The 144,179-nt window shown below is 39.8% G+C and overlaps 5 protein-coding genes and 2 non-coding genes across 15 annotated transcripts; all 7 read right to left on the minus strand.

Annotated features, from left to right (window-relative positions):
* Positions 1-2,912: 2,912 nt before the first annotated feature.
* LOC101483072 (protein phosphatase 1 regulatory subunit 1A) lies at positions 2,913-33,202 on the minus strand. 3 transcript variants are annotated; one of them, XM_004547731.4, is made up of 7 exons: positions 32,836-33,202; positions 18,891-18,951; positions 11,204-11,241; positions 10,974-11,037; positions 8,911-9,093; positions 6,079-6,207; positions 2,913-3,293 (listed from the first exon to the last, which is right to left on the minus strand). In XM_004547731.4, the coding sequence occupies exons 1-7, from the start codon at positions 32,914-32,916 to the stop codon at positions 3,223-3,225; spliced, it is 627 nt and encodes a 208-aa protein (XP_004547788.2). In that variant the 5' UTR covers positions 32,917-33,202; the 3' UTR covers positions 2,913-3,222. The 3 variants fall into 3 exon arrangements, with proteins under 3 accessions (XP_004547788.2, XP_076740439.1, XP_024658292.2); XM_076884324.1 differs by lacking the exon at positions 32,836-33,202 and adding an exon at positions 27,298-27,356; XM_024802524.2 differs by lacking the exon at positions 32,836-33,202 and adding an exon at positions 19,544-19,733.
* Positions 33,203-37,961: 4,759 nt separating this feature from the next.
* On the minus strand, positions 37,962-40,321 carry npffl (neuropeptide FF-amide peptide precursor like). Its single transcript, XM_004547732.4, has 3 exons — positions 39,745-40,321; positions 38,969-39,084; positions 37,962-38,399 (listed from the first exon to the last, which is right to left on the minus strand). The coding sequence occupies exons 1-3, from the start codon at positions 39,892-39,894 to the stop codon at positions 38,279-38,281; spliced, it is 387 nt and encodes a 128-aa protein (XP_004547789.2). The 5' UTR covers positions 39,895-40,321; the 3' UTR covers positions 37,962-38,278.
* Positions 40,322-42,456: 2,135 nt separating this feature from the next.
* Positions 42,457-79,567, minus strand: itga7 (integrin, alpha 7). 5 transcript variants are annotated; one of them, XR_013098711.1, is made up of 26 exons: positions 79,055-79,567; positions 63,449-63,576; positions 62,927-63,006; positions 62,435-62,690; positions 60,824-60,931; positions 56,613-56,820; positions 55,464-55,660; positions 55,037-55,125; positions 54,794-54,921; positions 54,581-54,676; positions 54,381-54,442; positions 53,906-54,075; positions 53,580-53,726; positions 52,951-53,066; positions 52,349-52,535; positions 52,186-52,260; positions 52,017-52,096; positions 51,838-51,915; positions 51,240-51,342; positions 50,656-50,862; positions 49,945-50,064; positions 49,671-49,784; positions 48,891-48,989; positions 48,662-48,787; positions 46,491-46,655; positions 44,038-44,173 (listed from the first exon to the last, which is right to left on the minus strand). XR_013098711.1 is itself a non-coding variant. In XM_076884327.1 (25 exons), exons 1-25 carry the CDS (start codon positions 79,270-79,272, stop codon positions 44,018-44,020), a joined length of 3,348 nt encoding a protein of 1,115 aa, XP_076740442.1. In that variant the 5' UTR covers positions 79,273-79,567; the 3' UTR covers positions 42,457-44,017. The 5 variants fall into 5 exon arrangements, 3 of the variants coding, with proteins under 3 accessions (XP_076740442.1, XP_076740441.1, XP_076740440.1); XR_013098710.1 differs by lacking the exon at positions 60,824-60,931 and adding an exon at positions 61,564-61,695; XM_076884327.1 differs by lacking the exon at positions 46,491-46,655 and having other exon boundaries at positions 42,457-44,173.
* Positions 79,568-84,184: 4,617 nt separating this feature from the next.
* LOC106676484 (uncharacterized) lies at positions 84,185-91,966 on the minus strand. Of its 2 annotated transcripts, XR_013098713.1 has the most exons (5): positions 86,536-91,966; positions 86,214-86,367; positions 85,972-86,132; positions 85,519-85,608; positions 84,185-84,671 (listed from the first exon to the last, which is right to left on the minus strand). It is a non-coding gene; the product is annotated as an uncharacterized LOC106676484 (transcript). The 2 variants fall into 2 exon arrangements; XR_013098712.1 differs by having other exon boundaries at positions 86,214-91,965.
* Positions 91,967-97,624: 5,658 nt separating this feature from the next.
* LOC101484394 (uncharacterized) lies at positions 97,625-100,796 on the minus strand. Its single transcript, XR_013098714.1, has 5 exons — positions 100,661-100,796; positions 100,359-100,512; positions 100,136-100,278; positions 99,706-99,813; positions 97,625-98,475 (listed from the first exon to the last, which is right to left on the minus strand). It is a non-coding gene; the product is annotated as an uncharacterized LOC101484394 (transcript).
* Positions 100,797-102,841: 2,045 nt separating this feature from the next.
* On the minus strand, positions 102,842-113,271 carry LOC101484668 (uncharacterized). Its single transcript, XM_004547737.5, has 5 exons — positions 113,040-113,271; positions 112,221-112,356; positions 111,384-111,550; positions 106,101-106,394; positions 102,842-105,381 (listed from the first exon to the last, which is right to left on the minus strand). The coding sequence occupies exons 1-5, from the start codon at positions 113,104-113,106 to the stop codon at positions 105,206-105,208; spliced, it is 840 nt and encodes a 279-aa protein (XP_004547794.3). The 5' UTR covers positions 113,107-113,271; the 3' UTR covers positions 102,842-105,205.
* A 9,146-nt stretch (positions 113,272-122,417) lies between these two features.
* LOC101484956 (protein shisa-4) lies at positions 122,418-136,693 on the minus strand. 2 transcript variants are annotated; one of them, XM_004547739.6, is made up of 5 exons: positions 136,343-136,693; positions 135,543-135,669; positions 134,842-135,002; positions 126,696-126,887; positions 122,418-124,001 (listed from the first exon to the last, which is right to left on the minus strand). In XM_004547739.6, exons 1-5 carry the CDS (start codon positions 136,407-136,409, stop codon positions 123,847-123,849), a joined length of 702 nt encoding a protein of 233 aa, XP_004547796.3. In that variant the 5' UTR covers positions 136,410-136,693; the 3' UTR covers positions 122,418-123,846. The 2 variants fall into 2 exon arrangements, with proteins under 2 accessions (XP_004547796.3, XP_004547795.3); XM_004547738.3 differs by having other exon boundaries at positions 134,842-135,005.
* Positions 136,694-144,179: the final 7,486 nt, after the last annotated feature.

Genomic DNA, 144,179 nt, shown 5'->3' on the forward strand with positions numbered 1-144,179 from the left:
TGACTGTTACACAAAGAGTCTTGTGTTAAAGAAAAAACTGTTCTGTAAGATATGGATATCCTTTCTATAATTCAGCTAAATTTTAGGTACAACAGTGTAAATGTACATTACAAAATATTTTTTAAGTCTCTCTAACAGATAAAGTGCAATTGGGCTTTTATTCTGAAAGGATCCTTCACTATGTCCACCTCCAATCACAAAGGTGAAACGCTTTAACAGCTAAACTTGTTCACAGCAGTCTGTAAAGATACAGTATCCCACGCAGCTTAAACTGCTGCAGTGTTACAAAATGCATTTGTGAAATCTTGTCCTTTTATGAAAAATATGTGCTTTTATGCTCTTGCTTCAGATTGCATTAAATTATTTAATAGCAGAGCGTCTATTTTTAGAGTAAAGTTAAAATCAGCTTTAGCTGAGCGCATGACCAATGATGCAACGATACGTGAAGACTTTAAGAATTCCTGCTAAAATGCATCTGGTTTTCTTTTTTTGACACTTGAATGGGCAAAGCTCTCCTGGTTCTTTGCATCTTCATGCTAACGCTGCTGATGAAGTTCATATAATCTTTCCTACAAAAAAAAGAAAACAATCACCAATTTAAACATTTTATTGTATCAAACAAATTTAGATTACAGATGTAATCATCAATCAAGTAAAACTTGAACAAAAAAAGTCCATGTTATTCAAGTAAAGTACACTACTACCATTCAAAAAACAAGTTTACCCATAAATACATTGCAGGAGAAAAACAAAGCTTGCGGAGGAATGTTTTACTGTTCTTCTTGTTCATCGTGGATAAAGTGACCATTGTTGGCAACTGAGTAACAAACGGCTGTTGCTGTGGCTGATTAATCTCCTAAAGTGACACTGAAACTTCAGATTTAGTTTTGTTCATTTATTCCATTTAGACATGTCAAGTATGATGTGAAGGTTATAGAAAGATTGTCACATGATGCCACTTCAGTGATACAAAGACAGATTACATGACAAATATTTAGTGTGCTGATGACTTTTTTTTGTTACAAACTAGAACACAAATAAAATGCTGCAGTTAAAAAAAAAGTGTTTAAATTTGTTGGGTTTTTTTGTACAAAATGAAGCACAGTAAGTACCTTGGGCGTAGACAACAAGTCACTGTACATTCAGTGCCATGCAAGAGGGTGTTTCATGACCAGAATTTAAATTCCCAAGAACCATTCATGTGTCAAAAATGAGGGTGCAATTTACTCACTGAGGATGGATTCCTCCTTGTTAATCCTAAATATGCAAACGGAGCTTTAGAGACGATTGGTTGTACCCTGTTTATCAACTAGACATTTACAAGAAGGGTAATAGTCTAGTTATCAGTACATGCATTACTGTAAGCTGACATAGCTTTCTACTTCTTATTGAGTAACAATTGCTCACACAGGGTTTAAAGACTTAAAGACAGGCTTTCTCCCTCCCTTTATGCTAAAAAGAACTAAAATGACTTTGGGGAAAGGTCAGCGGTGCTTCTCTTCAGCTGTCTGCATGTGTGTGACTGACTGACAGGAGTTTGAATCTTAGCCACACAAATAACAAACTAAGTAAACATATCTGCCCTGTAGCCTTTAAGCTACAGGCAATCGTTAGCAGTGGCCCTGAAGCATAACCAGGGGAGTCAGAGTCAGACCAGCAGTTAGATGTGGTTTAATGTGCTGCACTTTAGCTTGCAGGTTGGTTTTTCTGTTTTCTCTCATTCAACAAGCAGTGCCTTCCTATTTGTATCGGGAGTAATTCTCTATTCTTAAAAATGAAAACAAAACCAGAATGACAGCTGTTACAGTATAATTAGTCTACTTTTCTGATGGCTGGACTGGTTTCTGACTGGATTTCTTTTTACATCTGTTTACAGAGTCAATACCTGCAGGCTTGGGATGATGTTAAGGCTGCAGAAAAATATGTTTTCTGGGATTATTTGTGAATCATTTCATCTAGAAATGATCACATTAAAAATATTTCCAAGAAATGACATTATACGTTTTGTCTGTTTAGAACTGCAGAGCATGAAACTGCATCTACACAGAGCTCTGTGTGTGTAAAAGTTTGTTGGACGCAATCACTGCAACTGTGAGCGCAGAATGTATGAAAATAGACTTAAAGCATGCAAATAAACTTCTATAGATTGAATTTCAATTAATGCCCAGTGTGATTAACCTATGAGCGACTCTTCTGTCAGACATATGTGGGACAAATGTCTGAAGAAAATGTCTGAAATGTGCTCTGTGTAGACACAGTTCAAGGCTGTGGTTACCAAACTTTCTGGCACGCCCGCCTTCAGAAGTCGAGCAAGGATGACAGCTCAACAAAATACAGATCAACGGTCATTAGCCTCTTTTTACATTTTTCAGTCAGTTTAGTTTCACCTTATTTTGTAACTTTGGTAATCACAGCCACCCACACACCGTGCTTGTCTGCCCCACCAGGCAGGCTCGACAGTTTGAGACCCACTGGAGCCAAAGGAAATCATAATTATGATCAAAAATGGCTTTCTAGTTTCTTCCATGTGTTTAATCGACTAATTATTAATAATATAAATAAAATTGCAGTTGGCCTTAAAAATATTTGTAAATATCAACCGAGTTGTTCAAAAATCCAAATATAGGTTTACTATAAAATATCAATAAACCCACATTTATTTCTGTCTTTTCTGGTTGCTCATACGAGGCGGCATTTGAATTTAAATCGAAGTTTTTGTCTCTGGTTACTTACAAGGTTCTGATGCTATTTTATTGCTACGAGATGGAACAATAAATGTTGAATTCATGGCACGTATAAATTGATTGAAAATGTCTACATTGATTGCAAATAAAATATTTGTTGTCTTTGATAAATCAACGGGATATTAAACCTGTGACAGATTATGATAATATATGTGTGAGTAAGACATGAAAGCTTGTCCCATTAACCAGATAATAAATCCCAGTTGGGGGATACAATAGGCTAGTTTTAATTTAGTGCGGGGGGAGCTTTAACAAAAACAAACATAATTATAACAACTGTCTCTCTACACAAGATTTGTGACACAAAATAAATGTAGAAACTTTTGTTTTTTTTCTCAAGGTGGTAACTAAGGCCTGGCCGTAGAGGAATATTGAAGCCCTGATGTTTTGAAAAAGTGAATCTGCAGACACAATCTTCTGTCATTGTGTAGGGCTGACTGAGCAGACTGAGCAGCTTTGTGTTGCACAGAGGACTGCTCTATTTCTCTGTCTTCAGGCTGCATTTCTTTGTCTTCTCCTCTGCCGGCTGACTCACTCCTGCTTTTGTTTCTGCAGAAATATAGACAGAGACAAAAGAGTGAGAGAAGAGGCTGGAGGCTGACGCTGGAGATTTTAATGGACTTGTGCAAATAAACAATAAATATTTACAGCTTATTTAGTATTTCTCCAATTTTTTTCTTTTTGCTGCTGTGCTTTTTTTTGGGGGGGGGGTGTTGCATATGAACAATAAGGTAAGCGCGTAATCAACATATTGCTACATAAACATTACATGCATTTAGCTTTTTATTGAGTACTATGGGCATTAGTAAATTTATTATTTTATTAAAGCTTCCAGAATCACTGGGTGTTCACATGAGTACATGTCAGAAGTAGCAGATACCAGATGAAGCCTGAATTTAAACCTCTGGCGTGGGATCAATAAAATCAGGGGTTACCCTGATTCTGTCATATTCTCTATTTGCTGTCATCCCTCTAAACCTTCTGCCTGTTAAAGCGACATGATAAATGAAACAACAAACCCAAAGCATGTTTTGGAAAGCACAGGTGTGTTGATGATGCTCGATTTCCACTCAGGTGAAGTATTCAGCTGAACCAGGATAAAGCCCAGACCTGCATCTCTCTCTCTCACTCTGGCTATCTGTAGGTATCTGCACACTCATTGCTAATTTAGTATATGGTTGTCAACATTATTTTTTTTTGTCATGCTAAAATAAATAGCTAAAAATAACAGTCTCTTTCTCTGAGCTGAGTTCGGCTTTTGTCTGATATTTGAAGACTGAGTAGTGAAAAACTGAAGTGCAGTGTTGGGGAGTAAATGGTAAATGGCCTGTATTTGTATAGCGCTTCACTAGTCCCCAAGGACCCCAAAGCGCTTTACACATTCAGTCATCCACCCATTCACACACACATTCACACACTGGTGATGGCAAGCTACATTGTAGCCACAGCCACCCTGGGGCGCACTGACAGAGGCGAGGCTGCCGGACACTGGCGCCACCGGGCCCTCTGACCACCACCAGTGGGCAACGGGTGAAGTGAGTAACTGCATTTCGTTAAAGTTACCATTTAAATAGGTGATAATTAGAATACAGCTACTTTGTTGAAATAAATGGATTACACAACAGTCATTTCCAGTTTCATATGTTAGGCTATCCACACTCTAATTTTAGTAATTCCACGCATTGCCAGAAACCCAAACAAACGGTTCTAATGTAACAACGTCCTGCTAATTTTGGTGGCGTCAGTTAAACAATGGACCCGGAGCCAGCACAACAGAGGCAGCACTGCATGGGCAGGAATTCATTTCTTATTTGGCAATTCCGACACCACTTCACATTTAAAGAAGAAAGGAATGGGGGAATATGACTGTGCAATGCAAACTCTGTTTGCCAGCAACCAAGCTGCTCTCAGCATCAAACCCAAAGAAACATCTGGAAGTCAGTTCTTTTTAAAAAACAAATGTTAGCCTACTGCAACTACCTGTAGCTGAGGTAGCTACCTGGGTTATGTGCCACTTCAGTACCTTCGATCTACTATTGCTGTGTGATTTATTACTATTACTGAAGGCTACTCGCGATATACCAAGTAATCCAAAGTATTCACAGTATGTTGCTCACATTGAGTAACTTAACAGAATACATTACAAATTACATTTTGGTGCATGTATTCTGTAATCTGTAGTGAATGCATTTAAAACGTAACCTTCCCAACACTGCTGAAGTGACATCATACCTGGAGGGTATGTCCATCGTTTATATACAGTGTTTGGCATTTCACTGTCATGGTTTATAATATTGGAACACTTAAGGAAGTGAAGCATCATTAATTTTACTTGTGCTTTCCTTACTGTGACAGGTCAAAATGTGTGCTGTGAAAGATTTACAAGATGGAAAGCAGAGAGAGGAGACAGACTTGTTAACCAGCTGATAGTGGAGCTGGAACAGGTGTGCTGAATCTCTCTGATGACCCAAGACTTCACACCATGCATGGATAAATCAGATTGGGTTTTCACGACCCTAAACTGTGCTTCTCCAAACATAGCTCATTAAATGTAACTATGTAGTTGAGCTAAGATTTGTATTACTCCGCATCCATGAGGCCCACACTGTCGCTCAAAATCCAAATGTGTGAGAAATTAAGTCAAGTGAGTCAACCAGCCAAGTGGTGTGTTACCTGCAATGGTGAACTTGTAGTCACAGGTTTCCCTTTGCTCACATGACACTTACTACAGTTGAAATCAATGAGCAGCATTTGTATCATCCTATCAAATGATCAGTAGCCAGGAGTGAGCTGTGTTTGTCTCAGCATGTGAAATATGATTAAAAAAATTTATATGAATTTTAAAAGCGCAAGACTGGAGAGATGTTGGGCTTATTTCAGCTGTGGGTTCACTAATAAGACCATCAATGCCTCATGAAAGATTTTAGGACTCACAGCAAGTCATAGAAAAGAAATAATACATTTCAGCGAGAAAGAAAGAATGAAATACAGAAAGGGGGAAAAAAGACAAGCTCTACATGCTCCATTTGCACCATATGCCAGTATTAGCTCTCCTCCTGCCCCCTTTTCCCAAACCTGATTTTTCCACTCGTGTGTGTACCTTCCTCTCAGGGTATTTCAGCCATGTCGGTGCTCTGTGAAATGGGGATCAAAGCCACTTCACAGATGTTTGTTGACGAGCCATGATTATATGACAGCAAGCCAAAGCTGTTTCGCAGTTTAACAAATTTAAATAAATCCTGCCGGCTGCATGGAGGATGAGGAGTCCCCTGAGGAAAAGACCACGTTGGAGACATTTTCTGCAAAAAGCAAGGCTCTAATGACAGTTATGTACCTGCTTGTGCATTGTTTTGTTGCAATGAGGGATCTGCTACACTGGCAACACTGAAGCAATCCTCTTTCTCCTTGGTGAGGGGACACTCGAGCCCACCGGCAGCCTCTAATAGACTCTCCCTCGAGAACTCTGCAGAGGGCAGAAAGACGAATGGTAAACAAGATGGAATGGAAGTTCAAACTGAGTTGAAAAGGATGAAGATGTTTTCGTTATTTCAACTAGTCTCATCAACAATTGCACCTGAAGTGTCCAGTTGGTGATCTTTGAGCAAAGCTGCCAACAACTGATGTTAATAATCATTCATTTATTTCCCCTATCTTGCTGTTAACTCCTTTCACCCGGACTGAGGACTTAATCTGCAGCTCATCTATAAGGTGAATAATGCAAAAAGATTAAAAAAAAATGTCAGTGTAAAGCTTTTGAAGCTTTTACACCACAAACACATCTGTGTTACAGCGGATTTTAAAAAATGGCCCTGTGCTATTACAGCTTCAGAAAAAAAAAGAGTCTTGTCCACTCATGATGCATTAGTCCCGGCCAATTACTAAAGTGTACACAGTGTGTGCCGTGACCTTGTATCCACCTTCCATTACACTGAACTGTTATCCCTGACCCCGAAAAACTCACCTCTGGTTTTGTCATCAGACAAAAGCAAAGCCAGGAGATAGTATCTGTTATGGTGCTGCTTTGATCTATAGGAAGTGCTTTTTTTTTTTTTTTTTTTTTAATTAAAGGAGAGTCAACATTAGTACTGAATATTACAACAATCTGACAAAATATCAAAACCAAACTACCTGGGTACGGCTAATGGTTTCTGCAGTGAAACCCTGTATTTGGTGATGTTTCACTGGAGGCTGAAAAAGTTAATTCCTAATGGAGCCTTTGGGAGCACCCTGACCTATTTAATTTTTTTGGTGCTGTTTGTTTTGGCTCTAAAAAGGGCCTCAAGGACAGCCGGGCTGCTCTTTGATAATGCAGAGAAAGTGTTTCCTTATCTGGACAGCAAAGTGAACCGAGAACAGAGATGGTTATAAGACGTTTTCTTTTTATCAAATCATTTTAAATGATTTGTTGCATGATGTGTCAACATAATTACAGTATGTCATCAAAATAACATAAAAGTTAAAATATACTAATTATGTTAAGCTAACTATATTATTTGTACTAGATATTTCCTGTTTTATTCCATCTAGTCTATCATGCTAAACTAAACAAGCAGCTAGCTAAATTTTTATTGATGATACTGAGACAAATGTGGTTTCTTCACATCGTGACAAGGAAACGAACAATTCTTTTAAATTCTGACTTTTTTTTAAAGCATATTTCCTCATATTCTCCCATTTTTATCTGATGCCTTTGTTTCACGTCTACCCTCCCCCTTTTCTCCTGATCCATCATCGATTTACATACATTCCTTACAGACATCTTAATGTTTCTTGCCTCATTTTCTTCTTTACTTTTATCCCTTTTCCCCTTATCGAACACCCCAGGGTCATATTAATGTGCTGTGTTTGTTATTTCCAGTATTTTCAGCTTTTTATGATGTCACACGGCATGGCCTTCCATCTTCTCCTTCCACTTTAGGACCTTCATACTGCTTCATAACCATCTTTTCATTCGTTTCTATACCCTTTCCCCCCGCAGTCACCCCTCAGGCTTTATTCATAAATTAATTTATGTTTTGTAAGCAATATTTATTCCCCCTTATGCTGCACTGACTGACTGAGATACAAAAATCAAAAGCAACCAAGCAGATTTACACAAGTATTATATTCATGTCCAAATAAGGGAGAGGAAGTAGAAGTTGAGTTGGTTACAAATAGAAGGTGAGTAGTTTGTTTCCCAGTTCTTCCAGTCTGCATGAAGAAATGTTCAGAACCCCAAATTGTCTCTGTTGCATCCGTCAGAGTGTGAGCATAATAACTGAAAGTAATTAAAGGCATTTTAACAACAAAACATTGTATGACTGTGAGTGTGAATGTAAGTATTTTGATTGCCGTCCACTACATCACAGGGTTTTATAAAATCTCGTTAGATAATTAATTGAAATAATTGCTGAAATCCGAAGAGAACAAATATTTTACAAAAAACAGGAAAAGAGGAAATGTTTATGCTCATCCATCAAAAATCTTAGGGCCTCTCAGAAATATGCTCTTGTGCCCTTTGGAGGAGTTTGATTTGCAGGGTTGGGAAGCACAGGATTGAAAAACAGCAAAGGCACTGAGGCCGAGCAATATTCAGCTAACAATCCTCATAGGGTGCACAATTATAGCCGCTTTTCCACGCCTATAGCTGCCACTCAAAGCTGTTTTGCAGAACACGTTTTCATTCTGTCACTTTGTCAATGTCATGTCTGTTGGTATTGGTGAGTTCTTTGTTCTGCAGCTGAGGGATCTCTCTGCGGCTCTCTGAGCTTCAGGCTTTTCAATGCATGCAGACGGAGGGGTGGATCATTCTGTCCGATGTAATGATGGAAATGATGATTGCTTGTCGCTAAGCATGACGGTATGTAATGTAGGTAGTAGTAGAGGGTACTTTTTACCCGTTATTTGCAAATAACTCCTACCTACTGAAATCCACTATCACTCCAAAATATGATTTGATAGGTTGTAGAGGTAGATAAATATTCACTCATGACCATATTCACTGAAGATTATCTTAAGGGAAAATCAACATAAACACAGAAATACGGTAGGTCTCAGTGGACCAAGTGTTGAGTGTTAGTCTTTGTGCCTAAATTAGTACTGTAGCAGATTTTAAGGATGCATCTGTAGCTGAATAAGCAGCTGCAAGCACACAAATTAAATCCTGCTTGACAGCCTCCGCACATACCCTCCATTTGGCAACGCAGTTTCTCAAAGGCCTCTGCAGTGGCCTCATCGTCGTGGGGGAGCTCCTCTCCCGTGGGCACAGAGTCGGGGCTGGGCCGGTCTGACAGGCAGCTCTCTGAGGAGCATTCGTCTCCAGCTCCCTGCTGCTGCCTGTACAGGTGGTGCTCTACCAGGAACTGTAGCTCTGGGAGGTAACAGAAGAGGTAAAAGAAAAGCAGGGAAGAGAAGACGAAAATGACAAGAGGTTAGATAAGTGGAAGAGCTATCTTGCAAAGGAAGAGGAGGTGGGTTTGTAGGAATATTGAAGTTAAAGGGTAAATTTAAAGTGCAAAAAAAATCACTAGGGAGGTGAGAGTAAGGAAAGAAAGAGGTGTGAGATGAAGGCAGCCAATGGGAGAAAAGATGGGTCATGAATAGCACAAAGGTAACAGAAATGAAGGGAAGTGTAGGTGGAAAACATATTGTGGGTTAAGAATCTAATAAACTGGCAACATTTAATTAACCCCCTGCACAGTTTGGAGTGACAGGGCAGGTAAAGACACATCAGAGTTTGGATATGAATTCTTTAATCGCTGTCTCCGGCCTCCTCCATCTGTGGTTTATTAGTTTTAATCCCCTTGTAGTAGGAAACTAAAGCACACTGATTATCTCCTCTGCAAGAACTGACTCATCACACTCAGAGCATGCAGTTTAGCTGTAAAACTAATTGAAAAGGAAATATCCTAGAGCTTCCTATTTCTTTTATCTCGTCTTTAATGTTCTCTTGATTCACTTTTCGTAAACGCTCCATGTTATTGCACGTACTTTGCATAAAACCATTTACATGTTGTGTTTGTATGTAAGCTGAATTGGTCTCTTAAAAATGGATTTGCATTAAATTGCTGGGTCCAAGTACCCCAAAAAAGTAGAAATAAAGATAAATAAATAATTTGCCTGTTTCATGTGGTGCAGGACCTTAATCTCAAAATTAGAGACCCACTTTTTAAACTGAAAACATAAAAACTGGGACGAATTCTCATAAGATAATGGGAAAATGAATGAGTGTTGGATTGAGTGCCGACCGGGTCCACATATAACACTCAACACCAATAACAACATGTCATCAACTTAAATGAGAACACCTGGACTTCCACTGGATGTTTTTATTTGGGTAACGTTTGGATTTGATTCCTTTAACAAAAACTACTTCTATAACAATTTTAATGTTGAGAGGTTTAAATGTGGAGTGATCCGGCTAACACTGGCAAGCCACCCTCTTAGCGAATAGAAATCTTTCATTTTGTGCCAAAAATTTACTTTTTTGAACTAATGCACTTACTGTATGTATGAGGCGTCAGCTAGTTAGTTTATTTTTTTTATCTTGGTGTTCCATCAGCTTTTTGCTGAGCAATATATAAAAAAAAAACCCTTAATACTAACTAATATACTGCAATAGTTTTCGATTTCAATTGGATTCAGTGCTACTTATATAGCACCAAATCACAACAAGAGTCACCTCAAGGTGCTTTATATTGTAAGGTAGACCCTACATTAATACATACAGAGAAAAACCCAACAATCATGTGACCCCCTATGAGCAAGCACTGTGGCAACAGTGGGAAGGAAAAACTCCCTTTTAACAGGAAGAAACCCCCAGCAGAACCAGGCTCAGGGAGGGGCGGGGCCTGTTGCGACTGGTTGGGGTGAGAGAAGGAAGACAGGTTTTGGTTGCAACAATATTTTTCTGTGTGGTAATGAATAGTGTTAGTCATAAAGAGCTGATTTATGATCAGTTGGTGTTTTATCAAAAGAGCACACAACAATTTAACAGAGATTACACAGAGTACTGGTTTATGGTACTTATTATCATTTTGACTTGAGCAGCTTACTAACCTTCTTCTTCAGTCATTACCACAGTCTTCACTGTCTTACAGTAAAGTAGTGACAGAGTATAAAGCATTGTCCTCCAAAGCCAAATGTGACTTTTGCATTTGTTTCTCAAGCACCAAAAGTGTGCTATAATACTTAAAGTACCAGCATCACAGTTACTGTAGTATTGATGGCAATGCTTATAAAATAACTCACCTTTCATTGTAGGCGTTCCCTTTTGCCCTTTTCGCCGTTGCCGAGGAGAGTTCAACAAGGCTGCCTGTGAAATATCAGCGCTGCGCGTCAGCTGGGCAGAGAGCTCTTAGATTGAAGATATTACTATAACATAGAACTAGCTTAAAATTGAAACCCAGAATTCACATAATTTCATTTTCGTAATCTTGTTACAACAAAATCAAACTTTAATAGACAAGAAACTAGATTACCTTGTACAGCTGATTTGGGAGACGATCTTCATCAATTTCTATGAGAAAGCAAACAATAGAATAAGTACAGGATTAAATTATGAAAAGGCAGACACACACACACACACACACACACACACACACACACACACACACACACACACACTTGATAACTGCACAGAAAGTTTCCACGTATTTCACAGTCTGATTTTAACAGCTTATTCTTCAGTGTGAGAGCACTGTCGCTGGAGCACTTGTGTGTTTGAACAGTGTGGAGCACAATGGATATATGGTGACCTCCAGCCAGATGGTTATCTGACACGCTGTAACCACAAGCACTGCAATATGGTTTGCTCCATTTTTATCCAGAATTGTTGGTCATAATGTTTTATTTTTCATCATACGTCTGAAGGATTCTTTTTATGATCCACTTACATCTTTCACATAGACCCCTGTATATGCTCAACAGCTGTTCTCAGATACACACCTAAGCACGTGCAACACTCTTAAAGGGAAGTAAATATACATCATACTGTGGTGCACTCTTGAGCAGAGCTTAGTTTGACTGCAATTATTCACATATTATATAGATGCATAAAATTCTTAAGAATTTTAAAATGTTCATATAAAGTATAAAACTTTTACAGCGAGGGAAAGAATCTAAAAGACTAGGCTACAGCTGCCTGAAACACTGAAATATTCTTTATTTGTTGTTAAGCTAATTTAGTTTGATGAAACTTGTGTGCTTGTACTGAAATTACATTTTAAAAGCAAGATTTTTACTTCTAGTTAATCACTTACAGAGTTTTATAGCACTGTTTATTTGAATACAGTTTTTACTTAGCAGTAGAGGACAGGTCCAGCACAATATGAAGTATGAATTCTGAAGCTCACGGGATGAAGAAAAACTCAATAAAAAATCAATATATGAAACACGGCTTTGTTCGAAACAATGAAGAACCGAGAAGGAAAGAAAATACAGCTCACCAGAGTACAGTGAAACCATTAACCGGGATCAATAGCGAGCGTTTTGAACTTGGATCCAAATCAACGTTTTACAGCTTTAAACTTTTTTTTTCTAGGACACCACCTTGTTGCTTGGCAACCTATGCATCCCCAGGCATTGGGAAGGCACTGTGTGTGCACCAAAATATTCCCACTAAAAAGTATGTGTTAGACTGCTGAAAAATGCCACTGATGTGCTTGTTTCTTTTTTCATCATCGCTCTCTCTCTGTCTCTCTTCACCACACACATGCATGGGGGTGTAAGAAACACGGTATAAAAGCCAATAAATGTCATTTAAAAAAAAGATTCATCCCCGTGAAGCCGAATCCTATTAACACAGCATCCCGGGAGTTTTAGAAGGTTCATATGACATTATGGATGTTTTTCATATTAACTTGTGGGCTCTCCTTTACGTCTCCGGATCATGTTTGATAAAACAGTCTGAAATTATCAGTGAAAAAATACGTGTATTCTATGTTTCTTGAGCAGCACTAAAACCTCTCACTGTGTTTGCTATGAGAGGCTGCAAATATTATCATTAGAGTAAATATGTCCTGCAATCCTCAATATGATAAACTGAAGAAAGTGGCTGGATGCACGGTTGTGAAAATATATGTTAAAAGGTGGTCTTGTAGAATTTTTCACATTAAAAGCTTGATAAAGTTGATATATGATAAAGTTGCCTCAGTAAGAGGCTATGGCCTTATTTCTATGTAGAGTGTAAACCATTAACTATCATTAGCCAGAAAAACAACAAAACAATATCCATACTCGCTGTAACACCTGTGGCTCAGGTGGTGGAATTGGAAGGTGGGTGGATTGAGCCCACAGTGTTATGCAGTCTGAATGCTGAAGTATTCTTAAGATACTGAACCCCATATTGCATCGTGTGTGTGTGTGTGTGTGTGTGTGTGTGTGTGTGTGTGTGTGTGTGTGTGTGTGTGTGTGTGTGTGAAATGAAATAGATAAAAGTGCTGCATGAATGTGATTGTGGTTGGGTGAATAAGACTTGCCTGGGTATACAGAAGGCTGGGGGGAAATGGTCCCCTGCATCCTTGACCCTAATTAAAAACTTGCTTATGTTTATGTTCAAATTCCTATTACTTACAATATATTGTTAATTTTTTTAAATATGGTCCCCAGAAGGACAGTTAAGCTAATTTTGCTTTAGTGCAAGCCTTACCCTAACAGTGACGCAACCCTCGTCAGATTCATGTGCTCGTAACATCTGATTGCATAACAGCTAAAATAATATATACCAGTCTTGTTATCTTGTTGTTTACTCAAATAACAATCATTTCAGTTTTATGATGTGAAATATAGACATGTTGCAAAATTATTGTGACGTTCAGTAGACGTAAAGAAAAAAAAGACGGTCGCCTGGCAAAATACAACCGCTTCAGTGGACCAAAATTGTGCGTCCAAAAATGAAGTATAAAAGATGTCACTCTGACATCACCTCAAGCAGCAGGATACTATTTGACATTTTAGACTGCAGCCCAAAATGTATTTGTGGTTATCTTAGTTTTTCTTAGGTTTTATGATGATTTAAGTTAGTATTTGGGATAAGCACAAGTTTTAAAATGTTTAATTAAATCAAACAGCACAACTATTAAAATGTGTAGCAGTAGAAAAGCTAAAAAATAACTTGGGTAAAACAGAAAAATTGTTCACATGGCTGATATTCAGATTGTTTTGTCTCGTGTTGGGCCCATCTGTGATGCAGAATGAGAGAAAAGGCCAATAAAAAAAGCCTTTTCAGCACTGATGAGTCTATCACTGCAGCTCCCAGCTGACTGTCTGACACGACGCCAGATGAGAACAGAGAGGGTCTTCTGCCTCCACTTTACTCTGCCAAGCCGCTCCAATTTAGCTATGCACTGCTGGTGTCTGTTTGAAGCTGGCCTGGTATATCTGATAAAGAAAAAGCAGCCTTGCAATAAATGAAAAAGAAACACTGTTCTCACACTTTGCATCTGAAAGGCTTGTTTTTCTGTGTTCATGTTGCAGTTTGTTACTGTTGGTTACAGAGAAGATGGGAGGTGAAGTCTTTGGTTTGTGGACAAATAATAATTGCCTGCTTTTAATTTTAAAGGCAACATTGTTCCTCCTCCTACACTCAATCCCCAACAAACCAGCAGCCACTTAATGCATAAGGCAGATATCAGCAGTTTAAACTCGAACAACCGTATAATGTTGAAATGAAAAAAAGGCTTAAGGGCTGGAAGTCTGTGTCTAAAGACTGATCAGAAAAGTGTCTTTCCTCTTGCATATAACAGAAAACCCACTTTATTATTAATAGTATGTGCATTTTAATCAGCGCACACACCCACGCGCCATTCTTTTTTGTTATGCTTTGTTTTGTTTTAATATGCTTATTTGTATTCTTGTCAGTAGTCACTTGGCTTAGGTACAAAGATTCAGTCTTGCCTAAAGCTGTTGTTTTTAGGCCTGCACCTAAAAACAGCACAACACAAAACTTCCTGACGCCTTTTGGATTTAACATAAACACAACAATCACGCTGTTTTTAACATCCATGGCATTAAAATAGAGTGTAACATAAATACGTTCTTTTACTTTGTGCACAAAGTGGTAGGTCTGTGAAGAGTGTGCTATTTAGTTTGTCTTATTCTTAGTGAAACATGGTCTGTATGTGTAATATTCAGAAGACTACACATATATATGATTATATCATATCATATCATGTTGGAAATTCCTACTAGTTTTAAATGTGCCAAAGTGTGTCAGGTGCCAGGATCCACTCCTACAAAGACAAGCTGCTGCTGCTTGTGCTCATGTTATGTGGTTAAAGTATTTCATATATAAGAGTTCCATAAGTGACGCTGCTCTTTTGCATTTGGAGAAATGTGAACACATTTTTAAAAACTAGTGCAACAAGCAATTAAAACCTTGATTCCTTAATTAAAGAGCACTAATATCAGAGCTGCCATAGTCAGTAGATATTTATGGAGCTGTGATATACCATTTGTGCATACTGCAATATTCAATAAATAATATGTGATGAGATTTTTGGGCCACCACTGGGTTTGAGATACGGTAGAAAAATCTCTCATAGACTTTCAATATGGTAATCAGCATGTAATTTCAGATGCAGCCATTATGGCAAAGTTTAATTTACTGTAATGAATCAAATATTTCTTTTTCATTTCACTCAGCTCTCCTCGTCTCACCCTAAGAGTAAGTAAAGCTGTTCTTCAGAGAAAGCTGTAGTGAAATTCACCACTCGCTTGTAATAAATTCAGTTTCCTCATTATTTAGCCTGCAGTCTGCGTCCCAGTTATGTATAGCTGTTCCTCTGATGTGCTTTTGGGGTTCACAGTGCACAGGACAGAGCAATCTGCAGCACATTAAATAATGCAGGAATCCGTGTGATGTGGGGCACAGCAATTCTGCACCAGCACAGCTCCTCTCCCTCATCGTCATGTGTGCTCCCCATCCCCCTTTCCGTTGCACATCCGTGTTCTGTCTCACACACGTACAACTGTCTCGGGCTCTGATTACATGTCAGTCTTTGCCGCTGCTAGTGAGGATCACAGGTAGCATAAAAGACAAAGGTAGCTTGTGGGGCTGGAAAGTAAAGCCAATGGATAAATGCCTTAAGCCTGCCTGATTTTTAATGGCCAGCAGGGGGTGAATCCTTTGGTTACAAAAAAATCAAATAAAATCAAATAAAATTGGAGTGCTTAAAAGTTTATGGGAAAGCAGCCAGCAGCTATGTTATGTTTATAAAATAAAAGCATCAATAGAGTTCAAAAAGAAGATTATCCAGGGTATTCTAATGCTTTTAAGCCAGTGAGCCTGCTGAGCTCTCAAAGTCACTTCTTGCTCTTTACATGCTGTTTTGAAACATCAAGAGGCCAACAGCTAAAACAGCTCCAGTCGAGATGTCACGATTCAGTTTCACTAACCAATCGCCAATTTTACGGTGGCTGGTTTTTTACTGCCTGTGGTCAATACTGGTACCCAGTTTTTTCTGCAAAAAAAAAGAATGAAAAATATATATTTGTCACTATCTGATTTCTATATTTTTACATTATAAATAAAGATAAATAGAATACACTTTATAATTCCCTGAGGCAAAGTTATCAATCTCTCTGCTCAGTTAGATCTCAGTAATGGTTTTCAAAGAGGTGTGAAAGGAACACTAGTGATCTACAAACCACAGCAAGGAGCCATGACAATAATTTGCTATAAATTATTATTATAATAAAATCATAGTGTAGAAATTAAAAGTGTGTACTTATAAATGGGCACCATTGTGACAATAACACTACCTGTATGAGGCATGTAGTGCAACAGTGTCTTAGCAGTGTGCCTCCCAAGATGTGTCTGAGTAAAAAACTGTCACCGTGTATCTGTCAGGAAATCACTCACGTCTCGCTGGTACAAAAAAAACTATTCCTGCAGACCAGCTTAGCAAGCTAACTGTGCTTTACTAAGGGCTATTTGAGTCATTCCTCATTTTAAGTGACACTAAGGCAAAACAAGGTAAATCCATATTATGGGATAAGTGGAAAACTTCTCTCCTGTACGATTCTGTGGAACCTAAGAGACCTTTTGGTCTCTAGTACGTTTAATAAGTTTAGAAAGAAAAAAAAATGTTTAAAAGACATTTAAAATCAGAAGCCTGCAGTCAGTATCATCTTTTTCTATCAGGGATCAGCACAGCGGCTCATCTGCCTCCATCTCCAGCTCCACCTCCTGTCTTTTTGTTAGTGCCACCATCTCCAAACCATACATCATAGCAGCTCTCTTGTAAACCTTCCCTTTCGCTCTTGCTCTTGTCTTTCTGTCACAAATCACCCCTGACACTCATTTCCACCCACTCCGCCCTTCCTGCACTCCTTTCTTCACCTCTGCTGTGTACTGTTCATTGCTTTGGATGGCTGACCCCAGGTGTATCAGCTCATACACCTTCACTACCTCTAATACCTGCGACTTAACCTTTCCACCCGTCTCCCCTCATTCACACATACATATTCTCTCTTTTTCCTTCAGTCCCTGGAATCAGTATAATAAATATAAATGTAAGTAAATTACACTTTTATGTTTTGTCCATGCTTATTCATCCTCCTATTCATTTTTTTCTAAAATGACTTTGCCCGCTGCACTCCTCTGCACACCCTCTCGAGTTCCTTATTTTTCTTTTCTCGTCTCTGATCTATGAAGCTAAGGGGATTGTTGAGGTTTTGCTCCGCACTTTTATTCAGAGATCAAGGTTGACTTTGAGACTCTGCACATGCTCAGTGTCCAATTACTGACTCAAATAAATGCAGAGGCACATGCACTTGTGAGCACACTTTCACAGTGGTTTTCAGACACCAGGCATATCACAGGAAACACTTATTCTTAATCTGTCCAAATTAGACTGTTGTTCTTTGCAAGATAAAAAAGCAAAGACATGTCATCTTTCTGTGGTAAAATGCTTTGATATGAAGAAAATAATAGTTGTGTTCCCCGAATCGGTCCTCAGTGACGCAAAACACTTGTTTTTTTCTTACTCAGCAGGGAGTATAACCCTCAGTTTCCTGACCTAAAAATGACTGTTTCTGCCCCATTGCCTGCTGATCATCTGTTAATTCTGCAGTAGGTCACATTACACACTCACAGAACAAAGTAAAGCAGAGGAAGCAGGGAAGCATGACTCATATAACAGGATAACTCTCAGGAGGTCCAGTGTTGTGTTTGATCATTAGATCCCATGAGAGGACGCGCACCAGGCTGTTTTATCTTGCTTTGTTGCAGCAGGAAGATTCATTTGGTGCATGATAGAGTTTAGATGCAACGTCACAACAAGCAGGAGAAGATATCAGTGTGAAACATACAGTACTGTAATTGAGGTAATTTGACTGAGAGTGGGCCTGAATTAATTTTGCATCTCATAGTAAGATTTTCAGTGAAGAAGTGCTTTAAGGTAAGAATTACAGGTTTGGCTGTGAGCTGTGGGAGGTTAGGCATGTAGTTGTGATATCTGTGAAACTGCACAAACTCTATTTGTGCAGGTTTATTAACTCGTCACTTTTTTGAATAAGGGGACCCTTCATTACCATAACGGTAAAAAACAAAGAGACGAAAGCACCTAAACCACCTTTCTCAAGGTGAAAAGTGGTTTCACCCAAAATAATGGAAATGGTACCTGACTGACCTTGAAGCCTTTATGTGCACACACTCGAGCAAAGATGAATGAGTCTGCTTACAAATGACCGAGTGGATCAGCAGTGCTGTTTTTTAAATTCTAAGACTGAATTCAGCCTTGAGTAAAAAATGCAGTTATCTCATAATTTTGAATGAGGTCACTCAAAAGGGCGCAAACAAAGACGACTCCGGCAGGTAAGCTGAGCCTTTCGGCAAAATGCTTAATTCCATTATGCGAATATAGTTGGGCTACTGTGCACACACCTGATAAGAGTCCTCTGTAATGTGAATGACTGCTGCTCACCTGTCATTTAGCACAATAAGGGATAAAATAGTTAGCAACACTTGTAAAAGCACAATATCAGCTCAGCTGCTTGCTGCTCAAACCATAGCTCTCAGAACTGTATGTATGTCTCTCCTGTGCTTAAAGAAAGCCAAATTCTGCTTTCTTAACAACCTGTCATTATGTCAGCCCACAGATAATGAACACAGAGTAAGTTGATACACAAGTGACAAATATAGTGTGCGTGTTTGGGTTTCCTTACCTGGTGATGATTGATCACTGGATGCCACTAAAGTGGCGGGCGTGGGTCTTCGTCTTCTGATCTGAAAAAGGTTGAGAAATCGACAATTTAAAGTGCGACTTTAATCTTTACTGGGCTGAAAAAAACCTTGAGATCTTTGATGTTCTCACAAATTTTAAAAAATAATTAACTGGTACATAATAACTCAGGCATTTATGCTTTACGTTATCACAGCCACACCCATCAATTTTTATGCTTTTTTTTTCTACCCATCAAAATGCTAAGCAACACTACAGCAATTTCTCATATTTTATCAACTAACCAATGAGGAAAAGTCTAGACTTGTTTGCCCGATGATCAATTCAGTATCCTTGTTCTCTGCATGATGCTGTCAGACCAGCCTGGACCTTTGTGTTTGGTAGTTAAACACTCTGAAGATGCCTGAGCTGAACAACAGCAATCCTGCAGTGCTGAGCATTGAGAGCAGCAGGGCAGCATGCCGCCTCCTACTAGCTTCTTCTACCACTGTGGACTGTGCTAGAGACCATTCTGGGACAAAATATTAAAGTACATGCATTTTGTATTTCTGTATGAAACACACTGACTTTACACTTTATTAGCTACAGCTTACTAATATTGTGTTGGACCCCTTTTGTCCTCAAAGCTGCTTTCACCTTAAAAACAATGTGCCTGAAACATTCCTCAGAGATTTTGGTCCATATCGACATGACAGCATCAAACAGTTGCTGCAGATTTGTTAGCTGCACATCCATGATGCCCATCATGTTCCACCACATCCTAAAGGTGCTCTATTGGATTGAAATCTAGTGACTGTGGAGGCACATTATCCCAATGAAAGAACCATCAGAACAAGCGGTACTAAGGGCCACTAAATGTGCAAGTAAATATCCTCTATACCAGGGGTGTGCAACTCCAGGCCTTGAGTGCTGATGTCCTTCAGGTTTTAGATATCACCCTGGGTCAGCACACCTGAATCAAATGATTAGTTTATTACCAGGCCTCCGGAGAACTTCACAACATGTTCAGGAGGTAATTTAGCCATTTGAATCAGCTGTATTGGATCAAGGACGCATCTAAAACCTCCAGCACTTGAGGCCTGGAGTTGCCTAACCCTGCTCTACTGTTATACCACTGCCTAAACAGGTGATTCAAGCCAAGCTTTCATGTTGTAAATTTGAAACTCATCAGATCAGGGAATGCTTTTCCAGTATTTTATCCTCTAGTTTTGGTGAACAGGTGAAAAATGTAGCATGTAGGTTGCAATGAGTGGTTGTTTGAATTAGTGTTGCCTTCCTATCAGCTCATAGCAGTCTGATCATTATCCTATGGCCTCTGGCATCAACAAGGCTTTTTCTCCCAGGGAGCTGCTGCTGTATTTTTTTTTCTGACCATATTCTGTAAACCCTAAAAATGGTTGTGCAGGAAAATCCCAACAGATCAGCAGTTTCTGAAGAACTTGCATCAGCCTGTCTGGTATCAAGAACCATGCCACATGTAAAATCACGTTTCTGCCCCATTCTGATGCACGTTTTGAACTTCAGTAGGTCACCTCAACAGTGTCTACATGCCTAAAACTTAGTTGCTGACATGTTATTAGATATTTGAATTAATGAGCAGTTGCAAACGTGTACCTAACAAACTGGCTGTTGAATGCATGAACCACATCAAAAAATGTTACAAACATCAAGACCTTTGTTGGCCGATGACCATATTCAGATATGTTGTGCTTTGTAAAATGACTGAATATGTCTGACACGGAGTATAACGTTTGCGTTTCAATGGGAAAATGTTTCTTCTCAAAGATTTCTATATTTCTGAGCTCATAACACAGACCCGCTGGACTGGTGGCTTTAATCTACCCACAACCTAAACTGCATTTTTTTGCTGCTGATGGATCGTTTTAGACCCAACATGACAGCAAAGACGTGCAATTGGTGAATGAAATGAGTACAGCACCTTTCATAGCTTGCTAATTTCCCTTTGGCTTCAAAATCAAATGATGACATTTCAATTATGTTTTGTTCACAAAAAGGCTGTGATATAGTAATTTAAACAGAGCAGGAATTTAAACAGACAGTCAATTATTCACAAACACAGGTGCACACAAAAGCACAGACATAGCAAACGGGGTTGCTGACTAATGCTGCATGTCATGTCTGCTTCTGTCCTCCGTGCATCTTTCCTAAATGCTGCTTGTGCACTGAAAACAGAGCAGTCGACCTCAGGCTACACAGTGTAGCATCACGTGGTAATTCTTGTTACAATTAAATGGGCTAGTAACGAATGACTTCAGAAGATCCAAATTTGATCAAAAATTGAGAGTTTTAACAATATCTTAAGCTGTATCAGAGAAAAACAAATATGACAACAAATATGTCAGATGAGAATCAGTGATTAAATCAGTGGCACGGGTTTGAGTTCAAGTCTTTGGTGAGGCTGAAAAGTGCACAAAGCTGTTTTAGACTTATTTCTTCTGGATTGTTGCACTATCTGGTCTCTGCAGACGTTATTATTGCAAAAGTAACATTTCCCCTGAGGTGACTCACATATAATAAATCAGCAATTGGAGCTGTGCACGGGTATAGACCTAAATTGATTAGCTTCACTCCGTAAAGACGGAATACAGATGTAACTACGTAACAATGGAAATAATGTGCAGTAATGAAAAATGAGCAGTCAGTTGTATCGCTGAGGCAAAGTCTAATTGGGTATTCAGATTTGAAGAGGCTTCATTGCCTTTGAAATCACTACCATGGAGCACAAGAAATCCCTGAATGAGAGGAGACGCCGAGTGTCTTTCTGTTAACATACAGGCAGATATTTTACTGCTTTGAACACTTCACTTTGGAGAAAATTGCTGACCTCATATCCTGAGACACGTGTCAGTGAGAGCTCCCTGTGACTGCAGCCTTGTCTTTAGGCTTGTGATTTTTTTTCATCTGTCTTGTGTTGTATAAATGCTCATGGTAGTTTGCTTTCACAGTAATCGCTGTGTCAAAACACAAGCTGGCTCCTCTGCAAGTGATTGTGTGAAAATTGTGTCAATTGGATAAGATTTTAGTTGTATATAAACACTAATAAATCCAAGCAGCCAAATTGCTAATTTTGGGAGAGTCAGTTCATCCATCTGTTGTCGCTGATGCTCATCCGAGCTGATATCAGGTGAAAAGCCAAGTGCAGTCTGGACAGGTCAGCAGTCCATCACATCACTAATACAGAGAGAAGAACAACCACTGATCCACACCTTTACTTTAGCTGTTCTGCACAGAACAACCTGAGCTGACAAACAGGCTCAAAACCAGAACTGTTTTGCTGTGAGTCAACAATGCTCACCACTTTCCCATTGGGCTCTCTGCCACTATGCAGTACAATACCTGTTCAGTACAAAATCACATACAAGCATATACAAAATTAACTGCCAAATAGCCAAGACCGAATGAAGCACTGAGCAGGCATCACTGCCCTCTTGTCTGACTGCAGGTTGGCGCTTTTCTTCGATTTCTGTTGAAATCTCACTGAGAAAGCAAAATGTGCACCGATGTGGCCTTACACAGAATGAATGGAAATAAAGCACTCTGGTATATCGTTGGTTTTTAAATGTGCTATATAAATAAAGTTGCATTGTATTGTATATTTCAGTACCGCCTGGTGGTTAGCTGATGAGTGCCAGCAGACTAGTCAGCATCTTCCATGCAAACTAGCGATCAAAGCAATCAAAAGGAGGTTTTGGTCACCTGGTGACCACAAGCAGCTTCCAGAAACCCCTCACCAATCGGTTGGAGAATTCACATTTGTCCTTAGTGATCAGAGGTTGCCAGGTGGTGTTGGGTGGCTGGTCTCTAACTCTGTGTGACTGAGGCCTCCCATATGGAAAAGATATATATAAATCTTATAAAGTTTGTATCTGTCTTGTTTGAAACTTGTATGAAAAGCATATAAGAGTGAAAACAGATAAAAGATCGCTTGAAAATTATATAAATGAAACTTGTATGTTTTGGATACTTCCTAAAACAACATATGAAAGTAATGAGAAAGTGGCCACTTTCATGAGTAAATCATATAAGCCTTATAAGATTCACTATATGAAGCAAGTTTTTCCTATTTCGTTGGCATATGGGCTGCTGATCCGATGTGGAAGGTTTCTTAGGAATAGCACTCAAAACTGCAGCTAATTTTGTGTAATGTCCCTTTAAATGACAATAAATTTTACATTCTCAAAGTAATTTAAGTGATTTCTCCCCCTGAAGAATACATATTATCTTAATTGATTTATCTGGTATGTTTGCAGCTTACTTAACCTCATGAGAAGCAGGGCTCAGAATCGAGAAAGCCGCAATAGAAAAACACTCTTGTGTATACTATACATCTTGCACTAATATTTAAGCCCTGTGCGTGTGTGTTTTGTTACCATTTCAGAAAATCCACCCCGCCAGCTCACATTAAAGCACAAACAGGCATGGCTGTGTAGAAGTGATTATTCCCAAAGACATTATCCTTCTTCTCACCCGGCAGCAGAGCAAACTCACTGATCCTTCACTCGCATAAATAACCCAGCTTACTGGACTGCTCACCCCCCTCAAACCGCCATGCCTGCCTTTCAGCCCACAATCCATTTAAAATGGACTTTTGCGCTCTTCACAACAACGAACAAAAACAGCCTGTGAAAGTGACGGGTGGGCAGGAAAGGCTGTGCATGCCTGGTATTTCTGATGTGTGGGGAGCGGCCAACAAAACACCTCTGACTGGTAAATGTAGGTCAGGCCACAAGGCGGTAGGGTCAAAGTCTTCTTACAACGATGCCCGCGAGTTGTTTGGATGTACAAAAATAAGATTAAAAATGACAAATTACATCCACCATTAGAATTTTTCTTTTCCTCTTGACTTCATTTTGCATGAAAAACAGTGAGACTAATTTTTGTAATGCTGGAACAGCAACAGCTATCGTTCAAACAATGACTGGAAAATGTCTTTAAAAATAAATAAAACTCAGCTCTGAATGAGTACAATACTTATTTTAAGACTATGGTCCATGTTGTCCCTTTTAAATTACAGGATGAAAGTTATCGTATGTGATCAAACTAATAATGGAACAAAACACTTCTTTGGACAGTTTTACATGGAGTCTCCTCAAACAGCGAGACACTTCTGTTCTCACACTTGAACTCTAAAAGCATCTGAGACAATCTAAAACAAGATGGAGGACAAGCACTCAGTTATGAGCGCGCTAATCTTTGCTACTAACTTGAAAGCTGCAAGTTAAGGAGCCATTTTTATAGAGAGCCTGCAGGCTCCCTACTAATCCCCACTAAGTGTTGTCATGCAGGCCATGTTTCAGTACACTTTGTCAGATGCCATCACCGTCTCTCCGTTACACACATGGTGTCTCTTGGCATTGATGCCTTGACAAATCACCTGCAGCAGCATTAGACAAAGTAAGAATATCACCTCGGCTTACGACCTACCAAGTGCATGTTTCAAAGTTGAAGTGATGCTGGTTGCACAACTTGCAGGTTTGTGTATAATAATAAGTTTCAGGTGAGTGAGTGATAGAATTAACGTCCTCTAGATCTGTGTTTCTTATTTGCTGATAACGTTCATGCACTAAAAATGACCTTGTAAGGGCACTAAAAATATTACATTCGGTTACATTTAAATTTGTTTTTGGTTGAAATATCTCTGCACACCGACAAATGTTGAGCTGAGAGTGACACCCCTGTCTTAACAATGTGATAATCGGATGCAACATGGCACCTTCTGGATAGATGAATCCCCCGAAAGGCTTTTTAAAAATGTAATTTATTAACACCCAGACAGTCAGTTACCAGTACACTGGTAAGCTAGCCGACTACATGGCATTGCCAGCTTATTCAGGCCAAATTGTCAGATAGCATACAACAAATAAAGCTTAGTTTGGTTTAGAAAAGGCTAGAAACATGATTTCAGCTCCTGTGCTCTGTAAAGGAAAGTGTAAATCGGGACGTATCTGTGGCACTTTGTCTACATTGTTTAGACAAAAATACTCAAAGAAGAAGTTTAAAGATCTCAAATCAAAATTTGCACAATTTAAAAATAAATGCACATCAGTGGCAAGTATGGCATTCATCTTCATTAAATAATGACCATTGATAATCTGCTGTACTTGAAGGTTGTTCCTGGAAATCGCCTCCCTGAGGCAATAAAGGAAAGGTGTTTAATAGCTATGTTCTCAGTAAAGAACAAAGACCACCTGCATGGGGAATGCGAGGACGGACATTGTCTCAGCACTTAATTGTCCATAATAAAATTATTTCAATATGTCACAATTCATCATCTAAACAGGGAATATATTCCTTTCATTTATGAGCGAAGCTTCTTCAAGCGAGCGCTGCTCATGTAAATGAAAGATGGAGTTTAATATGAGCTCTCTGCAGGACAATGAATAAGATTTGATCCTTACACAACTGAAATAACTCTGTTAATCAGCTTATAAATACTCCAATTAATTCCTCACAAATAATAGCACTCAAGGAATATGTGAATTTTTTAGATATTTTATGTTTCCTCCTGGGGAAAGCCACAAAGTTCATCAATCAAAATTTAGCTGGAAACACTGGGCTTGCTTTTCTTAGCATAAATACTAAAACAAAGTGAGACAGATAATGTTCTTTGCTCATCCACAATCAGCAAACCTACATATCTGAAGGTAATTTCCCTCAACGGTAATCCAACAGCAGAAATCCGTCTGGTGTGACTCGATCAGTGCAGTAGGGGAAGAGGTAAAATAATGAGTTGGACTGATGATGGATCAAGGCTTTTCTGTGAGTCAGGACTGTAGCGTTGTCAGGTTTCCGGTTATTGTCATGGCTGTGTGCAGGCAGAAGGAGAGACAGGACCCAAAATGCAGGACTCGGAGGCAGACATTAACTCAAAAGATTCAGCTTTATTGCTGATAGCAACAGAACAGGAGCCTCACTAAACTGGGAGTACAAAAACCAAACTAGCTAGGCAGGCAAGCAGACAGAACACATAGTTAACATGAAAGTAGAAGATGTTAACGACACGACACTGACACAAAGACACACTGGGCTTAAATACACTGAGGGAGTCATCAAGGAATTAGAGACAGAAGAGGAACACAGCTGGAAGGAATAAGACCTAAAGCTGGAACACTGACATCAGACAGGAACAAGAACCTTCAAAGTAAAACAGGAAACAAAACACACTTTACTAAAACACAGACTAGACAGAGAGAGACAGACTTGACACTGACCAAAACCTACTAAATAATAATCATAATCAAAACAGTATCACTGATTAATCAAATCATTAATCATAATCTAGAAAAACACCAAAACATGAGAAACAGAAAGCTAGGTCAACATGACCCAGAACCGTGACAGTTATGCCTTTAGGATAATGAGGTGTTCACAAAGTAGCCCTGTGCTCACAGCTATGACTCAAGTGTCCAGGTGCTCGTGTACAGGAGAGCTCCATAGTGGATCTGTCAGAAAACTGCCCAGTCTGAGTATGCCAATTATGTGCTCGACATAAAACTCCCGCATGACTTCCATAAAACCGCCAGGAGAGAACAGATGCTATCACCCAATTACCATATCCTGGATTCAATGTGATGAAATTAAAGCAGAAACAATTTTCTACATCTGTCAGCGATAACTGTTGAACTACTACTATAAACAGCCAATCAGCTATGAGTATTATTGTTACAATAAATAATAGAATATGTACAATCTATATAAATCCATCCATCTATATAAATGATATGTTAAATAATATAAAAACATTGAAAGAACACTAAAAGCAACTAACTACAATATGCAGATTATTTTCTCCTTTTGGTACGCCTGCACTGCACGACTGAGACGACATTATGAGGTCTGTTTCTACACTTGGCTCAGGGCAGGTACACTCCACAAAATAAGGAAACTGTGAGTTACTGCTTACATGCAAACGCACAAAAATCATTTTAACATTAGCTGTGTTAGCTAATATTAGAAGAAAGTAAAATGCTACTTTGATTTACTGCAAGAAAATCAAAGTACTACCTTCATTCACACTCACTGAAGCAACATAGAGAGAAAATTAAAAAGCAGAATGCCACAAAAGTATTAGATCACACAAAGCTGCACTGATTCAGCTCTGCTGCTCCTTCGGGGCCACAGATTTAGCTAGCGGATAGCGCTGCACATTAAATTCAAACCCCTGTCCTCTCCCCTCAGGCAGGTCGCAGCTGCCGTGCTTAACAACTTTTTATGGTGGAAACCTTGCAACACACAAAAAACACCAATCTCAAATCCCAGCCCCCTCCATCTTCTTGTTGTGGTTGTAGTTGCTGCTGTGCAAGCCCCCAGCTGCCTATTATGTCACAGAAGCATTAGGTGTGTAAATGTCAGGGGAGTGGGATAGTTACCCTTCCCGAGTCCAACGGCTTTTGTTCATGTGACACCATCTGGTCTTGGCCTCTGTCAGGTCCAGTGTCAGATGTACGGCTATAATATGAGATGATTGTGCTGAATTATGGATAAGAGGAGTGAGCGAGCGTTTGGGTTTTTTGTGTGTGTGTTTTGGTGATTAAGGGTCAGAGAGGTTCCTCTGTCTGGTGCACAGTTCTCCACGGAGGCTGATTCACCATGCTGGGAGGTGTCAGGTTGCTGGGATTACTGAACCGTGGGTGAAACCTCCTGGTGTGACATTCGTACGAGCTCGTGCAAACACAACACACATTTTCTTTCTTTTTTTATTATATCTGGAGGTTCCCTTTGTTTATTTTCTTTCTCTTTATATCTGACTGTCTGATTTGTTCGTCTGTCTCATATACACCCACACAAAGACAAACACATAAATAAATATATACACTGTATAAAACCACACACTTGGGAGCCAGCTTGCCACACAGGCTGAAGAGGCCACTTGCAGAGGTCTTAGAATAAATTGAAAATGTAAAGTCCCAGTGGCAATCAGGCACGCTTTTGGTCATGCTTATTGAGGCTGTGAGCTAAGGACTCTCTTGAGTCTTTGCAGAAACAGTAAAGCAAGTTTTACCCATATAAACCTAGAAGGAGATCTATCTGCTCGTGAAAGAAAGCAGGTAAACACACGGCTGCGAGCCGTTTAAGTCTTAAATTGAACGGCCGCAGCCTGGAATCAGACGTGTAACTGAATAAATACAGACAACACCAACTCCCCCAACACTCAGACACAAACAAGACAGACACATGAAATTACGTCTGCATCCTACAGATACCCTTGCAAAGCCGGATGTTGAGAAAAAGAACATGCACTGCAGAAATTTTGAGAGCGTGAAGCGTGACCAGATCCCAACAGACTCAGTTTGAGACAAAGATTGTTTGTTTGTTTGTTTACTAATGAAATGTATTCACATATGTTATAAAACTCTGTAATCTCCAAATTATCTCTATATTTTATATAGATTACAAGAACCCTGACACTTGAAGCCCTGTTGCAACCCTAATCTGTTTTTTAAGACTCAGTCACTGTTAAATGATTGCAAACTTCTTCTGTATTGTTAATCATTTATGCCATGACAGCGCAGCACAAAGAGTGATCTGTGTGAATACAAATACCAGTGTAATACCTGTCATGTAATATGTAATTTCCATAGCAGTGCAACCCAACATGTTTTCACCTTACCTGTGAAAGGTGGCCATTTTTTATTACATTTAAAATAAAATAAAAACAATTCCAGCACCTGTGATGCCTCGTGTTCTTTATTACAACAATATAATGGACCCCCTCTTGAACTTTTACTCATGCTGTCTGAAGGTATTTCCATTTTATGGTTCTGAATGATTATATTCCACCGCATTATACTGCTGAAGTCAGTTACTAAGAACATTTCACATATTGTGAAGGTGCTACATGATTTAGCAAAATAACTGTTTGAAACTACACTCAACAAAAATATAAACGCAACACCTTTGTTACTGCTCCCATTCCCCATGGGATGGACGTAGAGACCTAAAATTCATTCCAGATACACAATATAACCATCCCTCCCAAACAGTGGTCACAAATCAGTCCAAATGTGTGGTAGTGGGCACATCTGCTATATTGAGATAATCCATCCCACCTCACAGGTGTGCCACATCAGGATGCTGATCTGACATCATGAGTAGTGCACAGGTGTACCTCAGACTGCCCACAACAAAAGGCCACCCTGGAATGTGCAGTTTTTTGCACTATTGGGGGTCTGGGGACCCAGAACCGGTCAGTATCTGGTGTGACCACCATTTGCCTCATGCAGTGCAACACATCGTCGCATGGAGTCTATCAGATTGTCAATTGTTGCCTGTGGAATGTTGGTCCACTCCACTTCAATGGCTGTGCGAGGTTGTTGGATATTCGTGGGAACTGGTACACGCTGTCGTATACGCCGGTCAAGCACATCCCGAACATGCTCAATGGGTGACATGTCCGGTGAGTATGCTGGCCATGCAAGAACTGGGACATTCTCAGCTGCCATCTGCCCTGAACAATGTGAACCATGATTCATCCGTGAAGCGCACACCTCTCCAACGTGGCAGACGCCATCGAATGTGAGCATTTGCCCACACAAGTCTGTTACGGCGACGAGCTGGAGTCAGGTCAAGACCCCGATGAGGACGACGGGCATGCAGTTGAGCGTCCCTGAGACGGTTTCTGACAGTTTGTGCAGAAATTGTTTGGTTGTGCAAACCAATTGTTCCTGCAGCTGTCTGGGTGGCTGGTCTCAGACGATCTTGGAGGTGAACCTGCTGGATGTGGAGGTCCTGGGCTGGTGTGGTTACACGAGGTCTGCGGTTGTGAGGCCGGTTGGATGTGCTGCCATATTCTCTGAAACGCCTGTGGAGACGGCTTATGGTTGAGAAATGAACATTCAATGCACGGGCGGCAGATCTGGTTGACATTCCTGCTGTCAGCATGCCAATTGCACGCTCCCTCATTGCTTGTGGCATCTGTGGCATTTTGCTGTGAGACAAAACTGCACATTCCAGGGTGGCCTTTTGTTGTGGGCAGTCTGAGGTACACCTGTGCACTACTCATGATGTCAGATCAGCATCCTGATGTGGCACACCTGTGAGGTGGGATGGATTATCTCAATATAGCAGATGTGCCCACTACCACACATTTGGACTGATTTGTGACCACTGTTTGGGAGGGATGGTTATATTGTGTATCTGGAATGAATTTTAGGTCTCTACGTCCATCCCATGGGGAATGGGAGCAGTAACAAAGGTGTTGCGTTTATATTTTTGTAGAGTGTAGTTGGCAGTGTTTCTTATTTGTAAATCCGTCGTCCAGCCTGGGTGAGTGAAAGACTAATCAAGCTACCATTTAGTAACTGGCTCCCTCCCAAGTTTCCCTCAGGATAACTGGTGCTCACGTCTCATGGTTTTATCAGGAAAATGAATCATGAGAAATCTTCAGGCTGAAATGATCGCAATCTTTTCTCAAATTTTAAAGGGTAAGAGCCCGGCTCGCTGGCTGGGAGCGAACGCAGAACTGGTACTATGAGATGAGCCAAGTGTTTATTAAGAATTACAGAGGACTTCGTATTGATTTATGAGTAGCTGGTGCGACCCAAACTATGATTTAAACTGGAGTAAAATAGCATAACAATACATCCCCATTATGTGTGCATTTAGTGGAGGAATGAACAATGTTTATCCAAAAGATATTCCCTGAATTTATGTTCTGATGATAGAGGTGTTAAAGACATTGAACATTAACCTCCTGAACAAAAAGTACCACTGACTTTTTATCAAGACATCATGGGTGGTGCTAACTTTTGGTTAGCCAAAAAGTCAGGTTTGTCCTGCTTGACCCTGGTTTATCCAGGTTATTCCAGGTATCCTGTAATTTGTCACCTGCCTGTTGTATAGTGTTATTCTTAAACATAAGAACAAGAACATGAGGATATGTGGACAGCACTGCCCAGTAAAAGTAAAAGTAAAAGCTATAGCTTTAGATTTAGCACATGTTTAATATGTATACATATGAAATCATTCAGCCACTACTGGTGCCCTTTAAATTGGGTATTTTCATCACAGAAGAGACCAACTCTGACAAGGATAATACAGTTTATTAGAGAGAACAGTTGTTAAAGCCCCAAATTAAAGCAGTTGTTTGGTGAGTAAAGTCCCAGAAAAAAACTCTCTAACTAATAAAAGCTTGATATAGCTTTACCTTGTTCAACTTTACCCACTGACAGTACATAAGTAAAAACACCACTTCTAAATTTGTGACCTTTTACGTGTTGTTAAGGAGGCGTTTACTCCAAAAGCTCAACATCAAGTCATCAAACACTTTGTAGAAGTGACACTGAGATCATGTGACCAGTGTAGCTTGATCTTTTATTTATGATGGTTTCAATTGCATGTCAATGTGAATAAGTAAAGATTACCTTCCTGAACAAAAATGGCAATTTTTCTGCAATCATCCAGCAACAATTGATTTTGTTATCGAGGGATCCTGGGAGGAGCTAGGATCTTTTGGGTTTGCCTACATCATCACTGCAGGGGCTGTGGCTCCAGGTCTATCCTGTAATTTGCCTTTATGTCAGAGAGTGCTCTTATTCTTAAACATTGCATTTAATTAGTTCTCCTTTATATAAGAAGCACAAATTGTTTTCATGCAGAAGTAGACACCAAACCAGACTGGAAACGGCTCCAGATTTTGTGCCAACTGTCTTATTTTGCTGTATACGACTCCGTGTGTGTATGTCAAACTGATGTTACGCTGACTGAAATGCATGTACACACCAGCAGATGCAGCCATCTCATATTTAGTTTCTCATATCTGAGGCTTGTAGTCATACATTCTCCACCTGCTACAGTAGCTCTATGTCTTAACTTAACTCTCAAACTGAAATCTCTACACAAGAGCAAACTCTCCCTCTCTCTCTCACTCACACACACACACACACACACACACACACACACACACACACACACACACACACACACACACACACACACACACACACACACACACACACACACCATAACATCTACCTTCCCTTTGGGTTTCATAGTATCAGCGAGGGAAAAACTAGTGTCGGGAAAAGCAGCGAGTGAGACAGAGTGTAGCCAGACTCCTAAATCCTTGCCAGCTTTACTTGAGCTTCATTCATTATGAACGACCTGTCCTGTTCATGTTATATTTATAAAAATGAGAAAATGGGACACCTCTTTTCACTATATTCCCAACAGAAGGATGGATTGCACTCACTAAGCTCCTTCAGACACTAACAGGAGTTCTCTTTTTTTATGTCATAAAGTGGTGTTTGCCACAAATCAAGTTGAGTTGTGCAGTTAAATTACCTTAGAAGAAAAAGTCCATTAATGATGAATGAGTAAAATTCATTCACCCTGTCAGCATTTCATTGCTGTAGGATACAAGCAGTCAGTCACTAATGAAAAAAAAAAAAAACACTGACCTCCTAGAGACATCAATATACTGCGGCACCCCCCCCTTAACCACCGCTGAGATACTATGCATCTCGGTAAAGCCGCTCACTGTGAGTGCAGATGGAAAAATCAGTTATGAATTCATCATCTTCACATTAGAGCTGTAGTCAAAACATACGTCAGGCTAATTAGATGCACAGAAGAAAATGTGGTCTACTTAAAGCAGCAGTTACTCATCAGTGTAAACTACAGCATTTGGGATGTAGCATGCTCAGCTGCTCAGCTCTGACTACACCTGCTTGCTTTGACAGCTAGATTACATATGCTTTAAATATGTGTTCAGAGATTTTGCAAATCGTTCCAAGTATAAAGCAATTTTTTCTTGCATCTTCACTAGTCATCTTGATTGTTTTTTAAAAAAAGTGGGAGTAGTACTCTAATCGTGTCTCACTGATGCAAAGAGGAATCCCTTAAAAGTCCCATATTACCCACACCTGCTCCTTCCACCTTTCTTCCTGCCTCCTTTCCCTCCACCTTACCTGTTCAGCTGCCTCTGGGTCCAAGTGGGTGTCCAGTAGAGGGACGGTGAACTGTATCTTCCTAGGGCTTCCAGTTTCCATGGTGGCACTGTCTGTCAGAGAGGCAAACGGGAGGAAGAAGGGGATGATCGAGAAAGGAGAATCCGTACGAAACAAGGAGGATAAAGAGCTGAAAAATAAGTGAGCTCCAGCTTATTAAAAAAGAATCAAATTGTTTGAGTTTCTGTCTGACTCTTTTCTGTTCTTTACTTTTGCCTTTAAACACACTTTCCCCTAATTGCCTTGTTGTTTTGTGCCACCCGGTCTCTAATGATTTTCCCTATCTTCAACACCTGCTAGTGTCTCTATTCTATCTTCCCTCTCTGTCTCTCCAGGCTCTCAATGCTCAAGCAAGGGCATTCTCCGCAAGGAACACCTCTCCTTCACTCTCATTCGCTTTCACGTCAAGTCCCACCCTCTTTTCACGTTTCTTTCCGTCTTTATTGGCTGTCTGAGCTCAGGGCTGCTCTGCAGCAGCCCCTGCACAGACGAGAGAGCGAGGATGACAAAGGCATGCTCTCTCAAAGGGTAGAAATGGGTAGGATTTATCCAGCCTCTTCTTCAAGAGTATTTTTAAAATCACTTGCCTACACATGCTTAAAAACAGCCTACGCTGTATTTTAGATACAAGTGGTCTCATTCAGAATGAGGTCAAGCTGACATCTACACATATACAAATTTGTTTGTTGGTTTATTTAACACATGCACAGTGTTCATTACTGAACAGCTCTGTGCATAGTCCCTACACAGATGGTACAGTTACCTGGGAATCATGCGGCGTAATGCAATTCTGAGCCAATATTGACCATGTGAGAGAATAATCTGAGCTTATAAAAATAAAAACATACTGTTATGCACACTAAGCAGTTCTTCATTTGCCGTAATGCTTTACACAAAAAGGGTTTTCTCAGACTTCTGCAGTTTTCTGCCTTTTGTTTGATACGTCCTGATGTAGGAACAGTTTGAGGCTGTGATGTGTGTGTGTGTGTGTGTGTGTGTGTGTGTGTGTGTGTGTGTGTGTGTGTGTGTGTGTGTGTGTGTGTGTGTGTGTGTGTTCTGTTTTTGATGATTTCTTTGTTCATCACTGGCCAGGCTTGTCCTGTCTGACGCCTGGCCAGCACAAGCTTTATTGATTGTCTCTTAGCCCCAGTGTCCCCACACCACATGTCCACTGGGCCCCGATACCTGACACCAGCCAAGGAGCATACGGTGTGTCAAATGTGCAGTGCTTTTTGGGAGTGAAATAAATATCAAGCGTGACGCCTTCAAACTCTGCTCTGTTTTAGGATAAATTTCAAGCAGGCGTGAAGAGCAAGCTAAACTTTAACTCCACACTAAATATGAAAATTATTAATATTTCTGATGTACAGTCTAGTGGAAGAAAGCACTCTCACTGTTTCAAAAGACCATGCAATATCTTTTTTTCCATTTTAGCGTGAACAGTTCATCCAGAAACAGCAGACAACAAAGGAGCTCAGCAGGAATGAAGCAGCCACATGGGCTGCACCATTTGCATCTTTTACAATAACATTTGCTATAATTCCTCATTTTAAATGCTTTAGATTGGATAATAGTCACTCAAAAAAGTCTAAACATAGAGAATATTTTGGTAAATAATCACATCTTTTAAAAAAAAAATCATGTAAAAATGAACAAAAACACAGAATTCTGTGTTTTCTTCTTCTGATCTTAGACTGTTTCTTGCTGTGGTGGGATTGCATATTTTTTGTCTTGTAGCTGGTAGTAAAGGAGTGAGAGAAATAATAAAAAGCTGCCAATGTAATTAGAGCTTTTACTGAAAAATGTCTCTGTCATCAAAGCAGAAAACTGTTAATAAGGGGCTCTATGTGAGTGTGTTTGTGAGAGACAACAGCTGGCTGCACGTTTTCCAGAGCAGCCTCTGATGTGAGCAGTGAACGAAGGACAAAAGCTTCGTCTCTGCTGCTCCTTCACATCAGCAGAGTTTTATCTCTCTGACTCTTTTATTGAACTTTCAAAGGGAAAAGGTATTAGCCAATCACATAGTCTAACAGAAACTGGGCAAGTCCTGTTTGGTGACAAACTGTTGGCACTAAACTATAATATACCACATTTATTAACATTTATTCTCTTAAGGTCCTGAAACAGCATTGAAAGTCTGGACTTTGGATCACTGCAACACTTTGAATCTTTTCTTTTTCTGTCATTCTGTTTGAGATTTGCTGCTGTGGTTGAGAATCTAAATTATTGAGTGCTTCTAATTGAATCCAAAGTAAGACAGAAAAACAATTCAGATACTACTTGAACCTCTGAAACCAATTTAAGTCTCAACTTCTTTAAATAAAGTGTAGACCTCCTATATTTTTTTAAATGCATGCTGTCACTTTATACTTTTTTGCTGCATGTAACAGAAATCTTCTTTGTTTTTTTCAATAGTTAAAGCTTTGTGTACTTTAATACATATGCAAGTTTAAATATGCTTAATTTGACTTAAGTTGACAGTTAGTGGGTAAAACAAGTAAAGAGGTGACAGGGAACACTAATAGTATAGTTCTTTAAGACAGGGCAGGGGCATGGGAAAAAACTGTTGCCTATTTTTAGTGTTTCCAACATTATTTATTTTGTATATATAGTGAAATTTTAAAGGTGCAGTTCAAAAGTTTCCACTGCGTGCAGCAGAGGACAGATTCCCGTTTAACCTTAAAGTTACCTGTGTTCTCTCCAAACAAGATCATTTGATCACACTGTAGCCATTAAAGCCTGTTGTGTGTGTGACAAATTGTGCTGTGTCACGGCCATGACCACTAATGGCTGAGACCTCCCTCTTTGCTGTTCAAGATGGCTGCCATCCAAGATGATGACCATGAGGGAAAGTGGAAGTGTGGAGGTCGGATAAAGGTCATCAAACAAAAAAGAAAGGTTTCTCTGTGTGTGTGTGTGTGTGTGTGTGTGTGTGTGTGTGTGTGTGTGTGTGTGTGTGTGTGTGTGTGTGTGTACCTGTTTAGACATCTTTGTGGGGACCAAAAGGCGGACAATTATGTCAATTAGTTGTCGTCACTAAGACATGAAAACAAGAATGTGTGTGTGTGTGTGTGTGTGTGTGTGTGTGTGTGTGTGTGTGTGTGTGTGTGTGTGTGTGTAAAACAGTGCTGCACACAGGAGCTGTCTAAAGCAGTCTTTATACCCAGTGTATCTGTCAGTCAGTCTGGGTTTTCGATCTCGCTCTCTTTGCAGCTTTCTGGTATAATTACTGCACACACAGATGTTTTGCCTGAACCCCCTGCAGACTCATGAAATTCAGATGAGCCGACTTTCTTTAAGTCAGTTAAGCTGATGAGAGGCTACAGCTGTGTGGACAACAGCACCTGCTCTGCCTCTGTTGTTTTCTTTTGTCTCAATATGTTTCTTGTTATCTCACATTTATGTCTCATTGTCAAAGCTGGTATGTAAGACAGATGTAAGTCAAAGCCACGCATATCTCTAAAGTTAGATGTGGTTCTTTCTCGTCACGAGTAAAAACAAGATGATGATGACCAACTTGCTTAAAGATGCTTTGAAACAGCAGCGCTTAACGCAGTGCTGCTCATATTTCATATAGAGTCTCTGTTTATGTTTGATAAAGTACTCATATTAACAGGTAAATACTGTCATAGATTTGCATTTATTTTCACATTTTATTTCGAATGCACTCAGATTCCAGTCAGCTTTATTTCCAGTCATCATCACCTGTAAGTAATCATCCAATCAGGGCTCTCTGTGTGCAGCACAGGTTCCCTTTGTTCTGTGCCACAATGTCTTGTTACGCTCTGCGGTCAATCTTACCCTTTTTGTTTTGTAACAAGGTTTTCATTTGTATGGTTCTTGTATGTTTGTTTGTTTGTTTCATTTCTAATTAGAACTGTAAAGATCAGAGTCCAGAGGCCGGGAGCAATCTGCTCAAACCTGTGATGTTACGACAACAAACACAGATTAAACCATAAACAAGAATTTAAAGTTACATTTGATTAAAAATAACCAAAATAATAATAAAATGACTGAATCATTGGTCATTAGTCTTAAAAAAACCCAACAACATTACTTTATTTTGTCTTCTGGGGTGTTGCAGCAGAACGAGAGCTCGAGGTTATAAAAGACTCATTTTAAGTGGGATTGACATGCTTTCCTTCCCAGTAATTAGCTGTGGACACCAGTAATGTGTAGAGTAATTGCATGTTGCTGTGTTTTAATTAGTTGCATGCTGCTTCCCCAGGTGGCCTGTAAATAAGCCACAGACACAGAGAAGTGCTGACCATCACGGCACAATGAACACAGGATTTCCATCCTTATCCCACTACATTAACCCCCCGCACGGTGCTGTTTGTAGAGAAATGAAAAATACTTACATTACGATCGTATTTCATTCATCTCTCTGTGTGTGGTCTCCACTGCATTTACATTCCCCTGATGTTTAAGTGAACCAGCACAGACACATTTCAGTTATGCTCTTGTTTATGGCCGAGCTGATGTGAGTACTGGCTGCAGATCCAGCAGATATAACACCGTCCTGCAAACAAACAAAAAATATACCATTTGTCCTTTGATCGAATTTAAAAACAAGGAAGGCTGATATTAGAAAAAACAAACAAAAAAAACCAACGCTAAGTGCTGAAATAAGAACTTAAGCTAAATGATTTTAAGCTTTTTAGGCTAAAAAAAACCCTCATTTATTAGTTTATGAGCTGATAAAACAGTTTCGATAAAAATAATAAATGTTGGCTGGTTATAGCTTCTAAAATGCAGAATTCACCATTATCTATTTATAAACACCATTTATTGTATTTATCATATTATATATTTAAGTGGAAGATTTTGGGGGATTTGAGAGTTTATTTGGACAAACAGGACACTTTAAGATCTCACCTTGGCTTGAGAAAACTTGGATTTGCCATTTTTACACACATTTCACAAACTAAAACATGATTAGCAACAGATTAAGTGGCCATATTTAAATGAACTCAACAGCTGGATTTATAAAATTTCAACATCTGTTTGTTCCCACCTTTCTTTAACGGATTACTGTGATATTTGAACACTGATAACACTGAACACAAATACAGATGAAATTAGCATTACAAGATTAAAGTTCTTTTATTTGAACGGAAGAACAACAAAAACATAGCAACTAACAATTTACAACAAACATTTTCAGTCCTTAACATGCCGATCCAAACAATCACCAGTCACCGTGCTTCCTTCCCAGTGTTGGAAATTCAAAGAAAATAACAACAATCATAATCATGAAAGATTAAGCTAGTGTCATCTTTCACTGGACACCAGGTGTAAAGTCAAGCCTAGTGGGCTGGAGCTTAGAGTGGAACAAATCTAGTATCTTTATAACTCTCGGCTGCTTGACCTTCCACCAGGGCAAGACCGCATGACTGCAACATTACTTCTTGCCAAATCTCTGAGGCACGGCCATACTCCAGATCTGACCGGGGGCAGCCTCCCAGTCACGGGAATGCTTCTGATCCTCCAGCACAACCTGCCCTCTGGAGCTGCGGCCAAACCTGTGACGGGAAAAGCACCAAGAGTGGGAATTATTTCAATTAATTCAACTCCAAACTATGATTTTAGATAAATAAACATCTGTAAACGCAGACCAGAAAATACAAAATATTGATGTTGATGTTGTGATCTTAGCTGGGCCTCAGTTACATTTGAGCTTGAAGGACTGTTACAGAGGAAGGTCGCTTGAAGATGAGACCAGTTTAATGAACCCAGCTTTGCCATAAGAATCGTTTTGACTGTGAATGATTTTTACAAACGGACATTTCAAGTACATAATGGGTCATTTTGATCTTTTAAAATTCAGATATGGAAAGTAGTTGCAAATGGCTAAATGGATTTTCCTCTTCCTGTCTTCCAGTACACGGTGCGACCTACTGTATATCATAATCCCTTTAAATAGTTACAAACTACCCACATGGTGTATTTTTGAAGAAAGAATGGGTAAAAAATGATTTGGTGACAAGCCCAAACTACATCAGTGAACTTCCTATATTAGTGTTTTTCTGTAAACACATCTGATAGGAAAACTTGAAATGTAGATTAATACAGGCGATGTGATGCCACTGACCTCTGTGGCTGATGGAGGACAGACTCCCTGGCTTCTCTCTGAGCTCCGTGCAGCAGGGCTCTCAGCAATGAAGTCAGCAAGCGATCATCAGTGTCGCTATCTCTGTTTTCACTCTCCTGGAACACACCAGGACACATTTAAGGCTACACAAGCACACACCATCGTGTCAAACTTTCTTCTTTTTTTTTTAAATAGAACATGAAGAACATCACAAACTTAAAAGGCTGATGACTCCAAACAGTCTGTCCTACTGTGGCAAAAAGCCTTGAGATGTAGATATTAAGGCACCAAGGCTGAGAGATGTACATGGTGCACACCAAAATATCCATTCGCTTCATTTTATGCAAAGTAAAACCCAGATCTGTCCGTCCCTGCACGTCACAAAGAGAAAATCTAGTACTCGTGATCTTCTTGTCCTTTATCTGATTCGCTATCCTGCCCCTGACTATCTGCTCACACCAGAATATATAACAGTGTATTTCACACTGTTGCATGAAGAGGAACACCATCTGAAATCTAAATGGGCTGTGTGATTTATCCTGTCTCATTTGATAAAAGGCTCAAGTCGCATTTACATACAATCCTCTCAGAAAATGTTGGCATGTACCAGAGCAGGCAGTCCATATTTAAATCAGGCACAAAGTATGCATAAAAATCACCACATGTGCTTCAGCGATAGGATTTCAGTTTTAAAGCTTCAAATGATCATAAAATAGACTGTCAACATGTACGTGAAATGAAAATTAACAAGTTTTTCAGTGGTTTGATTGTCTCACCAGCCCCAACAGGCGGTCAGGCATGCTCTCCTCTGAGCTGCCAGGCAAGATGTCATTTTTGTCCAGGCCGGCTTGGATATGAAGAGCGTGACTGACGCCAGCCATCGCCATAATCAGTGCCAGAAGAGTCACCGCTGCAGCTGTGTCCATGTTCTCAGACTTGAGAGGAGGTCAGACAAACACTGATGACAAATATAGAAGAGGAAAGAGAAGAAGATGGCTGTCTAAGCAGACTTGCTAAGAACGAACTTCAGTGCTGGTCACATCCTCAGCGGGTCTTATATACACCTCGTGGTCACTGGCAGGATGTCTCAGGAGAGCTGATGAAAGATGCTACTGTACAACGGGGAACAGGGGACAGGATGGAGGAAGAGCCTTAACTAGGTCCATTTAGCTCGGATCAGGCATTAGTGATGACTTAGCACCAGAGTGTGTTATTATGTGGCCCCCAGGGTCGTGCAGCACAAACCAGTTATTAAACAAATAAATCTGTGCAAATGGACCCGGACCCACCCATCCCAAGGTAATGCACAGAGCATATACAATATATAACAGATTAGTCATGTGACTTCAGTTATACAGGAAGAAATTCAAAGCACACACTGTATTCAGAAGAACTGCAACAATTACCAAAAAATATAAATAAATAAAATGCATGCGCTCTGGGCCTTGATGTTGCCTCTTAAATCATCTTCTGTATGAAACAAGCTTTCTTTGTAACTACCCGAACTTTAATCCTACTTTCTTCTGATTGGCTGCCCCTGACAAACAGAAGGTTTGAACAGCAGGTGGGTGGAGATTCTGTGCTCACAGCTAGAGCTGTGGACCTGTGATGACCATATAATGGATCTCCTTTTCATGCACTGTAGATTATTTGCTTTCTCCAAAGCTTTATTGACATGAATGTAAAGTAAACCTTGGGTCAATAATAAGACTCTGGCTCATCAAACCCTTTGCTTACACAGAGTTTTCTTTAACAAGCAGATCAAGGGGTTTTAGGAAGAAGCAAACGATGCCTAAAAATGAAACAATTCATCTGTTAAACGTCAGCTCGCTTCCTTCCATTATCTTTCCAAGTAACACCAGCTTTTTTTTATTAGTGAGAGTGACACTTGCTTTATTAGGGGTACTTGTTCAGTTTAATGTTGCCTCAGTGTGTGTGTGTGTGTGTGTAATAATTAGTCACTTCCACATCACCAGATTTGGCTCATCAAAGTGCCTAATGGGTGACAATCCGCTTAAGCACGCACGCACATACAGCCTCTTTTTAACTACCATGGCAACCAGGATGACATCTAATGGATTCTGAGAGTTTTAGTTTTCATTAATGAGATCAGAAGCTTTTGGATTACATGAAAATCAAAGTTACTCACTCTGACTCACAAAAGTGAGTTTATACTGTTTCTAATAAGAGGACAAAAATAAACCCTTGTTTAGTTTTCTGTGATCCCATTGCTCAACCATCCGATCATCCATCCATTTCTTACGTCTATCCCAGCTTTCACAGGGCCAGAGAAAAATAAAACTGTGGTCATACATGAGTTCATGTCTTTTATGCCTTTCACTGGTTTTCCATCAGTGTTTTGGAAATTTTGGAGGGTGTTCAGTGTAAAACATGAGAAGGGCAGTATAGGTCTGAGATCTGTTCCCCAGCAGTGTGTCGATTTTTTTTTTTAAATTTAATTTCAGTGTATCTAAAAGCTGCAGAGGTGCAGGGCATGCTGTTTAGCTTAGCATAAATACAAGTAATCAAGCTTCTTCTTCAAGCTAGTAATTAGGCTTCTTTAAGCTTGTTCAGAGCTTATTACTCTGGGTTTTTGTTGCTCTAATAATCACAACATAGCATGTTAATAAGAAAGGTAGTTTTTTTTTTTAAAGTATAGTTACATTTTTTTTAAAACTCTGTTTTCACTCTTAATGCTATTAAGCTAAGCTACGGTCCTGCTTCAAGCTCTGTATTTAATTTAGCTCACAGAATTAATACATTTCTCTAAATTGATTGTGTTGTACTTGCACAATAAAACTGGCTATTTTTATTGGTAATACAATTTACTAATTTTATTTCTTACACCAATCCGTCGTAATGCAGAGTCAGGTTAGATGCTGGTGAAATACTCTAAAGTATGGATATCATGTTTTACATAATTTATTTTCTATAAATGTAATACCTAAAAAAAAACTATTTAAAAGACTCATATCACTAATGGGTCCGAGTTAAAAATAAACTTGAAAATGATCGTAAGATTTAATGTTCCGTTTTTGACTTTTTTAAATTTATCAGCCAGTGCGCAAGCCGACCACAGACCATGAATATTTATGTCACATAAACAAAACAAGATGCTTTATTTCTTCTTCGAGAAGAGTTACAATCAAACATTAAAGACAAACCCATCTCATCTGCACCCCTTACTTACTGTCCTGTTCATCTTTATGTTAACAAGCACAAATACTCAAGAACATTATGGGCAACATTTCCATGAAAAACAAAATCTATTCCAGACAAGTAGTTATATTATAGCTTTTACAAAATATACATGCGTTGTGTTTTCGTTTTTCCCTCCTATTTAAAATAACTACAGAAATAATGTTTTATTTCTCAGAGTGTTACCGCCACCTGGTGTTATATAAGTGAATTGCAGCTTTTACACATCCTTGGTTTTTGTCTGTACATCACTGGGTGATCTCTGCATAATGATCAAATTAAGCGGTCTGTCAGGTTTACCTCAATTTATTTTATTTTTTTTATTTACAACCTTTAAACAGTGCAGCCAATCCAACGAAATCAATAAATAAAACACCGAACAATGACCAACAGAAAATTTGGGAACATCAGAAAAAGGACATGCAGCTAGTATAAGATTGTCCAGCAATACCTAAAAAAATCAAGCTGACCCTTCATGCTTTACATCCACTTCATCAACCCAGATTAGATCCAAAGAGAGTTTGTCTGGTTCTGATACACATTATGTTCGCGCTGCTTTGTTCATGTAAAAAATAACAACAAAGGTTTTTCCCTGTCTTCATGTTGCTTCAGTGCAGGAGGGCTGTTTACTTGTCCACCGGTGTCCAACAGATGTTTCAGGGGAGTATGATCTAATTTGCAGTAGCCTTGCGTTTGTAACCAGTGGCACACCATCTGCCGCCTTTACAATAAGGCACTTGTACGCAATTAGAAGTGTCAGTAATGAAGTGAAAGGAGTGTCATACTGGTACGAGTGGCGTACATTAACAAGAACAGTGTGACAAGCAGGTTAATGCAGTCCAACAAAAAAAAAAAAGATGCTACCTGGTGAAACATCTTTACATTACAACTCATGAGAAAAATATGGCGGCATCACTCAGACGTCACATTGTAACTAATTCACTCATTCGTAGCAGTTTAGGTTTTAAATTGAGGCTACAGTAAGTTTTCATACTTATTCGATTTTTTTACACTGTTATGTCATCATAAGACATCCATAAAAAAACTACCAGAAATTTTCATAAACAGATGAAGAGCACACGATACCTTAAATATTGCTTTTTTTTTTAATCTGACACATGTGACAACAGTGCTCTGGTCGTGGCTACGGCATGTTATAGGTTGTATTGTGGTTTCTTGTTCTTATTCAAGTTACTCAGGCAATTGAACAAAGCCCTACAAATGCTATCAATGAACTTTTTAAATGGCTTCTTGAGCCAACCCAGAGTAATCGTCGAGCCCAGAAGACAACACATTCATCGAAACACGAACATCCACCCACCCAGTGCTTTAACCAGTACTAAAAAAAGTCCTTTATATATAGAAAAATGCATTTTCTTTTCATTGCCCATATGAATCTTCAGTCTTACAGTATTTAAGGCAAAAAGTAGTCTTTGTCATGGGCACTGGCTTCTTTATTATAATGTCCAGTATATCTGTGTGTGTCTGTTAGGATCTGCATGTGGTGCTTATGCATGTCTTTGATTTTCAGTCCTTCTTTCTGATGTCAGACAGTGAAGCAGCAGTGAGGGCTGGGGAACGTACTCAGCAGCTCGACTGGTTTTAATGTTGTCGTAGGCCTTCAGTACAATACTATGATATTGATTTAGACTAAATAAGCTATGTAAGGCCTTCAGTAGGCTACAGTATTGAGAAAACGCATCAGTATGTAAGCAATGATGAAGTGAGGTGTGCACAACGTTTCGTGATCCCAGTCTCTGTGCACTTTTTTAGTCAGTTAATTCAACAGCAAAGACAATGAGTGTTGCACTTTTTTTAAACTTTTTTTTTAAGTCAGGGCATCAAAGCAGGTTACGAGGTCCCGTCGCTCCAGTGTGTGGCCCATTCCTTTTTTTGGACGCCTCCTGACTTCTCAGTCTGAAACTGAGGCCGGTCCTCGCGAGGAATCTTGACCGCGTGGTACTGAGGCAGTTTGTCCTTGTAGTGCGCCCGTCGGAAGAAGCCACACTATTGACCCAGGGAGGAAAGTGGGTCGGAGTGCACACAGAAGAAGGGAAAGATGGATGGAGGAGGCAGAAGGGAAGGAAAAAGAATTAACCAGTGCCACTTTTAAGGGACTGTGGTAACTACAGTTGTTAAACTGTGTTTGAGGAGGTGCTGTGTTACTCAATAGCATGCCTTCTAAGAAAAGTATCCACTCTTATTCATTGCGTTTAGGTAAAGCTTTATAGTGCGTCTCACAGATAGGAAGGCAAAGTGATTACCTGATTACCAGCTGCAAATAAAGTGACTTTTTAATAAAAAATAAATTTAAAACAGCACACCAACCAAAAAGCACACTCTCATGCTCAACATTTATAACCTTGCACCAGCCTGAAGTGTCTGCGATTAACACACCAACACACTGAAGTACCGCTAAGCAGATTTACACTCATTAAAAGGAACAAAGACATCCACTGATTCTAACGACAAGTTCAGTCTGGCACCTGGAAAAGTTGATCAGTTATTGAATGCATGTCAAATTGTTAATAGATTTTTAGGAAGAGGGGACCGCGTAGAAATGAACAGTCTTCTGAGAATGATGCCAGAATGAACAAGTGCAGATAACTGAAAAGTAAGAGGCACAAAACACAGCACAGCAGGCATGTTAAAGCCTTGAAGGAGAGATGGCTGGATGGTGTTCAACAGGCACAGATTAGGTGACTAGAAAACAAAGGTTTTAAATTATTTTACAAAACAAAAGACCGAAAACAGTTTCAGTGAACCAACAACTGAGACTAGCAAAGTAGCTGCTCATGGGAGACATTAATATTAAAGGTTGTTGTTAAAATAGGAGACATTTAGGCTAATACCTAGCATTAGGCTATATGTGCAACTAGCCACCTATGTAGAGATAGCAGATATGTGTTTCTATAATAAGGTATGATGATTTCATACATTTTAGGGGAATTAAATACAATGAAAATAGCTTTTTTAAAGTTTGGGATCAAATCATGAATGTAGGCAACACAGTTCATATATGCTAACTGGCCACTTTACTGGGTACACCTGTACAGATGCTTGTCAGTTGAAAAGTCTTATTAGTCGCTCACATGGCAAGATCTCCGTATATTTAGGCTGACAGAAATGGCCAAGATGACCTGCTGACATCTATGTCTTTCATGAACTGATGATTTGCTGGGATTTTTCTACACAACCATCTCCAGGGTTTACAGAGACAGTATCCAGTGTCCTGCCTTGTTGGCAGAGGAGAATTTCCAGCATCTTTTGAGCTGATGCAAGGCAAAATTCAAATAACCCCTTGTTGCATGCAAGGTATTCAGGATAGCATCTCTGAATGCACAATGCACTGAACCTTGAAGTAGTTGAACTCAAGCAGCAAAAGGCCACATTGGCTGCTGCTGTCAGCTAGGAACAGGAAACTGAGACTGCATTTCACACGGGCTCATCAAAACTGGGCAACAGAAGATTGGAAAAACTGATGAGTCTCAATTTCTGCTGCAACATTCAGATGCTGGAGTCAGGCGACCAAGACAGATGACCAAGTGTAGCCATAATCTGATGGCTGCTTCCAGCAGGATAATGTTCCATGTAACTCAAATAATCTGAAACTGGTTTCTTGAACCTAACAATGAGTTGCCTCAACAAGCAACAATCACCAGATCCCTTTGGGGTGTAATGAAATGGGAAATTAGCATCATGCGTTTATAGCTGACAAAGTGTGTGATGCTATCACGTAAAAATGGACCAAATTCTCTGCGGAACGTTTCCAGGACCTTTTTGAATCTGTGTCATGAAAAAATAAGGCACCTCTGAAGGCGAAAGTGAGTGCAACTAGCGAGGTGTACCAAATAAAGTGGTTGCTTAGTATAAATGTTTTACCTATTTAATGAAGGTTTAATTTAAAAATGAACAGACACATAAAATATAACCCAGATAAATAATTTTATACCCCCTTATGGAGCTAATAACCTCTTATTTTAATTCTCAATCTGCCTGCAAACATTGTCCTGTAAAAATGAGTGATGGCAGAAACTAGAAGCCACCTTTTGTCTATATTGAAGAATAAAGTAGGAAAATGCTAAGAATATGGTAAATCTGTCTTTTTTTTTTGTGTCATTATAATGTTTTTCTTTCTACTAATATAAACAGGAACAAAGGTAAAGAAGGCTTTACAAGAGATCAGTTCTCTTGTATCTCATGTGTCACTGCTATGATGCCACCTGAGATCATCTGAGCCTACATTTGCTGTCATGCTGTAATGAACACCACCGGCCTTCGAGTGAATTGAGGAACAAAGACGACTGCAGGTGAAGATTTTTACCGCTTGGAGTGAGAGGAGGAGGGGAGAGCAGGCCAGAGGGGGGTATACTTTATATTATTGTTCTGTCGCCTGCTTCTCCACCTCCGAGGGTTGGACCCCCAAATGGGCACGGTAGTACTCCGTCTCATAATGATGGCGTCGCTCACTGCGTTTGAAGAACCCACACTGGGGCGGGGTAGTGGGGAAAACACAGATATATAACAGAGGGGATTCCCCGATAGAGGTGAGGAGGAAAGAAAAGGGAACAAAACACAGATTGGAGCGTCACACAGAGGACAAACATGAGGACAGAAGAGGAAAGGCACAGGTGAGAGTGAGCTGGAAGGAATAAAACATTTGCAGGACAGATCAGAGCAAGGCAAGTGAAGGCAACTGCAGTGACATCAAAGAAACGTCACTCAGGATCCTGCAGCTGTTGAACTTTGATGGAAAGGAAAAGAGTACTTGAGGACTAGTTAACTTACTTTACTAAAATATTCCAGTTTATTGTGACTCTTCTTCCGCATTTCAGGTGGAACTATTACTGCTTTAAATCCACTGCTGTGCAAATGAACCCTGTAAGTCTGTAACTGTATCCGACGTGTTTTTGGACCTCTATATCATCAATTTTTAAATTGTAAAAGTAATTTTTGAGCAATGAACTGCAAAAAATGATACATTAAGAATATCATACTCATGTGTTATGCAAACAATAAGTCATAAATGCATAAATGCAAATTGACTGTACAAATATATATAATTTCATTTTTTGTGCATCTAAATCTTCATGGTTTTGGCTTCAGGGTTAACATCTTATATGACCTGCAATCCATCTTAGAAAAGTGCTCACTTGCTAGTTAGCTAGCACTACTTTAAACAAATACAGAATAAGAATTTTCTCTAATAAATTGTGTAAATTGTTAAATTATAAATTATTAAGAATTATTATTTTTAGTATTACAAAGAAAGTGTTTTTACTCAGTTGCCACCAGAGATGTAATCCGATTACTTTTTTCAAGTAACGAGTAAAGTAAGGGATTGCTATTGCAAAAACGGTAATTAGATTACCGTTACTTTCCCGTAGGAACGCTGCGTTACTGCGTTACTAAAACCGTGATTCTTTTGCGAGAATGTCTCATGACAGTGACGTAAGCAAGTGCAACGTTGGTGACAACAGCTGTGTGCAGATCAACAATGGATCACATATCGAGTACGGAGAGAGTATGAGCGTGCAGCGTTTAAAGTGTGGAAGTACTGACCTTACTTTAAGTTTGATTCCATAAAAAGTGACAAAAACATTAGTGTCCGTTGTGCGTGGGAAGAAAACTTCTTTTTACAAGCACCAAGTGCTCTACCACGTGATGGGAAACTCACAGAGAAACTCGCGGATTCTTCCGCTGACCGCTGCGGCACACCTGCACCAGGGTAAACCTCCGCCTGCCCTACTCCTGCTTTACAGGTGAAAATAGAGCAATAGGACCGCTGAGTCTTTGACTTTATTTATTTTCTGCTGTGTTTTACTTGCATCTATTTGAAAGACTGAGTGTAAACACAAAAATATTTTATTTTATGTGCTGGAATGTGCAGAAAATAGGTTTAAATAGGTTTAAAACAAATTTCTTCCAGTCAGAGAATGTTGCATATAATTAAATGTTTGCTTGATGCATAAAGTTAAAAGATTAAAACTAATAAAACAAGTTTTAAAAAGAGACTTTTCCATTTGATTACATTTTGTATGATGGATTATGCAGAAAAAGTAGAATTGGGCTGAAAGATCTATCACTTTATCACCTCTTCAGGTTGTAAATCGTGTTTTTAAAAAGTAACTAAGTAACTAAGTAATTAATTACCTTTGAAAATAAGTAATCAGTAAAGTAATGGGATTACTTTTTGGGGGAAGTAATCAGTAATTAGTTACTGATTACTTTTTTCAAGTAACTTGACCAACACTGGTTGCCACCCAAAAGTAAATTGTCAATTTTTAATGTATTTTCTTCTATTTTCTTCTTTGACATCATTTTTCACATAAAACATTACTATATAAACATTTATATGTAAACCTGTCTTATTTTCCTGTTTGATTTTTTTTTAATCTTTCCACTACTGTTAATGATAAAGACCTACAGTTGAATAAAAAGACAAAAAACACAGTGAAAAAGTAAAGACAGACCATTTGAGATCTGATGGATTACCTTCCATAGCATGAGGACCAGCAGTGCCAGCAGCAGGACACCTGCCAGGATGGCAATGAGGATGATCCACCAGGGGATCCAGTACTGGTCAGTAACACCGTGCTCGGGATAGATCATCACTGAAACCTGATAAGGAAGAAAAGATATTCAGCTCAAAGCTTGAAGCAATGCACAAACAGCAATTTAACAGTAAAAATGTTTATTTTTTAAATGAATGTGTGTGAAGTACCAGTGCAGCAGCATCCTTAAGGACCAGATGTTTGATGCTGGACTTCACAGTGATGTTGGCTCTGACCAGCAGCTCCAGAGCACTGACTGCTGGGAAGTCCTAAGAGACAGACAGAAACAAAGCCAGTAGCAAGTTTGTGTTTAAAACAAGGAAAACTGCACAGAGAAGCATTAAATTTTTAGCCAAAGCAACATAATGTTTGCTCCACTAATTACATCATATAAACTATTCACACAGTTTAATAAAACTAGTGTTTGAGCCAAAACTATGAAATAGTGAGATTTAAAGAGAAAACAAACTAGACTCTATTTCCTTTAGGTGCTTTGCTGATCCCTTATTTCCTAAGGGATCATTACATGATTAAAGGAGTCCGTCCAGATGCAAACATCATTTATCCAGGCTTGTGACCTCTTGTTCTCCTCGTCCCAAGGAGGAGATACAAACAAGGCAAATTTAATGACAAATTCAATTTCAAAATTGTAAATAAATTTCTACTAAAAAAGAGTTTCCAGTCAATTTTATTGATGTTTGATGGAAAAGCAAACTAACATATTCACATATTCTTACTCTTTGATCTCAGTGAATATTGAAAATTGAAAGTTCATTTGACTTGGTCGCCAGACATCGTCTGTAACATACGAGCTTCCTGACATCAGTCGTCACTGTGTAAATGCGTTTGCTGCAGTTATCGCTCACTCGCTGCTCGCTGCAGCAGCTGTGACAGTTGGACTGAAGCTGAGCTTGAGAGTAATATTCAGAAAGGTGCTGATGTAATATTACCTCTATGAAACTGCTGTTCCACAGTCTGGCGTGGATTTTAAGCACAGCCTGACCGGAGAAGCTGTGGAGAGGACACTGGAACAGCACACAGCGTGCTGACCCCAGCAGGCAATCCTAGAAAACAAAGTCACACCTGAATGTAAACTGCTGTGGAAATGAAAGAGGACTACGTGTTCACATTTTAAAACTGTTGAGTTGTTTGAGTGCATTGGCAGGAAATCAATAACCCACGTTCTGGTCTTTTCCCTGGCTCTCTGCTTCTTGTCCTTCTTACCAGTTTGAGCGACTTGCGTCTGTCTGAAGCTGCCACAGCAGGCGTGGTCTGTCCCACGCTGCCTTTAGTCATGATCTGACCTTCCTCCTCAGGGTGGGAGCGGCGTTTTCGCCTAACCTGCTGAAATAGATGCATTTATATGCATGTTTCAACAAAAGGTTCAAAAAGGTTTTGTCAAAATACAAAGAGACAGCATATAATATATTATAAAGGATTTTTTTCATTAACTTCTCTCCTAAAACAGTGTAAAACACAGAAAAAGAGAAGATTAAATGAACTGCTAACATACGTCATTCAGCACTGACTTCTGGACTGAGTGACTGAGTCCTTATCTTATTCCTATTATTTCTGTCACTTGCTGTTAAAACATGGACTTGTGAGCCTTTTTCCAATGAAATAAATTGCTCTTCAAAAATATTGTTTGCCCTGAAAAATTAAAAAAAAAAAATTTTGAGAAAAAATGCAACTGAAATATTATTTATTATTATTTATTCAGGGAAACATGACTAGTACAAAATAATTGTATACCAATCAAGTACCTTTCATTTGACCAGATTCCATTAAATGTAATGCTTTATATTTTACTTATGTAACAATATATCATGAAAAATTAACATGTACTCAAATTAGTTAAAGTCAGCATATATATTTTTGTGTGTATGTGTAAACAAATGAGCCAGTTCAAAGTCGGCAGTGACTTGCTCCGCCTACCCCGTGACTGCCCAGCTCTGCAGGTGAGGAGCCCTGTAGCTTCAGAGGATTCAGAGCTGATGTAGGGCTGCACTGTGTTTCCGGGTGGCCTTGAAACGTCAAGCTGGCAGGATACAGGAGCCATTTCTCATTGGCCAGCTCATAGGGCCACATAATGTTGAGGAAGGCAGAGCCAAGTGTCTGGAGAGCTTGACCGGGATTAGCAACCTGACAGAGGGAAAAAAAAGAAGCTTACATTTAATAAAGTATGTTCATAGACGTTTCTGTCTTGGGTCCTTTTTTTTTTTGCTATTATGAAAAGATAAAATAAACAAGACGGACTGAGAGAAGGCAAACCTCTCTGGGCAGTATTTACTTTTAAGGAGATAGTATTGTATTTTGTAAATATTCATTTTGAGTTCTCTCTTGTTTTTAAAGGTACATTAAGAAGTTGCAGTGCAGTAAAAGCAAGTCCAATGAGCATGCTTTTGTTATTGGCCCCACTGAAACCTATTTTAATATACTTATAATATACTTTTTTCTTCTTCTTTTTTACATGTAGGTGGCAAAACAGCATCCCAGATAGCCACAAACTCTTTTCTCACCACAAACTCAAAATCCACAGCGCTGCCGATGTCGTCCAGACTGCTCATAGCACTCTCACCCCTCACTGCACCGCTGAAGAACAGCTTGTCGGGATTGACGCGCCTAATACAGAAAGTACAGTGACCATCAGTGTGTCAGAAGGCTGGAAACACAAAACTTAACATTACTATCATTACATCACTGTCTATTTCCTCACTATTCAACCACTTTTACTGATGAGCAAAGCATTCATAATTGAATTTAAAAACCTTTTAATAAATGAGCTAAATATTATTAAAATACATGTGGTTTCATTTTAAATTTTCACACTTCCAAAGGTCATTCTCTGGTTAGAGAGGTATAAAGTGAGCACATTTCCACTTGTTTATAATGGTGCAGGCATAAACACATGAAGTCCTGGTTTTAAATCTTGAACCTCAGTGTGGAAAAAAACACAGCTTCAGCGAAGAGTTGGAACAAGCTGATCAAATTTATGTGACAGATAATGTGGAATGAAATGATTTTACCAACCATAAAGCATGTGAGGGTGTTTTAGTAGACCTACATAAAGCAGCTTTACTGCCACAGACTCCTTTATAGACTGAAGGTGTTACTCACCCACTGACAGACAGAGGGAGCTCTATCACAACTTTAGCGTAAGCTGTCACAGGGACCAAGTCAGGCTGTTCGCTGATGCTGAGGACAAAACGATGAAAGAACTCAGATGAAAGTCAAAACATAAAAAGTAAGAATGTGATCTTTGTGGTCACATATCAGGGAAAATGTGGAAAACTTACGTTTTCAGTGAGAGCTCAGCTGTCAGCTCGGTGGTCTCAATAGTGATGTTAGCTGTGCTCAGACTGATGGAAAATTTCAGCTGAGGGAAAAACATGAGAATAAAGTTTTTTAAAATATGTTTTTGCTTCTTTTGTTGAGTTTAACAATAAACACACAGTTTTGTCTTACTTTAGAGTTTCGTTTGACGGGGTTTCCCAGGTCGCATTCAACCTGGGAGCCATTCTGGTTTGCTTGACATCTCATCTGCAGTCAGATCAGACAAATACTATCAGAGGAACACGTCATCAACTCAAAAACGATAGTCTGAAACTATATTTAGCAGATCTCACACCTGCTCTGGGATCCTGGAGCCGGCGTATGACAGTGTGTTTGGCAGGGAGATAATAAGCTGAGCAGCATGAGCATCATCGCCATCCTCCTCGGGGTAAAGAGGGTCAGAGGGCATGTTGGTGACGGTGATGTCCAGCACCACCAGCCGCTGATCTGAGAGAGAAAACACCTGCACATCGTCCTCATCTCTGTAAGACGGCAAAGGAGGCAAAAAAGACAAAACATTTTTAAAGAGAGGCATTTCAACATAGTCTGAAGGTTGAGCAGAAATAAGCTGAGTAAGCAATCTTAAGATAATTGTAGATTTTTTGTGGTAGGGCTGTAAACTGTAAACTCTTTATTCCAATATGACACTTTGCCTATGCATTCATCTGCAGTGACAGCTACAGAGGAGCTTTTGGGAGATTAGTTAGAAAAGCTTGAACTGTTTCAACTTAACATTACTTCAGCGTAAGATTTATTGTTATTTATTTAATAAAAAAAATTAAAACAATAACAAATAAGATATGATACCATACTGAAGATTTGCCATTAATCATCACTATCATCTCAGTCAGACAACAAAAAACTGTTGGGGTGTCGGGCTGCACAGCAGATACTTACTTTGGCAGAGGGATGAAGAGGTCAGAGTTCAGGGGTCGAGTACCAAACTGGTAACTTAGCTTCAGGTTGCTCTGGCAGATTTTGTCATTGCCGCATCCTTCTCGCAGAAAGTTCACCTTCAGGGATTAAAAAAGACAAATATTAGGCTGAGATCAGGAATTCAAGAGGTTTTATAGTTTTAAACTTTTGTGGGTTTTTATAATCTTATGCCAAAGAAATTGGTCAATCATTTGATTAACGCTGACAACTCATTTTATGCTTTAAATGATTTATCAGTTCACTAAATACTGCACTGGGTGCATTGCTGTATGCTACAAAAGTGTATATGCAGTTGCAAAGGTAAGTAAGAGATAAGCTTAATGAGGAGCCGGTCGTTGAGTTGAGTTGAAAAAGTTTAAAAGCAGCCCAAGTATAAGAACAGGTTTAAATGCTCTGTTTTGAGTTTATTTTATGTGTCACAGATTTGGCTTAAATGATCCTTGCTGAGTCTAAATTAATGAAGCAACACAATGTTGATGGAAAGCATTACATAAAGCTTTGGCTTGTTTATGTAGTAAATTATGAGCAGCAGGAGCTCATAAAAATTAAATCATCCTTAGAAATACTTCTTTTCCTATTTTGCTGCAGACCTCAGAGTGGAGCGTATTGGAAGGGGAGACATTGAGTATTGGCGGCAGCTTCTCCAGCCTTTTTGCAGAGTGTCTGCGTGGCGGCACGGGCTTGATAGTGTGGGTTATGACCAAAGAGATGGGACGCAGTTTGTCACGGATGTTCTCCTGCACAGAGGGAAAATGTAAAATTAAACTTCTGGCCAAAGCTACAGCAGAAAAGAATGAAATAGTTAATTAAAGAAATGTCTATTCAACTCAGTGTCCTTTTCATACTGGGATACTCCATACAAATCTGCCTTCCACAGTAAAAGAAAGAAACACATCCATGAAGTTAAGTTACTGACATGCAGCTGGAAGACAGCGTTGGTGCACACAGCGTGACGCTGCCGATTTAGCTGCACTTCTTCTGTCTGTGTGTACTCCGGCTCCAGTAAACTGCGGCCCAGGAAGGTAACGCGATGCGGGAGGCCCACCTTCCTGCGCTCTGTGTCTGCTTCAAAGCGCACTACGAGGGCTTGAATGGAGTAAAATGGGGGAGCACATAGAGGGAGACAGATGGGTTGAAATACAGAAATGTCAGGACACACACACCGAAAGAGCACTTAAAGAACCCACCGGGGACAGAAGATATACTAAACCCATCTGAGGAGGTACAGTATTACACAGCTGTGATTTAATCATAATAAGATCTAATGTTACCTCACAGATAAGGTTACTTTCTACCGTAAATAGAAATGACTCCTGTCACTGGGGGGAGTGATGCAAAGCCCCGCGAGAGCAAAAGACAGAAACAGTCGTGGAAGCCGATGTGTGACTTACTAATGTGTGGAGAGTAGTGAGTTGGGTACGCTACGAAGGTGAAGCAAGCCTTGACCTCCACACTAAAAACAGAAAACCACGAAGAGGAAAAAAGACATGATCTTTAGGAGCTTCAGGACTATAGAAGAACTTTAAATGTTTTTATTATCAGTTTGTTTGGTTAAGTTATCCTATAAGTTTAGTGCATTATGAGTGAGTACCAGACTCCATCTCTGTCTTTGCAGTTGGACTGTTCCAAATCTATTTGTGGAGGATCAATAGTTATGTCTCTCTTCACATGGATGACAGGACGAGATCTTGAGGACAAAAAAAGAAAACTTTTAATAAATTATTGATAATATGTTTTCATCCCTTAGATAAATGCACTGTCATCAAAATGTTTTCGGAGGTGTTCAACCAAAATCTTTCCTCACCTGAAGAGAACCACTGAATCGTTCAGCGAGCCCACTGCCACATCTGGGTAGTGATTGTTGTCGATATCCAAACCCCCTGAGATAGAATATCCAAAACGTCTCACATCAAAGTCCCGGCCATCCAGCACCTAATGGGATGAAGAACACTCAGTTTTATCCATGCCATCTCTTTCTCTCATTCACTCCTTCTGATTTTGACCTTTAATATTTTTTTGCAGTCGCTCATATCCAAAGCAAACTTACCTGAGCAGGTTTTGTCTCAATTCCAGATTTTGAGCCTCTATAGATAAAAACTTTTCCATCTCCATCAAACGGTGCTCCCACAGCAATATCTGTATAGATGTCAGACAAACTGGTTTCCAACACTACATTCTTATTGTAATGGTTTAAACCATAAACCACAGTTTGATATAGAAGACTTTCAACACATTAAACTGTTTCACTGCTGGAACCATTTAATGTTTTCCCTTATTTTCTAATATTTATATTCTGTTATACATCTATTATATCCTGATGAATGCTCATATTAAACATGACCATCATCATCCAGTCAGTGACTTATATTTACCATCACTCACAGTCGTTGGGTTTTCCATTCAGCGAATCAAACAGCAGAAGTTACCTTTTAAGATTAAAACATTCTGAGTCAATAAAAAAGTTTTTCTTGTACCTCCATATCCGTCCTGGTCCAGATCTCCAACGTTGCTGACTGTCATCCCAAACATGGAGTCGTATGTCCCGTTGAGGCGGATGGGCCGAGCCTGATCATCCCAGTGACCAAACGGGTTTAGATACACATAAACAGCTCCACCAATCTCTGCTTTACGGTCAAAAAAGTTAGGAGCTCCAACAATCAGGTCCGTCCAGCTAGCAAACAGAGGCGGAAAAGTAGAAATGAACACTTCCTTGAACAAGTCTCTTCTAATCTACATTCACAGTTGCCCTTGAATATGCATTTTATGCATTTTACACAGGAAAATGCTGTTGCAGGATTTAGGTGTTAAAAATATGATCTTGTGTTTATAACTTTAAGATGAATTTGACATTTTTGTGTAGAACATGACCGTGCGGCGGTCGCACTTTTCTCCTCTCCTGCCCTTATCTTCACTGCTTAGCTTCTTATGTCCTTGTCTTGTCTTGTGTTTTTACTTACTTTTCCCTGGAACACTCTCTCACAGTCTCTAAAACCTAAACTGGTCTCTGAATGCAATTCATGCGGAGACCCCTTCGGCACCAGTTGCGGCCTCAAGGCTGGAGATGAACAAAACACCCTGATAACGACTGTGTTTTGACTGTTCCCCCCTCCCTTTCCAAACGCCTTCGATGCTTGTGCCCCACCGGGGAAGATGGCAGTCGACTGGACCAGCGCAGACATGCTGCAGGACCGGATGCGCCGTCTACACCGGCTCTCTCTCACCCTTTACCCGCCCCTGTTGCTTGTCTTGTGTTTCTATGGTGTATTGATAGTCATGTGCTTTTTGTGCTGAGGTGTTTTTTCTGTTATCAAACTGTTCTCCCACTAGGAGCTCAGTCTGAGTGGAGTTTTTTTCTCCTCCTCTTACCTCATGTTATGTATTTTCGTTGTTTTTTTCCTATCAGCCTACCTTTCTGACATGTCTCCCCAATGTGATGTTTGTGTAAAGTTGGTCAGAAGGTTCCTTTGTAAGTGTGCATGCGCCATTAGCATGCTGCCTGCTGTAACCCTAATTTCCTTTGGGATTAATAAAGTATTCTGATTTTGATTCTAATTCTGATATCTATGGGTTATATGATTTTGTGATGGTCATCCTGACTGACTTCCTATTTAGCCTTTGCTCACCCATCACTGTTGAGATCTGTGGTGGCAACTGAATATCCGAATGAAGAGGCCAGCTCCTCCCCCCAGAAGATGTGCTGTGGCACCAACCGGTACACATTGTCTTTCTTCAGCAGCACCACCGCCCCGGTGTGATTGGCTCGGGGAGCACCAGCCACGAAGGTTAGCTCTCCGAGACTCATTATTCCCATGGCAGAGTCAACAGAAAACCCTAGAAGATGAGGAAGAAAAGAAAAGCAGAGGAGGAAGGAAAGAAGGAAGTGTTATGGGTTAATATCGACCGTGGGGTTCAGAGGATCACCTCCTCTGAGTGTGCCATGTTCCTCTCATCTTCTTACTAATGAAATGTGGGCCTTAAGTGACTATTGATTTTGTGCCTAACTCATGATGGGTGTAAATGTCCTGTGTGCTGTGCGTGTGAAAGGCTGTGTGTCTAGTGGAAGCAAAAAGGCTGGTTGTGATAGTAACATGAGATGTATTGACGTTGGCCTAATGTCTCCTGAGATTCATGATACCAAAGCTCTGCACTGGTTGCCTCTGGTGAAGGCGGAGTGTAAACATGGTGGGTGGACGTTAAGCAGATTTATCGCCTGAAGCATCTCCTCTTTTCTGTGAGTGTGCTTTGTGAAAAGATAATCTGCATGTGTGTGGAGGAATTTGAGGATGCGCATGCATGTAAATCAGGTAAAGCAATTCAGCGTGTATATAGAGGAGGAAGGATGTTTGCATCATGTGCGGAATATTTCTGATCAAGCTGTGAAAAATGACACAAAACATATGAAACATTTTTCCTGAACGCAGGCATTTTCTACATGCACTCGCTATGCTAGACTAAAAAGCAGGCAGCTGGTGCAAAAAGTGAGGACAATCTGTCTCCATCGGGACATGAAGGACATTTGTTAGTCCTGAGTAAACATGCAGAGGGAGACAAGACAGAGACAAACAGTGAGCAGCTCCAGGGTGGCAGGTGGGGAATGCAGCACTGCAGCTTCTATAAAACCAGCAGATGTGGGAACAAGCTGCAACTTTTTCCTCACAGGCTTTTAGCTCACAAGCTTGCAACATGGTAGAAACTATAAAGCTAATTAAGGAATGAAAGGATAAGGAAAAAAGTTTTTGCAATGTTAATCTTAATAAATTGCTTAGTTTTTATTTGAGTTAGACTGTTAGACAGAAAAAAGAGACAATTTGGAGAGCACAATGGAATTTCCGATATTTATTTTTTTATTTCTTTATTTTAAATATTCTCTTACCTACCTGCTAAATATGTCCTAGCCATTGGTTTAGTCAGCAAATACTCGAGGTTGTATCTACTGATTAGTCTCCAATGATGTACTCCTTAGTGTCCTACTCTTACTATATATAATTTGTTATCCACATTTTATTTCATTTACGTTTATATTTTTCCTCCTTTGGACCAGAGAGACAGTAGCTGACAATAAAGGATGTTATTTTGTTTTATCTATAAAATAAAGGCGCTCACACCTCCTTTGATTTGCAATAACTAACTGCTGTATGATGCAATATGAGTGTAAGTATTTTTTACACATACCACTTCTGCATTTGGCATAATTTTTGTTAAATAAATCACATGGTGTATTATGTCATGTGTGATGTTCATCTTAAGATGTATTTGCTATATTTTATTTATCATAACTCTTTTTGCCATGGCTATACATTTTAAGTAGAGTTTATTTCTTGACTAAAAGCTTCTTTAGACTAAAACTGAGCCAAAGATGATACTTATAAATGTTGATGCTTCTATGTACTCGTTGTTTTCAACGCTGACTTTTCTAATTATGGTAACTACTCGGGTGCAGCCTCAGCATTAGTCCCTTTAGCTTGTAATGAAGAGATTCTATGTGTAATGTTGGATTTGGCCTTGATGGAGATAAAAACAAAGCTTTCTTTTCATTCAGCAGGCCGTCACTTCTTTAAATGAATACTTTTACTGTTCCTATTGGACACAATACAGTGATATTTCAGATCCAACAAAAGCTGCAAATTCCTACAACAGTCTCTGTCATTTTAGTAAGCATGCATAGGTGTGTCGTATCATCTGGTTAGGATCAATGGAAGCACGTGGGTTATAAATGAAGGCAAAAAGGTCATGTGGGAATTAGTGTTGTCAAGGAGACGGCTCAATACGGTGAGTAGGAGGGTAAGCAGGATTGGAGGAATGTGAATAAAGAGATTTATAGCAGATCCACACACTTAGAGGAAAAATAATGACCGGAAACCCAAAATAACAATGAATAGCTCCTGCTCAGCAGACTGTGGATCACTAACAACTGACACTAAATACTGAGAAATTCATCACAAAGCATCACATCATTATCTTGATAAAATGTATCTATTGTTTGAATGAAAATATCAGTGTGACAGTGCACCACTATTGATTCATTTGACCTTAGGCCTGTACTACAAAGTGAGTTCATCATACCGAGGGCATTCACTTATCCAATCAGGATAAGCAGTCACATGAAGCTAGGTATCAACTTGCTAAACTAAACCAGGATTTTGCCCGCACATTCACATGAAAAGGGTGGTGTTAGCGGCATCTGACTGATCATAATTATGGATAAACGTATTCACAGTAGACCCGTTCGATTTTCTTCAAAGAGAAATGAAGCTGTACTTTGGAGAAAATATGAAGTTCAAACATGTAATACAGATTTAAGGCAACAAAGCTGCTGCAGATAAAGCAGTAAGAGTATGTGTGAGAGGAAGAGCACTGTAGAGTGATACAGTTTTATTTAAGTATGGGCTTTAAGCGCATTGGTCAGTAAGACGAGAAAGGAGTGACTATATTAATAAAGTTTAGCCTACTTGAAGCCTGGAAGAAAAGCTGGCAAAAAAGCTGACGGTGGAACTCGACAGACTTATCACTTCACAACACTCTCATTAAGAATCTGATAGATTACAATCAAGAATCTCATTAAATTAATATGTAAAGGACAGTTTTAGCTTTTAATCTGTCAGCTGCTGCCCCAGTGGTATTCAACCCTTTGGCTACGAGCAAATTAAGCCCAAAAGTAAAAGCAGGTGTCCTATTTTAGGTTCATAAGTTAATGCTTATAAAATAATAAACGTGTTGTAAAAGTGTTTGAAGCCAACAGGAAAAGAGTTTAAAGTTACTTCGAAGAATCAATATTTTTTACTGATACTCATCAAAGACATTAGAACCTATTAAAAAACTTTAGAAACAGAGGATTAAGGGATCTTCAAGAACTGGTAACCTTCTTGGTAACCTGGCAGGTCAATAGGCAGTGATTTTGCACCTGTTGATCTCTAATCTGGAACTGCTTCACAGCCTGAATTACCATTTTGATATACCCCAGTGAGAAGTGAACCACTTTTGTTGTACAAACAACAACCCCGAAGCATCCGGGGTAAGCAGAAGTCTTCGTAGTACAGGCCTCTTACCATTATATTTGAAATGCTGTACAGACATTTGTGATAACCAGAGTTACTTTTCCTCTTTCACCGCTGTTACACTGGTATTTTTGCTTTTAAATAGAGCTTAATGAAACTTAATTGCTAGCCATTCATATTGATGCCAAAAACTCCATCAGCCCTCAGGCCATCATCCAGATTTCAATAGTCAGTAATGAAAAAATACCACACATAACAAATATATATAATATTCTCATCCACCTCAATTGCAGTTGGGTTCAATGCTTGTTAGCAAAAGTTAGCGTATTAGCGTGTTAAAAAATTTAGCACTGATTGTAAATATGTTAGCATGCTGATGATGTGCCTCGGTATATCCTCGCACAGCTGTGGACTCGTCTTGTATATTAGTTAAACCATTTAAAACAATTCGGTTTAGTATATCTGCAACTACTTAAAGTGAAACCACCACCAAGATACCCTGGAAAGCTTCATCCGGACAGACACATGCAAACTAACAAAAGAGATCGACAAACAACAGACAAACACCTCCTGCTACCCAAAGAGAAGGCCATCTCTTCTGCAACTATATAACTGTGCCAAAAATATAAATTAAATTAAATTTAAAAAATGAAATAAAAAAGGAAGTATAACTTTGGATGGCTGTCTCTTTTTAACATAGATTACACACTAAAATCTATATAGACAGACAGACTGTGTAACTGATCAGAAAGGATTAAGACAAAGACGGAGAAAAACAAGATACTATGTCCACTACAAGCCCAGTCCGGTCCAAACGACAGCACCTCAAGCCTACAAACCTAGGTAGCTATTATGAGCTACATCCTCAAACGATGTGGGCCGCCTTGATGGTTCCAGAGTTTTGTACAGCAGCGCATCTTCAACGGGGCTAGCCATGAACAAGAGCCCTATGGCCCAAAACAGGAGGAGAAAACAGAAAGAAGCAGAAAGAGGAGCGTGGGGAGGGTGTGATGGAATGGTGAAATGGTGGTGGGGGTGGAAAGAGGAAGAAAAGGGGAGAGGGAGGTGCAGGTGAGAGGTTGTGATTGATTGCTTTCTGTGTGGTGCTACAGTGGTTTGTCCTGCAAAACCACTGGGTACCTGGTGGAGAGATGACACATCAGGCTCAGACTGTACACCACTGGCATTTTCAGACAATGGGCGGTAGCTGGAATGAGGATGACATCAAGTATTTTCCCTTGTTTTCCCAAGAAAGTGAGCAAATAGTAGCAACATGAGGACTGATCCTGTCAGGCTACATGTCCACCCACAGTCAAACAAAGGCTGGAAAAATGAGGTGGAGTCCTGTTCAGGGCTTCATGAGTCATAAATTGCTGAGCTAAAAGTCATGTCCAGGAATAGTAGGAACACTACAAGATTTTCTTCAACCAATCAGAGGCAGTTTTGTTGCTACTGTAGCTAATTCCTGTGGTTAAGTCAGCTGTGTTGGGGTACAGTCTAAGTCCTGGTGTCATCCTCCCCCGGCCCTCTCTATCTCTCCTGTGCGCAGGCAGCAGTGAGCAGGGAGGGCAAATCCTACCCAGGTAACTGTGGTAGGGCACAGGGATGAGCTGGGCATTAAGTTGTTTTTCATCTGCCACCTCGTAAGGTCCGTCGTCATAGATACCGAGGTCAAGCAGAGTCTGGTTTAGGAGCTGAACACGCATCTCGCCTGGAAAGGAAATAGGTGAGGGCACAGCACGGTGACAAACACAGATTTGCACATTATCTTAAACAACAGGGACAAGGTCATAGATACGCATGCTCACGTGTTGCTTCCCAAATCCAGCATGTGACAGAATTTAGACATTTTAGAACAGGCGTTGTGTAAATTCAGCTTTTGTTCCATAAAGCAGCCTTTTATTAAAATATGAATCATCCAGAAACTGATGTTTGCATCCAATATATCTTAGACCATTTATATTAAATGGATTAAGCTGTGCTGCATATTTTCAGTGTTCAATCAATAGACTGGCCTATAAATTAATTGGATTGTCCTGTTAGTAGTACTTATTTAATTAGACAGTTTCATTGCATTGCTTTTCTTCTCTAGCATGCATTAGCTGCAACAGGAGTTTCTTCTCATATTTCTTTTACATTCGTGGTAAATCGTCTTTGCACTGTAATAGAACAACACTCAGAAAGGCATAAGAGAAGGAATCAGTAGATACTAAAGACAAAAAAAAACCCTGCCAGTTCCTTCTGCTTAGCATTCATCTTTATGAATGAAACGGGGCATGTCAAGAAGGGATCCATCTGAAAGATGATTTCCAGCCCTTCGTCACCCCTTGCATGCATTTTTGTGAGCAGTACATTCAATCCCAAATCACACTACACAGGTTTTCCTCTGGTCTTCCGATTAGTAAAACATGAAACTCTAAATAAAGGCTTCTATCAGTCGGTCACATTACCTTTCCAGTTGTATGTTCCTGGAGCACCGAACAGAATGAAGTTTTTGTCTGGGGTGAAACTGACAGACAGGCCCTGCTGACAGAAACCGAACTGCTCGTGTCCCTGTGGCCGACCCTCACAAAACTTCCATTCTCCTCCGTCCAGGTCATCTCGATTAGTCAGGTCCTCACTCAGGACATAGCAACGGCCAATGGGATCCCGAGTCTCTGACGACTGGTTTACACGTTGCCTCAGTTCGTATAGATGAGCGCAGGTCTGGTGAAGGGGGAAAAACGCATTAGGGTTTCCTGGATATCAGTTAGCCTTTGATTTTTTTTTAAAGAATATGATACTATGCAACAGTGTAATGACCAAATTAGTCTTAAAGTCTTCATCATTATAAACAACAACTTGGCAGATGAACCAAAGCTGGAAATGCACAATGTCTGCTCTTATATCTCTTGATCATCAGCACAACGTGAATTTACCCAATTTGGGCATTTGGTACTCACCACAACCTTCCCTCCAATGCCCTGACTCTTGACTGTAACTCCCAGCCACTGGTTGTGCTTGCTCTCTCTGTCCCACCTCACTGAAAGAGAACACAGACTGAACTGTCAGTCATGACGGCTTCTATATTGTATTGTTTTCTGGTTACAAGCAAACAGAACTTTGTTATTTATTCACTTCACCTATTAGAAGTGTTATTTCACTTCTCACTTCACAAAAATGAAGCAGGTATCTTTATAAATATGATACAGTAACAGTATATATTTCCATGATGTCATTAATATTCTGCCTGGGATAATGTAGTTTATAATAAAGATAATTCTCTTTGACCGACGGAGGTCCAGGTGTTATTTAGATTTCTTAAAGCCCAAGTTGATGTGTTTAAAGTTTTGTCTTTGGTTGAAGTGTTTAATTTCACAGTACAGAGAACAAAGTGAAACACCAAGAATAAAAGTCACATCATAGTTTGGTTGATGAATTGACAAATTAACCGACAAGTTGTTTCAGCTGCACTTGAAACCCACCGTCTCCATCGATGTCAACCCTCTCACAGTCGTACTCCTCTGGTGTGATCGGACACCTGAACAGGGCTCCTGGTCGACTGCCCGTCAACTTACCCTGCCCTGCCGCCCTTGGAGCTCCCACCAGTATCCTAAATAAAGGAAAATGAAAGGAAAGTTAATTGTAAAACCTGGTGTCAAACGTTGATAGTGCATAATACAAATTAAGGTTTCCTCAAAGCTGTTCTTCACCTTAAGTTGCCATTACTGTAAAGTACAATTACGTGCAGTTCAAGAGACACCCTGAACACGAGGCTACATTCAGTAGAGTATGTTATGTTGCCTGAAATATATTTATGACAGCTCTGGGAAATCTATATCTAGTGTACCTTGTTTGCACTCATATCCAACAGCTATTATCAGTTGTCCCTAAATAACAAGGCCCAGAAAAGTTTTATTCTCAGTGAGGTGGTTGCTGATATTTTAGGGCCAGTGTCACGGCCCTCTGCCTTATTAGGAGTGGCTGATTCAGGCCAGGATGCTATTTAAAAACCGAATGTTCACATTCCACCCAACACTGTCAGTCATGGCATATGCATGGAAGCGAGACATGGGGAAACACAGAAGACAAAGCAAAAAATAAAGAGCAGAACAGGAAGCCTGAAAAACAGATACCGAGGTCTACCCTGCACTGCCACCGAACTGTGCCTACAGGTCTAATTATGACAGTGATGTTAGCTATGTCAGTGCTACGCTCAGCTGTGCAAATACACCCTGTGCAAAATGCTCCAGCCAACAGCTCTCCTCCTATCTACTCCCTAACTATCTACTGTTATGTGCACACTTAAATTAGAGCTATCACTGTGTGAGGGAAGACTTTAAATAGAGTTTAACAAGCTAGAAGCTTAGCATGGATCAGCCAAGAGTAACTCTAACCTGGTGTCTCAGTGTTTACAACGAGGCAGCTATAACAACAATGCTAGGTGCTGAGCAACTCCTCTTTACTGGATAGTTCAGATCAAAATATGCTCGATAGCGTACACTGCATACATTTTACTGCACTGCATCCACTCTGCTCCTGGTAAAGTAATTGGATCAAAGGTGCATCATTTCCAACCTTATCCAGCTTTATCTGTAGCACGCGTAAAGCTGGATGTGGCGTCAGGCACACAAGCAAGACATTATTACATTACTGGAATAACACAAAGCCTATCTAGTCATCAAGATCTTTATCTAGTCTTTTTGATATCACAACAGTGTATTTAAATGCATCTCTCTAAGTTTTATGAAGATTTAAGCCTTAATTATACTTTTTGCGTCAGTGAGTCTTATGAGGATCAAGTTACATGAATTTCGTCATCAGTCAGAGAGTATGGAGGTCTATGCAGATGTCCATGTGCTTGCCAGTGTTTTATGACAATGTGGACCAGCTAATCCAAGACTTTATATTAGAATGCACCACCTGCGCATCCTCTCCAGGTGGACTTCAAAGAAATATAACAGGAATGACCACTTGGCTTTTCCTTGATTGTCTTCTGTGGACACAAACCGTCTGTCCATAGAAGACAATCAAGAAGAAGCTACAAGCAGCATGGCCTTCTGACAGTTAATCCAGATTTAAATTCTGCTCTGCTGAATTATTATTTGTGATCCCAGAGGAGCTGAGGATGCATTCACGTCACTAAATTGCTAACAGCAAAAAAGCTAAGGGTTATTTTGTAACTGTAACATGTAAACATGTACGCTATCAACAGAATTTAGATAATGTACCTTGCAAACATTAATACCTGCAGGTATTTATACAGTGCATGACTAATTAACTAATAATAGCACATTGACATACTAACTGCGGGCTAATAACAAGTTGTTGCATGTGCCAGTTGTGACTTTGGCTCCATACTCAGACAGGGTGTTCCTGTCACAAAAAAGCTGTACTAGCAGGCACACACTAGCAATTAAACTAAATCAACTGCTGGACAACATAAAATGCTATATTATTTAAATATCATTTCACCTAAAAGGAAATGAGATATGATCAAATTACAAACGAGTCTTCTGCAGAGCTTTCATGGTCTGCATTCTCCACAACAGACAAAACTTTTATTTTTTTATTGAAGAAAAGAGCAAGTTCGCATAGGTACTGTGCAAACAGCATCCAGGGCAGAAACAACTATACACTGTTAACAGGACACTGGGTTTTTTGTTTGTTTGTTTATTTGTTGGTTGGTTGTTTTTTTTGGCAAGCATCCATAAAGAGAGCACGCTAACATGAAGCTAGTGAGGAAGATCCCAGAGTGATGTTGAAGCTGAGTGTATGCTGACCCGAGTCCAGCAGCCAGACCCTGATCTTCATCGGGTAACAAAGGCAGTGAGTCAGGTTCAAACATAGCCTCTGTTTTTGCAGTAAAATTAATGGCAAATGCTGTGAAACGCACTTTGGGATGGTTTCCAGCTTTGCTGTTGGCTTTGAGTTCATACTCAAACACTAAAAAGCAGCTGTTGCATAGGTGCTCATTAGGACAGGAATTTGTGCAAGTGTGTGAAACTGCAGCCTTAACTTTATCTTTTAAAAGATAAAAGTAATTATATGAATAGGCCGTGTTAGGTAATGCAAAAGTAATATAATATGTAGTGTTAGAAATTAAGTAACATTATTAATTAAGTAACACAATGCAATAATAGTAGTATTCTGGCTGAGCAAAGCACACATAAGATCCAAAATGTTCAAAATGTTGATCTTAAAATATAAAACGCTGTAAAATTAAATTAAAGTAGCAAAAGCAATAATTAACCAGACACACTCTACTCAAACTGATATATTTAATAATGCATTAGCCTGTGTGGTTGTCATTGTGGCAGTTAGGTAACCTACTTTACTAATCCTACTCTGAACTGTCACCTTCTTGTGTTGGAGTAAAGTGGTTTCCCCTTTAAATGTGATGTATAAGAACTAAGTAGACTCAAATGGCAATACTTATGTACAAGTATCTCACAATTTGTATTTTACTACAGTCTACTCACATAAACTACCGCTGACACATCCCAGACTGCCAGACAGCTTAACTTTCTATTTTCTGCTCCTGTCGTCTCTTTCCTGACAAGTACTTCTGGTGAGGTGCAGCTGTGCATGCCTCAGGAGTGATTCCCCTCACCTTAACAACCAGAAACTAAAACAGCCACAGAGCGCAAACATGTGAAATGATGTTTCACATCACCAGTGATGCACATGCAAGAAAAACTAAATCTTCAAGTGATGTTACGCCGATGCAAATACACGTATAACAAAGAGGAATAACATATCACTAAGAAAAAAACCCCGAAACTGATAAGATCCGATCCCTCTCACGGCGCTACATTCCAGGAGGCTCTGGTTTATGTTTAAGAGTTAAGGTGATACCTCACTTCCCCCCACATGCTCAGATACATGGGCAGGTGTGAGGATGTGAAGCTAGAAGCTCTGATTATCTCTTATAGCATTATTATTTGTAAAAATAAATAAATAATAATAACAAGACTTTTTTCCTTCAACTGGAAAGCTGTGCAAGCCAGAAGGAATTATTTCTGCAGAAATGATCTCATAACCTCTTATGTCTCATAAATATAAGATGAAACAAGTCAGAAAAAGTTTATATGCCCTAAAAGGTTTATTTATTTAAGTCAAATGGCTGAAGCCTCAAGTTAGAAAACTGTCTACATTAACATATTTGCAGAGATTCAACATTGTTTTCATTACTTACATGAAATTTGTTTGGAATTACACCTTTGCAAAATTAAGCAAAAAGTGTTGTGACCTTTTCCTGTAAGTGAATTCTGAAGACACATGTACCAAATTTGACACGAATAAATCTTGTTGGCTGACTTGAGCTTTCATTTATTTGCCCTTTACTCTGCTTCTAACTCATATCATTGTTTAGGATTGACTCAGACTGATCGTGCGCTTCACTGCCAAGCTCATTCTCTCCCACATTTGGTATGGTGTGTGCATGTGTGCCTTTGTGTGTGGAGGTGTGTTGTTGCTGACCCTGGGGGAGATATCAGGGTGTTGATGTGATGGTCTAGTAGAAAACCCACATGAACTCAGGCCCTGCAGATTCAGCACCAGCATGCATGTGTATGTATTACATTGCCATGTTGAACACATAGATTAGATAAGGCACCTGGGTTCTGTCTACAGCAGGAGACAGAGAAGACAGAAGCCCCTACCTGTTTATAGCCTCATATAAAGCTTTACTTGAGGATAGCTTTTCTACATGCCAGTGATCTTCATACTGGTGGGGGACAAACCACTGCAGGTGGAGAAGGAGGGGGAAAGCACGAAGCAAAAGTAAGTTGAATGAGTTGAATTTTCTTGGTAAAACTAAACAGATAAGAATTTTCTGATACCATTCTGCTGACTGTTACTTAACACAAACTCAGGTTGGCTCCTGTTTTATTATTATTGGTTGATTAAAAAAGTGTGGGATGTGATTTTTCTTTGGCTTTTGAAGTGTGGCGTGTCAGAAAGGTTTGGAGAACCGCTAAACTTTAACAACACATATGCAGTGTTAACTTACAGATGTTAAGTAGAAGACTGTTAGGTTGTTTGTTAGCTGTGTGCATCCAAATGCATCCATTATTTGCTGACATACTTCAATTGGAACAAAGCTGTGCTTCTACTAGTAGTCAGTCAGACCGGCATGGTTACACCAGCAGGTATGGCACAAGTACAAAAGCTGCATTATTGTGAGGTCTTTATCTTACAATATAAAGCGCCTTGAGGCGACTGTTGTTGTGATTTGGTGCTATAAGATAGGAACATCTCCCATCACACATATAAAATCCTGAACTGATGTTTGAGAAGGGCATGAAAACAAACCGTCAGTCATTTTTTAATCAAGTAATTACAGTGCTCGAAGAGAATTACAGATTGCCCATTACAGAAAGCAGGAGGAGGGGCGACTTCACAAGGCTGTATGTAAATTAGTGCGTTCTTTGCACTTGAGAATTTAGAGTATGTACAGAAAAAAATGAAAAAATGTTGTCAACAAAACAAAATACCAATGCACAGTTATTACTGCTCCTTTCCAAAACCTCTTAAATGTCCACACCTCTGCTCTGATTTGTGATTTACAGCCACTCCAAGGCCATCATCCCCTTTTTCACTCGCTGATCATCACAAAAACAACACAGACACTCATTATGCTGCGCTCATATGTTCGCTGAGGGGAGCATGTGCAGTGACCCCAACACTCTCTCCACTATCCCATCCACCCATCCCCCATCCAGGTTGGGTGTCCACACACACGGTCTCTTCCTCCCTCACTCCTCCCCCACTTTCAGGAGTCACATCTCTCTGTTTAGCCTCCCATACAGCAGCCAGTGAGACCAGCAGGGAACCAGGACAACAATGTGATCAAGTTGAAAGAAATCCATCACATATGTTGCAATTTGGACCAATAATCCTGCAGTAAATAACAAAGAAAGGGCACAAAAATGGTATTATATATACAGCAGGGTTGGCCTATCCCACAGACTTGGTCTCCACGCGCTTGCAGCTTATTAAATTGTTTATACCAATTTTGGTAGTGTCCATCTTCCTGTTGAAGGATCACGTGTTCCTCTGTGGCTTGGCGAAAAAATTCCCCGAACCCTTACAATGAAATTCATATTCTCATAAATTAACTAGTACTCGTGCTAAAAACAAGGGTGCCTTTTCTTTGTTGTGAAAGAAATACTTGGGGTGGAAAGTGTTGACATGCCAGTCTGTAAACAAACCAATACAGCAGTGAAGAAGAAGATGCAAACATCTGCAGGGAGCTGAATTCAAAGCCCTGCATTGTTTGTTTAGAAAGAGAAAGCACTGGCACTTTTCACGCTTGTCCATTTAATCATTTTAAAGAGCAACAGCAGATACTTTTATCTGAAGCCCAACCCTTTTCTCTGAATGTTTCAGCCATGGGCTTTAATAGCATAATCACATTTGTGAAATGACTCAAATATGCTGCAAATATTTGCAGTGTTTTGTTTCACTGCATTATTGCTAGTGCTTCTGAGTCTGTGTGCTCACACCCTCAAACATCGTTCCACAACAGAGCAGCGTGAGATTGCTGCTCTATAGACAGAAGCTATAAAAGATCAGCATGGGGCCCAGAGGCTTTTTAGACCTTCTGTTGTTATCTTGGAGTAAGACTGTGACCTCTGACCTGGAAATACACAGACTCACGCATCACACTTGTATACACATTCACAAAATATATGCTATCGTGTGTATAAATGGCTGAAAAATGCATTAATACTCATGCAGATAGTACGCAGACTGTGAATTACAGGCCTACACACAGGCTGTCGAACAGTGTCGACCAAGGTGACGACTCTCGTGAACCTTGAGCCAAATGGCACTTTTTGTGTAAACACCTGACTCCAGTTTCTTGCTGACGAGAAAACAACAGCTGAGAGCGAGGTGACCGAGTTGTGAATCACCCTGTTTTAACATTTCCAGTATGGGCAGGCGAGCAGAGAGTTGGGCACTACTCGATAATTTGCAAAAAGAGAGAGACAGAAACAGCTGCCAGTTCCTGCAAATCTCCTCTGGGATATTGTGGTTCACTGCCCACGGATGTGACTCAACGTCCTGCCTGTATGTGAACATCACAATCGTGGTGCATTAATGTACAAAAAATAAGATTTGTTTTTTTTAGCTGACTCTCACGACAGCAAGAAGAGGCAGAAATGGTTCTTGAAGTACTTGGTAACCCCATCCTCACTGCACATGCATTTTTAACAACCCCCAAACTCACCACCTGCCCCCCTGATCAATGAATGAAGAGCCATTTCGGGGCATAGATGGGTAAATAATGGCCCTCGGGTACTATACCATCCCTTGTCTGTTCCTTTTATATTCTCATTTTGTCCCCCATCCCTGCCATTAGCTGGTCATACATGTATTGATCCGTCTCTGTACTTATCTATTAGGGTTCTCAAATTCCACTGCTAATTTTTAGTGTGTCTTATTTATTTCCCATTGTCATTGTTTTTCTTTAATTCATTAATGAACTGCAGTTTCTTGGTAGTTTGGTGCATAAGCTGTCTGGGCTCTCTGGAAACTCGAATCTACAGAATATAGTGAACCAAAAGCAGTTAAAAAGTCAATTCAATGTTAATATCCCAAAAATGCTTGTGATCACATTTGGAAGCCCATTAGTCACATGTGTTTATTCATATATGTAACAGCTTAATTTTAGTGATGCATAAACTTAGCCAACACACTACATTTCAACTTTCAAAGCATGGTGCCTTTTTATTCTGCATTTCATTGTAAGTCAGCTTCGTCAGTTCAGCTCATATCTGTTGAAATTACTGACGCAAGTCTCAATACGACACTGCAACAATTATCTATTAAAGAACAAATAAAACATTCACTTTATATGATCACTGCCATCAAAATTGAAAAATTTAATTGAAAATCTAGTTTAATAATTCCAAACAAAAAGCATCAACATCTCTCATAATTTCCTGCTCTGGTCTGGTTTGCATGGCACGGTGTGTTTCTGGACACAGATCAGAGGCCCATCAGTTCTAAGTCGAGCTACTATCTAGGTGATTTATTAAACTGCTTCTTTATCAGTCACACACACACACACTCACACACACACCCACCCACACACACACACACACACACACACTCACACCCACCCACACACACACACACACACACACACACACACACACACATTTAATCAAAGAGAAGGCATGCAATGATTTATTCATCCCTGCAGGTCCCGTTACCATCAGACCCTCGACACCTCCCCCACATTCAGATCGTGCCGTTTTCATAAGTGAGTGCTGGGGTCAGCTCAACGTATTGCTAAGATTTTTATCGGAAATCAAGGAAAGCAAAAGGTCAGAGTCAAAAATTACAGATCATTATTTATGCAGTTAATGCTACAAAATGTTTAAAATTAAAAGCATATATGTGTAACCTCAAGATTTTATCTGTTCACTGTGAAATTCAGATGCAGAAACAGTTTCTGCAGCACTGCCTCCATCAGATCCAAGTTATATGTTTCAGCCTGACGCTGCAGATTGTGCATCAGCTTTCAGTGTGCACGCAGTCTGCAAAGTAATATTCCTGAAAGCTCTGGACCAGGCAATGCTGCTTCCCACCGAGCTTTTGTCCAAGCCCAGGCAGTCCAGCAGAGGAACAGAAGAATGCTAAATAGACAGAGAGTGATTGGGAGGTAGAAAAAAGGGCATTAATCGAGTGTATGTGCACGAGAGACTGTAAAGCTCGTGCTGCATAGCCTTTGCTTTTTCTGATCCCTCATATAAATAAGCACTGCAACAGTTCTTACATTTATGAGGCTTTCACATGAATGGCCTCTGGGAGATTTAGTGAGAAAGTTACTGTGGGATCAACTTAAAGGGGGGAAGAGAGAGCGGGAAAAGAAATCATGAATTGAATTAGGGAGGGGAAAGGGGGGACGATTCATTCTAAACTCTTAAGCCAGGGTGAAAAAGCAGCTTTTATCTGCCTGTTGTAATGTAAATGAGCACCCATAAATTCTTCTTTGTATAATAAATGTGTGAAGAAGTTCTGCTGTGTCCTGTTTAAAAACACTTATAGATATATATGTGTGAAACACCACAGGGAGGGATGGAGAATACTGTGAATGAGTCATAATTCATGAACTAAAATCAGGAATATTGTCCAAAATGTGGAAGACTGATCTTGGCTGTCGAGGTGAAGGTGAGGGACCGCCAAACAATTTTCAGCTAGTAGGAGAAGGACACGTCATCAACACAGGGCGGCGAACAGATATTGATCATGTGTTGCTGTTTGAATTGTTGTCTTCACTATAGAAGTTCATCATTTCTGATAAGTGCATAACTTGCAGTGTTCACTAAGGTTTTCACAAGTTTCTAGTGTGCACAGTTTAACACATGGAGTACTAACAGAAGTAACAGAAATGAGGTGACAAACAGGTTCGAGGTAACAATCTGTCAGTGAACAGCTCATTGCACTTATGAAATGGAAACTCAGTCTTTCTACACAGTGTTTATGACTTTATACGGTGGTAGGTAGCTTTTTCCAGAAAACATCACTGTGACAGTGACATTGTCTCCTTGGCCATAACTTACTGTGGTTTTTACAGCAAAGAGCGCACTGTGGCAGTGAGGCAGATGGCAAGATGGTTACATTGTTCTTGGTCAGATCCTCTCTCAAGCGACATCCAAACATGAAGCGATTCAGTCGTTGCTCATTACTAAAACAGTTGGTCATGACCTTCTTGGCTCTTGTTGCCATGGTAATGCTCAAATGTATTTATTACCCTGTTGTATATCAGTTAATGGTATCTTTAGCTTTTGGTGGTAGCTGCTTTAATTGGTTGCCTCAGTGTTGATAACCAACAACTGTCACTAGCATGCATTTCACCCATTATCACTTAAAGTCAGTGGCTTTATACAGTTGCTGGTCATCATGTAATTTTGAATCACTTCTTGTGTAGATGCCCCTTAACAAATATAATTACTAATTATATAAAGCACATTCCTGTGTTGAGTCATTCATTAAAGACATTGAGCAGATGTTGGAACAAGTTCCACTTTCCACTTAAAATTTTCACTATGACTTCAATGGATGCGTCACGATTCGGCAGTGTGGCAGGCAGTCACAATACTGTGACTATCTATTAGGTCAGACACAGACTACCTGTTTCCCCCAGTTTTTAGTGTTTGTTGGTCTAATCTGTTGCTCGGTGCATTTTCTGTATAGATCTGAAATCAGAATGAGAATTATAATCCCTATGTAGGTTTTATGATGTTTTTAGAAATTATGATGTTTTCTCTTCTCCAAAGCAGAACAACAAAGTACATGGGGATGTTTCCCAAAATGTCAAACCCTTCTTGTTTTGCAAACTCTGTATGCCTTTGGAATTCAGCATGTGATCACCCCTATGTCCCAGTCTTCCTTAGGGTGTTAATCATGCCTTCGGTTCAAGAGGAGGATTTGTTCGGCCTCAAAAAGCATTGCTTTGGATTCATATTCAGCCAATGAAACCAAACTCCAGACACATGTCTGTGACTATGTCAGCTACCTGTGCCCCCCCAGGCACTGAGACAGACTGCGCCTACTCTCAGAAGCAGTACCACATGTAAACATGACCCCTACTGCAACCTGAGACTTTATTACTTTTCCTATGAATGCTTTGCAACGCAGTCAATTGTAAATCAACTGTAGGATAAATCACAGTCTAACAGTATTGTCAATGATGTGTGGCTTTGCAGCACGCACTGTATATGGATTTATTATATAGATTTGGACTTTGATATAGAATTTGATAATGCACAAGTGATGTTACAGATATTTCAGTGAAAAAAGCAAGCTAGGATTAGCAAAGACGGACTGCTGTGCCTGGACATGTGTTAAGCACTCTGAAACTCAGAAATCTGTACATTATTAATGAATTATGACAATATTAGAGCATATTGTCTTATAGGAATAACTTTTTCTTAATTATTTTGGGCAGACTTACCACAGCGTAAAGATGTTTATTATTTAAATTTAGGTAAACAGGCAGTGGGGGGCTCAAGCCCAGGGAGATTCCCGTCTTCACCAGGCAGTACACTAATAGCAGAAGCACTTCTCTTAGCATTAAAAATAGCAGATGTACACATAACTCAGACTCAAATACCCATCACGTCTCATCCTCTGTTTGGCGTTAGCAGAAAAAGATGAAATTCTCTCGTTTAAGCTTTGGCCTGTGCTCAGGAAGAAAAACAAAGGTTTACAAAAGGCTCTAAACTGTGGCCTAGTTTTACTTCAGCCGTGTCAACGACCTGCTTGTCCTCACAGTATGTGAGTCAGTATGATAATATTGTGTCACATGGGTTGACCTTTACTGCCATACTGAAAATAAGCTGCAAGGTTTGATGCTGCAAAACTGAACAAAAAGGCAGTCATTGTGTACGCGGTATCAACTCCAAACAGTATTGCCTTTTCTGATCTTTGCTGAGCTTCTGATAAACTGTGAAACTCCAAAGCCGCTGGCGGTGAAACTCTTTCAGGGGCGACAGTATGACTACGCTGATCTGTATTAGCACTCGCATTACTTTATAGTATGATTTAATCATGAGTCAGCACAGCACAGAGCATCAAAGAAAAATATCATTTTCTCAGTCGAATAGAGTGACATAACACACAATGACTGTAAAACATTATGGCCACAGGTGACAGTAACCCAAACCCTCATCATAGAAAAAGAAAGTGAGTCAGTAGCATCTGATTACAATAAGTTTCAGGCAGACGGCTTCACGAGGGCTGGAGACTAAACTACCAAATAGGAAATGTAATAACACAGAGGGAATAAGGCTTAATGGAAATGTATTATTCAGACAGGAAGCATAACTATTGTGCTGCTTCTGAATAATACATCTCTGAAGGGGCATTAAAACCTCTAATATTTAGAATTTCCCACCAAGATACATGGAAGAATTATTTTTTCATTATGTTCCTAAAAACAACATGTCAGGATTGTCCAGAGTGTAACACACTAGATGGTTTCCATTTCCCGCTGAAAGCCATTTTTCTTTTAATAAACATAATTCCAAAAGTCTCATAGACCCTAAGAGGATTTTTATTTTAATGCAATTTATGATTTTACCTCAAATCTAATTAAAACATGACTTAAAAGCATGCGAAATGGCACAGAATGATTTTGTGTTGGTGATCCCAGAACACACGCTGAGAAGGATAAAAAGTATTGGTAGTAGGGGAGACCGGGGATAGTTGTAACATTTTTGACATTTCTGTCTGTAAATTGGAGCTCTTTTAAGGTAGTGGATTCAAAATGTAATGCAAAGTATTTACATGTCTCAGCTATTAAATAGTGCAGCTATTTTCTCTGCAGCACAATTACCCATTGCATGGTATGGTCTCAAACACAAAGAGTGAAATGTTACAATTAACCCCATAGTCTGGGTTAGTTGTAACATATCCTGGGGTGAAATGTAACACAATGAAATAAGGGTACTAACAAAACATTAACATGTAATCTTTGTTTATTCAACACATGAATGCACTTAGAGCCATTAATGTAGCTGTGTGTGTGTGTGTGTGTGTGTGTGTGTGTGTGTGTGTGTGTGTGTGTGTGTGTGTGTGTGTGTGTGTGTGTGTGTGTGTGTGTGTGTGTGACAGAATGCAGAAATCTAGCTTTTGAACATATATTGAAGCTGAAAAAATGTAGTTGTTCACCAGCATCGCAATTCCATTACTTTTTATCCTGGCTTACCTTGGTGTGGTTTGCAAAGTGCCTCAGAAAGATGAGGAAATCTGTTTCTTGCACCCATCCTGATTTATTTCCACTACCAGTACTTCCTACTGGTCCATCTCTGACACAGAGGTCTGCATAATGTATGTGTGGGAACACAAACAGGCATTAACCGCATATACAAAAGCGACCAGTGAACCTCTCTCTGCTGATGTCGTTGCCCCAACTTGTTTAATATAAGTTAAAGTAAAAGTGTGATAAGTTGTAACATCTGCATTATTGTTACAACTAACCCAGACTGTTGCTGTTACAACTGACCCAGACTCCTATAGCCATGAACTAGCTAACATTACAGCCAACGGCTAAAACATTAGCACTAAAGACCTACACAGAATATATCCCCATAGACATACAAATAACATAATTTAGGTTTGATGAGTTTAACTGCAAAGCAGATAATGCTATTAGAAATTGAAATAAAGTAGAAAAACTTACTTTTTGGCGTATAAATTACTTTTTTTCATGTTAAATTGTCTGTGTTTGACGAAATGTGCTGATTTTTCACATGTGATAGCAGAACTGAATTAGGCATGCACAGGATGAGTCACATCATTTGAAACTTAGCCCTGATTGGAGAAATTGGAAGTGTTACAACTGACCCACGTTACAACTATCCCCGGTCTCCCCTACTTTATATTACAGCTCTAAAGTAATATGGTAATAGTGGGGTTATAATGTGGTTTAAAGACAGAGGCAATAACCATGTCATAACATTTACTTATCACACAATAATTAAGGCAAAAACAATGTGGAATACATTATTAATGTGGGCTTATTAACACATTAATGTCACATTTTATTACATGTTAAATTCAAACGACTACAAAGAAAATAAAATTTTATTGTATTACCAAAATATCTGATTTTGACTCCTTAGCATTTGTTTCTGCAGCCCATACTCATCGTTTTTAAGTGCAGTGAGTTTCTGTGCATTTTTAATCTGGCGTCCGCATATGTGGACATCACATCGCTACTGGCTGTTGCTCAGGTAGTAGCTCACCTACTAGCCGGAAGGTTGGTGGTTTGATCCCAGTCTGCTCCAGTCTGCATATCCAAATATCCAAGATACTAACCCCATGTTGCTCTCCAATGCATCCATCGGAGTGTGAATACATGTGTGAATGTTAGATAGGCAGCACTTATAAACAGCTTAAAAAGTGCTTGTGGGAATAAGTTCATGAACAAGTTGTTTAACCTCCTAGGACCTGCCGTCCACATATGTGGACATCACATTTTGGGTTGTCTAGACCAAAATACTCAATTCTGCTCTACAAGGGCCTGATGTCCACTTACGAAGACATTATACTGCCACTGTTCTAGCAAAATTTAAAAGAAATGTGGATCTCATTTTTGTCAAAAACAAAAATCTGGTATTTCTTTGTTTTTATATTCATCAGGTCCCAATCAGCCCAAATAGCAAAGAGAAATTAAAAACGCCATGAAAGAGTTCGGGTCTTAGGAGGTTAACAGACACAGCTGTAGCTGGTGGACTGAGAGCGGCTAAAGAGTCGTGTATTTTCTTCAGGAGACAGTAAAGACTAAAAACAGAGTTAAAAGCGTTGCATTTGTCAGTGTGGCCATTATTAAAAATAATATTTTCTAAAATCGTTTTGTCAACTTGCTGAAATGGCAGAACGTTCTCAGACTGCTTCTCCTCCACAAAAGTGGGCATAAAATGCTGCTTTACCTTTTGGCCTAATGATTTCATTTCTTGAGCTAAACACTTTTAAAGGACATTGGTGTTCATGAAAAAATGTAGAGTAACAAAGCTGAAAGTTGACAAAATTTGTAATACTATACATTTCTTTGTGTATAGTCAAATTGTTTTGGGCCCCATTATTCAACATTTCTAAAACCCTGGCTGGCTACACCCTGCAAAGTCATCTGCACAGACCGACTGAGGATGAAATCACCATAAAGTCATCCAAACACAAAGTACTTTCCCAGCGTACCGGCAGCAACATCATTCATGCCACTCTCTTCCAGTAGATGCATCGTCACATCAGCACATCAGGTCAGAGTTTTATTGACTGTCTCCTGGCTCTAACATCCCTGATGGACAGTTTTGCTGGAGTCTTATCCCTTGTTTACTCAGGACACAGCAGTCAGGGATACAATGAGTATTCTGGTAGTTGCTTTTTAAAATAAGTCCCAGGAATGCTGCTGGACAGCATGCTGGTTTTCAGAGGGATGACATGACTGTGTCTGATGTCATTCCCCTGGTCTTACCAGGCGACAGGGTGACTCCAGCCCGAGTAAACTAAGCAGCCCGCAGTTAAATATGGAGCTCCAAAACAGGAGCTTGTAGCAAGTTAATTCCCTCATCCTTAAACATTAATTTTCCCTTATACCAGACATGTGACATGAACATTGCATTTATTTATCAGTAAATTTCAGAGGAAGATATTACCTCAAACGCTGCTATATTTATTTTACAGCTATAGTTCAACTGTTGGTTAAGATTTGGAATACATGTGTATTCTTCTCTGTTAGGATCTTATAAAATACAGAGTGCTGTGATATATGTAATTATTTTATATGCATGATTTTTCTTGCAATTCTGCAACTTTACTTCTTAGCTTCTGAATCTCACCAGATAGTGTGTGCTGTATTAATCTAAGAAGAGACTGTTTGACAAAAAGCAGCACCAAATTCATGACTAAAAGAAAATACACCACCAAATCAGATGGAACAGATCTCGTCAATATTAACCACAAAGCATCCAGACAGCTAAACTTGGGCAGCCTTTTATTCGCGGTCCTGTCGTAAACATGTCCAAAGATTTGCACGCAGGCTTGTTGTTATCATTTATTCATGACTTGCTGGAGGATTGGAACAGGACTCGTGAGTGTTCCGGTCACACTGGAAGACTCATCAAAACAGCTGCCGGCAAACAGCAGATCAGAGAGCAAACACACATGAACAGCTTAACTTTGGGTTCACAGGCACAACCAGACAGACTGAAGACTCCTCACTCTATACTTCATGGGACATGAGTTCCTCCAAGAGAATGACTTAAAAACACTCTTCTACCTTTTAGAGAAATCAGATCCTCACTTCTGATTCAGGAAGCTTGCTCTCATCCACTTTCCTCTCAGTGCAGACGCTGCACATAAGCAACTACTGCAGCAAAGCAGTGATTTGACAAATTGATGCAGTGCAGAAATGCTGGCTGTGTTGGCATTAGCATTTTAGATCCCTAAGAATGAACTCACAATGAGCTTTTGTATGAGAAGCAGGTGCGCACACAAGACATCACATATTTGACCTGAGTCAGAAACACACAGGACACACAGGATGAGCTCAGTGCCGCATTCACACTCACCAGCTCTGAGGGTCTGGATTACGCTGCTGGTGAAGCGCAAGAGAGAAGCCAAAGAAGGTGCCAGGGTCTCCCAACTTATGCAGTGTGTGAGTAGTATCCAAGTTAAAGCCCCAGACTTGAGTCGAAAGGGTCAACACACCCAAAATAAAGGTAGTCCACAGTTTAGAGGAATCAGATGAGAGGGGACAAGGGTTCCCATGTCCCACCAGGGCTGCCATAGTGGGGTGCAGGTCTTCTGGCAAAGCAAGTTCAACTCAAGAAGAGCACAGAGGAGATTCCTTTTGTGGGTCCCAGAGAGCCAAAGGGCAGTAAGGGGAAACCCTGCGTGAGCCTCCTCTGCTTTGCTCTCCTCTCTGGATGCCTACCTTGTTTCCCTCGCTCTATTGCGCTGCCTCTCAACTCCGTTTGCTGCTGTCAGTCTGAAGAGCAGCCTGTGAAAATGCGGCTGCTACTACTATGTGTGCAAGTGTGCTTCCCTCAATGCATGTGCGCCTCCCCCTCCTCTGTGCTCAGAGGGAGACAGAGGACAAGTGCCTTGAATAGCCCGCTCACTCCTCCCCCTCCTCTCTCTCTCTCAGGCCTTCATCCCCTCCTCCCTCCCTCCCTTCCTCCCTCCCTCCCTCCTTTTCTCCCCTCTCTCAGCTGACATCAACACTCAAGGGACTTGTGCCAAAATACCAGGCAAGGTTGTCCGGATACTTGGAGGCCATTGAACAGAGCGAGAGCGGGTGAAAAGACAGCAGACTGTTTTATCTGTTGAGTTCACACGCTCCAAAGCGCCTCCCTCTGTGACCACCTGTTGCTGCAGGTGCATGTACATCGGAGTAATGCATACAAGAAACTCAATGTTCTTTTAGCTTTAAAGTCCCGACATCTCTGGAACGTATCTGGAGGACAAAAGGGGCAGAAATGTGCACAGTGACCCAGGAAACTTTATTTCAGGCCTTTAGCTCTCCTGAAAAGACAGAGTGGAATAATGTATGCACTGTGACTAAGCAGTGCCAACAGGGACATAATCTAACAAAGTGGGACTACACCCACACAAATTTCTGTTTCTCTGAGGTCAAATCTGCGCGCAGCTGTCAGCGTGTCACCTCAACTGTCCACACAATAAACGTCACGCAAACAGTTGCACATTAATTACACAAACAGGTGGCATTCTTGGAATGAGTTTACAGGTTTTTAGGACCTGTTTCCCCGTGGGGAGGGGGGGGGGGGTCTGTCGGGATGGGTTCGTTCAGATTTGATTGTAAAAGGTGACGACGCATTAATGTGGGTTGAGCAGGATTTTCAAAGTTTCCATTTTTGACGCAATACATTTTTTTTTATGTGGACAGAAAGCTAAATATCAACATAATTAATATACATTTTGGATATATTCAAGTTAACACATACAGGGTACAGAAGAGTGTAACTTTTTACAAGGATCAGTGATTGAGCTGCAATCAAATACACTAAAAGGAAAAAGGAAGAAAAAAGGCAACTCTTTCAGTTTTAAAGCTTAAATCCAGAATAAAGTAATTATAAAACAGCTCCTTTTTATAATTAAGAGTTTTATCTCATTTTGATCAAATATCATCCTGCTGATTAAACTAGTTGGTCAGTGTGACTTCAACTTTGAAACAAGCTTAGGATTAGCATCTGTGGTAGTGTTATCAGTGTCTACATACACCAGCTTCCAGCAGGATGAGGCTCAGTTCTTCTCATGTGACCTGCTGGCATCATGAACCAGCTTCATGAACCTGCTGTTAAACTTTCTCTGCCCCCTGCTGCCCTTATGAGGGATTTAAAAATGATCCCATGTATGAGCACATTTAGCCCTAAAAAGATGTTTATACCTGAGTTTTTGTAGACATTTTTAAACATCTTCAACAACTTTTCACAGATGCTTTAATTTATTTTTTAAAGGAACTTTAAAACCCATTTCTGTGGCAAGACTAATGGAAGCACAATTGTGTGAGGTCAGTATTTTTTAAATAGACTTAGGATCTATTTTAATATTCCCCTTTGGAAATATTTCACAGTGAATCGCGGCTAACAGCATCAGAGATGTCCTCAATCAGCCTGAGGAGACGTGCAGGCCAAGGATGAATTTGCTGTTTCAGAGATATCTGGAGAATGTTTGTAGCTCAGTTACTTAAAATATTCGTCCCTCTTCTGATCTTTACAGGGATGAACAGACAGAGGCTTTCAGAGGCAAGTGCTGTTTCAGTCAATACATCCCCTCTAGATCAGAAAATAAGACATAAACATGCCTTTTGCATGATAGATTAAAGAAACCATGTTGGTACGACAAAGATAAATACAACAAGTATTCCTGTATAACAACTACTACTTGGTCATTATAACTTGAGGGTTACACATAGTAACTGCTTTTCATTTAATCTAATCCTGGATGAACAGTTATCGATACCACACACTGAATATGCTCTGTTGTTGCTAGCAGCAGCATGCTAACATGCTCATGTTTACCAGGTATAACCTCGACTCTGCTCACCATAGACCACCTTCATTTTTTTTAGCATGACAACATTTTATTTTATTTTTTTTAATTAAATAGTAAAGTATATATGTTTTGTGTATTTAGTCAAAAGGATCAAGAAGCAAGAAATACCTTTCATAAATTCAGAAGTTTATCTGGATCTGAACAGTTGATGATGATGTTTCCTCATTTTTGGTTCCGTTCTCTTTGTACACATGTGACATTAACTTTGATTTAAAAACATGGAGGCTGTTGTGGCTCTTTGTGTTTCCATTTGAAAAAGTTCGGTGTCTGTTTGAAGCACCTTGGCCACAGCGAGAGCCGGCACTGGGGAGTTTGTGCTTTTGTCAGCCGGAGCTCCCACACACAGCTCACTGGTTCACTGCAGAGTCCCAGATATTATCTAACACCAGATCAAAAAGGTGGTTTTATATTCAATGAAGCAGTGTTCCTTCTGTCTATTATGTGAGAGATGAGCTGCTTCATTTTGAGATAAAAAAATACCAGAAGAACTTAGAAGAGAAGGAAAAATGTGGGTGTGGGATGTGGAGAAAATGCTGAAATATCTTAAAGGCAGCTCGGGTGGGAGGCCAGACAAGAATGCCTTTTGACAGAAAAAAGCATAATCAGAGGCTGAGATAGAAGAAAGTGGAAAAAAGAAGAAGAAAGAGACGAGGAGAAAGAAATCAGTGAAGCTGGCTGTAAAGATTATCTGCCACACTATCCATGACACTGGCATTCCCACATAAGTGCTCATTAGCAGTCTGAGCCACGCTCCAAGGAGAGAGCTTATTTTAGACAGTAGACTGCAGCAGCAGTGCACACAGTCAGGGTCATTTCTCCCGTTTTAGTCCCACATTGCTTCAATGGCTGAGATTGCTGCAGTCAGCACTATTACTGTATTGATTTATGGACAGTGTAAGATGCTATAAGAGGGAGTTGGTGCTGGTTATTATGGGATTAAAACCAAGCATGCCCATTCTGGCTATATCTGTCTGAGTGCACTTTGGGAAGGCTTTTCTCGTACTGGTGAAAACATGTAATCACACGTTTATGGATGTAAAAACTAAACTTCATTCATTCATTCATTCATTCAAGTAAGATGTTTTATTAAGCCTTATTTCTTTCTTATATATATATATATAGCACCGTACTAGCCAGAAGTATATAATGATGGTAAAACATCATTATATACTTCTGGCTAGTACGGTGCTGGACTAGCTTTTGCCTTAAGAACTCTTCATGGCATAGATTTAAAAAGCACTGGAGACTCAGGTCCGTATTGACATGACAGAATCACAGAGTTGACTTGCTGCAGATTTGTGTTCATCCATGATGTAAATCTTCCACCACTTCCCAAAGGTGCTCTGTGGAGACCATTCATATTTAAGAAACCAGTTTTGCATGATGTGAGTTTTGTCACATCATCAGGTTGTCAACAGCTGTTGAACCGGTGTGCCTGGCTCATTAAAAGGGTTATATATGTTTTGTGCTTTTTACAGTGGTTTTGTAAAGGTGATAATAATAGTTATAACTCTTCAGAAATGAATTGAATTTGTATGCTTTTGTACAAACTTGATTTTTAATCACATCTTTAGTGTTGAATAGACTCTTGTCCAGGAGGTTATATTATTATAATAGGTTATATTATTATTATTATTATTATTATTATTATTATTATTATTATTATTATTATTATTATTATTATATATTACTGCTTCTGTTTGAGCCACAGAAAAATGTTGTTTGAACCACAGTTCACTAACAGTCATGGCAGTAAAAGCACCAGCGAGAAAAATCAAATTTACCCCAGATGTAAAATTGAGACATAAATGTTTGGCTCAGCTCTAGAATAACGAACAACAAAAAATCTACTGAATGTGAAAAAGTATCAGAGCAAAGGTCCCAGACAGAGCTAATACAGAAATGACACCAGTGCAAAGTTCATTCCCAGAATTCCCTTATCTGGATTCACTTACCCAATCAGGCTAAGTGGTCACGGCGAGCTTTTAATCAACTTGCCGGTGTTTAATTTATGTTACCACAGTTGTGTCTGTACAGAGAGAGGTCGACTCACTCACCGCAAACATCATCCCATGTAAAATCTCAGCTGTACATTGCTCGACATGGATGATGCTGTGAATCAGTCGAATGCTGATCTATTGACAGATCAGAGCAGAAAAACGAGCAACAGCAGAATTCACCATTTATAGGAGAAATTAAAAAAAGAAAAGTAAAGTCTGAATATTTCTCATTAGTTTTAACTTTTGGTTTCACTTCAGCTCTTCTCCACAGTTGACGGTTCAACAACAACACAAGAAAAAGTAACCCACAGACTAGTTGTACTACATATTATTGACACTGCACCCGTGTGACAGCAGATGCTCTCTGCAGATAGACGGGTCGCCTGAAGCTGCCACAGACTGCCAACCGTCCTCTCGTTATTTCACCAAACCAATGAGTCCCATTAGTCAGGTGCAGTTTTATGGACCCGTTAAAAAAATGTAAATGTTATATTTTCTTCATTTACTGCTAAATGAACAACACAAAAATCAGTGCCCATAATTTACATTGTAAATGGAATATTTATTTAAGCATCTGGACAGAGAAAAACATGTAGCTCAATCACAACACATCACAATATAATATACAGAAGTTGTTTTTTTATTATATCTTTCACAATAAATCATACAAACCCATTTAAACTAAAACAAAACTAAATAAAACTCATCAAAAGAGCTGAGACTGTACATCTACCAGTCACCACTTCAACATTGCTTCCCCGGATAAATAGCAATACATCCAAAGAGGACATGACTTTGTAAGCAGCTGTTAACTTTGTTCACAATGATTATCTGCTCATGGTGAGGTATTATACTCTCTTACGAACTCTACCCTCTTAGCATTAGCACAGTCACGCGTAAATATTTCTGAACTCTGTGTTATCGTGTATCTTGTAACATGAAGTCCCTTTTTAGACATATATAGATGAGTTCTTTTGGATCTTAGCCTTTTTTACAGATTGTGGCCCATGACAAGGTTCAAGCTCCTCCAGCTCATCTGAATGTAATGCTGCTGCAGAAGGCTGGCTGAGATGTTGAAAGGAGTGCATTGGCTGCGATTGTGTGAATGGGACTGAAAAGACAAATAAGCAATATATTGTTTGTATTTACTAAGTATGCCTTTAATAGTAAAGAACAAAGGAAGTAAACAAATTTACTGAATATACTTTTGAAGTCTGAAATATGCTACATAATAAAAAAAAAATGGGACTGGTCCTCCAAAAGTCCTCACGCCTACTGGATTTTGGTGTAGGTCCATGACAAAGACCTTTAGTTTCTTGTTTGAGCTTTCTACCAGTCTTGATCAAATAAAAGTGTATTACCCTCTGACTTGTCTTTTTAAAAGCATCGTTACGTTGACATAATGGTAAGAAAAACCACTCCTGTGTTACAGTTTAGTCTCACTGGAATAAAATTCATTCATTCTCAAACAATCTGATTTGCACTGCCTGCAGTCACTTTAGTGTGAAGCTCTGTGTATACAGAGTTGATTATATCACAGTTAATCACCACATTATCAGATTACATGTTATTGGCAATTTGACCCCCTTTTACCGACAGCTAGCCGACAGACTTCACTTCTTATTGCCCTTTTATTGTTGCCTTCACAAACCAAAGTTGCTTTTAAGACGTGGTCCCCGTCATGGAAGCAATCAGATCAAAGGCAATAAAATCGCCAGTTCTTTACATGATTGTAATAATTTTGGTTTCCCTTGGTGTGACTGCATCAATAATGGAAATCAGATGCCATCAAATATGTGTTAAAATCACAGCAAAAACAGATTATTAGCTTCATTTGATGACTAGCCTCAAAACCTGGGTGACATCAGCCATGCTTGCTAACAATTTCTCTCAATGAGACTCCAAAACGTTTGAGCTGACGTAGTTATTGTGTTTTAAAATGTAATGAAAAAACTTACCACTTTCCTGGTAGGAGGGTGGTGGAGTTGTGAGCATGGGTGTGGCTGCTGGTACAGGCTGATAGACCGTGTTAACTACAGTGGTTAACGCTAGAGAAAGCGAAAGATTTCATGTAGTTTGAAAATGAAAGCACATTTTGATGTTCCCGTCATTACAACGGAACTTTTAAATCAAAAGTTTAAAGACAATGGGGATAAAAAATGTGTTTGTGTCTTACTATGTACCCTGCACAAACTGTAAAACTGACAGTTTTGCAGTTTCGTGAGCGTTTGTGCATCAGATTATTTCTTGCTTTCAAGAATTCCTGTAAGCCACCATCCCAATTGGAAAGAGCTCTAACACATAAAGCTCATCAAACAGCCATTTTCCATTGTAAGAATTAAACATAATTTCAAACAAGATGCTTCTGGATAATATGCCAGTGTGGCTGCTTGCAGCTGTAGCAAACTTACTGATTATTTCTCGTCTGGGATTTTTCTTTTTGGATGTCCTGCAGCAGCAGCAGCAGCAACGAGTCACACAGCAGATTATGAGACCCGTGCATACGAGAATGGGAACAGGAACCCCTATTCCCACATACTCTACATGATAGCTTCTTTTCACTCGAGCAGACCTGCAAATACAAAAAAAAGCTGTAGTTTGTGCTCATTTCTGGAGCATTGAAGGGGAAAAAAGGCTAAAATGAAGAGCACACCTTCTGAAACAGAGTTCCTGTTTTTTCTCAGTAAAGTTGTACTTTATGTCACTGCAGCAGTATTTTGTCCTGCAGTCCCCACAGCAGTACTTTTCACATTCCTGAGTATCATGGAAGACACCGTTCGTGTCCCAGTAACTGTGGCAGTGATCAGCTGTAAGACACACATGTTGAAGCAAAGTGAGAATGAGAGCTTAAAGTTGCAGTGCATTACAGATCCTGCAGACAGATATTGTACAAAGACACTAATAGAGAATTAAGATGACTTAGCTTGATATTTTATTTTCACTTTGTTATTTTAAATATTAAAAATAAAACTCACCCCATACAGCCGGGACCACAACCACACACAAAACACACACAAGACTGGACAAGATACTTGAAGGCATAGCTGATGTGATGCAGTGTGTTAAGATTCGTTCGTTTTGGGTAAGAGAAGAAAGCAGGCTGAGTCCAGGGAGGCGTCAAAATAGTGATCCTTAATTACACACTCTGCGCAGAAGTGTGGGAAGAAAACTTGCAACAGATTCTCCAAAGAGTGGACAGCTCCCCATCCTTATATAACCCATGATGACATCACACAGTTAGACCTTACTGGAAATGATAACAGTCTCCCCATAGTCCAAAGTTCTCCTTATACAAACATCAGATGATACTTTAGAGAAAGAGACAAGTGTGTGACATGTGACATGTCATGTTGTGCAGTTCTGTGAGCCTGTGTGTCCAACTAGAGAATGTCCTGACATGACCTCCCTGTGTAAATAAGTGTGTATGCGAACGTGCGTGTTTACATAACTCTGTATGTGCATGTTCTGATGTAGGCCTGCAAATGAATTAGAACAAGGTCCTGCTGGACCCTCCAGTTTGGACGGTGAATACAATGCTGTGGATACCATTTGAGACTTGATTACAATGATGATAATATGCATCCATTAATCTTTACTCAGATTACCATAGATATAAAACAAAGATTATACTGTCATCAGATTCAACAATGATGAATGACTGATCAATGATAGTTAAAATGTCACCATAAGAATACAAAGTAAAATATCTCTTGTCCACACTCCTCCTCTTTGGCCATCGGCCAACCTTTACCCAAATTTGTTTCACTCCTCCGTCCAGGCGGCCTCTCGCAACGGCATCATATACCCCGGACCAGCTGAACCAGCTGGACCAGAGTCTATGGCCCTGCTTACCAGATTTACCAACACCTGCCTTACCAGAGGAATGAGACAACACCCGATCATCAATATTCCTAGAAAAACTATAAAAGAAAACATGGCAGACATAAACACACCCTTCCATTGCCCAAACACAGACGTCATCCAATCCTCCAGCGCCGTGTTCACACCTGGATGTACATACATTGTTAAAGTGTTTTTCACCACGTCCGTCGCAAATTCAAGACATGTGTAAATATTTCGTTTAGGCGTGGATCGACGTGTTTGCGTACGCTTGTCAATTCGTGGATATAACCCTGATAAGGTGGTGCAGTTACCTGTGTCCACAGCCTCTCTAGTCAATTTCAAAGTGCACTGATAACCCCAATCATCCTCTGGATACAGAGGAGCGGGCTCAGTAAACTGTGTCAATCATCTACTTGCTGTTCTTTAGCAATTTGAGCCATCCCATCCGTAGCGACTCAATCAATTTGGACTCTCGAGCGGGTAGACCTCTGCGTCTGGGCAATTCACCCGTCTGTCAAAAAACAAACAAACATGTAGCAACACTCATACATGTCAACACCCCCTTTATTTTCCAATTTCCCCACAACCCAGCTGAGCTTTTAGCTTCAGACTCGAGTCTCAGCCTGTCACGCTTCAGGCCTCTTTGCCACCTCCTCTTGGAGCGAAGAAACACCCTCGGATTCTTCTTTCTTCAACTCCCCAGGTAGACTACTGAGTCGCGTCTTTGTTACTTCGGAAACATGGCTTGAACAATGTTTCCGAAGTAACAAAGACACGACTGGATTGCAGCCATTCAAAGACCAAATATAACGTCCCAGAACCCTCCAGCTCACAGGTTAGTCTGCTCCAAGCATTTACACGAAGGTCAGTGTTTTTTAGTAGTTAATACGTCATTTTCATAACATAATTAGTGATATAGGTTACAAGCAAGTCTGGCGCTGAACAGAAATTGTCGCGCTATGCTCCTTTATTTATTGTGCATAAATAGTGAATTGTCCTGACACAATATTGCGTTTCGCTTCTGTTATTATGGTACATTGACAAAAACATATACTTTTATTCACAGGATAAAACAGGTTTTTTGTATCACTAATTGCCCAGTACGATTACAGCATACAATATTATTGTCACTGCTACATTTCTGTGATGGGTACCAGAAATTATTTCCACTACTAATTAATTACCGTTGAGCTCAAAGGTCCTATTAATAAACGGTTAAGGAATGTGTATTTATGATGACGATTTGTGAGACTGGTAAACTTATGATACGTACGATGGTCTTTCGTTCTACACGGTGCATTTCAAGGTCCTGCACCCATCCGTCGGTAAACTGTACCTGGGCTTGTTGCAGTGACCTGAAGTTACTAAACTTCATGAGTGTATGCACTCACTCCAAGAACCGTATGATTATAAATATGCATATAAATATGCTAAGATGAGATAGCTGACTTCATCTAACTAGCAAATGTTGTCCAGGCTACGTTGGTGATACAGTTTTTTTAATGTGTATGATATTTTTGTCATGCGATTTTAAAGCTGGTCCTACAACCGCATCCAAGAATAACATGCAGCGTATCTCAGAACTGTCGGTGAAAATTATTCTTGGAGCTAGGTTTAATTGAGCTGCATTTTAAAGAGGTGCAATTTCACAATTTGTGTATATTTTCTAAGTTCACTATTTTGTCATGTGTTGAGAAAAACACAGATTTTAAAATTACATGGTCTAATATTTACATTTAGCATATAACTGCAACATTATTTTTTTGTTTTGTTTTTTTTAAAGACTCGAAAGGACTTGAAATTCAAAGTTTCAGACTTGTGACTTGACTCGGACTTTTACACCAGTGACTTGAGACTCGACTCTGACTTGCCTGACATTACTTGAGACTTGACTTGAGACTTGAGGATAAAGACTTGAGACTTACTTGAGACTTGACTTGAGACTTGAGGATAAAGACTTGAGACTTACTTGAGACTTGCAAAACAATGACTTGGTCCCACCTCTGCCAATTTGACTCTTTTAACCACTAAATTTGTCGTGTCCTCACTGGATGGTCAGACCAGTGACTTTTCTTTTGAAGTTAAGTTGTTGTCCTGCAACCCAGAGAGTTTATTTGCCAGTAGTAGATAAACTATATCATTTAAAAACCGGTGTATGTTAAGTGTCGCTACTTTAACCTTGCTTGTACGTGCACACGTATGTAAGCTGTTTCTTCATTGCATGTGTGGGTGCGTCTGTATGTGGGTTAATTTAACTTTTTCTCAAATGAGGCATTTCTCTAACACGCACATGTGTCTGTTCCTCACACTTCTCATACCTTTCTCTGGTTGTGTGTGGTTTAATTTGTTTCAGTCATTTACCAGGAACATCTTTTCCTTTTTTCCATGTCTTCCGCCAGAGGTTAACACTGGTGAGATTCAGGGACACAGCACCAAGAGCAGTTCAGCGAGAGAAACTTGCCTAAAACTTGCCTTCCCTCTTTTTCCCGGGTGGGGACAACTCTGGTGTCCAGCCGTGAATTTTTGAGCCAAAGCTTGGCCTGTCTTCTTCTGCCGTACTCAGGTTTCCAGGTTAAGAAAAAACCACCTGTATGAATACACTAAACATACACTTAGTATTTGTATAAACATAACTGCCTATATTATTGAACTGAACCAAGCATCAGTTGAAGACCTTATAAATCCTGCTTCATTTCCCGTATTTATCACTCACTCCTAGTCTTGAGGAGGGTAGATTTAACTCTTTACTAACTTTAAACCCCACAAGTAAAAATTTCATATGTTCTTGACTGCAAACCCAAAAACTGCTTGATGTTATTACTAATTATTTTCCTCCACAACACTCCAAATCATGTTCTCTCTTGAGTCCAGCAGGGGAATAAGGTGACCTCTACTCTCACTGCTTCCCCAGTCAGAGACAATATCTCACTCACACTTCCACACTTTATTGTTTTCCCCTTTTTCTTGACTATTGTTATTTAACAGAAAATCAACTGACCTACTTCTCCTTCCTCTTCTGTCATGCAGAAAGTCACACACACATAGCACTCGGCCCCCACCTTGTCTTTCTCTCACAGACACACCTACACACACACACACACTCTAATCCTCCTTTCACAACAAAATTTCGCACTGTAACAGTTTAAACACCTGAAGCCAGCGAAAATTCACTCTCACATTCACATTCACTCCCCTAACAACTACAAAGTTTTCACACATGCAAATAATCCCATCAATCTACTATACACGCCGTTTCCCTCCTTATAGCGAGAGACTCAACCGATCTTTAAAAACTTTATATACACAACTTCAAGAATAAAGCACACACCTCTGCCTTTTTCCAGGCAACTACTTTTCACTTTATTTACACACACACGGGTAGTTTATATCCTATTTACATACACGGGCCCGCATAGACATAAGAAAACACCATATGCCAGAACAGCCTATTTTTTTTTAATTTCACTTCTTATTTCTATACCGGTATTCCTGACTTTTAGACAAATTTAAAAGCATCTATAGCCCAGGCCGCGCCTTGCTGATCAATTACACGCGTCGGGAACGCCCTCGCCGGCCGCGGTCTAATTTCTAAATACTAATTAATTTATAACCGTTTCCCGCAGCTGGGAAGGAGCTCCACCTCTGGCGCTAGTATCAAACCCACGCCTTCAGCTTTACTTAAAGCTCACAGGCCAACGACGTTGACTGGTCACGGCCGGGTCCGCGACCCTGTCAATCAATCTAGCGCAGTAAGGAAAGTGGTCTCCGTCGACCACTTTGGTTTGTTTGGGATGCTCGAACTTCCCCAGCAACCAACCGAGCAAATAGCCTAACCACGCGTCCGCGATCAGGAGTCGCCGCCACGGCGCTGAGCAGCTGCGCTCTTAGGGGACCGCGTCCCCAGTTCTAAAGACCTTTAATTGTTTTAAAAGCCTCACTGTGGGCACTCTGCCCCCCCAGTTTAATTACCTGAGGCCCAAAACCGCGTTTTTGCTACTCAATAAAAACCAAATTCCCTACACTACCGAGCATCTGGCTGGCATCCAGTCAACCCACCTCTTCTTTAAACACTTTAAACCGTATTGTCTTAAACACATATAACCTCTTAGCTCAAAATTCACCCCCAAAATAAACAGCAATAAATTTAGACAGACCAATATTCCCTATTTTTAACACTAATTACCAAAGATCACTATGAACAGACATAAGAAGCCCATACTGAGTGAATATTATTTAATTAAATTTAGTTTTAACTTCCAATTTTAGCGCCTTTGGATAAACATCAACAGGTGGCCCTCACCTTTTATTTCGCCTGGCTTGTCACTCAGATAAGCTGCTGATCTCCGTTCGTTTTGGCACCTTCCACGCAGCAGCCGCAGCTCCTCTCCTCCCCAACCGGAGTTTCGGCACCAAGAATTGTTAAGATTCGTTCGTTTTGGGTAAGAGAAGAAAGCAGGCTGAGTCCAGGGAGGCGTCAAAATAGTGATCTTTAATTACACACTCTGCGCAGAAGTGTGGGAAGAAAACTTGCAACAGATTCTCCAAAGAGTGGATAGCTCCCCATCCTTATATAACCCATGATGACATCACACAGTTAGACCTTACTGGAAATGATAACAGTCTCCCCATAGTCCAAAGTTCTCCTTATACAAACATCAGATGATACTTTAGAGAAAGAGACAAGTGTGTGACATGTCATGTTGTGCAGTTCTGTGAGCCTGTGTGTCCAACTAGAGAATGTCCTGACATGACCTCCCTGTGTAAATAAGTGTGTATGCGAACGTGCGTGTTTACATAACTCTGTATGTGCATGTTCTGATGTAGGCCTGCAAATGAATTAGAACAAGGTCCTGCTGGACCCTCCAGTTTGGACGGTGAATACAATGCTGTGGATACCATTTGAGACTTGATTACAATGATGATAATATGCATCCATTAATCTTTACTCAGATTACCATAGATATAAAACAAAGATTATACTGTCATCAGATTCAACAATGATGAATGACTGATCAATGATAGTTAAAATGTCACCATAAGAATACAAAGTAAAATATCTCTTGTCCACAAGTGTAGGGTGGAAATGAACCTGACTGTGGAGTGCTGGCTGGTTATAGGGCTCTGTGTCTGTCCTACCTGTACATGAGTAACCCAACAACATTCCTTTTTTTTTTTTTTTTTTTCCTGTCCCGTTTGGCTCTTTTGCCATCAGAATTGTTGTCTAAAGGCAAAGAAAGATGCCCAACGGATTTACTTTACCAAACTGACCATCCCAGCCTTGCCGTAATGGTCCATTTGATTCACCTTTTATTGTTTGTTTTTTTTTTCACTTACTGAATACGGGACAGACTTGACTGGGGGAAAGAAGGGGAGAAAGAAAGAGGGAAAGAGAAACAGCTGAGAAGAGGGACGGGGGAGAAGGGCAAAAGACAAAAACCAACAGAACGGGCAGAGAAAAAAAAAAAGCATATATCAATCACCTGGATCACCTGCTGAGAAAGAAAAAAGAAAACAAGCAGAAGAGAACAAGAGTAATAGAATAAACAACATCACAATGATATATGGGAATATGACAGTAAATACTAAATGTTAAACATTATTGTGCAGCACATAAGATCAACAGAACACAGTGTGCTTTGAGGTAGGAGCCAAAAAGGGTGTAGTTTGTGGGTGTGATCACCTGTGTGTACACCTGTGAGCATGGACGCGCTTGTTTTTTGTTTTTTTAAAAGGTTCCTTCATGTAATAATCTGCTAGAGGGTGTGGGGGGGCCACAGCCCCGTCCTCCAGGGCGTGAAGCAGGTGTGGAGGAGATCAAAACTCCAGACATCCAGAGGCCCCCAGAACACAACAGACCAAGGAAGACCAACAGAGGGGCAGCTGCGCCACTGTCCCGGAAAGAGCTGAGGAGAGTCCCAGATGAGGGCTCACTCAGCAGCCGCGGAGCAGAAGCCAGGGGGAGTTGCAGTGACGCACTCGTGAGCTCCGCCGGCAGCCAGCTGCGCCTGAGTGACCGAGCCCCAGGCCGAGAGGCCGGGGGCACCCCACCTCCGAAGTGGCCCGAGCGAGCCCCAGGCTCCAGGCCCCGATAAGCGGCCGCCAAGGAGTGAGCCGGTGTGTACCTGGACGCCCATCCCCGGACACAAAGAACCACCAACGCACCGATGTCTGAGGGAGTCCGCCACTGGCAGGGGAAGTGGTGGTAGGGGGAGATAGGCCTCCAAACCTTGGAGGGCCTGAGATGTCCCCAGAGAGGTGGCGCCTGACACCCAACCTGACATATAAACACAGACATACAGGCACACACAGACACAAACATCCATTCCCACCCTCATGCTCTCATATGCACTTACTCCACACTCAACCAACGTGGAGACAGACATAAAGAGACGTTGTACACACGATCACACTCCCCAAGCGTACTCTACAAACCGGGTCTAGGTGCCCCCGCCCCTGGAGGGGGGAACTGCACCCAGACCCAGGTGGTGTTTCCCTTTTCCCTGCGGTGGGGGGAGGCAGACCGCCCCGACTCCGCAGCAGCAGGAAGGCTCCACACTCCAGACCGCAGTCGGACGGCCAACTCCTCCTCCTAGTCCTAGCCCCCCTGCTCCAGCAGGTCGCAGAGAATGGGGGTGAGAGAAGACTCCAAACCTCCCTCCACCCGCTCATTGTAATGTTGATGCATGTGTGTTCTAAGGTGCATTTAAAACCCAGGAGGGCTTGGAGCTACCTGCCAGAGAGCAGCAGGTAAGCGCATGGTCCCTCCTGCTAGCCCTCAATGTCTACGTGTATTTAAAATTGAGAGGTGGGCAACGATGCCAGGGGTGGGGTGTACACCCTGATGGTACTTTGGACTCCGTGTATCGTGCCCACCCCCAAGATCCTATATGTATGTGTAATGAGAGTGTGAGTAACCCAACAACATTCCTTACTTCACATTTCACTAGCTTGGCCTATGTCCTCATTTTAGGTTTGACAGCGTTCTAGTAGGTAAAGTTGAATGGCTTGGACATGAATTGAGCTGCGGTTTGGGGAAGGCTTTGAAGGAGACTGGTGAGGACTCCCGGGCCTGGCAGATCCCCATGTACTAAATAGAAGTGAAGAAGTTAAAGAATTGAAAAGGGGAGGGAGGGGTACGTAAACGAGGATGAACAGCTTGCAGAAATATATAGATGAGAACCGGAAGGAGCGTGTTTGGAGGCGTAGTCCCGCTCTTGAAATTCTGATACATAACCTCCAAAAATACCTCGATACTCAATATTTCTTAAAACATTAGGGTGCTGTAATTGTTGCTGGAGCTTTGTCCTTCTCAGATTTTAAGACTCCATCTACATTGGAAGTAAGTGAAATTGTACCAGAAACATCTACTCAGGTTAGTCTAGCACCTACATGTTTTCATTACAGTGCCATCCTGCTGCAGTCTGTGCAGAGGTTTGGCGTCATCTTACTGAAATAAGAAAGTCCTTCCCCAAAAGGAAGTAATCTCAGAGTCACCATGTGTAGTTCCAAAACCTCCAAGTGTCATTCACAGTTAATAGTTAATGCTATATGTTCCTGTAGTCCAAGAGACGGTTTGGCCACGATGTGCTGAGGCCACTTCAGTCATTTAAATTGCATTTAAGTCCGTAGAAAGTGAAGGTATTGAATTGTTGAATTTTGACTTGTATGTCAGATCAAACCAAATGTAATCAAATGTGTTTAGTAGCAGCAGTTTGTAGAAGTGTTCCATCGCACATTGGTCTGTCACATATTGAATCTCTCCTCGTCTTTACTCTTGAAAGAGTCAGCCTCTCTGTGATGTTTTTGTAAAGAGAAAAGAGGGAAGAGAGCACAAAACACAAATGCTGGACCTCAACAATTTTAAAGCACTGCCCACATAGCAAAATTGGTATGGCCCGGATCTGGCCCACACGATGTTCTTACACATGGCTCACATACCGCAAAGAATGATGGCCCTTTGGTGGCCCAGATCTGTTTTGCCAGATGTGGCCCACACATGGGCCAGCACAAGGCCAGTTGCAGACACACTGGTAGTCCTGTGCTGGCCCAGAACAGTTTCAGCTCTGGCCCCAGATGTCAGCCTAATGTGTACCTTAATCAAGCCATGTAATAACAACATGTGCCGGAACATAATAGTGCAAAAGTAACATGACAACACTCTGCTCAGACAGTGAATGGACTGATTCTTTTATAGCGCTCCTCTACTCTCTAGGATTACTGAAAGTGCTCTATTACAACATCCCACATTCACTCAACTGAGTGCCTCCTAACTACATTTATACACATTCATACTCTTGAAATGCAGCCAGGGTTCGAACCGCCAACCTTCCGATCAGCAGATGACCTGAGCTACAGCCACCCACTGGCAAAGATGAGTAAACCGTCACTAGGTTTTGGATAAAGTGTACACTCACAAACCTGTCAAACCTGCATTTGAAACGTTGGCTACCATAGCAGTATAGTATTGCAACATGGCATTTGGGTCTTCTAACTAAAATAGGAAAATAGGAACATAAACAGTGCCATCATTGCCAGACTTGGCCCACATCTGGTTGACATACAACCTGCCATGACACCAGTCAGTCAGAAGTGCCAGCTTGATGCCAGATCCGGGCCAGACCTGTTTTCTATGAGCCTGGGCCACATAAACCAAACCACAATCGGACCAGATATGGCATGCCATCACATAGACAGTGCCATCTATGCCAGGCCTGGCCCACATCTGGATGACATACGTCTTCTTGACATACGGCTTGATACCAGATCCGGGCCAGACCTGCTTGCTATGTGGGTGTGGGATCGTCCAGAGAGAAAACAGGATAAAAGCCAGACAATATCGGAGGTCCTTCAGAGTCTGCTGGACTCTGTCAAGGACATTCTATGACACTGTGGTAGCAGCCGCCTTTTTCTATGCAGTGACCTGTTGGGGGAGCAGATGCACGGACAAGGACAGGAGCAGGATTGACAAACTGATGCAGAGGTCTAGTTCCGATGTCTTCTGGAGTCTGTGGAGGTGGTGGGCGAGAGGAGGATGTTAGTATAGCTGAATTCCATCATGCACAACCCACATCACCCTCCATGAGTCTGAGTGTGCTGAGCGGCTCCTTTAGTCAGAGACTGAAACACCCTCGCTGTAGGAAGGAGCACAGTTAGACTCTAAAACTTTATTTCTTGCATATTTGTACAACCATCTATCTATAACACATTCTGGGTATGCATGTACATAGAACCTCAGCTACTGTTGTATATATTGTATTGTATTATATATCTTATTGTCTTCTAGTCGTCTTATCTTATATCCATTGTAGAAACTGTGGAAGAGTGTCTTAAAGAGGTTCTCCCCATCAATATAAAAAAATAAAAAATAAAAAAAACTTATTTCCCATGTTCCTGGCAAAATATAAAAAATTAGAGTTGGCTCTTACGCAGCACTGCACATTTGAAATCAGCTGTGTGTGGCATGCTGTAATACTTTTATTATTTTACATACAAACTATAAATTGGGCAGGGGCGACCTCTGCTGGCAGGTTGCACTTATGACTTGTATAGTATTTTGCTTTGTTTCATTTATTTTATTTTTGTATTAAATTTTATTAAATTTATTTTTGGTTTCTTTCAACAGTACTGTTCACTGCGTTTCAAGACAAGATACAGCCTAATAAAGATATCCAGCTGGCAGGGATGTGGTCATACAAACACCATCTGCAGTGAACACAACACAGGACAACAAAGGCTCCTGTTCAGGCTCCTGAAATAAACAAATAATTTAAACCGTCCAATGCTGTGCTTTCATACACATGAAATATGTTATTAATGATTTACTTAGGCTTGTTTATAAAGGATATATTAAAGTGGAATAATGCTATTTAAATAAAGTGTTAATAGCATGTAGTTATAGTTCTAGGATTTTGTTTTGTTAAGTATGAATCATGTTAATGGTGTTTCATCACAAATACCACAACTTGATCCTCATCAACATTGTTGAATGTGAGATTTGTAATTACTACAGAGGGACAGTTGTCTACATAAACACAGACACTGTGGCCACGACAAGGTAGAAATGGTTTCATTTGATTCCTCTTTTTATTTGAGTCGATATGTGTGTTTTGGTATCTGTTTGATTAAAAAAAAAGAATAAGAAATTCATCATTGAGTCATGTAAAAAGTTAAAGGAATTAACATTACTGATGCAAAATTTCAAAAAGCAACAACACAAACATGTTCAGAAATTAGGAACACTTATTTAATTGTGTGAATGCTGATTGGGAGCTCTCCTCATGTAAACACAACGTAATCCACAGATTTTACATGTTTTTGAGAGCCGAGGTTCAATTAGGGACCAGATACAAAAACACTGTATTATTCTAAGAAAACTAAATACAAAAGCATACAAAGGTATACACATTCATTTCTAAACATCTTTATATTACATACTTTTGGTTCTTAGTTCAATCTTTGTTTGTGTATTTATTTGGATGAAAGCTAAGGATAGATTTAAACATGGGGTTCCACCCAACTTAGAAGTGATTACCTTAGTGTCAATCCAGCATATTAATCCAGAAAATAACATTATCACACATTTGATGACCTCAGCACTGGAACAACACACACAGACACACACACACACAAAATTTACTGAAGGTCAAAAGTAATGGAAGCTCTGTAAGTTCCGAGCAAAGGACCCAGGCGAAGGCCATACAGGAACAACACAAAGCAGCTGTCAGTACACACAATAGGCATGGCTGCCATTTGTAGCAACTACAAATACCTAAAAAACAAATTCACCTAAAAAATGTATTTTAACCAAGAATCTACCTGATCATACACAATATTGTTTTGGATAGGCATACACAGCATTGTTTATACATTCATCCCTGGGTCTTTAAAAGCTGTAGTGTGGCGTAGCAACAGTCTGGTAAGCTGTATATACATTTAAGGCCTTGGATTATGAGAAGGGTTGTACGGTGCTGGCTGAGCGTCCTCTGAATATGGTGGCGGTGCAGTAGCCTGGCTTGCAGGTTGCAGAGGGTACATCGGCTCCCCGGTGAACAGCACTGGGTGAGTAGGATTGGCTGAAAAGACAAAAGAAACTGATTTTCTATGTTTATATTGTTATTGATCAAATTATTTTTTCTAACTCATTAGGCCATATGAACATTTTAATAGTAAATGGTATGAAGAGTCAACAAATTTAATAATTTCCTTTATAACTGTGTATTGATCCACGTAACAGAACAAAGAAACGTGCTGTCTAATAGATCAAATGGACCATCAGCTCCCTCTTGTTTTTAAATGAAAATTAGTCAGAAATCACTGACCACTTTATTAGGTACACCTGTTCAACTGGTGACTAATGCAAATCTGTAATCAGCCAATCACATGGCAGCAACTCAACGCGTTTAAGCACGCCGTATTTCAGAAACTACTGATCTGCTGGAACCATCTCTAGTGTTTACAGAGAATGGTGGGAAAAGAGAAAATATCCAGTGAGGAACAGTTCTTTAGAATGACCGGAGTGCTTTGAGCTGACAGGAAGGAAACAATAGCTGAAATAACCAGTTGTTACAACCAAGAACGTCTCTGAATGCACAGCATGTTGGAACCTTGAAGCAGATAAGTGACAGCAGCAGAAGACCGCACCACTCGTCTCGGCTAAGGAAAGGAAATGTTGACTACATTTCAAACAGACACTGCAAAACTGAACAACAGAAGCTTGGAAATCATTGTCTGGTCTGATGAGTTTCAATTTCTACTGTGATATTAAGATCAGAATTTCATGTGAACAACATGACAGCTTGGATCCATCCTGCCTTATGTACAGTTCAGACTGCTGATGGTGGTGTAATAGTGTGCAGAATATTTTCCTGGTACACTTTGGGCACCTAAGCATAAATTCATTATCAGTTAAATGTCGGAACCCATGTAACTGCTGACTATGTCAATTCCATCTTCTGATGGCTCCTTCCAGCATGAAAACATCCTCTATCACGTGCTCAAATCATCTCAAACTGGTTCCTTCAACATTATAGTGAGTTCACTGTTCTCAAATTGGGATGGTGTCATGTGAATATGGACCAAAATCTCTGAGGAATGGTTGCAGCACCTTTTTGAAGGCAGCAAAAGGGGTTCAAACTCGTACCAGCAAGGCAACTTGAGTGTATATTAAATCACAGCACAAACACAGATACATAGCTTCATCAACACCTGGGTGTCATCAGCCAAGCTTGCTGCCAACTTTAAAAACGGGAAAAGTTGTCAGTTGACATATTTATTATGTTTTAAAATAGAATGAAACAACTTACTACTTTCTTGGTAGGAGGGTGGTGGAGCTGTGGGCATGGGCGGGCCTGAAGGCACAGCCTGGTAGCCTGGGTGGGGTGGCTGCTGAGGTGTGTTGGAATTTATCACAACTGGAAAAAGTCAAAGATTTACTTCAGCTTGAAAATGAGTTTAAAGACATCTGGGAAAACTCCCATCTTTTCTAATCTTTTCAAAAAATCCAACATTAAAAATGACAGATTGCTGTTTTATTGTTCGTGCATCAGACTGTTTCTTGTTTCCAAAACTTCTCCAAAATCCCACCTTATCAACTGAGAAGGTGTCTGGCACATAAAATCTCACAAAACAGACAGCACATGTCTATGAGAAGTAAAACTCATTTCAAACAAGAAACAACTGGATAATATGCTGACTTAATTACAGTGTCACTGCTTGTAACTGTGACCAACTTACTTATCTGTCTTTGAGTCGGCCTTTTTTGACATTTCATGTAGCAAAGGCAGCAAGGAGCCAAACAGCAGATTATGAGAACCACACACAGCAGAAGAATTAAACTCCCTACGACGATTCCTACAATCAGACCGATTTGGCTTGTACTGCAAATAAAACATGAAAAAAAGCTTTAATTTCTACTCACATTTGTATCACGAAAAAAAGGTTAAATAGAAGACCACACCTTTGAAAACTTCCAGAACAGAATTCCTGAGTTAGCTGCTTGGGCTTATCCTTGCAGCAGTGTCTTCGATTGCATGTGCCACAGCAGTACTTGCTACATTTTTCAGCATCATGTGAGACACCGAACATGTCCACATAGCTATGGCACAAGTCGTCTGTAAGACATGAACGAGGGTAAAGTGAAGAGAGGGTAAGAGTTGAACCAAAGATCTGGTAGACAGATGCTGTAGTGATGGCGGAGAGAGACAAACACACCGATGAGATCACAGGCCTGATGAAATAAATATCATAATAAAAACTCACCTGATTCCGCTGGGACCAAAAACACACACAAAAGACACACAAGACAAGGTAAGACACTCGAAACTATAAGAGACATGATGTCGTGTAAAAGGAAATGAGCTCGACTTACAGGGACGACTCTTCCTACTTGTGTGTCTGTCACACCCTGTAAAAGGTAACCCAACAACATTCCTTCAATAGCATACATGACTTAGCACTAGATGATCAACAGAGTGCAACTACTTGCAAATAAACCCTTTGAAAACAGTACAAAGTGTATTAATCAAAGGTTAATCCTAACAGTTAGATTTTTTTTTTTTTTGTAATCTCTTGCCAGCAGTTTTTAAGCTTTTGGGAACTAAAGCAGTCATATACCGAACTTCTGAAATCAAAACAGCTTCCCATTCTTTCTTAGAATTAGATTAAAGCTCCTCATTATTTTGGGGTCATATTTTTGGTTTCAAATAAGTCAAAAGTTTTCCTCGGGTAGCAGATGTGAACAATCGAGGCCACAAGCTAAAATGCATCAGTCAAGCAGTAAAGTTGCACTTTAGCTTTTATTACATGCGTTTTTAGTACAGAGCCATCGTTTTGCACTATGTGCATGCTTGACACTGACTTTCTGAGATAAGAATCACATTCCCTGATAAGGAAGTAATCTCAGTAGCCATTGATGATGCATTTACAGATGTGCAAGAATTGCTCATTTCATCCCAGATGTTTTCTTTTGATGCATGCTCAATCATCCAGATAGTTAAATCTCCAAAGGTTGATTCTGTTCACCTGGACGTAGCGTTTTCAGTGGGAGAAACGTTTCGTCACTCATCCAGGTGACTTCTTCACTCTCAGCTGACTGCAGGTTTCCCCAGTCTTGTAAACAGTATATTTGCATAATGACAGAAAGCAGCCCACTGAAGGAACAATGGGCTTTTAATTAAAACAGCATCGAATCCTAGATAAGTCGATACATAAATTAACAAATTCAGGATATTTACAGACACCAGTACTGTAGTCACTGGGTTGCTGCTATACCATATAAGACTTTGAAATCAAACCAGATTTACTTCATTAAGCTATCTAAAATCTAGAAAATAAATAAAAAAAATTCCTGAAGACTCAGAACAAAATGAAGTCTCACATTACCAGTTTAAATGTGAGTTTCTGTTGTTGTGCAACATGTGAATGGAATACTTTTAAGCAGCTCCACCCAAACGTTCTCTGAACCAGTTACTGCTTGTTTTTTTTAATCTTGTCTCCACCCAGTCTCCGCTGATTGGGCTGGTTACACTTGTGCTCTTAGATCATATCCTTGTACACTCCCCCCCATCCCCTTACTCCCACCAACCACACACATAAACACCATTATTAAATGTATGCCAAAATGTATTTCTGAATGTTCCACTTTATGAAAACTAGTTTAGCAGGTACTAAAACAAGGACTGGTGGTGAAGCCTTAAATCCACATCATAACTCTGTTATGTTGCTTGGCCTGTTTTCCATGATAAGCTCAGATGCAGAGCAGAGGACACTCAACTCCTTTCCTCATTTTTTTTTTTTTTTTAACAAGTAAGTGATCAACAGCCCATCTAATCACCACCACGGTGTACCCATCTTTTTGCTGCTTCCAGCAGGATAACGTGCTCAGCCACAAAGGTCATCTCAGACTGGCTTCTTGAACATGACAGTGAGGTCGTTGTACTCAAACGGCCTTAAAGTCACCAGATCTGTTTCCAATGAGGCAGCAAAGTTGCATCATTGTGGCAACTGTGTGATGATGTCATATCAATATGGACCAAAATCAGTGGGAAACACGTCAGAACTGGAGCCCTGAAACAAGCTGGTTGATGTTGAGCTCTATTTGTAACAAACTACGTGGAAACCTTCCTATTTACGTGTTAAATAACCCCCTGGAAATACTAAAATAGATAAAATAATATAGACTAAACAATAACCCTGTATTAATTAGACTAGATGCCATTATATGAAGTCTTTTGAAGTTAAACATAAATTACATTAAACATAAATATTAGTGCAGTCATTATTTTCACTCCCCAAACTAACTTGTATTTTATTTATAATTTTTAAAACGTATTCACCAACATGTCAGTTCATTTTCTTTCGTTTGAGTCTGTCGCCCATTTCATAGCTGTCGATAATATATTAACACAAATTCACCAAACTGAAAATTAAACAACCAGCAACTGAAGAAAAGAAAAAATAAACTTTATTGAACTTTGTAATAAGGTCTTTTTCACAAAATATGACATTAACACACAAAGAAAGTCCAACATATACTCTTAAAGTGGAATTATTAGATTTTAAAGGAAAGGGGGGAACTGGAGCAAGAATAAATCTCTGAAAACAACATAATCTACTGTAATCCACACACGCATCAATAAAATAGTCAACACTGGCCAGAGAACAGAAACCACAGGAAGAACACGAATATAAGCAGGAAAAAGGAAAGCCAACAAGTGTTTTTCTATTCGTCAGCTGATGTAACAAACAAAACTAGAAACACGTGACACTGCATCCCTTTCGTTAGCTAACATTCAGGGACTCAAACATGAGTAGATCCCAAAGGCCGCTGCAGAGGTGTGACTGACGCACACTGAAATGTAAAGTTTGCCGCAGAGTTCGACTTAAGCCAAAGTCTAAATAAAGGAGGATGATACATTGTCAGAGAAGGTCAAGGTCTGGACGTCACATGAATTGTAACTGTACTTTTCCAGAATCAGCTGAGTCACGAGAAGAAGAAAAAAAAAAGTCACTTCAAGTAATTTCAGCCAGCAGAAAGCAGAAGTGGTGGCTCTTTTCCACAATCAACACTTGAACACACACACACACACACACAACAAGTTAAACAATACCAAAGAAACTTAATGTTGTGAGAACATTAGAGAGAAGGTTTGATGGCACGACTCAGGAAACAGGACACTGCTGAATATTGTGCATCATTCAAGCCTTTATGGTGACATAAAGCAAACAGACTCCATAATAAGTAGAAAAAGATATTTTAAATGATTTGGAATTGCATGTATGTTTCTGCAGGTAATGTGGCTGGAAGGCACAATTGTTTGTGTTTAACATGCGCTCATCATGTTATTGTTTGGTTAACTGAAAAGAATCTCCTTTGGTAAAGTAACCAGAAGCTGCCAGCGCATTTCAGCTCAGTTAGATGTGCAACCCCGTTTACAACAAAGTTGGGATGCTACATACAACTTCATAAATAAATTCAACTAACTGGCAATAACAAAGGATTGGATTCAAAAAGAGCATTGGCAAGATTTAGACGACTTAGAGCTGGAAATGGAGAGCGGTCCGGCACTCTTTAAAAGACCGTGCAAGCAAACAGTTTAAAATATTTGTCAATGTAATAAGCAACAATTTCTTAAGAGCAACAAATCACGATAGCCATCTGGAGACAGTGTATTTTACCTAATATCACAAAAACATTCTGATAAACTGGGAAACTCTTTACATAAAAGGACAAATTAAATATCAGTTTTATACTGGAAAATGCTGCATGGGCTCAACAACACTGCTGGACTCTATATTAATATAGAGTTCATCTTATTCCAGGATTTTCTGGGCCCGTGTTTATTTAAGATGGGCTGTGGAAAACGCTCCTGCTGTCTGACCAATCACAATTTAAGGGATCGAGCCCATCTGAATGTTTGGTACATTAGCGCACACGTTACAGCTAGCATTCAGCATTTTTCTGCAGCTTACACAGCATCCCAGCCCGGTTGGAAATGTGGTTGTAGGACGGGCAAATAAAACCTGAGTAATGACGGGAAAACAACATCTTAATGCCAATTCTTCTGTGTACGTAAACATCAAAATGTAAAGCAAATCATCCCTGTGTGCGAGGCGTGTTTCGGTGAATTGGAACTGGAGTGTGTGCTGAACACTTGTTAACTACGTGGAATTTGTGTGCTCAGGAAACACTTCTGGTCAACTCACATAACACAAATAATTTTAAGGTATAAACCCTCCAGTGATAAATGCTGCACACTTACAATTTGTTCCCATGTAACATTATTTACAAGGTGATACAAGGAAAATACAGGGAATAAAGGATCAAAGCACTTCATCGACCTGCAAACAGCTGCCAGATGGCAGTGGGAAAATGGCTACAGACACTGAGACACCTTAAGATCAACCACTGAATCTGACTGCAGTCACTGTAGAGGCCAGGTAGTTTGGCTGGTGGATAGTAAAGGCAAGAGGGATACGCTGAGGAATGAGGCTGAAAAAAGTACTTAAAGCAGTGAGAAACAGTGGTCTCATGTTTCATTTCTCAAAATAACTAAAGATGGACCCCAAAAAAGAAAAAAAAAAAAAAAAAAAAAAAGAATATGCATATTGCATGCCCATGCAATGCAAGTAAAAAACATAATTTTCACTTGGTAACTGTTCAACAGAACTGCTGAATCAGCACCGCCCTAAAATTCCCAAATACAGGCAACAATGAACCAAGTTACTCTGAGGTTTCTCTTCTTGATTCAAAGAACAAACTTCCATTTCAGCAGAGTGCTGCAGCACGGACGTCCACTATCCAGGCTAGGGTGGTGGTGCAACAAAAGCTGGGTTGTATGGAGGCTGGACTAGGAAGTCTGCGCCTGCAGGTGGAACGTTGGGCTGCGGCTGGGTCGGAGGCTTCAGCGGGTACGCCGGCTGGCCGGGTGTGAACGCAGCCTGGCTGTAAGGCATCTGTTGTGGAGGATGGGCAGGGCCAGCTGGAAACAAAAAAATGAAGTTGGCGTGACAATGAACACAACCTCAACTTCAGCTCTGCAGCTCTGCAGCTTGAATGTTTCATTTCCCTTTTTAGAAAAACCTCAAAAGACCCACGTCTATGCAACCGCAGTTTCCACCTCTACATTGAATACAGCTGTTTTGCATAATTGCAAAATATTATTGCTAAATCTGAAAACATTTAATGAAACACAATAGTTAATAATGTCGAGCATTTCTTTAAAAAAACTCTTTAATTCTATCCGAAAACCTTTGTTTCGCACAGATCAGTTTGAAAAAGCTACACCTTCAGAATATTCTTCTACAATAAAAACTAAACATCTAACCTGCATTTTATAAGTGGCTACAATTAAATTACAGTCATTCAGTCTCAAATCAACAGGGCTTTCTGCTCAAACATCCTTGATTTGCATAAAAAGTTTGAACATTTATGATGATATAATTAAAATTTTAGCATTTTCTGCATTTTTGTGATTAAGAATTCTTTATACTTTTTTTTTTTTTAGAGTGTTGTGAAAATCACAACAAATACTGGCATGCTTGTTTGTTTGAGATATTTTTGGACAGAGCAGCTCCTTTTCCCAGTTAGAAGCTTCAATCAGCATTTCCTCAAACACACTGTTTTGGTGTTCAAAGCCTATTTAAAGCTAGACCAACACAATGTTTGTTAATTACAGGGATGAGGAAAATTCACACTTACTTGCATCCTGATAAGATGGTGGTGGTCCTGGTGTGAATGGTTGTCCATGGTAGGGTGATGTGGGCATGGACTGAGCTGGATAGCCCGGCTGAGCTGCATAGCCCGGCTGAGCTGGATAACCAGACTGAGCTGGATAACCAGACTGAGCTGGATAGCCGGGCTGCACTGGTACTGGCTGGTAGGGCATTCCCTGGTAGGACTGCGATTGTCCAGGTACTGCAGTTGGTTGCTGCGGGTAACGCTGAGGAGTGGTGGTGGTGACCACTGTGGTGTGGGTAGTGGTCGCTACCACAGCTGCAATTAAACAAACAAATAGATTAGAAATATAGAAAACTTTGGCTGTTTTACATGCAGTGTAGGAGTACAACTACAGGAGGAATTATTCAGGTATGGAGATAAAAGGATTCAAACTAGTTTCACTTAAAAAAAAAAAAAAGGACATCCTCATAAACCCTTATAAATGTTTATTACACACATAACACACTCCATAGGCATATGTACTAAATCCACATTGGCTTTGTCGTGATTGCCAGTGCAGAAAGATTTAAACACATCAGGAAAAACGATCTCAAAAGAGATTCCAGTAGAGTCAAAGGTATTTGTACTTCCTATTCTGTTTGTATTCAGGAGGATATGAGATAACAGAGGATTACAGACCAACCAACAGCACAAATAAAATGATCCAAATGTCCTGAACTTGTTTGGAACATGCCACCAAGTTAAACACACAAGTAACTTGCCTTGGACAAATATGAGGCAAGAGCTACGCAACTTCTGCAATTAACCAACTGTAAAAACCCAGCTGTCAAGAAAAAAACAAAAAAAAACAAAAATAGTTTACAGTTTCGATTCCTGCAAATGGATCTTCTAACACTACAGCTTAAACACAGAAGACAGGATATCCTGGCTGGTAATTAGCCAAATAATTAACAGCCAAGATCCAAAACGTCTTCGATGTGTATCATAATGTATGGATAATATTCTTATAAAGAATGACTGAAAACTGAATATTAATCAGAGAAAGACAAGAAAAGGGTGCAGTCTTAAGTAAACATCCTCGATCATCCTCTCTAGCTTCGCCTAATGAAGAAACAGCCCTGCCATAGTCACACTCAGAGTGTAAACCCATCGCTGTGTAAGCTCAGTAAAAATGAAAGAAAGAGGGGGAAAAAAAAACCACCTGGGGGTGTAACGAAGATGTTCTTCAACATCTTCACGACCACTTCCTGTAAATGACGTAGGATGGCTTTCTTTTCTTCTTTTTTTTTTTTTTTTTTTTTTTTTTTTTTTCTTTCCAGTCTGTGGTTGTCATAGAAACAATGAGTCACACAGCATGGAGCTCTGACTTCCTGGATTTGATCCCATCATACCACTGGAACTGAGGCAGCCAAGGAAGCCAGACTGCGTTCCTCACTTGCATTTTAGCCTCTCCGCCAGAAGACTGTCGCCTAACAGCAAAACATTAACCAGCCGACTGACAAAGCTGACAGGAGGTGCAAGAACTGGGAAGAGCGTTCATTATGGTGAATGCACGTCTCTGTAAACATAAATATGGACGTGTGGAGTCAGATGCTTTCCTCTATTGAGCAGAATTTTTTTTTAATTCTTTTTAGGGAAGCCGATCAAGATGTGGCCATGGACATTAGCGGTTTCAAAAACACAGGATAGTAGAAAGAACTGTTTCAGGGAATTGTGGAATTAAGGAGGATAAAGTGGAATACAATGTTTATAATCTACCGCAGATAAAGAGTTGAGCGCTGCATTCTTGGCAAAATAATCTGTCAAAGTTTTCTCTTTCCTATTGAAGGCCGGTGCCCTCTTCACCTATATGGGAGATTCCTCTTTCTCTCCTCGTTTCTCCTTCACTAACTGAGAAATGCAACAACCTCCTCCTCTGTATATTTAAGCCTGTGATTTTGATGTATTTTTGAGGAAAGTAAATAAGGCACATTAAGTAGAGTTACAGGTAGAAAAAAGGCCAGTTCACCAGATATTTAATGGACAAGACTGATGATGTGGGATATTTTCATTACTCTCAAGAAAGCCAATGAAAAGCCCACAATGTTCCATCTTCCCTACACAGTGTGTGACATCACACTTCCCACTCAAATACCAAGGGTTAAAAAAAAAAGAAAAAAGGTCCCAAAAGAAACCTGTTTAGTTTAAAAATGTGTCAAATATTCATCTGCATTTTCTGGACTAAACAGTGATGCTTTCAGGAACTACTTTCAGCGGTCTTTGTCTGTTGTGAGGAAAAAGTGGAACAGGAGGAAAAGGGATAAACTGGAATTTACATTCAATGTGAATGTGTTATCGACAGATAAATAGACGCCTTTGGAAAAACATCCATCCAAAAGGAAAAAAAACAAACAAAAAAAAAAAAAAAACGATGCTTTATGAGAGAAATCAAAGAAGGTGAAGAGGAAAGTAGTAGTTAGCCTGGGTCAACTATTTATATGATAGAGAGCTTCACGACATCACAAAAATGATTTGTGATCTAAAAATAAAGAAACTGTCAAACAAACTTCTGAGGTGAGAGAAAAGAATAAATGTTACATAAGCTACACTTAACCTATGTGGTTATCACAATAAATCTGCATTGCACTGAATTCCTAAGCAACTTCAAACAGTCTCGCTATGTTAATACGACACTGGGAAATGCTATTTGCTGTCTTTAATAGTATAAGTTTTTCTTGGTTTGCTATGTGAGTATTTCCCCCAAAAACGTGTTGATCATACTGACTAACAATCTGGTGTATCCAGGAGCCTCGTTTAGAGTGGTGCCAACAGCAAAATAAGCCAGTAGGTCACCCCGTGGAGAGGGGTCAAAGTACGATCCATTGAGGGATCGCTAACACAAACAGAGAACACATCCAGATATACCACAGTCCTCTGCAAAGTGTTGTGATGATGCCAAAGTTGGTTTAATAGCATCAGTTAATTTCTGGCTGTAGTTGGGTGAGATTTGAGAGTGGAAAAAATATATAAAGACACTTAGGACTTAGGAACGCTGGAGTTGTGGTTAAACAGACATAAACACCTGTGCAGGTGACTCCAAGTAGGGCTGGGCCATATCATACTGTTCACGGTAATACCGGTAAAATGTTGGGCAACAATAAGAAAATGAAATATCGCAATAGAATATGGATAAAACACGCATGCGCAGAGCCTTTGTTTTCATACGCACATGGCGGAAAAAGCATGGCGGTGACGGAGAATGAGGAGAGCGAAAGCGGATCGTTGAATGAAACTGATGAACCAGAACTGGTTTGTAGAAATGCTGCAACTTCACTGGTGTGGAACTGGTTTAGCCTTTGTCCGTCAGATACACAACAAAGCACTATTTTTGGTAGCGCATGCTAGCGGGCCGTCGTTATTACCGTGTTGTTTGGAAAATACGGCGCACTTAAAATCAATCCTTTGATTTTTCTGAAAGTCGACAGAGCCCCTTATAATCCCGTGTGCCTTATGTATGAACTCTGGTTGTGTTTACTGACCTCGAAACGATTTTATGTGCACGGCGCTCGAAAATCTGTTAAATGTTTCAGTACGACTTTGCTGAGCTACGAAGCTGCACCGCTTGATGGATTGTCTGAGCATTACGGCTATCGTAGGCAGGAGCCTCGCGGAGTGATACGTACTGAGCTTCAACATAATGTTACCATACTGTGTGTGTATAACCTGTTTTTAAGTTTTGTGGATATTATACATGGTTATGCTGAGGATATGTCGGCCAGTTTCCACTGGAAATGCCTTTTGGTTAAACTGTCAGCGAGAAATTTGCATTTGCACGGTAAAATTTTTTATATCGCTTTAATGCACTTAAAAAACAGCTGCTTGTTCAAGTAAAAATACATTGATGGGTTTTTTGCACTAATAAAGTTGTGGAGTTGTAAAGTATTTTGTCTAGTGTCAGTTATATCGATATACAAATTTTCAAATGTATATCGTGATAAATATTTTTGGTCATATCGCCCTGCTCTAACTCTAAGCAACTTAAAGCTGGTGTTTCCATTTGTGGGAAACTCAAAGTACTCAAAGTAAGCAGATTCAAAAGTCAAGTAAAGACATGACCCCTGAAGAGAAACAAATAAAGCAGCATCGTAGTTTGGCACCAACTCTAAACAGCAATTATCTTTAATGACATGCTGAGTCATCGTTCTGAGGGGTAAACTCTCACCAAGAGAATCACTGAAAAGCCAAAACTTGTACAACAAACCAGAGAAACACAAAGTGAGAATGAGGAACTTCACAGCTCTGAAGGGTTCACAAAGCCTCTGTATACTGTAGTGATTCTGAAACATTAGGTCAGGTGGTGCACTGTGCCTCAGCTGTGATGTTAGTCGTCAGGCTACATTTTGCAATAATGAAAGTCATGTGGTGGGTGGGCCAACAGTCTTCAAATGAGTCCCCTCATGATCTGCTTCAAAAACTACACGGACAAATCCTCCAACTCACTAGAAACCAAGAGTCTGGCTTCTTTAAGACATGGCAAAAAAAGCAGACATTCGTGTCTATGTAGGTGAGAAGCTCAACAGCAGACTGTTTTTTTAAAAAGTGTTGCTTGTTGGCCGAGAGCAGACAACCTGCAAAAGTGCAGCAACATGTTGCAGATGCATCAGCACGGGCCTACACGCTGTCTACATACTAAAAATAGGAAGTGTCACCGCTAAAGGTTGTGGTTACTTTACGTGCAATAATTGCCAATAAGTAACAATTACTTCAATGTGTCAGAAATCCCCTGAACTGTAGAAGATTCTCCCAGTGCCATGAAAAAGCTTCTTGAATCAGAGACCACATGAGGTTTGGGATGTGCTGTAGACGAGCTTAGGTATGTGACTTGTGTAAGCTTGTTCCCCGAGTCTGCAGAGAAAATGTGCATACACGACAGTATGACTCGCGCTAATGGGTCCTCGATATAAAGGTGATAGAAAGATTTAAAAGCACCAGTCGTGCAACGCGACTAATGCCGTTACATTTATTTATCTAAGGCCCTCGTTATACTTTTTGCATCTCCGAGTCTTCCTGGTCTGACTGATGTAATCATCACACAGTGAGCGTCCACGTGTCTGCCAGCTGTTTTCAACTGCACTGACCTTTCTGCAGGGTCTTCACATTACAATGCACCAGCTGAATGAGCTGAACTCAATTCAGCACATTAACTCTTCATAAACTGCTACTGGTAAGAGCAGATGCTACAATTAGACCCTTATTGCGGCCCTTGGGAAAATATATTGTCCATTCTTGGCTTAAACAATCAAAGACAGAATTAGTAAAACTTACGGCGTGGTTTGCGGCACATGTTGTACAGGCAACAGCAGGGGCAGACGCAGCAGCAGATGAAGATGAGTACAAAAATGATGGAGCCCACAATACCAGCCACCATGGGTAACGTATTATCGATATGATACCCATAACTAGCACTGTTGAAGCTATCAACATTATTATAGCTGAAAAGGAAAAAAAGAAATTAGTATGAAAAATTGTCTTTACATGACATTAACTTACTACAAAACAGAAAAAGGAAACATTTACAAGTCACCAAGTCAAATTTAACCATTTTAGGACCTTTTTAAAACTGGAATTAATCACAAACCCAAAGTATGATGAAATAATTAACAAGGCCATCATGTATTTACTAGTACGCTACAATTTCCAGACCTTCAAAGCACTACACAACAAAAACAATTCCTGATACTATAGTTCAAGTAGAACCACGGTGCTGCCTCCCTTTCCTCAGAGTTTGTGTTTGCAGGTGTGTCACCTTTCATAAACCAGCAGAAAACATACAAAAGGTCCTTTTTCTGGGCTTTGGGAGATATTTTTATGAGAAGCTGAATTCACTGTAGTTCAGTGGTTTCAAAAAGAACAGATAACCTGTCAGTGCTACAGCAGGCATGTGGAGGAGTATGGTCTATTAATCTTAGGGATAATGTGAATGAAGGCCTCGGTGCAAGCTGTAGCTGACTCACACTTCAGCTCTATGCTGGTGGTCGTGCACAGGAAAACCTTACTTCCTGTTTCTTAACGGCCTAAAACACACACTTGGCTGTAATTACACAGAGAAAAGGGGGAAAAATGAAACCAACATCGAAAATAGATTGAAGGAGAAAAACATACCACTTTTTTTGGTCATCTTCTTTAAAACGACTGTAATAACTTGAACAACAATATCTGTTATAGCAGCTCCCACAGCAATATCCTGAATAGCATTTCTGGACACTTTGGCCCGTGTAGGCCAGGCAGCCGTCCCCTGCTGTAACAGAGCAGAAAGAGGGGCAGCAAAAATTAGCTCAATCGTCAATAAATCATTTCAAATAAATCAATTAGTTTAATTATTAGTTATGAAATTTCACTTTTCAGCACTGCAACTTGGTGACTTTTGGGAAACTGTTGATTCACCTTCAGTTTCATTTCAGAGGATGTATCTCTGGGTGTTGTTGAAGTCTACGACACTGTACAGAGACGTTTTCACACCCTTATTTATCCTCAGTTTAAAACCCCGCTGTTTCCACTTTGTGGGTACTTTGGATGATGTAGTTTCCACTGCTGCCAAATTATCTTTCACATGTTTCTTATACTACAACCGAGCTGTACCCTGCTCTGTACCTAATTAACTGGCAGCTTTTGCGACCAGATTATGCTTGATGGTAACTATGAGCTGAAACGTTAGAAAACAGCCGTACGTAAACCCCCATTACCGTGCACATGGCTTTCAACAAATAAAATGAGGCTGTAACAAACTAATCTTTCGGTCTTTTTAAAAGGTTTAAAACACGAGCTGTAACTTTAACGACGAACGTCTGTGACATCGCCCAAACAGCGGTCTAATATCGATGTGACGATAACATCACAGACTGCGTGGCGGCCTGAGACAACACGCAGTTCGATAGCTAATGCGAACAGCGACCGTTTACAGATTAAAACAGTCAAACTTACCGGAAACACAAGGGAACAGGACCACATACAAAGCCAACGCAACAATAGTGGACAGGCCTGGCGCCATGTCTACTCCAACACTCCCGGATTCAGTCAAGGAACTGAGAGTCTTCGACAGCTCCGGAGGAGGAGGGGGTGTGATGGACTCTTCGACTGCGGCAAAGCTCGTCTATTCCCGGAGCTGCCTCGCTCGGTTCATGTTCCAGCCCACTGCCAAACTGTTTCTATTCATGGACTGTTTATAGGGCTTTGGAGTTGACGTCACGCCGCAATGCATTGTGGGAGCGCGGCACCATATTCGGGGTCTACGAATCAAATCAAACACACTGTGTTGGAACGACGATTACAAGATGCTTAAAAGTAGCTCGTGAGCATATTAATACGTCTTTATACGCAGTTTTTGGCTACGACCGTAGATGTTCTGTATAAAAACGTTTTACGAAGCGTGAAAACTACAATAAATACGGAAAAGAACTTAACGATAACGGATGTTTTTAAAGCGGCTGCAGACAATGTGGCAGACCTCCACAGGAAGTACTTCCGCGGCGGAAGTTGATCATTATTTTTTTTGTTTTATTTTTTGCTTTGTTTTTCTTTCGTGCTCATTTAGTGACATTTTACAATATTTAAATTAATTTGGGGCTGATTACCCAGAGCCCCAGTGACAGAAGGGGCTCCAACAAGCCTGCAAACAAGAGTTTTTTGTGTAATTTATCTCTAAGTAATAACTGTCACAAATTGACTCGATTTCAACGGAAATGGTTGATCGTCGCAAATTGTGCATTTATTTCTTTGTTTAATCATAACTTTAAAAATAAATACAGTGAAAACACGGTATTGAGAGCGTGAGAAGTTTCTCAAAGTTTGTATTGTTGCTCATATTGTCTTTGCTGTACACACATGCAGAGCTTGATCATTTATTTTCAGAAAAGTAGTCGATTGACTCAAAGACCACGTGGAAGCCACTGCTGTGTATGTGAGTGAAGTTGCCCCCACCTTCTTCAAATCCAACAGAAGTGGTATCAAACGTTTGTGCTGCAAAAATTTTCGTTTGTGCTGCTATCATTTTAAAGATATTAATAAAAATTTCTAATAATAATAATGGATTGCATTTATATAGCGCTTTTCTGGGTCCTCAAAGCGCTGTACAATTCCACTATTCATTCACTCTCACATTCACACACTGGTGGAGGCTACAGTTGTAGCCACAGCTGCCCTGGGGCAGACAGACAGAAGCGAGGCTGCCATATCGCGCCATCGGCCCCTCTGGCCATCACCAGTAGGCGGTAGGTGAAGTGTCTTGCCCAAGAACACAACAACCGAGACTGTCCGAGCCGGGGCTCGAACCGGCAACCTTCTAGAGGTCATCAGAGGTCAACCAGCCCCCCCACATTAATTAATCCATCCATCCATTCGCTTCCGCTTATCCTTTTCAGGGTCGCGGGGGGCGCTGGAGCCTATCCCAGTTGTCATAGGGCGAGAGGCAGGATACACCCTGGACAGGTCGCCAGTCTGTCGCGGGGCTAACACATAGGGACAGACAACCATTCACACTCACATTCACTCGCACATTCACACCTAGTGGCAATGTGGATTATCCAATTAACCTATCCCCACAAACTGCATGTCTTTGGACAGTGGGAGGAAGCCGGAGTACCCGGAGAGAACCCACGCAAACACGGGGAGAACATGCAAACTCCACACAGAAAGACCCCGGCCTGATGGTGGAATTGAACTCAGGACCTTCTTGCTGTGCGGCAACAGTGCTAACCACTGTGCTTCCAGTTTGCTGCCATCAGGAAGGATACTGAAGAGCCTCCGGGCCAGAACACGCAGACTGAGAGACAGCTTCATCCATCGGGCTGTCAGGATGCTGGCCATCTCTGAATCGAGAAGGGGGGCCCAAGGGTACATCTTTCGCCATCATACAATGCTGTGTAGCCATTCCCCACTTTCTGTGAATGGTACTCAGGGCCATTGATCAATAGGCTTTGATTAGTTGTCATTGATCAATGGTCATAAGAATTTGCATACTAATAATCATGGAAGTAACCCCCCAGCACATTGTTCATTCAGTGGTGCTAGTTTCCTTCACTATGCAAATGTACTGTTTATAAGGTTGGAGAAACCTGCAGTCAGCTGAGACTGAAGAAGTCACTTGGATGAGTGACGAAATGTTTCTCCAACTGAAAATGTCCAGATGAACAGAATCAACCTTTTGGGATTTACTTACCTGGATGATTAAGCACGCATCAGGATGTTATTTTATTAATATTTTTAAAATGATAGCGGCACACACAAAAATTTTTGCAGCACAAACCAGCACAAGCGTTTGACATCAATTTTGTTGGATTTGAAGGGGGGGGGGGGCAACTTCACTCACATCTGCTGTATTTTGTTATGTCAGTGATCTTTGCCACATTTTCTTCTGCATGGATGTCTACGTCGTTTGAGTTAAGAGCAGGGTTTATCGAGGAAAATGTTTCATAATATTTTAAAGACTTGAAGATGTAATGAAGTCATCCTAGAGAATGTAGAGCAACACTTGGGGTTGTATTAGAGGGAGAATCCCAACAGCACATTTATCTGGCATCTATGTAACTAACACACACAAAAAGATTCTAAGTCTGACCAACCGTCTCAGCCGCGGGCAAAAAGATGATGGTCAGTACAATTCTGAAAGGTAATTTATTGACACAATAATAAAAGATAAAACAGTCCAGTGTCCCATTTGCGGATCAAGTAAAAAAAAACACAGTCCCAAGGCCAGAGCCAGCTATGCCAGTTTCACAGAGAGACAAAATAACACCTTCACTATATAATTCATAGCACAAAACCCATCCATCCCAAACATATCAGCTTTCATCCCATTACATACCTGCACAGAGAGATAAAATAACACAGCAGTATTTGTACTGTGGGCTACAAGTAGGCTAGTGTATCAGAGCAATCAATTACACCTGCCTCTAATTAGTCCAACCCTATTACAGCCATTGGCTTACCAGAAATGTGACACACACACTCACACTCCCAACCCAGTGCAACTTCACACAATAATATGGAGATGAATTAATACAGGCCCATTAGTCTACCATATTACATCTACTCATGGCTGGGTGGCTGAATCACTGTATCAGCTCTCTGTTGTTAGGTCTGAGGTAACAAAGGGGAAAATCCTAATAACATAAAAATATTTTTGACCCTGCTGAACCTCTACTGGCTTTTTCTGCTTTGTTTTGTTTTCAAAATCACTTATTAAATGTAATTTCTTTTATTTATATGCATTTACATTGATTTTATATAATGGAGAGGTTTTTTCTTTTTGTTTTCTTTTAAGGTTGCGTTATACCACCTCCCTTCTCATCGATTTTGTTGGGTTGTTACAGGATTGACTAGTTCTTATGACTACCAGTCCTTTTTGTTGTTTAAAAAACTAACATACTCTTTCAAACCTGAAATAAAAACCTTTTTTCATGTATTGCTTACTTTGTTATGCAGTGATATTATATTTACTGTTAGTGTGATTCAGATAGGATTTTTTAGGGGGGGGGGGGGGGGGGGGGGTTGTCTTGTCTTTCTTACAGCGACGTAGTAGCTGAAATGTACTGAAATGCAACCACCACAATCATCACATCCTCTTATACCACTCACCGCTGTGGTTACACTGACCTGATGTCATGGTCCAGGTGACCCACAGGACCGGCGTTTCCACCCCCGGACGGAGCCGCCACATTCCTTGATTATTATTATTCCTTGATAACTTTGAGCTATTCTAGGTTATGGTATGCACTTTAAGCACCTCTTACCTTTGTTCGCTGTTTCCATCTATTGCACCCACTCTAAATAAAGCTTTGTCACTTTTGGTTCCTGCGTCTCCGATGTGCTGCCTGCCTTAGAGTCCGTTTCCCACACTGGCCTCTGGCCGTGACATCTGATTAATCTGGATGGTGTTTTTTTTCCTCTTCTCAGTCTATATTGTTTCTCATACACACAGGTATTCCTGTACATAACCCTACGATCTTCAGTCTAAGTTAATCTGCTCTACTTGCCGTGTTGTTTTGCTGTGTCAGTGCCCTTTGAACCATTTTCTCTGTATGGATGTCTGTTAACTTTTTTGTAACAGTAAAGGTAAAAAAAAGGCACAAAAAGAGGAAAAGCATCAATCGTGTGATAGAATATGAAAAATACTTTGTGTGGGATATTTTAATATGGTTTAAAGAAATGTAACTTTATTTTCTGGCATTGCAGATTTCCTTCAGGTCAGATCCGAGGTTAAAGGTCAAATAGAGATTGTTATGGTTTCTAAATTTATGGTTTAAAGACATCCAACACACAAGATGGCACAACGCTGCTGCCCTTAACAAGCGAAAAAGAGATGAGAGCCCAGCTAAAAGAAACAGAGGAGGAAGAAGAGCATGAACCAAACACATGATAGGCTGTCTGATTCAGGGTTGTCCCTGAAACTAGTTCTGGTAAACTACACTGAACAAAAATATAAACGCAACACCTTTGTTACTGCTCCCATTCCCCATGGGATGGACGTAGAGACCTAAAATTCATTCCAGATACACAATATAACCATCCCTCCCAAACAGTGGTCACAAATCAGTCCAAATGTGTGGTAGTGGGCACATCTGCTATATTGAGATAATCCATCCCACCTCACAGGTGTGCCACATCAGGATGCTGATCTGACATCATGAGTAGTGCACAGGTGTACCTCAGACTGCCCACAACAAAAGGCCACCCTGGAATGTGCAGTTTTGTCTCACAGCAAAATGCCACAGATGCCACAAGCAATGAGGGAGCGTGCAATTGGCATGCTGACAGCAGGAATGTCAACCAGATCTGTCGCCCGTGCATTGAATGTTCATTTCTCAACCATAAGCCGTCTCCACAGGCGTTTCAGAGAATATGGCAGCACATCCAACCGGCCTCACAACCGCAGACCTCGTGTAACCACACCAGCCCAGGACCTCCACATCCAGCAGGTTCACCTCCAAGATCGTCTGAGACCAGCCACCCAGACAGCTGCTGGAACAATTGGTTTGCACAACCAAACAATTTCTGCACAAACTGTCAGAAACCGTCTCAGGGACGCTCAACTGCATGCCCGTCGTCCTCATCGGGGTCTTGACCTGACTCCAGCTCGTCGCCGTAACAGACTTGTGTGGGCAAATGCTCACATTCGATGGCGTCTGGCACGTTGGAGAGGTGTGCGCTTCACGGATGAATCATGGTTCACATTGTTCAGGGCAGATGGCAGCTGAGAATGTCCCAGTTCTTGCATGGCCAGCATACTCACCGGACATGTCACCCATTGAGCATGTTCGGGATGTGCTTGACCGGCGTATACGACAGCGTGTACCAGTTCCCACGAATATCCAACAACCTCGCACAGCCATTGAAGTGGAGTGGACCAACATTCCACAGGCCACAATTGACAATCTGATAGACTCCATGCGACGATGTGTTGCACTGCATGAGGCAAATGGTGGTCACACCAGATACTGACCGGTTCTGGGTCCCCAGACCCCCAATAGCGCAAAAAACTGCACATTCCAGGGTGGCCTTTTGTTGTGGGCAGTCTGAGGTACACCTGTGCACTACTCATGATGTCAGATCAGCATCCTGATGTGGCACACCTGTGAGGTGGGATGGATTATCTCAATATAGCAGATGTGCCCACTACCACACATTTGGACTGATTTGTGACCACTGTTTGGGAGGGATGGTTATATTGTGTATCTGGAATGAATTTTAGGTCTCTACGTCCATCCCATGGGGAATGGGAACAGTAACAAAGGTGTTGCATTTATATTTTTGTTCAGTGTATGTTAAAACCAAAACAGAAGTGCCGCTGAATCCCAACTCAACCTAAATGAAGCTTTAAATGCAACAGAAATATAAAATAGGTATGCAGGTGCAGATCTGGAGAAATAGACCCTGACACCAGCTGTTAAACACCAAGCTCCGCCTTCTCTGATTTGTTCAGCAGTGAGAACAAATCAGAGAAGTGAGAAAGCAGGTTAAAGATGCTAACATAAAAACACACATAACATAACATAAATGATGACTGGACCCACACACTGAGGTCACGTATAACAGAGATAATATAACATTTGAACTCTGACAATTACATTTGATAGTTGATGCAGTTTCAGTTCATAGCAGCTCAGTTTCATCAAAATTAGAATAGTTCATGAAGACTGGTCAGCTGAAATCATCACTTGCCTCATGTTCGCCAGAATTCAGGGATCAGAATGGGTTTTATTCATAACTGCTTTCAATTAAAAGCTTTTTGTCTTAGAACTGACCAAGTATCATATAATGAAAACCAGAGCAAACAAACCATTTTAACCTTCAACGACTCGCCTCCTTTTTGTTTTTTGCTGTAAACCACTAGATCGCACCATCCACCAGCACTTACCCTACTTAGTAACTGACCCCAGCACCTGATCCAGCACAAAACACAGTTTTTAGTAAAGAGAAAATAAGTCATCCTAATCTTAAAAGCTGAGAAGATTTATATCTAAAACTATTGAATTGTTTCAGTTGTAATCCGGGATAATATTAGTCAATTATTTTATTTAGTCTATATTGATTCTGAGCTAAATCTGTGACTGCCCAGACCATCATTACAAATTAAGTTGTTTTTTTTTAACAGTTTAAAAGGCCTGGTGTAATTATGAGAGAATTGGGGTCGAAACATCTACTATAGAGCAGCAAAATTGAAAGGAATGTGTGCGGGGGCACCTGTGCACCATTGCATCACGCCTCGCCAGCTTAAAATCTGTGTAGAGTCCTGTGTTTGGAGTTGTTTGTTGATGTGTATGGCTGGCAGAGGCAGAGCTGCAGCAGAGTGTGTATAGCAACCATGACCGAGATAATAAAGGATGCTAAAAAGCATGAAGGTACACCCGGGTCTGCCGTGGATTTCTTCCAGCATGTTTACATCTAAATGTTTCCTCTGATTTTTGTATACAAAATCTGTTCTGTGTAGACAGTTAGTACAAATAAAAGCTTTCAGTTTTAATGTTTGACTCCTCGTTCAGTTGATAAAATATTTTCTGACTTTCAGTAACTATTTTTGTAGATTTAAATGAAAGAGTTTGACAGAACTGCATGTGGGTAAAATTTCAACAAACACTCCTAAAGACAAAACAGATCAGCAGAGGGCAGCAAAACACCACAACCACTGGTGTTGGCCCTCTTCCTTGGCCTGGTTGAGAGGAACAAAAGGACTTCCGAACAGAAAATCTATTTTTATTCAAGATTGGTTATCAAAAGGTGTTTGGGCAATTGCCCATTTTGTAGATGAGGAAGGACATGTTTTAGGACATCAAGATTTTTGCCAAAAATTTAATGTCCAATGTTCTAAAAGTAAATTTAATTGGGTTATAAAATCCATTCCATTGTCACTTAAAAACATAGTTGTAAATGATATAATATATTCTCCCCCAAGTTAAGGCAATTATATATAGATGGTATTCGGTTTTGTGATGTTAAATGCAATAATAAGTTTCTAAGATCTTCATTAAGGAGTCTTTATTCCCCAAATTTACTTAGACGTAATTACATATTAAAAGATTTCCAAAGGGAAGAAATTGAAAGAATAAGAACTGATTATATCACCTTCCCTATCCCTCCTAAAGGGAAAGAAGTCCAATTTAAAATCTTGAATAAAATTTACCCGACAAATAGACTCCTTGGTGATAGATTCAAAATAGAAACTGGTAATTGTGTATTTTGTGAAACAGAAGAGGAGGATTTGGACCATCTATCATTTTTGTGCAATTTTAAACAAATTTTTTGGTTGGATTTTCATACCTGGCTTTATTCCAGTGGGATTCAAATTACCCCCATTTACCTTAAATATGGTAATGTTTGGAGTGTTTTTGAAAGAAAAGAAAGCTAATTATGGTGTCAATGTGTTATTAATCTTGTGCAAGCAATTTATACATAAATGTTGTTTTTTTTAAGACCAAACCAACACTAGCTTACTGGAAAAAACGACTTAAACCTGTTGGTTAAATCTTTGACTTTAATTAAAAAGAAAAAGGCTGCTCTTTTTGTTTCCTTTGTGGAAGATTTTGATTTAGTGAGTTAATAATCTGTTAAATTATGTGACCCCATCTTTATATTTTGTTTTTCCTATATATGAAAGTTGCTAATATGTAAGGAATGTCTATTCTCTGAATGTGTAATATATGGTGCATTTTGTTTGTATGTTAATTTTACTAATTAAAAAAAAAAAAAAAAAAAAAAAAAAAGGGACTTCCCGTTTCCTGTCCAGGTATTTGTCCTTTTTGTCCCCCTTCAGCTACTAACCACAGAAGATGCTCAAAGCATGCTATCGCCCACTAGTGGACAGGAGAATCATCTACCCATCATTTCTCCACCTAGCTACACAAGCAAATGTTGACTTACTGATATGCTTATGTTGAAACATGCACTTACATCACGCACCAGTACATCCACAAGAGGAAGGCTACAAACTACAAAAATGTAATTTCTTATACAAATAAAGCTTGTTTAAGCCTTAAAACCTTTGAGATAATTCTTTCTCTGGATAAATTTAGCAGTGGGAGTTTTTACAATAAGTACGTAGAATGAATGGATTAAATATGTACACTAAAACATTTTAAAATGTTTTTAAAAATGCATCGTCTCTGGAAATCACTCTGTCCAAAACGCCACTGTACAAAGAAAAAAACAAACATGTATTAAATGCAATTAAAAGTACAGTGGAACCACGACTTACGAATACCCCGTTTCACGAAAAATTCAAGTTACGAAGGCTCTGAACGGCAATATTTCTGCCCGTGTTACGGCAAAATGCCCGCGTAACGAAATCCACTGGATCTGATTGGCTGAGCCTACAATGCCCACAATGCCTTCCGAATCATGTGACAACCCCTTGGCTTCCGTACTTGCACTTCGCTGTTCCACTTGAACGACATATTGTTGTACTAGTTAGCAATTAGCCTATAGCCTATCGTTCAGCATCGCCTCACTCAAAACGCGCGATGGGTGCTTCGACTTACGAAAATGTTCGACTCACGAAAGACCCTCGGGAACGAATTAATTTCGTAAGTCGGGGTTCCACTGTATATTCAAGCATCACCAATAGAAAAAAAAAATCCTCAAAACCAGAAAAATACACAGGAAATATCGACAAGAAAAAGGGAGACAGCGAGAGAGCGAGAGAGAAACACTTTCCATTACCGTTTTTTTCTCTTAGAGATGCAGTGGGAGAAATGTGTGTAGTTCATGCACACATTAACATCCTAATTCATCTGCTATCATTCATGTACTGCATTATGAATAAACACACTGCAGTATGACCATCATTAATAATATTCAAGAACCAAAAACTGAGGAAAAAAGAAAACATACACTTTAATGAACATCACAATAAAGTATTTTTTCTCCACAAAATTGAAATATGACTAACCAAAAATATATAAAAAAACAAATAAACAGTATTCCTACATACACAGTTTAGACAAAAGGAAAGCATACTACAAAGTGTTTTTGGATTAAAATACTTCTTACATCAATGGTCTAAACTACAAACATGTGACCTTGCATCCCTTTCATTAACTGGCAGATGGTGTCTACAGAGAAGCGACACTGAAATGTAAGAGTCTAAACAAAGAAAGATGATGAGATTTTCACAGAACATCAAAATGTAAACTGGCACACGAGTTTGTGACTGTACTGCTGGGTCAGCAGATGCACAAGAAAAAGGTCACATCTGTAAATGATGTTCAAGTAACTTCAGTCAACAGAAAGCGGAAGTGATGGCTCTTTTTCCATAACAACAGTGAAACAACACACGAACAAACCCTCACTCGTACGGGGCACTTTAAACAATAACAACAAAAAAAAGAAATATTCGTGTTCTAATAACATTTAACAGGTTCGATGGCAGCATTTAAAAAAAACTGCACGCTGCAAAACATCAAGGCTCATTTGAGTGAAGCTGTTATTAAGATAGCCGAGTAAATGTGACAACATTTTGTGACTCAAATGGATCAATAAATAGAATAAAATGAGATAAAATGCTTTAAAATATTTTTCTTTTAAGTTCCATGCATGCTTTTTGTAGGCACAAGTCTTTCTCATATTTAACACGCGTCAATCAAGTTGATGTTTAGTTCACTGAACATAAAAGACTCCTTTGGTAAACCTCGCAGTGCATTTTGGCTCAGTCCTGTTTTTAACAAAGCTGGGACTTTATGTAAAACTGAATCATTACTGGAACATCGCTAAAAGATTTAGAGAGTGTTTTAGAACAGGAAACGGAACACTCGGGAAAAGACAGAGTCAGCAAATTAACAATTCAAACTTCTCAATGTAAAACTAGTCAATTAAATCATCAAAGAAAGTCATATTTGCAGGAAATCACAATAGTTGTCTAAAGGCACTGCATTTTCCATAATAGAATTTAAATAGTGAGATAAGCCGGAAAAATTGCTTTACACAAAAGCACAAAGGAAAAAAAAAAATCAATATCTGTTATCACTTAGCACAGTTCTGTAGAGGAAATCATAACATGGACTCAGTAACACTATCCAAGTTTAAAAGAGGGGAGACCACCAAGCTTGATATGAGCATGAAGTTACATGACACAGGTCACTGCCATATATCAGTGAAAACAACATTAAGGCTAAACTAATATATATGTATTCCTGAAATGATAAATATTGCACTTTGTTCCCATGTAACGTGACTTACATGCGAGTACAGGGAAAAAGGCTCAAAGCACTTCCTGGGGCTGTACTGATGTCCACGATCCAGCCTAGTGTGGTGATGAAGCAAAACCTGGATTATATGCAGGCTGAGCAAGAAAGTCTGGAGTTGCAGGTGGAGCACTGGGCTTCGGCTGGGGGCATGCTGGCTGCCGGGGCATGAACGCAGCCTGGCCATAAGGCATCGGAGGATAGGCAGGACTGACTGGAAAGTGAAAAAAGAGCTTACATGAGACTGAACATGCAGACAGCACTAAAAAAGTAACCACAGCTGAAGTTCTGTAGCATAAGAAGAAATATTATATTAAAAAAAGTCTCTGGCAGTAATGGATGTGTTTATTTGTGTTTATTTACTGTGTATATTTTTTTCTGTATATATATATTGTATATTTTGATGACGCAGATTCATCACCTTTACTTTAGCCAGTCGCAGTATTTTACACAACATGACTCACAGAAACAAGCTTCTGCCTCAGAGGCTAAATGAACTTCTGTAGAAATATTTTGTACATTGAAGCTCCTTCCCCCCCCCCCCCCCCCCCGAGTCAGGAGCTTCAAATTAATTAGGGCTGCCACGATTACGTTGACTATCAAAATCGTCGACGACTGATTTAATAGTCGACGCGTCGTTTGAAGCTTTGTAAGATCCCAAAAGACGCAGGAATAAGTAGCAGGATTTAAGAGTGTAATAACGGACTGAAACAGAAGATGGCAGCACTGCATCTACAAGGATGCCAGCTGCCGTTAAACCCCGAAGAAGAAGAAGAAGCTGTGTCCCAGAATTCATAGCGCGGCCCAGCTTAGTTTCCAACAATGGCGGCAGCTAGTTAGTTTTAATATTACTCTTATTATTATTTCTGGGTCACAAAATAAACGTTTAGCATATTTTCAGGCGAGAATGTAGCTGTGTAAACCTCAAATATCGGCTCAGTTTATCAGGACACCACATATTTTCAAAAGCGTCTGTTACCCACTAGCTCGATAGCTAGCCGGGGTTACAGGCTCACTAGAGCCGTGAGAACACCGGACTCCCGGCAGATCGTTTTCAAACCCACTGCCATCTTTCGCTACTCAGGTTAAACATATACAAGTCACTTAGATAACTTCAAAATGTTATTGTTTGGCTTTTTTTTTTAGTATTTTATTTGTTCCTGAGTAAATCGGTTTGGCTGAGCTTAAAGTTTCTCAGCCAAAAAGTTTTTACACAGCTGAATAAACATTAAGAAGACAACTGATTATCAGAAGTGTGAGATGCTCGAGAATATACTCCGGTGTCCTGTTATATTTTAGATAGCAAGGAGTTTATTAAACTTCACCGAAACAATCTGCAAATTTCATTAAAATTTAATAAACTATCATCTTGTCTTTATTTTTAGTTAGCACAGACCTTAAACACTTAAAGCTGTAAGCTAATGATAGTTATATAAGAGCAGATCAGATGCTGCTGGTGCAATAAGCTGTGCGTCCAATGGATGATGATCTGATTAGTCGACTAATCGCAAAAATAATCTGTGACTAGTCGACTATCAAAATAATCGTTTGTGGCAGCCCTACTATTAATATTTCCACAGATGCGCAGTTTTGGGTTTCAAAGCCTACCTTTCACCTGGTTCTGCAAACAAATATATTCTCTCTAGTTAAATACGGGCCTCTTTTCCAGGAAGCATTTACAAAAAACCAAGTTTAAAAATAAACTGAGTTGATTCACTTTGAGATAACTCTGAGTTTCCTGTTTCAGAACAGCTGATCAGATTTAGTTCAATCAACCTTGAGTATATTCACCCAGAGTTAAGCATCTGCATTAGTAAAGAAAGAAAGCCATGATCAATGGAGTTGTGGCATCACGATTCACCATGGCAACAGGTAAATAAAGAGCATGAGAAATATGAAGACCACTCAGTGCTGAGCAGGATATTGATCGTCCCTCTTTCATCATCACTTTTAATGTCTGCTGGAAAGCTGGAATCCAAATGTTGCATTTGATTTTTAAATCAATCTTTTCTAATTATTCAGCTGTAACCTGACAGGGACAAAATGTAGGAACCAGGAACTGATGATAAAAATCTACAGAAACTCATTAGACACAGTTTACTGATGGATCTGTGATATTAGTTACCCAGACAGCAACAGACTCCACCTTCAGGTCAGTTTATTAAATGAAAACCTGCCTTCACAGCAGGTTATGACCATTTTGTTGTTTGAATAATTATTCTCTAAACATTTCTTTCTTTTTTCTTTTCCTTTTTTGTGTTTCTGCCATTACTGGATAGAAATGCATAATGAGATTCTCAGAAAAAATGTTCCCCAGTTTAATCTGTTATAATCTGATTTCAGTCTTCACTGATAGATAATGGCTCTTACAGCCATAGCACTATCACATTGAACTGAAAAAAGCAAGGCAGCTTTCTGAGTCTTCAATGAATGTAAAATCACATCAGTAGAGACAAACATGTTATAAGAAAAGTCTTAGCTTTTGCAAGGAAACTGGCTGACAGTCTGAAAACATTACTGGCCAAGTTATAGACTATATAGATTTTATTCTGAGCTGATCATAAAACAGTGATGTAATTGCTGTCATCACTTATTCATGGCTGTCAAAGCTCTCACGTTAATTACACAAAATACCAAAACATCCCATAGCGTTTTAGTTTCTGTAAAAATGTACACTTCCACACTGTGAACGCTGACAGCGACTTTATGAATAAGAAAATGACTCAGTGTGTCACACAAGTGGTTCAGGTCCAGCAGGACGGGAGGAGTCAGAGAGAAGCTCAGGGTCTGTTCCCAGTAACTAACAGAAAACAGGAGTTTCTCTCAGCTCGCAGTTAACAAACTCAGACTTGTTAGCTAAACCTGCTTCCTGGAATAGAGCTCAAGGCAAATCATAAACCACACTCACTGGCTTCCTGATAAGATGGCGGTGGTCCAACTGTGAATGACTGTCCATGGTAGGGCGGTGTGAGGATGGGCTGAGCTGGGTAGCCAGGCTGGGGTAGATGGTGGGGCATTTCCTGGTAGGATTCAGGGGGCCCAGGTGCTGCCGTTGGATGCTGAGGAGTGTTGCTGACCATTGTGACCTGGGTAGTGGCCTCTATCACAGGTGTAAGCAAATAAGTAACAAAAAGTTAGAAATGGAGAAACATGCTACATATTATCCAAAACACCTTTAATGTGTATTGTCATTTATAGGTAATATTCTAATAAAGATTCAAAAATAAATTTTTAAGGAAGGAGAAGAGCAAATGGTGCACTTTGAGTTAAGATACATAATTTATCATCCTCTCCTTAAGGTCTGCATCAAGGAAACTAAACATGATGTCGTTTGCTTATTGAATATACACAGATTTACACTTTTGAAGTTTACAGAGACTCAAAGAAACTCTTTGAGAGATTTTTATCATCGTCAGAGTGTACACTGATCTCTGCGTAAGTACAGTGAAAATGAAAAGGCACTGCTTAGAACAGGAAAAAAGAAAACTTGTGGAAAACAAGGTGTCTTTAAACAGTGGGTGTCATCACAACCACTTCCTGTAAATGACGTGGGGTTGTCATGGAAACAATGAGTCACACAGGGTGGAGCTCTGACATTCCTGGATTTGATCCCATCATGCAGCGGCTTAAGCCAAAGATGCCACATTGTGTTCCTCACTTTATTGTAGCCTCTCTGCCAGAAGGACTTCCCCTAACGGCAAAACATTTACGAGCTGACCAAACTGACAGGAAGTCGGAAATGTAAAAATGGTTGACTGTAAATACTGACAACAGTCAGCTAAAGTACCAGTTTGCAAAATAGAAATGTGTTTATTTGACACGACAAACTGTTGGTTGAACATAATTTAATCATGTCACGCATTTCCATGTAATTACATTACGTTATGTACAGTAACCCATTCTTTATCATGTCACATGAACACATTTACACAAAACTAACAAGTAGTAATGATTTAAAAACATAAACACTATATGTACAAGTTAAATGAACACATGGGATCTAACCAGCACTAAGGGGGTTAAATTAAGATTAAGACATTGTCTATTTATAAAAGTCTAGAGACTCAGAGTTAAACATTCATGTGTGAGGACAATTATGCATTTATGAGTCAAACATTAGCGATGAATAAACTTTGGAGGCCACCGAACATGCTGATACGCTCTGAACCTGAGAAGTAGATGGACCTGTGATTGTAGGTTGCACATACATCTGAGCTGTTTTTCAGCTGTTTTTGACTAACATGTTTAAAACAACAGCCTATTAATAGGGCTGGTCACAACCAAGCAACAAGAAATCCTCACAGCAACCTAAGTGTTTACTGCTCAGAGGTAGATCTGCAGATTCTTTGCACCGATCACATTTCATGTACATCGTAAAAACAACACTAGAAACTACAGGCAAGCACAGGCAAGGCACAGCCTGCTTATTTAAATAAAAAAGAAATTTTGTCCCAAGTAGAAGGGACCAAAAAAAGCAAATTCAGCAATCATTTGATGGGCAGGGGTGGAGATTAGGAATGTAGAATTATTTGAATGACATTGAAAATGCATGCTTCTCCAACAGATCGCAAAGCAAATTGAGCACTCCAAAATCCCAGCGCTACACCTTACGCCTGTGCGCCAATCACAGCTGTTCACTGCATCGTAGCCCGGAGGAGTAACACTACATCAAAGACAGGCAACAGACGGTCAAAACAAAAATCAAATGTCTGGAGCAGCAGAAAGCGAGCTTGCTTCCAAAAGCAGGTCTGCTGTTTTGGATTTAGAACAATCATGTTAACCAAGAAGAAATCATCTGCGAAGAGTGCTGTAGATTTGTGTCAGGACCACAAAGCAGCACAGCGAACTTATTCAACCACCTGAAAACACACCTGCAAGGTGAAGTAAAAAAAATGCAATTGTTGCTAAGGTTAATCACCCAACATCAACTCAGATGTACATAAAAGCGAACCTGTACAGCTCTTCGTGGTATCGCTAGAGCTCACAAAGAAGCACAATCTCATTTGGCCAAGGTAAGTAATTAAGGCTTTAGGTAATATAGCACATTTAAAAACAGAAAGTTTGCCCATAATAGCCTATAATGAAAAAAGAAGAGGGCCAAGGATTAAGCCCTGGGGCACCTCACAAGAAAATGGGGCTGAGGTGGACTTTTTCAACATTAACACTGAAAGTTCTGCGACTCTAATATGAATGAAGCCAATTCAGTGCAGCACCTTTGATGCCAACCAGGTGTTCCACATGGGAGATAAGAATATTGTGGTCAACAGTATCAAACGCTGCAGTAAGATCTAAAAGCACGAGGATGACCGAAATTCCACAATCAGTAGCTAAAAAGAAAAACACGTAAAAGTGCTGTTTCAGTGGAGTGTAGCTGTTTAAAACCATCATACCGTTAGTATCTATATTCAGATGGATAAAAACTATTTTTTCCAATAACTTTGAGAAGAATGGAACTTTTGAAATGAGGGGTCAGCGCCAGGTTTTTGTTAATAAAGGGTTTACAATTGCATGTTTAAAACCATCAGGAACCACACTGGAAGTAATACTGCTATTTATAATAGCAAGGACTGAGTTCCAATAGAAGGGAAAACGTCTTTAAAGAGCCATGCAGGAATAAAACATCCATGGGAATAGGGCTGCTCAATTAATCGAATTTTAATCACGATTACGATCTGGGCTTTCAACGATCATTAAAAATGACTGAGCCGATTATTAGCCCCTCCCTCATTTATCCGCGACACCTTAAAGGCCGGTCCGTGAAAATATTGTCGGGCATAAACCGGTCCGTGGCGCAAAAAAGGTTGGGGACCGCTGATTAAGAGGACCCGAGGGAAGCTCGGAAAGCTAAGCAGAAGTTATTTGGAGAGGAGAGAGTGACTGCTGTTGGTTGAAAAGAGAGGTAAAAAAACTTCAGTGGTGTTGCACACTATTTTATATTATTTTTTAAAGTCATTGTTAACCCTTTAAAGCAGCGGTCAGAGCAGCACGCTTCGTGTTGTGTAACTATTTTTAAATCCCTGTAGAACCTGAACCGTGTAAGCTAGCGCAATAATTTGTTTTGCATATGAAACCAGAGGAGTTGTACTTACATCTGATGCCATCAGCTTGTCCTCGGTCACGGTTTCGTTCCACATAAAGCTTTGCAAAAATTGCATAAAAAGCGCTTGCAGGAACAAAAACATAATATTCCAGAAACACGCTTTGCCGATCCATCAGCTGTTCGTAACACTTCCCACAGTGAAATGATGCACATGCTGTTTTCTTTGCAAATTTGCATCATAGGATTGTTTTTTGTTTTTCCTGCAGTATATAAAAACTGTATCGCCAAAATAAAACTATGAAGACACTCAAAATAAATTTCCTGTTGTTGTAAACTATTTTTTGCAACTTTATTGTATTTAAAGTTTTGAGGGATAAACCTCTTAAATTTCTCCAAGTAGAAATATATGTAAACAAAACAAAAGCGATTTTCAATTTTTTTTGTAGTTTATTGCACTTTTTTGCAATTTATGTAATTACTATGGACTTAATGCATACATATTATTAAAATATGGGCTATAACAGTTGTATTGATGTATAGCAACTTGAAATGCTCCCACAAATGGCACTACAGCATGTAAAAAAAATAATATAAGCTCTGGTGGACTTGGTTCTATAGTACCCGTTGCCTACTGGTGGTGGTCAGAGGGCCCGGTGGCGCCAGTGTCAGGCAGCCTCGCCTCTGTCAGTGCGCCCCAGGGTGGCTGTGGCTACAATGTAGCTGCCATCACCAGTGTGTGAATGTGTGTGTGAATGGGTGGATGACTGGATATGTAAAGCGCTTTGGGGTCCTTAGGGACTAGTAAAGCGCTATATAAATACAGGCCATTTACCATTTACCATTTAGGTCTTAAAGGGTTAAATAAATATCGTCAAATAATCGTGATCTCAATTTCAGTGAAAATAATCGTGATTATCATTTTTGCCATAATCGAGAAGCCCTACATGGGAATAACCTTTCCAAAGTGCCAATGCGGGCACTATATGCAAAGCATCCAAGGGGAAAGAGATTAAGCTCTAAGATCGGTTGAGTACTTTGCTATGAGTTTCCATCACGCAGATGCCAAGAATGGAGTGAAAGAATTTATATTTTACTTTTAGGAAATGAATAAATATCTTATTTGTCTGCAATTAAGTTTTATTTAAGAAGAATATAGCACAATGGGGAAAGCAGGGCTGTGTTGATGTAATTTTGCATTAAGTTTTTGTACAATTTTCTTTAAACTGACGTAATTTTTTTGCTCAAAGAGAGGCACTGAATTTAAATGAATGATGAGTAACAGCTTTATTACAGCACACATATTTGCAAAGTAGCAGGATCACAGCATGACATGCACATGAAATCTGTGTTATGTGATGTCTCTAAATTTATTATGAATATTTTAAGGCCTAATTTAGTTTATATTGACTAATCGTGATAATAGTAATCCTAAGATTGGGCAAAATGATAAGGATTAGCATTTTGGCTATAATTGTGCAGCCTTAGGGGTTTTGCAATTTCATTACTGTCAAGAATTGACAAAGTGATGAAAACACAAGGCTTCCTTGCACAGTACATGGTATTCAAATTCCTACTGAAAATAACAACTGTAAAAAAACAAACAAAATTCCCGTTCATTATTAAAATCTATAAAATCTTAGTCTGCATTTTATCCAGCATTACATAATCCTTATTGCTATTAGCATTATTGCTACTATTATTGCTCCTCGTAAATATCGGCTGACTGGGGATAATAGAATCATTACAGCTAGAGCTGGGCGATATGAGATTTTTTCATATCACGATATGTTTTTTTCATTTCAGGCGATAACGATATCTATCACGATATAAGCCAAATAACTATATTTGTAAGATTTAAATGTGCCGTTGCTCACAAGTAAAATGTGAAATAATCAGCAGCTTGTTTTTATTTAAATATTTATTTCCCATAATAAGTTCAACAGGGTAGATGTACTTAAGGAACATGAGACTTTTTCAGATAAATAAAGGCAAATATTGCAAACTACACAAAAGGCAGCCGCTAAAGCGTTTAAGTTTCAAAATAGAACAAACGAAACAGACTAAATTGTCAATTCCACTTAGAAACAAAATATTAATTCTAAAAATAAATCTTAGTTTGTGTTACAGAAGAACAGACAAAACTGACTAACTTTTGTCAATATCAAATAAACTGAGAACTAAAAGGAAATTCTCAATCTCTCCTTGTTGTATAGCTGAGCTTTTCAAACAGTTTTAACAGTTACTTTAGTCTGACAAAAGCCGAATGATGAATTAGCGCTTCCAGTCAGAGACTGAGGCTACGTCCACACGTACACGGGTATTTTTGAAAACGGAGATTTTCCGTTTTCGTTTTAAAAAATAATCCCGTCCACACATAAAGGCAGAAATGAAGGAAAACGCTGCTATGAACATGCCAAAGCAGCAGGTGGCGCTAGATTCCTAACCGTGCAGAAATGTTGGCCAATCAGAAGTCTAGAAGCCTCGGTGGGAAAAAGTAAACAAAGCTGCGGCATAGAAGCAGAACCGAGTCGTATGTTTGGAGGGACAGTAACTGTGTGTATATGTAAGCATTTAAACACTGCAGAGTAGAATTAACAGTATTGTAGAAATTCATTTCACCGAAACAATAACGTGGCGCACAGTGTGACGCATGCACCAGTTTATTGTATTTCCAGACTTGCTTTCGGCACAATTTACAGTGCACGCTACTCTGTTTTTTGTCAGACTTGAAATAGCCGAAATACCTTCACACTACGGAACTTCTTTGGCTCTTCCGTTCGACAATCTCTCCGGCATTGGAACCATCATCTGTTTTCTCTTCGGTCACGCTCGGTTGATTTTTCCAGTCGGCACACTCATTTCCTCCATTACGCGCTGGCTCCATTACCCGCTGGCTGCTTCCCAAACAAACACACGTGCGGCTTGGCACTTGTGCTGTACATAACAAGTCACGCGACGTGACGCTGCGGCTGTGATTGGTTCGGCTCTGCGCTACTTAATTTGGATCGGCTGACCTTTTTTTTTTTTTTTTTTTTTTTTAAGAGGACAAGAGCGGCGAGGTCTATCGCGATAGCTTAATTTCTCTATCGAGTAAAAGTTATATCGCGATACATATCGTTATCGTTCTATCGCCCAGCTCTAATTACAGCTATGCTGTGTCTAACAGGTTTGAAATATTGACAATGATTCTCTGGCTACAGAGACAATACTCAGTAGGATCAGTTAACTGCTGGCTCTGATCTTTTCATGTCATTTGAGAAAAAAACAAAAAACAAAATAAAGATGCTAGAGTTCAAAGCCCCACACAGCTGTTTCTGAGCGCCTTAAAGTTGGTATTTGAAAAATTGATACGGCTGAGCTCAAGGAATTTAAAGCACTCAGAGTAAGCAGAAGCAAAAATCAAGTAAAGACATGACCCCAAAAATCACACCAGCATCAAACTTAGGCACAAACTCTAAACACCAATTATCGCTGATGACGTGTTGACTCATTGCCCTGTGGCATATACGCTCACCAAGAACACCAATGGAAGGCAAAAGAATAGAATAGAATAGAATTCAACTTTATTGTCATTGCACATGCACAGGTACAGGGCAACGAAATGCAGTTGCATCCATCCAGAAGTGCTTTAGTGATATAGATATATTACAATATATATTAGCAATAATATAGATATGTGAGTATATTACAGAAATGGGTCTATTATGGTATGTTATAATGTACACGGTATGAAGTATGTTGTGAATATTCTATAACTATAAGTATGTACAGGCTGTAGTGAGTAACCTAATCCTAATCAAACACCAATGAGGAGCTGAAAAGTTTACAAAGCCTCCAATACTGCAGTGATTCTGAAACATTAGGTCAGGGGAGGCTCTGTATCTCAGTTGTTTTGTTTCTTGTCAGACCAAACTGCTGAGGTAATAAAAGTCATGTGGTAGGTGAGCCAACAGTCTACAAACGAGGCCCTCATGGTCTCAGACAAATGCTCCAACTCACCAGTCAATCACTGCAATGTATGAGAAATCACCCAAATGTCAGACTCACACTAATACTGTAGGTCCTTGTTCACATGAAGTGTTCCAAGTACTTCATTCATTTGACTGAGCCGGGCACTTTAGGTTTTTGCATATTGCATCACACAGGCAGGAGGTGAAATCCAGCATCACTAATCTTTTTCAGTGTTTGACATGTTTTGTCCTGCAAGGCTCCGACTTACTGTGAATATGGCTCTATTCAGAGGAACTCAGCCGTCTTTTCTAGTTGACTAACAGGTTTGTTCTAGAAGACGGATACGTTTCACAGGTTTCAGCAGCTGAGTTACTGAAGACTAGAATGAGAAGTTTTGCCGACAGGAAGCAGAGATTTGTTTAAATAATCATTGACTCGTCAACTAATCGAAGGAATTAAGATTAGTCGAGTATGAAAATAATCGTTAGTTGCAGCCCTACCAGTGAGTAAAGATAATCACATTATTGTCTTTGTGGACTTTTTCATCTCTGATAAAAGACATCGAGAAGAAAAAAAAAAAAAGAAAGTCAACAGCTACTGATGAACGTTTAATTCGCATTTTCATAGGGTTTTATCTTTTAGCCACTATAGAAACAAATGAGGTGCCTTAAACTCCGTCATGCCACAGTGCCTACTCTTAAGTTTAAGGCATCAATGCATGAAAATTGTGTTTTGAGAGCTTGAAATATTCTGTAAATGCCAAAAGGCACAAAACAACAGCCTTCAGATCTATATCTAAAGCCTTGACTATACTTTGTGTCCGCTGAGGTTTGAGTAAAGTAAAATCCGTCATCAGAGAAAGCGTGTGAGAATCTGTTCATGTATCTGTAACTGCCAATATTTTTTGACTGCAATAACTTTACATTACAATGCACCAACTGTAGTAAATGTAAAGGTGCCTTCCAGAAGTTTCACACGAATGACGAAAGTTGTCTTTGCTCACAACAGAGTACAGTCAAAAAAGCATCACCCAAATTAAAGTACTAGTTCTAGTAATACTTACCACGTTTGTTGCACAGCTTGTACAGGCAGCAGCTGGGGCAGACGCAGCAGCAGAAGATGAGGAATACAAAGGGGATGATGCTCATGCCAACAATGAGAATGAGTAATGTTTTGTTGTTGAAAGCAGTTAACTGATCCTGAAAATTTTTTTCAGGATCTTTGCTGCTGAAAAAGAAGCAAAGTAGGGATTATGCCCAAAACAAAATAGGAAAAAAACAAAAATAAAACAAAGTATTACAGCTAGGCTACGGTCTGTTTACTGTCGATTTTCAAAACTTCCAACTATGCAACAACTCCTCATGCTATAGTTGTGTCTGCTACGTTTTTTGCAACACTGACTGAAAAACAGGTGTAGGTGTGTTATCTTCCAACAACCAGCACACAGCATGCAAAAGCCCTTTTTCTACCCAGATACCCTGTCAGTCCTCCAGCGAGTAAGCAAAGCAGCACACTGATGAATGTTATGTGAATGAAGGCCTTCGTTTCAGTCTAGTGCACTTTGGCTTTATGCTGATGGCCGTGCGCAGGAAGACATTGTGTCCTGTTTTTTAACAGCTTAAATGTGGCCTTAAACACATTTATACTGGGAGAAAAGAGAGACTTAAAAAGAAATCACTTTCTAAAATAGGAAATTGTTCATTTTACACAAACTAGCTAAATGCAGGTTTTTTTGTGGATTGCAGATTGAAAATGAAAACATACCACTCTTCTTCATCAAAGCGTTTTGACGGATCTAAACAACAATATCTGCTGTTGCAGTCCCCACAGCAAAAGCCTCTATGGCATTCCTGGGCTTCCTTACCACTGTAGGCCAGGCAGTCGTCCCCTGCTGTAACAGAGCAGACCGAGAAAATCAGAGAGGGGCAGCAAAAGTTAGCTCATTTCAGGTCAATCAATTAGTTATTAAAATTAACTTTTCAGCACTGCAACATTTTGACTTTTAGGGAATTGGTGATTCACTGTCACTGTAGCTCTTGAAAGTGTACTACGCTGTACAGAGGTGATGTTTTCACACACTTATCTATGCTCAGCCCTGAGTTTGAAACCCTGCTGCTTCCACTTGGTGGTCACTCTGAAGGATGTAGTTTGTACTGCTGCTAAATGATCGTTCACGCGTTTCTTGTTAATTAGCGGGCAGCTCGAGTGACCAGAATATAGTGGATAAAAACTATAACCTAAAACATGTGAAAATAGCCACTGACACTGACTGATTGTATATTATTTTTAAATGACTTTCATTTCTTTTTTTATGGGTCTGTAACAAACTAATCCTACAGTGTTATTAAAAGGTTTAAAACACAAGCTGTAACTTAAAAAAAACAAAAAACATGTCTTGATGAGTTTTATGGCCTGTCATAAAAATGAAAAGTTTTCGGATAATTAGACGCTACGTCACTGACTTCGCCCTAAACGTGGTCTGAAGTAACATCACAGACTGCTTGATGGTCAGCGGCTACAAGAAAACACAGCGGCCGTTTAAGGATGAACATAATTAAACTTACCGGATACACAAGGGGACAGGATCACAAACAGAGCCAACACGGCAGCAGAACACAGGCCTGACGCCATGTCCGTGTGTAAAACTTTCCCGGATTCACTCACGGACCCGGGAATCTTCCCCGACAGTTACTCTGCTCCGCACGGACTGCTGCACAGATCGTCTATACACGAAGCCGCCTCACTCAGGTCGTGTTCCAGCCCACTGACACACTTATTCCACGGACTGTGCAGAATCACGGGTCTGTAAACACATCATTACACACGGTTACGAGCTGCGAACAAAAAGTCTTTTAAGAAATTGTTAACAGAAATGTTTAAAGAGACGAGGCTGCAGACACGAGCGGAAGTTATTCTTCCCTCTTGTCGTCTTTTTCCGGTGAGTTATTGAGCAGATGAAAAAAATACTTTTTCCCTCTTTTTTTACAATTTATACTAATGTAAAAATTATTGCGTATTTTATTTATTCGGGTATCCGAATAGTAATATTACCCAGTGCTAACTAGCTTGAATACCAGTGAATTATTTTACACTATCTTATTACTATGCATTTTAAAAAGTAGTTTACAGACTTGTAATTCGCAATATTTCAGAAATATTGTACATTTAACTCTTTGCTGTTTCTGACAAACCACCACAGTGAAATGCATTTTTACCTAACAGTTAAATCATAAGACATTACATTTTGGACAAGCTGTTTTTAAAATTTAATATTTTGCCTGTAGTTGTATTTTTATAGTACAGTGTAAATGTTTTGAGCCACTTGTCATTTCATTATGTTGGGGAAATGGGTGTAGTGATGTTTTTGGAAAAAGTGCTTACACATGTGCAAGTATACAGTATATAAGGCAAAAATAATGTCTGTATAATTCTAATTATTCTTCAGTACAGCCTAAAATAAGGCAGCTTTCATGTAAAGCTCTGCAGGCTTTTTGAAGGACATTCAAAGCTTTTATTTGCATGTTGGTGCTTTTTGTTCTGTTCTCAGTCAAGATGGTCCCATACTGCTCCCACACTGCTAACCAGGAATGCTTTTACTGCCTTGACAGTGTACCTGCCATCATTGTCATACTACATAATGAAAATACTGCCAATGAGACACCTGAATATTGTGTTTTGTCTCAAAATGTGTTTTTTCTGCACTTGTTATTCCGTCAGTTTGACACGATCCCCTGCACCACCTGCTGAAATGCAGCCCAAAGCATGAAAGAGCCTCCACCATGTTTTACAGATGTGTTTTACATTCACTGTTGTACCTCTCTCCTGACATCCTGCATACATACTGACAATTTTAAATTTGGATTCAGCACTCCACAAAACCTGTTGCCACTGACTTTCTGTCCGGTTTTATGTGTGATGAACATAACTCGGACTCTTTGCCCACATTTCCCTTCCTTAAAAATGGCTTCTTGACAGCCACCTTTCCACTGGGACCATATTTAATGAGGCAATAGCTTAGTCTCTAATTGTGTTGTGCTTTCATTGAGACAGAATATTAACCAAACAAATCCAGAAAAAAGTATGCATCACATAAAACTTAAAAATGAATCTGCAAGTCACTGAGTGAAATAAATAAGATCCCCAAGCAAAACATGACTTAGTGCTTTGTGGAGAAACGCCTGTGTGCAGTACAGGGGTTGGACATTTCTTACAGTTGGCAGGCTAAGTGCAGATGGAACAGAGGAACACTTTAAACGGCTCAAATAACTCAGTATGAGTCACAATGTCTCAAATGTAGCCATGGCTACATCCATTTGCAGTGAATAATGTATAGATCAACGGTTTCACATGGCTGTTTACAAGTCATGTTTAGACAACGATGTTGATGTTTGTTATATTCGATGGCTGGTATTCAAGGCCGTGGCGACGAGCAATGGCTTCCTTTCTCCAACTGTTGCACATGGTCACATGTAGAATGAGAAGCAGCAGCTATTGCCACCATTCTTAGCCAGTAGGTGGATGAGTGACTGTTTTGTCTTTTGTGTTTTTGTTTAAATGGTTTACTAGGCTTTTATTATCCAGTAGCTGTTACTGCATAACTGCATGTCATGTCAACAACATAAACTACTTGTAGATGTTACTGATTATTGCTTTTGTAGCCAACTGTAGAGTCCACCTATCATTTATCAATCTTCCTTAACTATCTTGGTTGTCTTTAATAGCTTGTCGTTTAACTTCTATGTAACAGACTCTTGTTGACTCTACGACGGGACTATTCTAACTACTTTGAGGCTCAAGACCTCTCTCTTGCTCCTATTGAAAAAGGTGGGTCACTTTGGCCAATGTTACCTTAGCAATGGAGTCCAACGTCACCAAATGCCTGCCTCCCGGCACAACACAGACTCCAAGACAAACTCCATATAAAGACAAGAAAACAAACACCGATGTGGCTTCGGACAGAGACAATACTGTGACGCAAGCAAGCCTCGAGGCGTGGCACACGTTTTACATAGAGAGGCTTTCTTTGTGTTAGCTGCTTCAAGAAAACATAAAACCCTGAGTAGAAATAACAGGTGCTGGATGAAAAGGAGGTGTTTGACACCTTTCACTCTTTACAAAATGGAATAACTGAATGTGTTCTACTTCAGTCATATCAAATGAACATGTAGTTAGAAATTTGTAAAGAACATAAAAAACTAGATAAACAAATGAATGAAAACACTGGTGGCTCCAAACAAAACAAGAGAGAAATCCTGTAGACTCTTAATTTTCTGAATGTATATATAAATAAATGTTTTGGGTTTTTTTTATTTCAGCTGCTCGTTTAACTCTCTGAACATTTCAACTTTAACATTACTCGCTGTATTCAGGCCACTGATTGGTGCTTTACAATAGTTTCATGAAGGAAATCTCTTTAGTTTGTTGCCAGATCAAAGTGAAATTATTTGACTGAATATTTGTGTTGATAAAAAGACACAGTACTGATAAATCGTTCTGTTTACTGTAATTCCAGTTATGTAAATCAGTCCTGGCAGTATGCAAATTCCTGTAACTATGCAACACATTTTGTACTGATGTAACTTAACCACATGAGTTAGTTTTATGGTTTCAGTCAGGTGTGACTCAAAAGTATAAGCATTAACCGTTTTTTCATTTAGTATCATGCTTAGAGCTGCTGTGAAAATGTGATTTCAACCTAAACTCTGAGCAAAACTTGCTCTGGATCAGGTTATGTGTTCAGTGCAGACTGAACAGCACTTTAAGTTCACAAAGCCCCTCAACGTTTAAAAGAAAAATATTTATTTGTATTAGAGTTATGTTGGATGATAAAATAAATCAATGTAACAACAAAAAATAAACTGAAAGTTTAATTTCCACGAGATAACCTAAATGCATTGTGTCATGTGTAGCTTTAGCTTTGAGCAGCAAAATAGTTAATAGTGAAGATTTTAAAGTTCCAGTGCAGTGAGACTTAATTGTTGTGTAACTTAATTGTTACACCTTGTAAAGCAGCAACGCTGATCATTTCGGGGGCGATTCTAGGATCAGAGCTTTAGGGGTGCTGAGCACCCAGAGAGCTGCCCAGCCAGCTAAGATACACTTTACTCATCCTGCATCCTCCCTGTCCTCATCGTCTGTTGTCTTCGTCTCCGTTATCAGTCATCATAATTTTACCATCTCTGTGCAAGTCTGCAAATTTCTTTATTAAATCATAAGATTCTTAAATTCATCAATCTCTATGTGCCTGGGTCCTCATCACAAAACATGACATCACTGTTTTGTACATTTTAACAATTTAATCCCCACATTTGTGAAAGAAAAGCAAAACACTTTTTTGAAAAGTCTGTAACAAAACCATCAAATCTGATAAAGGTTATTTAAATGCTGCTAAAGAAGAATGGATTCTGAATGGAATGGAAAAACATTTCCTAACCTTAATTACTGGGGAAGAATAATGAACGATGCTCATAGTGAGTAAAAAGTAAACTGAGTTCATTTTTTGGACAGAGATTCACTTTTAATGTGTATGTATAATATAATGCAGACACATAAAAAACACTCCCAAAAAAGAATAAATTATTACAAATAAATTATTACAACATATTAATAAAAACTATAAAAATGGAGGCACCTTTGCCTGTGGTAGCATGTATACAATGTATGAAAAAATCTTTACTGCAGATACTAATTTTGTGTTGTAAGATTTATGAGTTTCATGCTTTCATAGTGGTACTTAGGAGAGCTTGACATTGTTATCAGGTGGTCCACACTGTAAAAGGTTTGAGAAACACTGATAAGTGTATGTGTGCTTTTGGAAAACATTTAAAGCTGCAGTACAGAATCTTTGAAAGAAGCTTAAAACATTTTTAGAATATAAACAGAGCATCTGCTTCTCTTTACAGCTCCTCACTCCACCAGGGCTGTTTGGCTCTTTCTGTGTGCAAATGTAATGTACGTACTGCAGCAGTCATACAGACAACTGGATGGTCCAAAAGTTGGCCTACCTATTACTGGCTGAGGTTTTAGAAGAGTTGTGGCTGAACCACATAAAAATATAACATTAATTTTAATCTCCCCAATCAATGATAATGTTATGTTGGAATGTTGTTAAAGAGGATAAAAATGTTTCAACCCAGTTTGTTTTGCAGATTCTGTACAGCAGCTTTAATATAGGGAGAACACAACTTCCAGATTGTGTGAGTAAAATCAGGTTTTTTCTCTTTGTCAGTTTAACAGTTGCTGTTGTGCCTGTCACTGCTCCCTGTCTGTTTTCTTACCTGGTTCTTCCTGACCTTGTACTTTCTCCTCACGTTCCCTCTTTCCTCTCTCCCTCTTTGGACTGACAATCATACACAAATAGATTGTATTCAATTAGATGAAAAATTAAATTAATATAAAAAAATACTATTAAGATCACTAACAAAAAGTCCTCTCTCAGTGTACTTTCAACCAAAAGGCAAATAACCAAACCACACGAACATCTAATGAAAGATAAATATTGAAACACTGATCCAACATTATTCTTGATTGACGGATCATTTGATTTTACACTTTTACCTGAATGTGGCTCCTTTTTTCTGAAAAAACTTCCTCATATCCATTATGAACCTGGCTGTCTCTGTACACACACACACAACAGGAGTTATAAGGTATATGGGCATTCAGTCAGTCAGCTAGTTAGTATCCATTTCAAACAGGGTGGTAACAACAGTAGGCTACGGACAATTTTATGTTTTAGATTTTAAATAAGCTATATAAATTTCAATAGGAGCAACAGAAAGGTCAAATGTTGCTGATTTTACTACAGAGCAGGACAGATTGTAGGGTAGCAACATCGTTGGAAAACACGTTTTCAACACTGCAGGTTACCTGGTGTAATGTTTTTCAGCTAAAAAGAAACATGGTCTGACTCCTACCAACTATATAAAGAGTAACTGAAGGTTAAATGCAGCTAACATGTCCTGTTTTAAGCCAGGCACTAACACCTCCGCTGCGTCTCAGCCACCATCGCTCTGGCAGCAAGAGCGCTAGAGCCAGAGCAGGGGAGAGACGAGCTGGAACAAACCACTTTGGGAGGGGGGAGGGGGGTTATCTATACTTTTGTTGTTAAAGTGTTACGTCTCAACCAAGTACTGTGTGCTTTTATATTTTTAGTAGTGTGTCACACGAGCAGCAAATATTGTCAACAAAGTAAGAAATCTTTGGGGGTGCTGAAGCACCCCCAAAAATGGGCTGAAATCGCCCCTGGATCATTTTATTAAATATGAAAGAATTTTGACCGTTTTTACCTCTCAGTGATGCCGCAGTGTTCCTTTGACTTCGGGACCTGAAGCAGACGAAGGTTTGAACCCAGATTACTCCACGAGGCTCCTGACTACGGTAGCCATAATGTTATGTGCACCGTGTAGCACATAAAATCGGTTCGAGGTCAATAAGCACAACCAGAATTCATACATAAGGCGCACCGGATTATAAGGCGAAAATAAAAGGATTTTGAGTGCGCCTTATGGTCTGAAAATTACAGTACAAATATCCTGTCACATTTGATCTCTGTGAGGTCAGAGGTCAAATTTACAAATGAATACCTCTTATCTGTGACCTACTCCTACATAAGGTTTGTGTAATCAGAGTAAAACGTCTGTGCAATGTTTTAATACAATAGTTGCTACTAAAATCTTTGATTTGAAAAGAATGACAAACAAACACGTTCAGTCTAAGCTGAAAATGTATACATTTGTGTGACAATGAAAACACGCACAATTCAAAATATAATCTTTTTTGGATCTTTTTATTGATGAAAAATACATTTAGAGTGCCCAATACGATAAGTTGTGTATTAGATGGCACAAAACAAAACCCCAATAATTTGACAATTCCCTCTGAGCAAGCACTAGGCGACGGTGGGGAGTAAAAACTTCCTTTTAACAGGGAGAAAACTCCGGCAGAACCAGGCTCAGTGAGGAACGGCCATCTGCCTCGACCGGTCAAGGGTTTTTAAAATGACTCGATTAGATGTTAAATAAATTGAAACTGAAAATGCTACGTCCAGATGAACAGAATCTACTTTTAGGGACTTACAAAACACTAACCAAGTATTTTCTGCCTGCGATCCATACAGCATGACCCGCAGAGAGAAAGAAACTTGTGATGAAATGTTCACTTTCCAATACAGTGATGGCATGCTCCTTGAAAACCTTTACAATTACATCATCTGTATGTTTGTGGCCTAATTCCATGAATGTCAGTATGACATCTGGCTCTTTCCATTTCTCTATTAAAGAGCTGTAAACCATATCACTGAGGAACATCACATTGTCGATTTTGATTTTTTTAAGTCTAGGCCAGAGTTTTATGAATAGCCGTTGGGTGATGGCATCAACTTTTTCAGTACAGCAAGGTGAACTGGCATTGTTAATGACACGCGTCACCACCTTCTTGATAGAGGTTTCCACAGATAACCTGTAATTTTCAGCCTCTTCAGCTTCACACAGGGCTGGATTCTGCATAGTGTCGATCAGGTGATTTTTAATGATATCGACCGTCAGTTTTCTGAACACTGGGTCCTCGTCGTTCAGTAACATCAGTAAATGTTTTTCTTTACAGAATGTTTTCTGACGTAGCTCTTGGTAAATGGCCCTGTCGAGATCTTTCAGTTTTTTTTTTATGTATATGCAGATCTTTGATCCTGTTGTCAGACAACACGTGTTTTAACAGGTACCTGTGGAGTTTTTTAGAAGGTTTGTAGTGCGAATTCTTCGCAGCCCGTGTGAGCACAGCATCAATGAGTGCGCTCACACATTCTTCTTCATCATCATCATAATCGCTGACAGTAATGCCAGATGATGATTTTTTCTCCACTATTGGAAATATATTACTTTTAAATTCTTCTAAAAGTGTTTGAGAAATGGCTTTAGTTTGTTCGTCCTCGTCATCCTCGGCTCTAACGCACCACGAGAAGAACCTTGCCAGTAGGTTTTTACGGAAGAGGTGATCTTCAAATATGATCACCTCTAGGTACGGCTGACCTACGGCTAGCGCAATGATCACGAGATCAGGGCTAATGTCCAGCCGCTTGGTGATGTCTTTAAAAATCCCCTTTTCAAGTTTTTTAATCCCCCTTTGTGTGATTTTGAGAGGCTTTTGCTCAACTTGTGCCCACAGAGCTGTGAAGAGGCGCTGCTGAATCATGTCAGACGGCGACACCTTTGCCTCTTTGGAGGCACGTGTAACAACAGCATTTATTAGCTCTTTAATAAAAGTAGCAATGAAACCACCTTACTACACATGAATCTGTATTATTGGCAAATTGCTCTTAAAGTATCAAGAGTATTCTGCAGAACACATTGTTCCCCATCGGTGTTATACGCTTATAAGGTTGGTCTGAATTTAAATGCTTCATAT

The sequence above is a fragment of the Maylandia zebra genome, linkage group LG5 (genome assembly GCF_041146795.1).
Source record: "Maylandia zebra isolate NMK-2024a linkage group LG5, Mzebra_GT3a, whole genome shotgun sequence".
NCBI classification, from domain to species: Eukaryota; Metazoa; Chordata; class Actinopteri; order Cichliformes; family Cichlidae; genus Maylandia; species Maylandia zebra.

Bases quoted from the DNA above. Each gene is read 5' to 3' on its own strand.
- LOC101483072 (XM_024802524.2), bottom strand. From the start codon at position 19,666: ATGTGGTGGAACATGATGGGCATCATGGATGTGCAGCTAACAAATCTG. The intron at 18,952-19,543 runs GTGAAAGCAGCT...AACCTTTTTCAG, and splicing joins TCAGGCACATTGTTTTTAAG to ATCAGAAGACGAAGACCCAC. The intron at 6,208-8,910 runs GTATGTGCGGAG...TGCCCTCTGCAG, and splicing joins ACTGCGTTGCCAAATGGAGG to AGTTCTCGAGGGAGAGTCTA.
- npffl (XM_004547732.4), bottom strand. From the start codon at position 39,894: ATGGACACAGCTGCAGCGGTGACTCTTCTGGCACTGATTATGGCGATG. The intron at 39,085-39,744 runs GTGAGACAATCA...GGTGTGTTCCAG, and splicing joins CTGACCGCCTGTTGGGGCTG to GAGAGTGAAAACAGAGATAG. The intron at 38,400-38,968 runs GTCAGTGGCATC...TTCCCGTCACAG, and splicing joins GTCCTCCATCAGCCACAGAG to GTTTGGCCGCAGCTCCAGAG.
- itga7 (XM_076884325.1), bottom strand. From the start codon at position 79,272: ATGGCAGCCCTGGTGGGACATGGGAACCCTTGTCCCCTCTCATCTGAT. The intron at 61,696-62,434 runs GTAATGTGACCG...TTTCCTTTCCAG, and splicing joins AGGAACATACAACTGGAAAG to GCGAGATGCGTGTTCAGCTC. The intron at 53,067-53,579 runs GTCTGCAGCAAA...TAATCCCTGAAG, and splicing joins CCAATACGCTCCACTCTGAG to GTGAACTTTCTGCGAGAAGG.
- LOC101484668 (XM_004547737.5), bottom strand. From the start codon at position 113,106: ATGGCGCCAGGCCTGTCCACTATTGTTGCGTTGGCTTTGTATGTGGTC. The intron at 112,357-113,039 runs GTAAGTTTGACT...GCTCTGTTACAG, and splicing joins CCTGTTCCCTTGTGTTTCCG to CAGGGGACGGCTGCCTGGCC. The intron at 105,382-106,100 runs GTAAGTGTGAAT...TTTTGTTTCCAG, and splicing joins ACCATCTTATCAGGATGCAA to CTGGCCCTGCCCATCCTCCA.
- LOC101484956 (XM_004547738.3), bottom strand. From the start codon at position 136,409: ATGGCGTCAGGCCTGTGTTCTGCTGCCGTGTTGGCTCTGTTTGTGATC. The intron at 135,006-135,542 runs GTATGTTTTCAT...CTTCTTTTTCAG, and splicing joins CGCTTTGATGAAGAAGAGTG to CAGCAAAGATCCTGAAAAAA. The intron at 126,888-134,841 runs GTAAGTATTACT...CACCTGTGATAG, and splicing joins CAAGCTGTGCAACAAACGTG to AGGCCACTACCCAGGTCACA.